Genomic DNA, 107245 nt, shown 5'->3' with positions numbered 1-107245 from the left:
ATCTATATATATATATATATATATATATATATTGTACGTGTGCATCACGTCAATAAATATAAAATATATATATAAAAAAATAAATTATTGAAAAAAAGCAATTAACTTTAAATAGATCTATGTTTTCTCATTCAATAATGAAAATGAAATTCAAGGCCTTTTTTTTTTTGTAAACTAAATATAATAATTCAGAGTTGCAAGTTAGTATATAATATTTTTGCAATTTTCATTTAGACTTCACCTTTAGAAGATGCATTATATGTAAATATTTTAAGGTTAATGTTCACATAAGATATTTACATATATATACACACACATTAGCTGATTATTGCAATAGTATTATTTGATGTACCAACCTATTATAAAGAATAAAGCAAAAGGTTTATGCAAGACGAATATTTAACACTTGCAGAAAACATTGAAAAGGTATTTTAGTATTGACTCTATTTTTTGTTATTCGGCTTTTAAAGTTCCCTAACATTCCTAACTTAAATAGAAAAAATATTCTTAGTGATTTCCAACATAAATAAGCCATATATTCTGGATCATATATACATTGAACCACATAATCAACACATTAACTTTTTGAAAATCAAGAAAGCAATCACATATCAAAACAACATGTGCCTTCAAATCTCTGACCAACCCAATCTTTCATTGATGGTAGTCGGGGTCATACGAACATGTAAGAATATCTAGGGAGGCTCCCAATATATAAAACTCTTAGTTGCGTAATATATAGGGAAGGTGTTTTAGAATTTAATTGTAATAAGAAAAGGAATAAAACATAAGACACATTCATCGTAAAACTTTAAGATTCTAATTTCACAATTAGAGTCAATTTTTCAGAAAATATATATTATTAGTGTTATACTCACACATTAGTTTTATGTCGGCAATTTTATTTTGTCAAAGCTCAAAAAGGTTTCTATGGTCGTTATGATTTTGCCTAAAATAATAATCCTTACAAAAAATTGAACCAAAAAAAAGAAGAAAAAAGAATGACTCTATGAGATTTATTAAAAGAGAAAAGGCAGAAAAGAATAGCTTCATTATTCTAAAGAGCATAAAAAAGATCCAAAATAAAGAGAGACATAATTCAATAATCATGATCAATAAATCCTTATAGTAAAAAGAATAATGAAATTGATCTTAAATTATACGGTGAAGGCTCAAATATGCCCCTGAACTATACGAAATTGCACACATTTTTCCGTCGTTAAAAGGTTGGTGCAAAGATGCCCCTAACGTTTTTTTTTGGCTATATATGCCCTTGAGTTAACAGAAAATATTGGAGGGCATATTTGTTCAGTTTCGCATAGTATAGGGGCATATTCGATCCATTGAAATTCGTGAATATTATGGCACAAATAGTTCTCAGATTTTTTTGTAGTGCACTTTATGCTAGCCAATGATTTATTGCAACTGCATTTTGAAAAATAAAAATGGTATTATCATTAGTAAAATAAAAATCCAGATCATCAACAAATTGAAAAATAAAAATGGTATTATCATTAGTAAAAAAATCTTTTGAAAAAAAAACGTTTTCCCTTTTCCCCTTTCAAGAGCACCATTTCCCCTTTTAAAAAAAAAATGTTTCCCCTTTTCCCCTTTCAAGAGCACCATTTCCCCTTTCAAGAGCACCATTTCCCCTTTTCAAAAGATTTTTTTACTAATGATAATACCATTTTTCAATTTGTTGATGATCTGGATAGTTCTTTCTGGATATTTTTCGTCTTCTCAGTCACATAAAATAGGAGATAACTTACATTAGACTTATGACACAGGAAAAAATGTCTCCCGCAGTGCTAAAATTTTTGATAATAATAATAGAAAGAATATCACATTTTAATCATTTATACGGTTTCTTACATAACATTCAATGTGGTTTGGTCCTTTCGCGAATTTCACGCATAATCGAAATTTAGTAGAATTATTTGAAGTCCATAAGTGAGATGGAGTGCAGTAACTCCACGTCCACAAACCCTTCCACAACTCCACATCCACAAACCCTTCCACAACTATTTAAAGAACTCGAAGCTTCCGATATTTCATAAACAAGTGAAAGAATAAGAGAGAAAAGTGAGGGGTTGTACGATAAATGTGGAGTTTAAAAATGCAGTTGCAATAAATCATTGGCTAGCATAAAGTGCACTACAAAAAAATCTGAGAACTATTTGTGCCATAATATTCACGAATTTCAATGGATCAAATATGCCCCTATACTATGCGAAACTGAACAAATATGCCCTCCAATATTTTCCGTTAACTCAAGGGCATATATAGCAAAAAAAAAAAACGTTAGGGGCATCTTTGCACCAACCTTTTAATGACGGGCAAATGTGTGCAATTTCGTATAATTCAGGGGCATATTTGAACCTTTGCCGTAAATTATATACTAACTAATTAAGAGGAAAGTTGTGTACGTTCACTATAAAGCTGAATCACATTTAAATTTATGTTATTAACAGTAATATGTATAGCGACCAAAAAGTCAAGAAGGTGATGGGTTTCCCACAACTTACAATTTTCTCCCATTAAATTATAAGATTCTTGAAATTTTAGGGAAAGAGGGATATCCAGAAAGATAAATATTTTAGAACAGTATTAACTTCACTCCCAAGTAAGTTGAGATCGGCTAGATAAATCCTCACTTAAGAAAAATAAAAATAAAAGATAAGCATATTAGCATGCCCATAATGGCAGTAGAAAACATGAAGGAATTTTCATCTTAACAGCTTTTTCAATTTGACTTGGACATGCTGATTACTGAATAGAGAAGATCTTGGCCCATTGTAAGATACTAACTAACTACGGACGGTCGAAGATTCAAGCACTAAATCGGGAGAGGTTTCGTTTGATATCCCTCCATGTGCATCAACCTAAGAAAAAGAAGAAGAAAACGTATTAGAGCACTCTTTGATCAGTTACAAATATGTTAATGCTTCAGCAAAGTTTTCCTATCCAAAAACTGTGAGAAAAGCACTATATATAATTAGCCTCCAGGCAAACATTGTATTCGCGTATGACATTGCATGTATTAGTGTTATACTCAAAGCCAAAAAAGGCTCGTAGGCGTATAAATCCAAAAATGACTCCTATGCCGATTATTATTTTGCCATAAATAAAGGTGGATTTTTCACTTTTCAAAAAATATTTGCCAAAATAAAAAAGGACTCCAAAAATAACCTATGGCAGTTATTATTTTGCCAAAAATAATTGTGGTTTTTTTTTTCCTTTTTAAGGTAATAACTTTCTAAGATATTAACCTTTAATTCACGTATAAAATTTGTATCTTTTTTCCATGATAAAAGTTTGTTTGACATCAAAGAGTCATCGTTGATATTTTAAAAACTTCTGAAAAAACTGAACTTTGGAAGATAATTAACATTACTCATCTTGCGTCATTGTCTTTTTACAATGTTTACAAAAATTAAAATTGGAAAAATAATATTACTTATTTAAAGTCCTAATTATTAGGGCTTATTACCAAGTTCAAATAAGGAAGTATTTAATAATTATAGTTTAGTTGATTTACAATTCCTAAATATTAGAGAAATAATTAAAATGACTATTATTTGAAGAAATAATGAAATGATATTTTGTCAATTGTTGAGTCTTTTAATGAAGGGCAAAAAGTTCAATCAACATTTTTAAAGCCTTTCGTGCTTTTAATAGAGTATAGATAAACATGGTAGGGGTTAAGTCAAATCCCCTACACCAAAAGGCTCTATACCTCCTACGTGATATGGCTTGACTAATTTTTTTTTTTTAAAGGATGGGTACTGCACAATATTTATCATGGCTTTATACTGCTTTGAATTGCTTGTTCTAGTGCCGAGGATTTATCGGAAACAGCCTCTCTACCTCCCAAGATAGGAAGATTTGTTACGCCCCGAACCTGGGCCTGAACGTAACATGACACTCGGTGCCTGACTATAAGAAAATAGCCTTTTTGTAGCGGTACAAGTCGCCACAGAAAGCCAAAAAGTAGCCACAGATGACCTTTTGTGGCGACCCACGGGTCATTGGCTATACTAAGTGGCTGATACTTATTCGTCGCGACAACGACGTTGCCACCAAAGGTTCGATTTCTGTGGCAACTTATACCACCACAAAAGCTTATAAACATCGCCACGAAAACTACCCATGAAAGTGTTGCAAGCAAGGGTCGGCACTGAAAAGATATCTTTAGCGGCGACTTAGTCGCCACAATAAACCTTCATTGGCGACAGTTCAGCTGCCACAAAAGCTTTTAGTTTCTGAAAGCCTACTTTTCGTGGCAACTAGGGTCGCCACTAAAGCCTCTTTTTTTTTTTTCAAAAAAAAAAATTAGTAGGCTGGTGTATTCCAACTAATTGCCCAACAACATTAAAATTATACTAAATACATCTAAAAAGAATGAGATAAAAACTTTTATTATCAAATAATCTATGCAATAAAGTATACAACACTCCATAATACATTATAGTTGTGTATAAACATGAAAAAAAAAAAACGCCTTCGAACTTCTCCTTGGACAACATCATTTCCCTTGTTGAAGAGTTCTTGTCCCTGCCATTTCAAGATAAAATGTAAGAAATCATTTTGATAACCCCACACAGAAAGCAACCTTCTATTTATAACACATCAATTCGAACAAATTTAGATCAAATATCTAAAGTTCATATCGACCGCACCAGTTTTTAATTGTTACCTTTATATACAAACAAAGAAGTACCTAAGCCGTATATCATATCAACATCCAAAAAGAACTACCGACCTCTGTCTGTATGCCTAATAATTTCTAGTTTATGCTAAAATAGCTTGAGGTGTTAACTGTAGCAAAAACTCTATGTGGGAAGCATTTAGAGGAAGACAATATAAAAGACTTAGAACTCTTACCTATGGTGTCACAATCTTCACTTGGTCTGTATACCAATTTCTACTAATAAATGTCATGGCAATTTTCATTCTATTTCAAATCATAGAGTTCTAATCTTCGAGAAAGGCATTTAAGATGTACTCAACATTGTCCTGAATTCTAATATTCAGAAACTGTTGTTGTATGCTAATAGTTTTTCCACTTGTAATATCCTAAAATAGTTTACAAGAATTGGAGTGTTCCTAAGAAAAATATTACGCATAATTAGATTTATCAGTACATCTTCTTACCAACAACATTGAGTTAATTTAATATACTTGGACAAAATCAAGGTGGTAGCTGATAAGCAAATGTTATTACTAATATAATCCCTACATCTAAGATATCTTTATATAGAAAAGAGGAATTGACTTACTTGGATCAGTTGTCTCCGTTTCTTCACTTTGAGTATGTGTCTGCGTCAATTAGAAGTTGGAACACAAATTATACCAGTTAGTTTCATTTAAGAAAACAAATATTCATTCAGCAGTGCAGATAGCATTTATATTTTTATAAAAGCGGGAACCAATAAACTAAAAAGTTGAATTACGAAATATCCTACTTATAAGTAAATTAAAAAATATACTATGCAAACAGCCCCAAATCCACAGTTAATGATGTGTTCCTCCGAACAAATTTCTCAGTGATATAAAAGGATGTACTCTCTCAGAAAAAAGTTATTAAATTAAAGTGCCAAATTCAAGTACATGATTTATTCCTCCTACAGTTGAAGAAATTTTCCAACTTCAAAAAATAAGTAGAGAAGAAAAATTGAGAAATACCTCCATCTTAATGATGACGTTGAAGCCGGGTTATGAGTCAAGAAAAAGGAATTATTTACGCTAGCAATCAATTAGCAAAAGCAGAGGTTAATTAGCTTGAAGTCATTTTCTATCATTCCAAATATGCTCCACTGGTATATATGGACATTAGGAAGAGTTCTATTATGACATGGAACATAAAAGACATTGCATACAAGTCGAAGTGAAAAGAGATGTTGCTGATAAGGGATCAAACTCTCACACTCTTACTTCCAGTCTGCAAGGTAAGATACTGATGTTGTATAGTGAAGTGCACTTGGCCTAGCAGTTTTTGATCACACGGAGTACTGTGGGAATTAAAAACCAATTATCATATTCATGTACATCTAACAAGCATTATTAGAATATGAATATGTGATGATAAACGATAAAGGACAATAATGTGGTGGTATAACCGTATTCCTACAAATTCAAATTCATTACTCAAGAATTGCAGAATGGATCCGTGAAAGGAGAAAAAGAGTGAGATTTTTATCGATGAATTTTTATTATGAAGTTGGCTAAAGTCACAACATCAGAGTGATGAGTTGAGAAGAAAGTGACAATAAAAATCTGGAAACTAGCTTATATATAAGCACCAAAGGTGCACTACAATCATGATCTATACTACTTATTTAATAAGGGGAAGAGGAAGGACCTGAGTATCATAAGATGCTTGCCGAGCAGGAGCGAAAGAAATAAGATGAATGGTTTTGAACTGAACATAAAGTAAGCTGATATGAACAAGCTTGGAGCTTGACAATCCAAGAAAACAAATTTCTGATCTTTTACTTAAACTAACATCTTTAGAACACAAAGATAAACCTCTTTGTCTGTCTATAATCTTGTCCAAACAAATCCCTTTTAAAGATGACCCTATGAAGCACTCCATGACTAAAATTTGAATGTCTTCCCAAACTGGCATTCAAGAAAAACAGAGAAAGAGAACGTGAACGATGATTATATAGAGGAAGTTATGAACACTAATAATTAGTATGCTGAAAAAAAAAGAATAGAAGTGAAGTGAAAAACTAAAACATGTCATCAATTACTAAAAGAGGTATATGAAGGCTCATATTCTTATAGAGTACATGACCCTCAATCTTCTTCGTTTCCTGCTGAGTGAATAAGCATGCATATAGTGCACTTGAAATTCAAATTACTTAACCTCATCAATGGACAAATTATCAAACTTAGGTATGCCAATTAGATAATACTTTATTCTCGTTACAACTTAAAAGGATCAAGACAAGAGGACGTAGCAGCCTTCTCGGAACAATTAGATAAAGCAAAGAAAATATAAGATCACCATTCATGATATACATAGTATAAAGCCTTGTCAGTTACCAAACGAAAGGAGCTATACTCTTTCTCGAACTAAACATTCTCCTTTTCACCACCCTTTACTCTTTGTTCCTAACACTCTACAACACAAACACCTAAATTGTCAGTTACCAAACATTCTCCTAGTTGAAGAGTTTGCTGCTGCGATTGGGTTTTCTTTTCTGGGGTGGGGTTTCACGAGAAAGATACTGGGCAAGAACAGGCCGAACAAAAAAGTGTATAAGAGGACATAATTACAATAATAATTTTTTGCTTTAAGGAAATGGACGAAAATATAAAAAATAAGGTAATAAAATGATAATTTCAATATTACTACATCAGGTTTGTTGACACCCAATTTTGTCCCTCCTTTATTTAATTTTATTTACTCGGGCTTCTAAATTTACTGACGAGCTAAACACTTTATTTTCACTATTTTATTTTATTGCTATTACTATTAATATCGTTACTTTTATTTTCAACATTACGAGCATTACTTTATCACAAATTATTTTCGAGTTTGGACTCATTAAATTAATTACAAGACAACACTTTGTTAAATCCTTATTTTTCTACATATCAATTATTAATTGTCTTCACATAGTATATATTGTACTAGTTGTTAAATTAGAAGCCAAAAAATAATTAAATAGAGGAGGAAAGATCAATAATTTTCAGCCAAATTATTAGCCCATTACCCATTTCACTACTCAAACGGACCAGCCCACATTATTTCCCTACCTGGTCCAGCCCACATCCTAAATTACCGACCCGACCCAAATTTTCCCCTAAAAACCTAATCCATTTTTTCTCCCCTCCGCTCATCTCTCTCTTTCACCCTCACAGCCGCACACCACCATCCCGCTCCTCTTCCCTTTCCTCTCTCCTACGCTCCTCTTTAACTACCCACTTCTCTCTGTCCCCCCACGCCTCTGTCTCCTCCATCCCTCTCTGTCCCCCATCCTCTCTCTCATACGCTCCCCTTTCTTTTCTATAAAAGGGGGAATTTTACTCAAAGTTGTGGGGAAGAAAAAGGAGAATGACCGAGCGTTTTTAGAAAGAACGGGAATTATTCAGGGTTTTGAGGGACACAACTATCTTCCACAGTTGATTTTTCCTTTTCCGGTGAACTTTAGCCGCGAGAAGGATTACTCAGTTGAAAGGGAAATTATTGAGTGTTTTTGAGGGAACAGACCGGAAATCCCCCTAAAAACAACAAGATCGGGAATCTACAAATTCCCCTACAAAACACAAGGTTTAGCCGCTGATATTCCTCTGAAAATAGGTTCTTTTTTAGCCGCCGAATATTTTTCTTGAAAATATCGATATCCCTGAGTCTTAACATTTTCGGGTAGCTTACTCCTAAATTGGATACGATTCGATAAATCATTCGGGTCTGCTTTTGAACATTTCTGGAAAAGAAGAACTTATGGGTTGTGGTAATTCGAGTTTCGAAATCGTTCGTCGTATTTGAGAGTAGATTCGAGGCCATCGACACCCAGTTCATTGCGCATAAAAAAGGTAAACCTCGACACATTTATCGCTTGTAATCTTTAATTTCTAATTTAGTTAAAAATTTAATTTATTCTGCCATCTTTAGTAGTTATATACTTTCTTTGTTGTCGTATTATTTGTTTGATGTTTGGGAGCTGTTAGGATAGGATGATAATCATTAAAATGAATTTAAAAGACGTATATTGTATTTCGGATGTTTAGACTGAGTTTCCAGGACTTAAAACCTATTTAAAGTCGAATATACATAGGATATACAGTGGGTTGTCAAGGTAAGAAGGAGATATACATTCGATATACATCTGATATACACACCGTGGTGTGTATATCCTAGGTATATTGTGTATGTGATTAAGACAGATCGGCACTGAATCATCTCCATAATTGTCTTTCATTTGTAAATTTAAGTTTCCTATTTCGATTGGCTTAATATGATGTCTAGTGCAACTTTATTAATTTCTGGTAGATTAGTCTATTAATGAGCCCTTTATATATTTGTTTGATATGTTTCTCTGCTTAATCTATAATTTAGTCAATGTATGAGTTTTTAAGTTAAATTGGGTTAACACTAGTTTTTCTTTATGTAGCTTAGTTTAGAAATCATACATGATAGGTTGTTATCTGGTTTGTTCTTAAGTGTTGTTTGAACCGCTTTATACTGGTTTTGACTCTTCGATAACTCACTTGGGACTGAACATCGAAGTTTTATGTGCTAGTAAACTCATTTGAAATATGTAATGGTCTGTGGTGCATTGTACTGACCATAGTTGTTTAGTTTATATATGTGTTTGTTAGAGCATGTTCTGTATGGCATTTTGACCACTTTACCATTTACAACCTGGTCTAAACTTGTACATCTGCTGTTTTAGTATGTTTAAATAGGTTCAAAATTAATATGGATCAATCTCATTACTTGTTTGGCATGGTATTCATGTCCTGATTAGCACAGTCATTATGTTCAGTCGAGTTTCAGTTTGTTTATCCCCTCTATGTGGTTAACAGTATCCCTTAACACATCTCGCATTACCTACGACTGTTTAAAAAGGACAAATATCCCCTGCATCATCATATGACTATTTGCTTATTCAAAACAATGACGAACTTGATTTAGCTTCAACTGTTATGTTCATGGACTGTTTTGCGATAAGGTTTGTTGGGGTTGTCTATATGATACAGCTTACTGGTATTAGTTTAATCTGTATATTTTAACATGAAACTCAGCATGTTAACTGTGCATGTTTAGTCTACTTGATTCTTTTCTAGTTCAAGCTACTTATATGTCGGTTTTCGTAAACATGTTCACGTTAGGTTGAACTAGTCAAACATGGAAATTAGCTCATTTAGGTGTACTTAAATGATAGTCCAATTTAGTTAACCAAACCACTGCATATCCGGCTTGTCCCCTGTATTGAGTTTGTCTGGTTCAGTTGAGCATGTTCACGTATTAATTTAGTTTGCCAAGTTGAGGCTACTTTGCATAAAAGTTTAGGCAGTTGGTTTGAAATAATCAAGACATAGACATTTCCAAATCTTGTAGTTTTAAGACTAGTTTCCTTTGTTCCTTGAGTCACCTGGGCGTGTCATTTACTTTCTATTTGTTAGATGTGTTTTCTGGTCAGTTCAAGATAGGATAATGACATTGGATGGTCTGAACAAGAGATTATGGTTGCTGTTTAAAAAAAAATAATCAGTAGTTCCTCTAAATAATACGCTGTGAAAGCAAAGACATATGCATACCTTGTATAAGTATACCAGTGTATATCTTCTGTATAACAAGCGAAACTTAGTATATATATTGGGCTGATTTAGTATGCATGAGCAAGCGATGAAGTATTACACTTTAGTCGTTGTTGCTTTAAATACAATCACGAATTGTTGTGATATTCAGCCACGCTGTTTTTTTTTTACTTCTGGGCCGTGAGCTACTGCCCTTTTTGAATTGAATTCCTGCCACAACTTGAGTTAAATTTCAGTTTCATTCTAAGCTGCGTTATTATTGCATTTCGAGGCCGAAAACACTGCCTCTAGATTAGTGTTGCTTTTGGATTAAGTTGGCTGCTGCAAGTGTTTGCTATAATCAGCTAGACTGATTCTTTGTTTTAGTGCAAATTTTGAGACGAGATTGCTGTTAGTGTTTGCTACACTGTTTTGAGGGTATATTTTACGTGTTTAGTCTTATTCGTCGATTATATACTAATCCTTTTCTTTTCATTTTTTATGCATGACATCTCGCATACGAGTCCAAGCGACTCGTCATCTCCTTCCGCATTTGGCGTTGGGCTAAAAGCCCAACATGACTCCTCTCGTGTCCAGCCCCTGTCTGCAGCAATACATAAAAAATCTGGGCCGAAGCCCAATAGCATGAACAGTTCGCAGCAGTTGGCCTTAATAAATGGGCCAAACCCATTTACTCTTTTACTCTCTTTATTTTTATTGTTGTGTATTTTATTTGCTTTGTATGACTAACATCTTATCTTATTTTATTTTCCTAACTTAGATGAATTTTAACAAAATAGTGGGGCTTAGTTTAATAATGGGTAATTAATTTAAGGAAAAACCAATCAATCCCATAAGATTCACTTGTTTTCTTGTTATTGATTTTCAAGAGCATGTCTTTATAATATTTCAAGAAAAAATTAAAATGTATGTTCTATGTCCGTTCTCGCTCTATAGTTCACGTTACAAACAATTTTCTAGAACTCACATTGTAATGCAATATATTTTCCGATATATGTAAATATAAATTCAAGTATATTTTATGAATACATTTTCAAGAATTATGCATATTTGAGTTAAATAAAGCTAATAAAAGAGAAAGAACACTCATTTCTTTTTGCGTCCTATTTACAAAGACAAGTATAGATTTTTCTACATTACAATATAACTTTTTATCTAAAGTTCACGTTTATTGAATCTCGTCTATAAGTATTATTTTAAACAACACTATTATACTTTCGTTTAAAACCTTAACAACATTTATAAGTCGTATTTTAAAATAGCATTAGAAGTACTTTTTATACAAATTATTATTTTCTAGAAGTTCTATTTTTCTTACATGTCTATCTATAATTTTAGCCATAGTCACAAAGTTGCGTTATTTTTCTATACTACTATATTTATACTTAGCCTAACTAATTATAAGTCTGGTCGGTTAACCATTGTTAATGGGTCTTAAAGGGTGCCTAATACCTTCCCTTTAGACTAATTGAACCCTTACCTAGAATCTTAAGTTTCGTAGACTTTTAAAACGGAGTTAACTTTAAAACGACTTTAATAAAATTTAGGTGTCCTAATTCACCATAAATAATTAGGTGGCGACTCCTTAAAACAAACAAAAAAAAAAGAGAATCACCAAAATGTTGTACTCTACTTTAACCCGGTTAAAATGGGGTATGACAAGGTTTTTAATTATAAATTTCAAAAAAAGAAAAGAATCTCTTTTGTCTTTATCTTTGCTTTTCCTAAAGAAAATAGAGAATCATATTGTAAGCAATGAAAAGAAATATTGTAAACAATCAAACTCTCAGAAATAAATAAAAATTATCTCTTAAGATTAATTGGTTTCATATTTTGAAAGATAATTGACAGAGACTGGAGAGCAGAGAATTAGACGTCTACAATTATTCCTATCAAGATTTTAAAATGTCGTAAAAACTGGAAATAATAGTATTTATAATTTTATTGTATTTATTTTTACATTATTTGCATCCTAATTAATTTATTTTTTTCTTGTAACAACATTAGAGAGAATTATAGTTGTGATGAAACTATGTTGTAGTTGTTTTTAATTGATTGAATATACCTTAATATTGCCACCATTCCTAGTGATAGCAGATTAGTTTAGACACCTATTAGTTTTGCAGTGTTTAGTATATTTTTAAAATGAAGAATCAGTGGCGACTGCTTAGGATCGCAACAAAAGTTAAACTTCCATGGCGACATAGTTGCCACAGAAGCTACTTCCGGCAATGCATTTACTCTGTTCTAACCCGGAGATAAAAATTTAGTTCACATTTGCGGCGACCTGATTAAGTCGCCACTACGTCAATCATATTTTGTGGCGACATTTAAAAGGTGCCACAAAATCCCTCTCTCTGGTTGCGACTTGACGGTTCGCTGCTGAAAATATCATATTTTGTCACGACTCGTGTGTGTCGCCACGGAAACCCTTACCTTTTCTGGCGACTGAGAGGGTCGCCACAAAAAACCTTATTTCTTGTAATGCTTGCTGAATCAACATGGGACATGTACTGATGCGAAAATAAGAGAAGTCAAAATAATATCCATTCCATTATCGTTTCATGTGGTTAAAAGTTGGGCTACAAAATTAGCTCATGAACATATGATCATTCAATTTGTCCAAGTTTGGACAGGTTAATCATCTTTTTATTTGTTAACTCAGCTTATATTGATCCTAGTTCAGCACATCTAGTTGGGCTGATTTGGGCTAGGTATGTTACCCAAATTGACCCATGAAAATTGAAAAAACTCGTCAAATTTTTTATATAATCTTTTTTGTTTGATATGTTTTAGTATATAGCTATAATAATGAAGGAAAAAGTTTTAATGGTTTCGTTTGGTAATTAAATAAATTATAAGAAAACAAACAAATAAATTAAAAGTTGATAAGAGTTGGGATTGTATTATGACTCATTGTTTAGCCCATCTTAACTGATCTATTCATCTCAGCCTAACTTTTAGGCAGAGTTAGGCAATATAATGATCCATTTATTAAGACCTTTGATCCATCCAAAACTTTGCCCAAACCATTTATTTATCACCCCCCTAGTTAAAGTACAAATATTTCATAAAGATTCAATTGCACAAAAAGTTTGAAAGGAAAAATAAAGGGGGAAGAATTAAGCAAAAAGGGGAAAGTGTGATTTGATATTTCACATACCGATGATTGATGAAATGTTGTACATGTTTATATATGTCAACCATGCATCTGGAAAATTGGTATTAAGATCATCTACAAGAGTCTTTAGGTTGCTGTTAAACAGTTTAATTGCATCATTTGTTGAAACCACACATCTGTGTTTTTGCAGCTTTGCAGGGATGCAACCTAATTGGCCTAGTCCAAAATCCAAATAAGGCAACTTTCCTTGCTCCATCTTCTTATAAATTCCAAGTCACATCAACCAAAGAGTAGCATTAATTAGGTATACTAGAAAGTAATTTTTACTTGGCATAACTTACTATGTTACATATTTATGAAACATAACTATACTTTTTAATAATTAAGTTTAGTAGCTATAATATTATATTTTACAACTTATAGCTACCCACTTTTCTACCAATTAACTGACCACTCCCCACACCCCTATTTTTTAGCTGCACACTTTCTCTCTCCCCCCTTTTCCTAAATATACACGTTTCTAACTGCCCATCTCCCCTAATTTCGTGCGTTTCAAATCAGTTTCTGATTTCTTTCACTTCCTTTTTTTACTTTGTATTAACTGCTCATTAATTTCAACCTTTTACCCCCAAAATTCAACTCTATTTCCTAAAATATGTAAGATTCTCTGTTATTTTTGCGTTTTAAACGACGAATATATATTTGAATTCATCTGTTGAAACATCGAATTCAAGTTGAGTTCATAATTGAGGTAATAATGTTTTCACTGCAACTTTTTTTTTTTTTTTTTCTGAAATTTTGAAAAATATAGTCAAAATATATGAAAAATATATCTGAAATATAGTCAACAGAAATCAGAATAAGTAATATTGAACATATTAATCAAAATATAATTAAAAAATATAGCCAAAATATAGTCATAATTGAGTTCATAATTGAGGTAGCAACGTTTTCACTGCAACTTTTTTTTTTTCTGAAAATTTTCTAAATATAGTCAAAATATATGAAAAATATATCTTAAATATAGCCAACAGAAACCAGAATAAATAATATTGAACATAATAATCAAAATACAATTAAAAATATATATGAAAAACAACTAAAAAGTTCAGAAAATATAAAAAATAAAAAAGTTACAATTACACGGTGAAACATGTAATTCAGTTGCTGAACAAATCAAGCTTTGCATGATTTATGGAACATTAAAAAGAGATTTTTTTTAGTTATATTTTGGGAAAAAATATGAAGAGAGTTTTTGAATTCAAATTTTATGTGAATGATTAGATGCTGAATGAAATATGTGATTAGATATGGAAGAGAATAAGATTTGCGTGATTTATGGAACATTAAAAACAGATTTCTGTTTAGTTTGAAAAAGATTTTTTTCCTTAAATAGAGACATTATTTGCTCAACAGTTCCGTGTATTTAGTCTATATTTTGGCTATATTTATGTGACGCGTCCAGGACCTAAACATAGGAAAAACCAGCTACGAATTGTAAATAATGAACTTGTATTTATAGCTTGTTGGAAGCAGCTAAAAGGTAGCTATTTGTGAAAATTTTACTACTAGAAATCCGACCTTTATAAGAAAATTATAATAACAAAAAGACAAAAAATATAATAAGTGAAAAACACCAAATTAACCTAAGTGATAAAGTAAGTCAATTGTCGATCAATTTGTTTTCATCATTATTTGTAAGGAAAATGTCTAAATTTACCCTTGTATCATTAGAAATTACTCAATTTTGCCGTCTGTTAGACTTTTGGTTCATTCATACCCTTTTTGGTTAGAAAATCATCTCATATATTTCCTTACCCATACTTTGGTGCCACAAGAAGCTGGAATTGGTTGGAACAGTGGTGGATAACCATGTTGAAGGTTTGGTTGAAGGTTGAATGGTAGAAGGTGAAGTGGGATAGATAATGTGGAGTCCATCTATGAAGCTACCAATCCCCCTCACCTTGCCACATAAGAGGTCATGAAAGCCACAAAAATCAGGAAAAAAAGAGACAGAACATCATAGTCCCCTTGTATATCTAGCTACTGAAAGTAGATTTTATTTGAAATTAAGGACATAGAGCACATTGTGAAGTGTTTGACAATTAGCAAGGATGTAGGAGCCTGTGTGAGTGATTTGTGTACTGTCTCCATTAGGAATGTGGATTGAGTTAAGAGTTTGATTTTGGGACGGAAGTAGGACAAGAATAGTAAATCTAAACATGTAGTCATGTGATTAGTAGCACCAGAATCAACAATCCCTACATTTTGGGAATTAGAGGATATACCTGACATGTTTGCCATTTCAGCAGGAGCCTCTTTCATGTCAAGATTGTTCAACATTTTAGAATATGCTCATATTGTTATTGTGTGAACACTGGTTGAGCCTGTATGATTCCACCTCCAAATAATAGTCTCACCATCATGTTTCTGAGAGCTGTGGCGACTACTCTGTCCTTCTTCTCTTACATTTGCATTGTGAGCCTTTGGAGGTGAATAATTGTCCTTTCATTTGTTGATAAATTACTTAAAACTAGGTGGATATCGTTTCAACTTGTAACAATTTTCCTTAAGATGCCCTTTTTTGAGGCAATAACTACAATGTAGTTCTTCATTCCACTAAGGTCTAGTATTAGAAGCATTGGCTACATGAGCTACCACATTTGGTGCATTTGCTGCTTGTGGTACTGCATTTGACACATTGTTGACACCCAATTTTGTCCCTCCTTTATTTAATTTTATTCACTCGGGCGTCTAAATTTACTGACGAGCTAAATACTTTATTTTTAATATCGCTACTTTTATTTTCAACATTACGAGTATTACTTTATCACAAATTTTTTAAGTGGTTCGTCATCGTTTCATTTTTTGGGTTTGGAACTCGTTAAATTAATTAAAAGACAGCACTCTATTAAATCCTTTATTTCTTACATATTAATTACTAATTACCATAGTAAATGTTGTACTAATTCTTAAATTAGAAGCCCAAAAAATAATTAAATAGAGGAGGAAAGATCAATAATTTTCAGCCAAATTAATGGTCCAAAAATACAAATACAATAATCAGCCCACAATTTTATTCCCCAGCCCACTATTTTAATCCAATACCCGGTCCAGCCCAACATTCGACCCGGTCCAACCCATTTCCCCTTTACCCTTTAACCTAATTCCTCTCCTTCTCTTTCTCACCTCACCCGCCGTCTCCTTTCTCTCCTCTCTCACGTTCCTCATCTCTCCTCTCTCCTCACGTTCTCCCACTTCTACCACGCCTGCTCCACACTCCTCTGTTCCCCACGTTCTCTGCCGCCTCCACACACGCCTGTCCCCCGCTCCCGTCTCTCTCCTACGCTCCCTTTTCTCTTCTCTTAAACCCTAATCGCAGTCCTATAAATAACCCGAATTAGGAATATAATGGAGGGGATTTTTTGGAACGAGCAAGAAACGGGGTCAAGATCGAGAAACAAAATCTTGAATCCCAAAACTCCTCCAACGTTCGAGTCTCCAACAAGTTTTGACCAGATTTCGATTTTTCTAAAAGTCTTGGATTTTCTTTTAGTTCTTTTCAAAAATCTAGCGAACCCTTTTCCTTTTCTTAAATCAGAAAATGATTAAGTTTATGAGTTTTGTGTTGAAAAGTTAAGTTTTCACAATTCAATCAACTGTCGTCACCGCTCGGCAAAAGAACTTTAATTACAACAAAGACATTTTAATTTTGCCATTCGAGCTTCGAATCTGTCCATTCGAGAGAGTAGATTCGAGGCTTCGACGTTCCGTTCACTGCACACAAAAAAGGTAAAACTCGATACATTTATCGCTTGTAATCTTCAGTTTCTGCTTTGGTTAAAAATTTAACTTATTCTGCCATCTTTAGTGGTTATATATTTTCTTTGTTGTTGCATTGTTTGTTTGATGTTTGGGAGCTGTTAGGATAGGATATTAATCGTTAATTGAATTGGAAAGGTGTCTGTTGTAGTTCGAATGCTTAAGACTGAATTTCCAGGACTTAGGTCGTATGTAAAATCGAATATACATAGGATATACAGTGGGTTATCAAGTTAAGAAGAAGATATACATTCGATATACATCTGATATACACACCATGGTGTGTATATCTTAGGTATATTGTTTATATGATTAAAACAGACCAACACTGAATCATCTCTATAGTTGTCCTTCATCTGTAGGTTTAAATTTTATGTTTTGGTTAATGCTAACATAAAAACAGTAGCAGTGACATTATTACTGTTAGTGGAGTGCGTAATGTGACCAAATCCAGTTCTGGTTTAGTCGATTAGTTCGCTATTTGGATCTGACTATGTGTTTAGTTTATTAAGTGTGGGATTAGTATGTCCATTAGTTAATTTCCAGCCAAGTATATGTCTGTCTGTTGCTTGAATACTAGGCTTAGTATTTAAATACTTGTTACACGGTCTAAATAGGATTGAGATACAGCCTATAATAAAACTTATGCACGAGTTACAGCCCTGCTTTTTAAGTTATCTGGATTTATCCGCATGTTTGATTAATCTAGTAATGTTAACGAACTAAACACAACATACACAGCTGTTAAGTGTGTGGATTTGTATGTGTACAAGCTCAGAAATATGTGAAAAAGTATGTTGTATCTGTTTCTTCATAAGCACTGTCCATTTGGAGATGTCTAGTCTGTGTTGAGTAAATCAGATTTTGCTTTGTTCGTTTATACCCCCATGCCTACTGTTTTTGCTGGTTTGGAAATTGCCATGTCCATGATTTTATCTTCGTGTGTTCCTAATGCAAATGTTTAAAACATGAAGATGATTCTGCTGTACTTGTTTAACTATGACTGCACTTTGAGCAAATTTGATAGGCATTGCTGTTGCAGTTTGATACCCATTTTGGGGGGGGGGGGGGGGGGGGGGGAATTAACTGCTGCTTTTGTTCCATAAAAATGAACTAATGCTTAGTTCTAGTTGTATTATACTTCCAGGTGATTATTTCCTGATTCACGAATGCCTACTGGCTCATTTTCTAAGTCCTAATATATAAGAGTTATCTATACTCAGATTTAGCTTGTTGTTTAAGAATTTTTTTGGGAATTACTAACACGCTGACTGTGAGCAGTCCCTGTTTTAATTAAAATAATTAGGTTGTCAATTGATTGCCACACTTAGTATGTATTTTGTGGAGTCTCGAATTGCTATTTTCTACCCTGCACCATGTGTTCCAAAATGTTTTCCCTGTTTTCTCTGTTTATTTTCTCTTCTTGTGCACATGTGTATCCCCTCTCCATTTCCCTTTATCTACAAAATTAACTCTGTGTATGAGTATGCAACATGTAAAAAAAAAAAGGAAACTGCCAAAAGAGCTGTTTACATAATCAACTTTATGCCTGCTGTCTATCTTATACTTATGCTCTAGAATGCTTATGTTGGTTTATCTTTGCATATTCCCTAGCTGATTTCCTGTTGTTGTATGGTATACCTCGAAGTATACACGGGTATATGAACCTTAGTATACCCCTGGTGTATACAGGGGTTGCATATCAGTATATACCCTCTAGTTATACTGAATATACTCTGAATACTGTGCATATATCAGCCACTGTATTGTCTGAATTCTCCCGCGTCTAATGCACAATAGATGTTATACGGTTTGATTCATCTATATTGGTTGTTGCCTTGTTTATATGTAGTGTGTGTTGGCTGAATTGTGTGCACATAGAATACACCTAAATACGCATAACAATATACATAATCTATTAATTTGTTTTTTTTTTCTTTTGAGTTATATTTTACACGTTTAAACTTCATTCGCTGATGATATTCTAATCCTTTTCTTTTCATTTTTTATGCATGACATCTCGCATACGAGTCCAAGCAACTCGTCATCTCCCGCATTCGATGCTGGGCTAAAAACCCAACGCAATTTCTCTATCGAGTCAGCCAACCTGCAGCCAAACAAGGAAATAAAATTTGGGCCAAAGCCCAATAAATGTGAACAACAACAGTAGCGGACAGCAGCATTCTTTAATGGGCTGAGCCCATTGGCATCATTCCTACTCCTCTATTTTTTTTTTATTTTTTATGTGCATTTGACGTGTATTGTATGATTAACATTTTGTTTGCTAATTTAGATAAACCTTAGTGACATTAAAGATTTTAGTTTAATAATGAGTAGTTAATTCCACAAATTACATTCACTTCTATTTATGTTCTAAACTACTTATATAGTATCTATAACATTTATGTGGAATAACTGATTTTTAAATAGCATGACTACATATTTAAGTTTAAAGAATCAAGATTCGCTCTTACTATCTTAGAAATTTAAAACATTACATATTTGACACTAATGTTAACTCATTTGAGAAATAAAAAGGCAAACTAATTTAACGGTTAACTCTTTCACTTTAGCTCTTTTTCAACGCTTCAAACGTATATTTGTTAAAACAATCCTTACATAATCTATATTGAACTATTAGTCTTTTGTAAGTCTTACTTTTAAATAACATTTAAAATCTTGTTTTATACAAATATTTTTTTTTTTACAAGTTCTATTTTAAATAGCATTCTTACATGTCTATCTATAACTTTAGTCATACTTACAAAGCTACTTTCTTTTTTCTACAATACCATATTTACACTTAGCCTAGTTAATTATAAGTCCGGTCGGTTAACCATTGTTAATGGGTCTTAAAGGGTGCCTAATATCTTCCCTTTAGACTAATTGAACCCTTACCTAGAATCTTAAGTTTCACAGACCTTAAACAGAGTTAACTTTAAAAATAACTTTAGTAAACTTTAGGTGTCCTAATTCACCATAAATAATTAGGTGGCGACTCCTTAAAACAAATAATTTAGGAATCTCCAATATGTTGTACTTCTAATTTAACCCGGTTAAAATGGGGTATAACACACATTAGCTACAACCACTGCATTGTTAACTGTTCCTATAAGTGAATTACCAAAATTCCAGCTTGCACTCCATAACTACCATTCTTCCTTTAACTTTCCTCATGGATTTGCATAGCATAGGCTTGGTCAAGAGTTGGCATAGGAGCCATAATTAAAATGTGGCTTTTTAGAGGTGCATAGGTTTAATTCAGTCCCATCAGAAATTTCATCATTTTTTATTGGTGTAAAAACTCGACAAATGTTCTAGATTTAAGGCAGTCACATCCAGGAAATGGTATAATCGTTTCAAATTCGACCCACAGATCATTCAAACTAGAAATTTATACGGATATAGTGGAAATTTCTTGCATTAATGAGCTAATATCTCTGTTCACATGATAAATTCAAGTTCCATTTTCCTTATCGAATCTATCCTTGAATGCTTCCCACATACGCCTAGCATCAGACGAATAGACTACCCCCTTTCTAAGTTCTTTCACAACTGAGCTCATAATCCATGATTGCACAATGGCGTTACACCTTTCCCATTGACGAAGGCGATATTCATCATCCACATAGCTCTTTTTTTTTGCACGATCCATCAATGAATCCAATTTTGTTCTTCATAAGCAGCGATAATCACATTGCTCTACTCCATTCTGAGTAATTTTCTATCCCTGTTAACAATTGAGAAACTAGGGCTACTCCTGGAGTATATGATGGATGCACATACAAAGGATCATTTGGATCAAGTGTTTGATTGTTTTTATGTGTAGTTCCATTCATAGTTGTGGAATTATCACCAGTCATTGTTAGGTTTTCGTATAAAAAATCAAGTGATTTTTTTTTCTTTTTGCAAAAAAGAAGAAATGAAATCGAAAATGAGAAATTGCAATTAGGTTTTGCAAAATCACAGTTAACACTACTCTGATAACATGTTAAATTGAATAACAATGAAGAAGAAATCTGATAACATCAATGGCGGTTATCAGTGAGTTAGGAAGTAGAAAGTTAGAGAGAGAAATATTGCAATGAGAGAAAATATCTGATTTCATTGAATGAACTTGATCCGAGAATATGCTTTACAATGTCTACTTATTTCTCCTAATCATAACACAGCTAATCACTAACTAATTGAGAGCTCATCACTCTTCCACCTAACTAACTAGTACAATCATAAATACACACATATACAACTCTCCTAATGTAGCGGTAATACACAGTTCAACAATTTCACTATAATAATTAAAAAATATCCGAATAAACGCCATCATTATAAATAGATTTCATTATAGCTGGTTTGAAGCCAAACAAAACTAGGCTTTCTCAAATACGGTGAGAGTATTCTGCCTAATAGATATGAGTTAAATTATCACTTTCTCCTTCCTCCTTTCTTTGTGTAATAGGAGTAGTATTTTCTTTAAAGGCCAATAAGAGAAAAAAAAAAAAGACTGAATGCCCAATATATAACTTCACAAGGACCAAACGTCCTGGATCATAATATAAACCATTTTATTCCAATCCAAAAAAATAAAACCGCACACGCATTATTCTTACTATAGAGCGTACGTGCATACAGTCATACACGATATACACACGAAAATCATGAAACACATGAAAATTATTGGTCATCAACGTACATTTTGTTGCCCATGACCAAGTGACGAATATCCATAGGATAAGCGTCAGAGGGTAGAAGAGCACTGTAAGCTCTATTTGCAGAGAGGGAATTGCCAAGTTCAGTTGGATGAAAATTATCATAGAAGAAATGTGCAGCCCTAAAGAGGCATGGAGCTTTTCCAGGAATGCATTGCCCTTCAGGTATAGCCTCATTAACTTTGCAGCATGGAGTATTCAAAAGAGTTAGAGCTGAAAATGAAAACAAAGAGTTTAATACAAGGTGTTGGAACTGATTCTATAAATACATAGTTACGGGATTGGCAAAGAAGTGTTTAATATAAAAAGTTAATGTGTTTGGTAAAAAAAAGTGATGATAAAATGACTAAAATGTCTTTAAAGCTATTTACAGACAATAGAAATTTAAAAGTATTTTTACATAAAAGTGATCAATACTTAAAACAGAGTAAAGAGACAATTAAATATTGTTGTTAGGAAGAGTATTTAGCAGATAAAAAAAAAAAAATAGAACAAAATCGTAAAAGTTTGGTCAAACTAAAAATGCTTCTAAATTAGGAGTAATCAACTTATGACTTTTTTATTGTTGATTTAGCCTTATAAGCACTTGTAGTACTTACAAACATATAGATAAATAAAAAATTACTTATAACACTTATAAGATTGGCCAAACACACTTGGCAAATATTGCATAAAAAGGGAAAAGAATAATTGCTTTACATACCAATCGCGGATGAAATGCCATACATGTTTATGTATGTGAATTGTGCATCTGGAAATTTGGTATTGAGATCATCAACAAGCGTTTTAAGGTGTTGGTTGAATAATTGAATTGCCTTATTTGTTGAATCCACACATAAAAGTGTGCTGTGTTTTTTCAACTGATCTGGAATGCATCCTATTTGGGGCAGTCCAAAAAGGGCTATTTTCCTTGCTCCATCTTCATACAATTCCTAGTACCAATGAAAATTCCAATATCAGCCATAGAACTACTCCAATCAACATAAAACAGGTAGCTATAACACCTTTTACATAATTCCTTTTGTCTCAATTAAAATAGAAATGTAACTATATACAATAAGAAAAATTAATACGTACCGTTAGCTGTTGGGAGTATTGATCTATCAAGACTGTTGCGTACTGACTTGGTATGTATAAAAGACTTGAGGCATATTTTTCAGGCATCAAGTAGTTGTTGATGTAGTCATTGCTTCCCATTCCCACAACATAGAGGCACTTATTCAAGTGCTTTTTAGCTGAGGTTCTACTCCCCAACAAATAAGCAAGACGGTTAATTGTGACTTTATGATTCTCCAATTGTTTTCCCAAGTAAATCCGATAGCCCTGAAATTAATGTCTTTTCTGTAAGTATCACACAATTTTAGTTTGATTGTAATGTGTTAGGGGTTTTGTCCTGATTTTCTTATCAAATTTGAGTTTTACTTTTCCCTTGAAGGAAAGTCAAAGTATTATCATAATTGCTTTTACTTTTCCTGAAAGAAAAATATAATTCTCTTCCATATTTGACTAATCCTTGTCTTGGAGGAAAAGTTTTGTACATCTATAAATTGATGACACTCTTCCCATAACTAGAACACAAGAGCATCCATAATGTAGTTATTAGGGAGCCTTGTTTATGGGGAGATTATTCTCTCCATAGTTTTTTTAATGCTTTTTTTTAAATTAGGTTTTTAAATATATAGGTCACTTGACCAAACCATATTAAATATTATGTTTCATTTAGTATGTTTTTCTTTATCATTTGATTTATCATCATCTTAGGTTTGCAATTATTAGTTTTTGCATGACGTCCTGTTATTTCGATCCTAACTAGTGATATCAGAGCCAATGATTTAGAGTCTCTATATGGTTCAACAAGGTTGAAGACAGGTACAAAGTGGGTTTAAATCAAGACCAACCAATTTGGCGGTAATGCAGAGTTTTGAAAAACAAAAAGAAAACAGTATGAAGTGCTACATGTGGAGACGAAGTTTCAACCATATTTTCAACATTCTTGTTGATGCATCTTTAAAAAAAAATACTTTTAAATCATTTTTAACCCATAATATTTTTAACCATGGCAAGCAAAAGTGATGAAGATTATGTGAATAAGACGGATCAAGTTTTATCAACAAAATTCAGGCCAAAAGGGGAGATTTGTTAGGAGTTTTGTCCCGATTTTGTTACCAAATTTGAATTTTACTTTTCCCTTGAAGGAAAGTCAAAGTATTATCATAATTGCTTTACTTTTTCTGAAAGGAAAATATAATTCTCTTCCACATTTGGATAATCCTTGTCTTGGAGGAAAAGTTTTGTACATCTATAAATTGAAGACATCCTTTTCAGGAAAATATAATTCTCTTCCATATTTGGTTAATCCTTGTCTTGAAGGAAAAGTTTTGTAGATCTATGAATTGAAGACATCCTTCTCACAACTGGAACACAAGAGTATCCACAATTTAGTTATTAGAGAGTCTTGTTTGTGGGGAGATTATTCTCTTTATAGTTTTTAAATATGTAGGTCACTTGACCAAACCATATTAAATATTATATTTCTTTTAATATATTTTTCTTTGTCATCTGATTTGTCGTCCTTCGAGATCTGCAATTATTAGCTTTCGCATGACGTACTGTTATTTCGATCCTAACATAATGGTGGATCAAATACAAGCTAATTGTAGAGGACATATTGAAGATTAATAATTGGACTTATAGGAGGGGCGTCATTACCCAATCCTGCTAAACTATAGGATGAGACCAAATTTTATATCCTATGTCTTGTACACGTTTCATTAAATGCATGATTGAATCAAATGAAATGATAAAATTATATATATCATAATCGAGGAGGTTGAATTAAATAATCAATTACGTAGAAACTTGAGGAGTTATTAGGGGACTGATTAATTAATCATAGAATTATATATATAATATCTTATCTTACCTGTCATTCACTTTCTAGCCTCAATAATGCAAAATATAAATTATTTTGGGGTGATTGAACCCCTTGCCAATAATTGATATAAAATAATCTCCCAGAATTGCCGCAATAGTTAAAGAAAAGATTCATCTTTGTTGGTGGAAAGTTCCTCTTTGCTTTATTACTAATACCTCTAAGTCCATATGAAGGAAAGTCTAATATTAGTAGTAACTATCCTGATCAAGTCTAATTACTTTGGTTTAATATTTTCCCAAAAGCTTTTGCTAGCATAGTTACGTTAATTGATACAATAATGAAGAATTTGTACCAGATTTATAGCTCTATGAACACGTATATGTCATTTTTCCATTCACATTGAACATGAATATAAACTTTTCTGATTCTTAGCTTCTCCAAGATTTATAGCATAAAAAAAAAAAGAATTATATCATTTCATGCATGAGATCATGAATCGAATATATCCTCCTATATACTTACAAGATGGCTTCCTGTATCGTTGCGAATTCCAGCTGAACCAGATGCATAATTGACACCTTGCACTAGCTCATAACCCAGCTTTGCACTTGCAAAAGGTGGACTGTAGCGATCAAAACCAAGTTTTTCGGCTACAATAATTTAAGGAAATAACTTAAGTTAACTGATAAGACAAAGTCAAAACTATAACATATGCTAAACAAGACTAATAACAAAATGATGTTACTAATTATTTTCGCGGATTAGAAATTAAAAATGTAGGAAAGATATCAGAAATATCAAAAGATGTTGAAGACATATGACACAAATCAATGTGTTGTCTCTCAAACCATTTAAACTTAGATGAGATACGCATTGATATCCTTGGTCTTACAGTTACCCATGCACGTGAAGATGCATGTCGGAGACATAATTAAGTAATAAACGTGTATTTTCTGTAATAACGTAAACTTTTAGATGAAATGATCAGACGCGTCGACAAAAGAAATATAAATCTTAAAGCCGGGAGAGAGTGAGAAAGAAACCTAGAAAGTCAGCCATATTCCGGCCATTGCTGAATCGGCCAGTAGGACCTGATGGGAAGTCAATTCCATATGGTAGATAATTAGCCTTTGCTGCGGTTTTGAGGTCATTGTTGTTGCCATTATCAAGTAATGAGTCCCCAAAAATGAAATAGCAAGGTACTTGTGGTGCACCTTCAGCTAAGTTCAGGACTAAAAATATAGTGATTATTGCAACATAACACGCCATTGGGAGAAGATGAGGAAGTAGATGAAAAATTTAAGAAACAATCGATTGGAATGGTGTCGATTAAGGTGAGTGTTGCATTAATATATATAGGAGAGGCTGTTGTAGAATATTTATGTCATCATTATTCTTGTGGTTGCTTGTGGGACGTAGCGTGGGGCAATTGACAAGATTTTGTTTGATAATCTTCAAAGGCGATGACGATTGGGAGAATTTTGCATCTATATGTTACGCAGATATACAGGTCAGCAAAAACTTCGGTATGGTCAAAATCACTTGCTTTGATTTACCAATGTTACCGATATAATAAATCATAAATCAAAATGTTTGTGTCTAGATTCATATACTCCATCCGTTCAATTTTACTTGTCCACTTTTGATTATGCGCGCTATTTAAGAATTAATAAGTGAATTATGTATTTTACTATAATACCCCTATTAATTGGTGTATAATTGTATTGGAGTTGGAAAAATGATTTGAAATGAGTAATAAATGCTAAGGGTAAAACAGGGAAAACAAGAATATTTTTCTCTTGATATGCGAAAGCGGACAAGTAAAAATGAAAATCTATTTTTAAAATGATGAACAAATAAAAATGAACAGAGGGAGTATATTTTAATTATTCTAGGTGCATTATCGATCTTTTCTATTATCTAGATGACTTTTTATGTTACTAATGTGGTCAGGTTCAATTGTGTGCGTAAAAGTATTTAATGGGTATGAGTCAGAAGACTTTAATGAAATCTATAGATATAAGCCCCTTTTTGTAACGTTATATTGTATTGATAAGAGTGAAGTTTTAATATATTATGAAGTGAGCTTAATCTCTATTTATTTCTCCCATCCTCTTTGTATATTATGATATTATCGACGGCTCACTTTATATTCTAACAATCGATGCTTTTTTTTTTTTGGTTGGGCCGGGGTTGGGGGTTGGGGGGTGAGGTTTAAAAACGATTCAAGTATCATTCATTAACCGTGTAGTATCATAATAAAATACTGGGTTCGTTATGGAGCAACAAGTCAGCAAAACCTTTTAGATGGATAAAAGCACTCGACTCCTGAGCAGCACGGGAAATCATTCATTATCCTATCTGGATAGTAACTCAGTTAGTCTGGTAAAAGCCATTAATAATTCGTCTGTTTGGATAATTTCGCAAACAAACGAAAGAAGATCTGCCAGATACAATTAAGAAATACCGTTTCGGGTTTGGAATCGTTAAATTAATTACAAGACAACACTTTGTAAAATCTTTATTTTTCTACATATTAATTATTAATTGTCTTTACATAGTATATGTTGTACTAGTTATTAAATTAGAAGCCCAAAGATAATTAATATAGAGGAGGAATTTCAGCCAAATAAACAACCCACATTTTAATACCCAACCCACATTATATCAGCCCACATTTAATTCAAACGACCAGCCCATTACCCCTAAATTTTCGGACCAACTGAGCCCAAATAACCCCCTACCCGTCCAGCCCACGTTTCACTAAACCGACCCAGCCCATTTTCGTTTTCTTCACCACCACCTAAACGAACCCTAATCAAAAAAACGCAACCCTCTTCTCTCCCTCTCTCCCTTTCTCTTTCTCTCACCATCTCCGTTCCTCCCACGCTTCTGTCCCCTCCACCTCCTTCTGTTCCCCACTCCTCTGCTTCCTCCACTTCCCTCTGTTCCCCACTCTTCTCTCATACGCTCTTCTCTCTCCTTTCTTAAACCCAAACCTTATAAAAGGATGGTGAGTTGAATCGAGGAAGGGGAGAGAAAAAAACGGAGGAAAAAGATCCGAAAAATCCCATGGTTTCTTGACATCAATTGGAAATTCTAAACATTTCATTTTGTTTGATCTGTTATTATTTCGAAGTCGAGTGTATAAAACTCGAGAATTGAACACTGATTGGACACAGATTGAAATACTTTAATTTTGACTCGAGTTTCGAATCTGTCAATACGAGAGTAGATTCGAGGCCTTGACGCCTTCATTTCACTGCATCCGAAAAGGTCAATAACTTTCCTCCCTTTTTTTTATCATTTCTAGCCTCGTCTGTTTAGTTTATCTTCGTAGCAAGTCGTTTTATTTTTGTGGTAAAATTGTTGCTGGATCGCCTTTCTGTTAGTATCAAAATCGTGTTGTAGTATACTGTAGTTTGGATGCTTAGACTGAATTTACAAGACTCAAAACCTATTTGAAAGACGAATATACATAGGATATACTGCGGGTATCAAGGTAAGCAGAAGGTATACATTCGACATACACCCGATATACACACCATGATGTGTATATTCTAGGTATATTGTGTATATGGTTAAAACAGGTCGACATTTCCCCCTCTTTTACTCTATTTGTTCAAGTAATATAACTTGACACGAATGCAATCTGTTTGGGGTTAGATATGATGAAATGGTTATATGATATGTTTATGTTGTTTGCTAGTTAATTTGGTACTGCCCAGTCCTAGTTTTACAGAAATACATTATTTCAAACTATGAGGCTGTAACTCTCCCCTCTCACTCGATCAGTTAAAACCATATAGAAGAAGTAGAATATAGCAATGCTAAAATCTGCCCAGTCCCTTTCTTACCTTCCTCATCTGGTTACAAATATCTGATTTCTCTAGGATTAGTCGAGTCCAAATTTAGCTTGTAAAGATCCTGTACGATTTAAATATATGCCTGTGATTGTCTAAGCACCATTCATATGCCTACAGTAATTGACTACGTTATTTAAGGTTTACGACAAGTTTGCTTGCATTGTATACCTACTAGCATTATTTGTGTGTCAATTTTTTTTTTTGAATTTGAACCTATCGTTGATCTTTGTTTCATCTCCAACAGTGTCAAACATATATATGTTATGTTCCATTAAAACAGTTTCTTGGTTTTTGTAAACTTACAAATGATTTTGTGGCAAATGCTATATGCTATATGTGTCTTACCTAGAATGAAGTTAAGAATCCTAGTATGTCAGGTTTAACTCCTTTCCTTTTCCAGTATTTGTACATGTCTCTTCTTTGGAGAATACTTGTAGTTCATCTTGAATACATTCTACGAACTTGTAAAGAGACTGGTCCCCTTAAGTTATCAAGACCAAATAATTCAGCTTAAATATCCATTTGCTAAGAGAATCTGAGGAATTGTCTCTTTTCTGCCTCTACACATTCAGTGGATTACACTAACTGCTCATGACCTCATTATTAGACACTTGTTATAATGTTGTTTGTTCTAACCTGATCAGCGTATTACTGTGGGTTGTCCTCCCCTTTCCATGCACATTTGATGTCCATCCTGACTAAGTATGAGTCCCTGTATAGATGAATGCTTGGTTTGGTTATTGAGATACTAAGATAACTATGGTGAGAGATTATCATTTGGGTTGTCTGCCATCATGTGTTCAATTGCTTTGTCATATGTATTTGATCTGGATTCCCATACTTAGTTGACATTCTAAAAACTATTACATGATAATTCATTTGATTCATGTCTTGATGAGTGGTCTACAAGATCTAGCAGTTATGTTAATTGGGAGCAATTAAGTCTGCTTGCTAGTTAGATATATGCTCATCTCACCTTTCTTTGTTGCTAATCTGGAGAATGTTCTCATGAATATTGCCGAGTGTATGCTGGATTTCTATGTTTTGATTATTTGCAACATATGCAATGCACTGGTTCGGATACTTGTTTAAATGAGACTGTAGAGTATATATTTTCTCTTACCTTTACTGGCCAGCAGTTTATTAGATTACTGTGTTTGGTTCTATTTGAGTACAATAAGTCATTAGAGTTGATGATAAAATAGTTAACCTGTCTGCTGGTTAGTTGACAATCTGTGCGCTAATTGATTCAAGCAGCCCCATAAAACATGTTATATTTCCGCACCAATTCAGCTTTACATGCTAAGTGTACTCGTATCGATTATATATATGTATGTATACGATAGGTAGATTTCAGCCAATACATCTATAGGGAAGTTAGTTAGTCATTATGGATGAAGTTTGAACCATCCCTGGTGTTAGCCATGCCTGGGATTCATGAAATCCCTTGGAACTTGTGCAACATCGGGAAAACGAGGGCGAAAGCTTTCCAATATTAAACTTTTATACCTCTTACGAACGTGTATACATGAGATATACTTGGATATACACATTATATACATAACCTACTGATTTGTTTTGAACTTATATTTTACATGTTTAATCTTATTCGTTGAGTAGATACTAATCCTTTCTTTTCATTTTTTTATGCATGATATCTCGCATACGACTCCAAGCGATTCATCATCTTCTCCCGCATTTTGGCGTTGGGCCAAAAGCCCAACACAATTCCTCTCGAGTCAGCCCCATGTAGTAGCAGCCAATCCGCAGCCAAACAAGGAAATAAGAATCTGGGCCGAAGCCCAATAGGCGTGACAGCAGCGGCAACATACATAAATTGTTACTGGGCCAAAGCCCAGCTGCAAACAGATCACAGCAGTCCGAATGGGCCAAGCCCATTTACATTATATCTACCCTTCCATTTTTATTGTTGTGTGCATTTAATGTGCATTGTATGACTAACATTTGTGCTTGTTAATTAAGATAAACCTTAGTGACATTAAGGGTTTTAGTTTAATAATGGGTAGTTAATTCCACAAATTACATTCACTTCCATTTTTAAAACTAGTTATAGCATCTATAACATTTATTTGAGTAATTGATTTTCGAATAGTATACCTACATATCTTCGGGTTAAAGGAATCATTTTACATTCTCACTAGCTTAGGAATTTCAAAACATCACTAACATACAAAAATAAGAATCCGATTAGACTTTATAAACATTTTCAAGATTTATTCAATTACACATTTTTTTAGTTGAATATGGTTAAGTAAGAATTAATAAAAAGAGAAAGAAATTCACTCCTTTTATTTTACATCCCATTTACAAAAAAAAACAAGTCTAGATTTTTACACCACACTACTCATACAATATCATCTTTATCTAAAATTTGCGTTTGTTGAATCTTCTCTACAAGTATTATTTTAAACAACACTATTATACTTTCGTTTAAAGCTTTAATAACATTGTATAAGTCATACTTTTAAATAGTATCGGAAATACTCTTTTATATAAATTTATTACCTTCTACAAATCCTGTTTTCAAACAATATTCCTATATATATATATCTGTAACTTTAGTTATATTTGTAAAACTATTTTCTTTTTATAATACTATATTTACACTTAGCCTAATCAATTGTAAGTCCGGTCGGTTAACCATTGTTAATGGGTCTTAAAGGATGCCTAATACCTTCCCTTTAGACTAATTGAACCCTTATCTAGAATCTTAAGTTTCGCAGACCTTAAACAGAGTTAACTTTAAAATAACTTTAATAAATTTAGGTGTCCTAATTCACCATAAATAATTAGGTGGCGACTCCTGAAACAAAACAAAATAGGAATCACCAATATGTTGTACTCTACTTTAACCCGGTTAAAATGGGGTATGACAAGAGGTTAGTTAGAATTTGCAGTATAATAATTTACATAGTTATCCTGAAAGTTATATTATAAAAATGGTACATGAGAACTAAATAACATGTTGTATTCTTGTGATGGTTAAACGCACAAAGACATTGAATAGGACGTAAATGAGAAAGTTTTCATAAAACATCGTTATATTTACCTTTTTGTAAATGACTCTACTTGAGTAGGATGATATCGAACTATACTCCCGCCACCTAATTCAGTTGTATCTGGAGCACTACTCGGTCCAGGAATATCACGGCTCTGCATAGTCCAACCAAAGTTATGTGACTGGCTACGAACTCCTACCATTATTTCTTGTTGAAGTGTACTTCTTTGAAGCCCAATATTCATAGCGGGAAGATACGTAGTACCCCGAATATCAAACTTATCGTCAGTGGGTGCTTCAACATTAGTAGAGCGTTCAACAGTTGCATACATGTCAAGTGAGGCTATACTGATATGATTGCTAAATATATCAGGACTTCGAAGAAATAATGATAAGGAGTCATCGTCCGAAATAAGAGTTTCCTCATAAAAGGGAAATCCCCCAGCCGTAATTGATGTTGGATATCGTCCAGTGATAACCACCGAAAGGTTAGGATCAGATATGGCCATTTTACTTATGAAAACATGTTGTAGACGATCGTATTTGAGGGAAATTGGAAACCTTTGTACGGCTTCCGGACGGCGGTTATATTTAACTAAACCTTCTTCGTACACAACTTCCCCACCCTAATATAAATTAACTCTTACATAATTTTCCGCCATATTATTTTCAACAGAATACAAAAGTAAAAATTAATGGAGAGTGCAAGAGAGAAGTTGAGAGTTCGTAAAAAATGAAGTCTACAATAGAGAAGTGTAGAATTCAGTGAAACATACAAATCTGCGATTTTATATAAAACTAATGATTCACGGATTTTACTATTTGATTTTACGCAAAACACGCTTGATTTGACGATTGCATGGCAGATTCGACGACTTCATGCATTCTGCGATTTTACACAAAAAATTTTACAAATTATTGATCGTTTTTACTTTTACAGCAGCATGCGTGATTTGACGACTGTAACGATTCTCTGGCGTAAAAAAATTTCGCCAATCAATTATTGCGCGAATCAATTATCGGAGGAAAAACGTTGGCAGCCAACGTTGCAACAAAATATGAATTGCAAAATGTTGGCCAGCCAACGTTTTGCAATGGTTCATCGACAATCAGTTAATTCGTAACAATGGTGAATGGTGTAGTGAATGAATCACAAACTCGAGCAGCAACTGGAAATCCGCAGATGCACAACAACTTCAATGAATCAACTGCAAATGTAAGAAATTCTGCAACAAATGCATCAGGATCAAATGTCGATCATACACATCTTTTGTACCTTCAGTCGACTGATATAGAATTGAAAAACGTTGGCCAGCCAACGTTTTCCAATTCAATTTTGTTGTAAACTTTACACACATTAAATATGCAGAAACGAGGTGAACCAGAATTGAATAAAAACATACAGATATTGGCAAATAAAAACAGTAACTTGTCCATCTTTTTCCGAATTCAATAAAGTTTACATACTAATACTTCAACATGAAGTTACCCACTATACAATAAAAAATTAATTTTTACAGTGTCCCTTCCCCCCCCTCCCCCCCCCCCCCCCCCCTCCGTGCCACACCGAGTTTGCCGACGCTCTCGTTTTGATCTACGTTGGTGAACCTCCTCTTGTATCACACCTGCATCCTGTAAATGCCATAAAAAAATATAAGTTATTTTTGTATGATAAATTTTCGTAGCAATTATTTGATTGTCTACGTAAAATCGGGCAGCATCTCCCCTGTAACAAGGACTTCCTCCAATACCATATACCAACACAAACAACCAAAGCAACCAAGACAAAACACCACATAACAACCACAAGTCTCCAAAAACTTTGAATTAAAAGCTAACCTGTGGCTCTAAAGTCTGTACATCCGGCACAGGACAGTTTCATCATCTCCATGTTGAATTCTTCGCACAATTTGGTCAAGACTTGCCCATATTTTTCATTCCTCTCCATTATGATTTTCAAGATTTCCTCAACTTCTTCTTTTCGAGAATTGGAGATTTCTTCTTCAAGATTTTGCTCTTCTTCTTCTTCTTCTTCAAGTTGAACCATTTCTTCAATTTCACAACTTTCGTTGTGGACACAAGGATTTTCGGGCTCATCTTTCAAATTTGAAATCTCTTCTTCAATCAATTCATTTTGAGGAGTAGACACTTCCATGACAATTGAGGAATTGGCATCCTCAAATGAATCATTCATTCTTGTCATAGCCTCTCTATTTTCTAAAATGGATTGTTGGACGAGCTTTAACTCTTCCACCATTTTAGCTTCCCGATCTAAGTATGTTTGGAGCATTGCCATGATGCCTTCATATCCAGCACTTTGTCCTTCATTTGCCATGTCATTGTCCCTGTCAAGCTCAAAAGCACAACTAGCATTTTCGTTAGAACAACTTGGGGGAGGGGAAGCGAAATAATTGGGACAATCACCCCAATGTCCACCTTGACCACCACATATATTACAAATACTCTCATCATAGGATTGAGACGGTGCACACATCTCTCTCCCGGAAGCATATTCACAATCTTGCCAAAAGTGGGGTCCTTCACAATATGGACATGGGTCATCAAAATATGGATTACAACCATCAAACCCATTTTCATTCCAAGATGCCATGTTTTTTTTTTATTTTTATTTTTTTAGATAAAATAAAGCAATGAAAGTTTGAACCAAATCAAGTTAGCTTAAATCCCAAACTAACTCAAATACGCCAAATTGTTTCCCGGCAGCGGCGCCATTTTTGATAACGTCCAAATACACTCCTCAAAGAGAAAGTGTACACGGTCGTATGCAATATATTTACCCAACTATGAGTCGGGGTCGATCCCACAGGGAACAATATGCTAGGCGATTAAGAAAGTAAGGAACTTTCACCAACTAAACTAAAGCCAAACGATAAATGATATTTTGGGTTTTTGATTAAGATTATAACTAATGCGGAAATGTAAACTAACCTAGAAAGCAAGTAAAATGATCAATGGCCACAAGCATGGATAATAGGAGATTACACTCAAGTAACGATCCAACGTATTTTACGATTTTACAACTAAGAGCGGGTTTGTGTTGATAGATAATGATATCTAAAATCTCATTGAAAGTCTTCCAACCAAATCAATGAATTTCACTCTAAGCTTTTCCAAGCCTTAGAGTGTGATGTTAGGTACAATCAATTTAACCTCAAGTAACTATCCTCTTCCGAGCTCAAGTTATTAGATGAGTTTAATGACCCAAATTCTTGTTAATTAATCTTTCCCAACCTAGATTTCCTCTTCCAAGCTCAATCTAAGTAAATGGGTGAGTCCTAGGGTTAGCTAATCCCTTTGGAAACATTCAAGAACGAGATTAATTAAATCAACAAAGACCCACTTCAATAGCAATAAGAATCATTCAATACATAAGCAAAACAAGAGTTTCAATCCAAACTTTAATCCTAGAATACTTCCATAAACAAGGTTCAAGTATAGAAATGAAAACTGCACACTTAGATATACAATACAAAGCAAGAGATTGAAGAAATGAATTAAAAGTTTAAGAAATGCTCAACCAAATCTTCAAATCTTCAACCCCAAAGTGTGGTGTAGATGAACCCTAGCCTCCAAGCTTGCAAAATGGCAAAAGATGATAATGTTTTGCCCCAAGCTCTCTTTTTGTAGCTCCTCTAATTCTTCCAAGTTCAAAAGAATGACAAAATATGCCCCAACTTTCAGTTTTTGCAGTTCTGCCCGTTTTTTGCAGTTCTGTCCCGTTTTTGCAAAACTGTCCACTTTTGACAGTTTTGCAAATCTGTCCCGTTTTTGCAAAACTGTCCAGTTTTGACAGTTTTGCAAAAATGTCCAGTTTGGCCTCTTTTTGACTTTCTTTTCACTTGGTTTCTTCCGATCACTCATTTCAGCTACTTGGCTTGTTTTGCTCTATTTTGTTCCATTTTGGTCCATTTTGATCCATTTTGCTCTTTTATACTCTCCGGGCATCTTTTCCTACAAAACAACAAAAATACACACAAAGTAACAACAAAAGTGCTTAAAGAGTTGCAAAAACTTAAGGAATTAGCATCGAATATCGCGTAATTTCACGACTCATCAACACCCCCAACTTAAAGTCTTTGTTTGTCCTCAAGCAAATCAAAACAAAAATTTCAATGATGAACCACTTTAAGCACAAAAACATGATTTTGGTTGGTACCAACAATTAGGCTACAAGCATGTGAAGCTTCAACCAAATAACTCCCTCATTCAAAATACAATTTCAAGAATGCAATAGAGATATAAAACTATCAAGCAACAACACTCAAGTCTCAATAAGTGACTCAAAAAGTTGTCACAAAGATCATTCTTTCCTATGCACCTTGCTTTTTAACTTTCACACAACAATTTGGAGGGGTATTCGCATTTCAATTTCACATGCAAGAGACTAACTCTATTAGTACCAAACAAGCCAAGAGTTTTCACATTTTTCCTCAAAGAAAATAAAATAATAAGAGTGACTAATCCACAACATGTCAAAAGAACAAAATTTTCAGAAATTTTGAGCAAGTTTCAAAATATAATGCGCTACCACGTGCCACCCCCAACTGTAAACATTGCAGCGTCCTCGCTGCACATAATCAAAACATAAACATAGAAAGGATTTTTTTTTTACTGGCATGACATGCGACCCTACATGCGATTCGCATGTGATGTCACCAAAAAAATTTTTTTTTTTTTTTTTTGCTCTCTCTGTCACCATGTGCGACACTACATGCGATTCGCATGTATGACATGCGAATCGCATGTTATGACACCAGAAAACATTTTTTTGCAGCTTTTACTGGTTTTGGGGGCTTTCCGGATATCCGACATGCTCAAAACAACTCCAAAAACTCTGAAACTTTGCAGATTAGTCAAAAACCATAAACTAAACTATTCTAAAAAATAAAATTTCAAAAATGATTTAAAACTTTTAAAACGATGGGTTACCTCCCACCAAGCGCTTGATTTAACGTCGCGGCACGACGGTTACCTTTACCACTTTTCCTTCCATTTGGAGCTTATGAATTTGTGCCCCAACTTTGAATCAAGATTCCGATGATGCTCGTGAGGCGGTGGTCGTAAGTCAAAGAGGCCAACTTTCAGGTGTCGCATTTTGCACTTCTTGGCCCGTAAGTGAGGCATGCCATTTTGTCTTCTTAGCATAGCAAACTTCAATATGAAAACGCTTTCTTCTTCATTTCCACAATTCTCCATAGGCACGGTTAGTTCAACTTCCATATCATCAACCAAGCACAATGTTGAAAAATGGTTGGAATGTGGTCCAATGCGCTTCAATTTCAAATTCGCTTCATTTTTGACATCATCACCCAAGAATGAACTAGAGTCTTCAAAAACCATTGTATCAACTTTTTTATGCAACTCTAGTATCATTTCTTCAATTTCGGCATCATTCACTATTTTTGGGTTGGTAGGTTGGCAATTCGCCATTAGCTCATCAAAATCAATCTTGACCTCTTCTTCATTGGAAACCAACTCAAAATTATAATCCATGGCCCTTTGATATTGAGCATTACATGCTTCAATCTTTGCATTCAATTCGGCCTCCAATTTCCGGATATCAATTTCAAGTAGCTCCATTTCTTGACTTTGCTCAACATGCATTTTTAGAAATTCTTCCATCATCCATGAAATGCCTTCACGGTGATTTCCATAGGCTTCAAGTTGTTGAGCTTGATTCATTAGCCAATCTTGGCTCAAAATTTTCATTTTGTCAAGATTTTCTTCATTGTGAGAGTCGTCCAACTCTTGTAAAAATCTATCTATGGTGAGATACACCTTTTGGACAGTTTCATCATCTCCATGTTGAACTTCTTCGCACAATTTGGTCAAGACTTGCCCATATTTTTCATTCCTCTCCATTATGCTTTTCAAGATTTCCTCAACTTCTTCTTTTCGAGAATTGGAGATTTCTTCTTCAAGATTTTGCTCTTCTTCTTCTTCAAGTTGAACCATTTCTTCAATTTCACAACTTTCGTTGTGGACACAAGGATTTTCGGGCTCATCTTTCAAATTTGAAATCTCTTCTTCAATCAATTCATTTTGAGGAGTAGACACTTCCATGACAATTGAGGAATTGGCATCCTTAAATGAATCATTCATTCTTGTCATAGCTTCTCTATTTTCTAAAATGGATTGTTGGACGAGCTTTCGCTCTTCCACCATTTTAGCTTCCCGATCTAAGTATGTTTGGAGCATTGCCATGATGCCTTCATATCCGGCACTTTGTCCTTCATTTGCCATGTCATTGTCCCTGTCAAGCTCAAAAGCACAACTAGCATTTTCGTTAGAACAACTTGGGGGAGGGGAAGCGAAATAATTGGGATAATCACCCCAATGTCCACCTTGACCACCACATATATTACAAATACTCTCATCATAGGATTGAGACGGTGCACACATCTCTCTCCCGGGAGCATATTCACAATCTTGCCAAAAGTGGGGTCCTTCACAATATGGACATGGGTCATCAAAATATGGATTACAACCATCAAACCCATTTTCATTCCAAGATGCCATGTTTTTTTTTTATTTTTATTTTTTTAGATAAAATAAAGCAATGAAAGTTTGAACCAAATCAAGTTAGCTTAAATCCCAAACTAACTCAAATACGCCAAATTGTTTCCCGGCAGCGGCGCCATTTTTGATAACGTCCAAATACACTCCTCAAAGAGAAAGTGTACACGGTCGTATGCAATATATTTACCCAACTATGAGTCGGGGTCGATCCCACAGGGAACAATATGCTAGGCGATTAAGAAAGTAAGGAACTTTCACCAACTAAACTAAAGCCAAACGATAAATGATATTTTGGGTTTTTGATTAAGATTATAACTAATGCGGAAATGTAAACTAACCTAGAAAGCAAGTAAAATGATCAATGGCCACAAGCATGGATAATAGGAGATTACACTCAAGTAACGATCCAACGTATTTTACGATTTTACAACTAAGAGCGGGTTTGTGTTGATAGATAATGATATCTAAAATCTCATTGAAAGTCTTCCAACCAAATCAATGAATTTCACTCTAAGCTTTTCCAAGCCTTAGAGTGTGATGTTAGGTACAATCAATTTAACCTCAAGTAACTATCCTCTTCCGAGCTCAAGTTATTAGATGAGTTTAATGACCCAAATTCTTGTTAATTAATCTTTCCCAACCTAGATTTCCTCTTCCAAGCTCAATCTAAGTAAATGGGTGAGTCCTAGGGTTAGCTAATCCCTTTGGAAACATTCAAGAACGAGATTAATTAAATCAACAAAGACCCACTTCAATAGCAATAAGAATCATTCAATACATAAGCAAAACAAGAGTTTCAATCCAAACTTTAATCCTAGAATACTTCCATAAACAAGGTTCAAGTATAGAAATGAAAACTGCACACTTAGATATACAATACAAAGCAAGAGATTGAAGAAATGAATTAAAAGTTTAAGAAATGCTCAACCAAATCTTCAAATCTTCAACCCCAAAGTGTGGTGTAGATGAACCCTAGCCTCCAAGCTTGCAAAATGGCAAAAGATGATAATGTTTTGCCCCAAGCTCTCTTTTTGTAGCTCCTCTAATTCTTCCAAGTTCAAAAGAATGACAAAATATGCCCCAACTTTCAGTTTTTGCAGTTCTGCCCGTTTTTTGCAGTTCTGTCCCGTTTTTGCAAAACTGTCCACTTTTGACAGTTTTGCAAATCTGTCCCGTTTTTGCAAAACTGTCCAGTTTTGACAGTTTTGCAAAAATGTCCAGTTTGGCCTCTTTTTGACTTTCTTTTCACTTGGTTTCTTCCGATCACTCATTTCAGCTACTTGGCTTGTTTTGCTCTATTTTGTTCCATTTTGGTCCATTTTGATCCATTTTGCTCTTTTATACTCTCCGGGCATCTTTTCCTACAAAACAACAAAAATACACACAAAGTAACAACAAAAGTGCTTAAAGAGTCGCAAAAACTTAAGGAATTAGCATCGAATATCGCGTAATTTCACGACTCATCAGTAATGCATAAATACATCAAACAAAGCAACATTCACAAAATGGGAGGAAAAAAAATCGATCCTTTATGACACATTTCACAATTCTTTTCTCCTGTACCGAAAATGTCATCATCGGTCCATTATTGGCAATATCCACAGTTCCACAATGTTTTAAGATAGTGATCTATACTTGTAAAACGTGGATTGATCCACGTTATACAATATATTTTGTATAACGTGGATCAGTCCACGTTTTACAAACATCCACAAAACTAACAAAAATAACAGCAACATAACAATCCATAGATCTTTTATAAAAGAATCCACAAAAATAACAGCAACATAACAACAAATTTTATTCAGATATTTTATATAACAATTCACAAAAATAACAGGAACATAACAATAAATTTCTTCAAAAGTGCTACTAAACAAATCGGACCTTTTATATAATAATGCTTCTAACAATCATATTTTAAGTTCAAATTAAAATAACACAAATAACACAAACGTATTAAAATAACACAAATAAAAAATAACAATTAAGATATATAAGACAAACAGATCTACATCTACTATAAATATACAATATTATATGAGTTAGAAAAAATACCTTCATTTAAATAGCAATAATAGATAAAGATGAAGAAGTTGCTCCAAAAATTAGACTGTATTGCAGGGTTTAAAAAAAATAGAGGAGAAGGAAAAGGAGAAGGAGATGGAGGTTTTGCAAAATATTTGCAATGGAGGAGAATGGAGAGAACGAAAGAGAATGGAATGAAGCGGCGGAAGAAATATTTTAGGACAGATGAAATATTTTAGGGCAGAACGGATCAGTCCAAGTTAACAAATAACATGTATAACGTGGACTGATCCACGTTATACATGTAATTTTTTTATTTTTTATTTTTTTGCTTCAATCGTCTGACAAGGGTAAAAAAAATTTTGGGGTATATCGTGGATCAGCCCACGATATACCCCTTTTGGTATAATAATTTTTAGACGTTCCCTTTTGGTAAAAACAATGTATTTTTATACCCTTTAGGCTCCGGACTCTCTATCTATATTTAGTAATTTATAGTTCCAATTTTGTCATTTTACGAATATTCTCTTATAGCAATGATATGAGTCTTTTATTTTCGAGCTTTTCCCCTCTCCCTTTAAAAAGAAAATAGTTTTCTTATTTTTATTTTTCCTAGAGGGTTTGTGACGCCAATATACAATTGCTTAGGAAAATACTCTCTCGATTTCCTTTTAAGTGACTCTTAAGGTTTGGCACACGCATTAAGAAATTCACTTAACAATATTAAGTAAGAAAGTTATTTTACAAAAAAACCTTTAATTTGGGGATATTTTAAAAATATACATCTTTTGAAAATATTTATGCTATGTAGCCCAATATAAAATATTATACAACATTATATAATAGTATACAACATTATACCTAGGGAGAAAGCATTTTACATAATGCATCAATTCTGTATAAACTGTATAATAGTGTATAAAAGGTGTTATACACAAATATGAGGAAAATTGGGTTTTTACACACAGTATTTAACGCCTTCTTGGAATAAACTAAAAAGCCTAAAAAATAACATAAAAGGACATGGGAGGAATAGTATTTGATGAAAGGGAGCCATATCTGGACATAACTAATTTAAGCAAATATTACAGATCAAAAGTAAACCTTATGATCACACGTAATCAAATGATGGAACAGATGAAGTATATATGTTAATCATCATACATATGATTGTTCCTGATCAAGTGACGGATATCCATAGGATAAGCATCAGACGGTAGAAGAGCATTATAAGCTCTGTTAGCGGCAATCTCAGTGGGATGAACATTATAATAGAAATTATCATAGAAAAGATAAATTCCCCTAAGCAAACATGGTGCTTCTCCAGGAGCACATAGCCCTTCAGTCGTGGTTTCCAAAACTTTACAACATGGACGATTCAACACACTAAGTGTACCTGAAAATAAGAGAAGTCAAAATAATATCCATTCCATTATCGTTTCATGTGGTTAAAAGTTGGGCCACAAAATTAGCTCATGAACATATGATCATTCAATATGTCCAAGTTTGGATGGGTTAATCATCTTTTTATTTGTTAACTCAGCTTGTATTGATCCTAGTTTAGCACATCTAGTTGGGCTGATTTGGGCTAAGTATGTTACCCAAATTGACCCATGAAAATTGAAAAACCTCGTCAAATTGTTTATATAATCTTTTTTTGTTTGATATGTTTTAGTATATAGCTATAATAATGAAGGAAAAAGTTTTAATGGTTTTGTTTGGTAATTAAACAAATTATAAGAAAGCAAACAAATAAATTAAAAGTTGATAAGAGTTGGGGTTATGTTATGACTCATTGTTTAGCCCATCTTAACTGATCTATTCATCTCAGCCTAACTTTTAGGCAGAGTTAGGCAATATAATGATCCATTTATTAAGACCTTTGATCCATCCAAAACTTTGCACAAACCATTTATTTATCACCCCCCTAGTTAAAAGTACAAATATTTCATAAAGATTCAATTGCACAAAAAGTTTGAGAGGAAAAATAAAGGGGGAAGAATTAAGCAGAAAGAGGAAAGTGTGATTTGATATTTCACATACCGATGATTGATGAAATGTTGTACATGTTTATATATGTGAACCATGCATCTGGAAAATTGGTATTAAGATCATCTACAAGAGTCTTTAGGTTGCTGTTAAACAGTTTAATTGCATCATTTGTTGAACCCACACATCTACGTGTATTGTGTTTTTGCAGCTCTGCAGGGATACAACCTAATTGCAGCACTACAAAAATAACGGAAGGATTATGGCGGTTTTTAATGGGTATAGCGGCGGTTTAAAACCGCCATAACCAGCTTAAATGGCGATTTTCAATACCGCCACAATCCTTGCTGTCATTAATCCTATTACCAAAACCGCCACAATCTGTATATTGCAACGGTTTTTAACCGCCGTTAGTGTTATGGAAAATTATTGCAGTTCTAAACCGCCCTAAATGCTGTTAGTTTTAGGAAAAATTATGGCGGTTTCAAACCGCCGTAATGCTGCGAAACAGTGCACCTTTTAGTACTGCCATTTTGTTATTTTATTAAACAATATTTTGGCAGCTAGCCACCCTAAGAAGTTGACTATTCTGTATTGCCAAATTTAGATCTGATTTTTGCACCTTATGAAATCAAACACCATTCATAATAATTTCATCTTTTATGAAATCAAACACTATACTAATTTTAACACTTGAAAGGTTTAAATCAACAAAATATTCAATATTTAAAATAAAAGTATCCCAAAATTACATCCAAATTCAAGCTAGAGTTTCAAAGTTATTCATCAAAAATACCCAAAAAACATAGTTTTGATCCTAATGATGATTACTAATTGCTAGTCGCTCTATCTCCGTTGTTACATCTAAATGAGGATCTTCTTGGCCCAACTGGTGATGGAGTGCTTCCTAAATCTTATGCCTGCTAAAAAAAAGAAAAGGAAATAATCAAACTACCAACCAACGATCATAGAAGTCATCGAATGATAAAGATTATAAAGGAAACTCATTGAAGGAAGATCATCTCATGTCTGCTCTTTCAATTTTTAAATGTTGGACTTTTATGGTAAGGTTTGAACAATTCTAAATATCCTGTTTTTCTTTTCCTGAATATGTAACAGTCAGAGGAACAATAAAAAACAACAGGACAGAGGGGACAATTCAAAATTTCACCAAAGAAAAATGACTTCAGATTGCAACATAATCTACATATGTTCTGGACTTCAGTGACATTATTCCCAGGCATGTCGCTAAGAATCTTCAACTTCCCCTCTTGTTCATATTGAAAGACCATTAAATATCCTGCTAGTTTGGTTTTGTACTATCACCAGACAAACATATCCCATAATGGTTCCAATCTAAGTTTAAACAGACTACCAAATATTTCCCGTAAACAAGTACTCTGTTGTCTACTTCTTTTAGCCTTGATACACAGCATTCCTTTGAAATAAGTGATTCCCAGACTACCAAATTAATTTTGTCTACCTTGAAAGGAAGAAAACAGCATCAGAAAAGGAAAAAAAAATGGTTCAGTTTAGTACTTGTACCTGTGGGGGAGTCGGAAATAAGTGATTAAACTCCTCGGGGATATTCCCTATGTTCATTCGATATAAGTGATTAAACTCATTGAAATCGTTGTTGGTGAACCCAAATGCATCACTAATCATGGTTGCCATTAGGTTTTGGGGTTGCAAAGCATCTTCTATGAAATTTGTGCTCTGAAAAGACTGTGGCGCAGTTGCATTTGATTCTTCCCCATGCATATACCAAAATTTATAATTTTTTGGAAAAGGCTTACAAGTCAAGTGCTCTTCAACTACACCTCTTTCTTGCCACTTCTTAAAGCCACATATCGGACACGGGCACTTAATTACATGCCCATCAATAGACCCATGCTCGAAAGCAAAATCCAAAAATGTTCTTAGCCCATTTTCATATTCAGGTGTGTTTTGTGGTTTGCTAATCCAAGATTTATCAATTGGCATGGCTAGAAAGAACACATAATGATCCAACTTATAATTAAAATAGAATCACAATATTAAAATGAAAAAATTAGTTCAGGACAAAATTAAGCAAACACAAACAAAGAGATGGAAGAAATATAAATTATTTTGGGTGAAGCGTCTTGATATACAACTTTATGATATCGCCATTTCTTTTATTAGGAACTCTACATATAGACACATGATTCAATCCTTAAAGTAAAAACCATATTTTTTTTTCCAGAGAGACAGAGACAGAACTTTACTGTCATGTCTATCAACAAAAGGAGAAAAAAGAAAGAATGTTGAGGAAAAAATTGTAGACAGAACTTCTTAGTAGCCATTTCGCCTATCTAGCTAAGTAAAGGAGAAAAGTAAACTAGAATAGTTCACATACGAAATGAAACATGATACAATATAAACATGATACACGTGTATCTTAGTTGTCTGATTTTCACATTTTAGTTTTGCGACATGATATCTGCTAGTTTCCAGGAAAGTTGAGCTCTGAACAGCAGTTATAGGGATAATAAGTGCAGTTAAAAGGCCCTCCTTTCTCCATAATCAACAACTCTGTATTAGCAGGCAGTATTGTGCTACAATCAACATGAAAGATGGAAAATATGTTTTTTTTACTAAATAAGGACTTTTTGGATTCTCTTATGTTTTGTTTCTAACTTGACATTATATGGAAGCTGAACCTTGTTATGGTACTAAAAAGAGACAGCGTCTTGTAACACATTTCTGAATATGCAGTGTAAAAACCTGATAGGCTTCACAAAAATGACTACTTTAGTTCAATGTTACTAAATACTCAATGATAAACAACCTCATTTCCTCAGCCAATCAAGAAACAGAAACATGTACTAAATTCTAAAGGCAAACACAATCTAAACAAGAGTTGGTGAACTAATATTGCAATATTTACAGGAACTTAATTACAAGCTATGGTTCTTAATTACAAAATATTGGTGAACACAGATTTGATACCTATGAAACGATTTACCATCCCAATAGCTTCAACAGAAGTTTTCCCTATATGATATTTAAGTTAATACTATTAGCTAAAATTGATTGCATACAATCGAAAGCATTAGAGCATCAAAAAGAGAAACAAATTGGGAAAATCTCTACATGAACCCTAACAAAGAGAAATTGGTGACATCGACTGCTAATTGATTACCAGAAAGTGAAATCTAAAGAGAAATTAGGGGAAATCGCTACATGAACCCTAAAAATTTACACAGAAACTGAAATTTCAAAATTCCTTTCATGCATGAACCCTAAAAATCAATTTCCAGCTAGGGATTGAGAAATTTACTGCTTAATTGCGAAAATGAAAATAGCAATCAATTTCGTTGTGCTGAGAATGGAAATTTTCGAAATTTAATGTGAAGATAAGCTAATTGTATGCTAATTGTTTTTTAAAAAAAAATTAGCGGCGGTTGTAATATCTCCGTTTATTTGTAGTTCTAGCCTAGTCCAAATAAGGCAACTTTCCTTGCTCCATCTTCATATAAAGTCTAAGTCACATCAACCAATGAGTAGCGTTCGGTATACAAGAAATCCGAAGAAAACTAGACGGCATGTGCCCGTGCTGTGCACGAGCCTAACACTTTAGATTCTAGTGCATCTATGTGTATGTAATTGTCTTTGAATAGTGATATTATATATATATATATATATATTATGTTCAAAACACGATTAATATAACCTTATAGTTTGTGATCTGTATCTAAAATTTTATTATATTAATGTTTGCTACGAATATAAAATCGGAAAATTTATTAATATTTTTTAAAAGAGAAGACTTGTTTAAAACGAAACTATTTTCCTCTCTTTGAGATAAAACAATAGCAATATTTAAGCATCAGTTGATACTTTCAATTTTAATTCGACTAATTTAAAGGTGTAAAATACTTATTATTTTTTATGAAATTTTGAGTTGGATAATTCTAATTCAAATTATTAAATTAATTTTACATGTTTAAAACGAAACAAAGTAGAAATTGATTTTCTATTTAAATGAAGAAATACTATTTTTTAATTTTTAGTAAATATTCTCGATTTAGCTCATTTTACTTATTCTATCTTATTTTAAAATATAAATACTTTAAGTATATTTATTTTAGTAAACATAACAAACAAATGACATGACAGAATAGCAAATACAACAGTTTAATATGTAAATTAGATCTCAAGCTAATATAAAAAAGAAAGAAAATTGTATGGTTTGACTACTTAACCTTTTGAACAAAAGTAATTTCATTTGCTCCCACTAATGGATTGATACACACGTGGCAATAAATCCATTATTATTGACTTAATGAAATACTTTGGAAATTACATGAATATTGTTTTATTTTTTAATATGGAGTGCACTTTTTTTTTTGACATTATTTAATTTGCACTATTTTTATGCATATATATATATATATATATATATATATATATATATATATATATATACACACACATACTATGTTCAAAACACGATTAATATAACATTGTAGTTTGTACTCCGTATGTAAAACTTTATTATATTAGTGTTTACTACGAATACAAAGTCTGCACTTTATTTTTTATATTATTTTTTTTAATATGGGGTTCACATTTTTTTTATATTGCTTGATTTTGTTAATATGGGGTCTACTTTTTTTTTACCGTGAGTTTGGAGATTGTGGGTTCCACTTTTTTTTAATTTTTATTTTATTGCTTGATGTTGTTTAGTATGAGGCCCACCCTTTATGGGGTGCACTTTTTTTTTTTTTTGGACATTATTAGTTTGTACTATTTTTATGCATATAATATATATACATATACTATGTTCAAAACACGATTAATATAACTTAGTTTGTGCTCCGTATCTAAAACTTTATTATATTAGTGGTTGCTACAAATACAAAGTCAACACTTTTTTTTTTAACATTATATTTTTTTAATATGGGGTTCAGTTTTTTTTTTTGGATATTGCTTGATTTGATAATATGAGGTCCACTTTTTTTTCCCCATGAGTTTGGAGACGGTGAGTTCCACTTTTTTTTCTTCCTATTTTTTTAATTGCTCGGTGTTATTTAGTACGGGGCCCACCCTTTTTTTAAGGGACAACGGAGACCCATGCTTCATATAGTTTTTTTTTTTTTATTTTTATTTTTTATATTGCTTGGTGTTATTTAGTATGGGGTCCACCCTTTTGGACATTATTAGTTTGCACTATATATATATATATATATATATATATACTATTAATATAACATTAATAGTATCTAAAACTTTATTATATTAGTGTTTGCTATGAATACAATGTCTGCACTTTTTTTTTTTGACATTGTTTGTTTTTTTTTAATATGGGATTCGCTTTTTTTTTTATATTGCTTGATTTTGTTAATATGGGGTTCACTTTTTTTCTGTGAGTTTGGAGATGGTGGGTTCCACTTTTTTTTTATTTTTTTTTTAAATATTGGTTGGTGTTTTTTTTAAATTTTTTAATATTGATTGGTGTTTAATATGAGGACCACACAATTTTTTATTTTTTTAATGCTTACGGACGACGAAGCATAGGTCGAGACCCATGCTTCTATATAGTAGTATTAACGGAGACCCATGCTTCATATAGTTTCTTCTTTTTTTATTTTATTTTTTATATTGCTTGGTGTTATTTAGTATGGGACCCACCCTTTTGGACATTATTAGTTTGCACTATTTTTATGCATATATATATATATATATATATATATATATATATATATATATATATATATACATACAACAACAACAACAACAACCCAGTGAAATCCCACATCGTGGGGTCTGGGGAGGGTAGAGTGTACGCAGACCTTACTCCTACCAAGGTAGGACGGCTAATTCCGAAAGACCCTCGGCTCAATAAAAGCATAAAAAGAAGTCAGATAAGGTTAAGAGAATCAAAGCGATATGAAATGAAATAATGCAAGCGACACAGATAACACAGGAAAATCAAAGCACAGGAAATAACAGATAATAGCAGAAATCTGAGCTATATATATATATATATATATATATATATATATATATATATATATATATATATAAGTGAATCTCATATTAAAAAATAACAAACAATGTCAAAAAAAAGTGCAGACTTTGTATTCATAGCAAACACTAATATAATAAAGTTTTATAGAGCACAAACTACAATGTTATATTAATCGTGTTTTGAACATAGTAATATGAGATTCACTTTTTTTTATATTGCTTGATTTTGTTAATATGGGGTCTATTTTTTTTTCGTGAGTTTAGAGATGGTGGGTTCTACTTTTTTTTTAATATTAGTTGGTGTTTTTTTAATTTTTTTAATATTGATTGACATTTAATATGAGGACCACATAATTTTTTTTTAATGCTTACGGACGACGAAGCATGGGTTGAGACCCATGCTTCTATATAGTAGTAATTACAATATCAAAAACACAAAAAGTACAGTTAGTGAAAAACGCCAAATTAACCGAAGTGATAAAGTAAGTCAAAAGTCGATCAATTTGTTTTCATCATTGTTTGTAAGCAAAATGTCCAAATTGACCCTTATATTATTCGATATTACTCAATTTTGCCATCTGTTTGACTTTTGGTTCATTCATACCCTTTTTGTTCAAAAAGCATCTCATATATTTCCTTACTAATATCGGAGGTCAATGTGAAATGAATGAACTCTATGTGTCCAAATTTTTCAAGAGAAAAGGTCCAAATTTATCACTACTAAAAATAGAGATTTTTCCCACTGACATTAAATGAGAAATTTATGGGATAAAACATGATTTTCCCACCGAACCAGATCATTGGGAAGAAGCATGGTGGGAAGTAAGTTTCCATTGAAACACTGAGAAACTTCTTAATTCTTTCGTGTGAAAACACTACTATTTAAATTTTTCCACCGACATTCAGTGGGAAATAGCCACTGGAAAATTCAGAAAAAAATATAGATTTTCGAATAGTGTATTTCTCAGCTGTTTACCGTGATTTAAGATATTCGTAGGTTGAGCTTCATGAGCGGCCCAGCAAAATTGAGTCTTTTTCCTAATTAACAACAGGATAACAGTAGACCAAAACTTTACGAAGGTAGAATATGAGTAATTCTGTACATATAGGTGGGCAAATTTGACATTTTTAAAAATGACACAAGAAATTTCCTCTACTAATTGTATTAGGGGTCAAGAAATTTCTCTTATTTGTTTGTCCTTTTTTTTTCTCAACTTCTATTAACTTATTATATATGAATAGAATGATGCACATAAATAAGGAAATTCTAACCCTCAGATGTTGTGATTATTGAGTTATCAAGGCAGTTGCATATTCGCTTGGTGTGTACAAATGACTTGAGGGATATATTTCAGGAATCAAGTAGTTGTTGATGTAGTCATTGCTCCCTATTCCTACTATGAAGAGGCACTTATTCAAGTGATTTTTGGCTGAAGTTATATTACCCAGTAAATTAGCAAGTCGTGAAATTGTGACTTTATGATTCTTCAATTGTCTGTCCAAGTGAATCCGATCACCCTGATAACGATAATAGGAAGGGAAAAAAAGAGAAGAAAATCTTCTAAGTAAATTCCTTATATTTTTCTCATTTACTATTGTTCATGTCCAAAAAGAAAGATAAAAAATGTGCAATAAAGGAATTGTTATTATGATATAGTATTGGACATGCATGTTTGCCTTGGATGCATGGAATGTAGCACATGTATAACAAATTACACTTACAAGATGACTTCCGCTATGGTTGCGAATTCCAGCTGAACCAGATGCATAATTTACACCTTCTAAGATTTCACTATCTTGTGCACCTACAAACGGTGGAATGTAATGATCAAAATCTAGGAGTTCCGCTGCAAACAGGGAGATAAATCAAGTCAATTGTCTGCAGGAAGCTGACACTAAAAAAATTAATGAACCTAGGGCCTAATTCAATCGATTGTGAAAATTAGCTCACGAGGTGAGTATTACTCATATTGCTCAAGACTAACTCTAAAAATGATTTAATAGTCCATTCACTCAATGATGTGAGATCGACATCACACACTCATGATTGAACATTTGGCGTCTTGGGACAATATAACGTGTGGACCAGACATTGGAAAACATAATAATAGGCATCGATCGATCTGGCTTTCATATATATTATGAAAATAGAACTCGATCGGGCCATATAAGGATTGATATAATCATGAGATGAGGATTGTTCGTCCAAGACCGTATAAGGGACCACATGCAGTCAATTCCCTAGCTCAGCCAACGTGGAAAATTTAACAGCCAAATACTCCATTTTTACTAATACTTGTTTGATATTATTGCCTAATATTGATGTTTCTCAAACCTTTTCAGACTTTAGGCCTATCAGTCTTAGCAATGTCACTCAAAAAATTATTTCAAAAGTTCTTTCTGAAAGGCTTTCTACAATTATTCCAAAGATTATCTCCTCAAATCAAAGTGGTTTTATCAAAGGAAGGGCAATAGGTGAAAATGTCTTGTTAGCACAGGAAATTATTCATGACATGAAGCGTCAGAATAATGGGGGTAATGTTGTTTTTAAAATTGATATGAATAAGGCTTATGACAGACTCTCTTGGTATTTTTTGGGTGCTGTCATGAGGAAAATGGGATTTGATGAAAAAGTGATTTTCATTATATGGAATATGCTTGCTAACAATTGGTATAGTGTGGTTGTTAATGGGAAGAGGCATGGATTTTTCAAGTCTCAAAGGGGGGTGAAACAAGGGGACCCTATTTCACCTGCCTTATTTATAATTGCTGCAGAATCTTTATCTTGCATGTTAAATGAACTGTATAATAATCCAAGGTTCAAAGGCTTCACTATGCAAGCAACTGGACCTAAAATCAATCACTTAGCTTATGCTGATGACTTGATTATTTTTTGTGCGGGAAAACCTAAGACTTTGAATCTAATTATGAAGGTTCTTGAGGATTATTCCACTAATTCTGTACAGAAGATCAATGGAGATAAAAGCTGCTTTATAATGGATAAGAAGACTTCTAACAAGAGGAGCAGAATTGTGGAGAGTATTCTTCAAGTTCAAAGGCAAGAGTTTCCAATCACCTACTTAGGATGCCCTTTATTTCAAGGAAGGAAGCTTATTCAATATTTTGCTGATATGGCAACCAAGACTATCAAGAAGGTAAATTCTTGGAATTATGGAAGATTATCAACAAGAGAGAAAATTGTTTTGATTAAACATGTGCTTTCAGCTATGCCTGTGCATCTTCTAGCCATTTGTAAACCACCTAAAACTATTTTCAAATAAATGGAGCAAATTTTTGCTAACTTTTTATGGGGCAACAATGAAGGCAAGAATAAGTATCATTGGGCTAAATGGTCCAGTTTATGTATGCCTACTTTAGAAGGTGGCATTGGTATAAGGTCCTTGCAGGATATTTCAGAGTCTTTCTCTGCCAAGTTGTGGTGGCATTTCAGAACTAAGGAGTCATTGTGGGCAGAATTTTCGAAGGCCAAATATGCTAGAAGAATTCATCCTGTGGCTAGGAAATGGAGTTACTCACAATCTCATAATTGGAGAAGGATGATGGAGATTAAAAAGAAAATTGATCATCTTATATTATGGAGAATCAACAAAGGAAATGCAAGTTTTTGGTGGGATAACTGGTCTGGTTTGGGGGATCTAGCCCAGTTTGGTGATGCTAATACTTCGGTAAGAGGCACTGTGGCTGAATATATTGAAGATGGAACCTGGAATGTGGAAAAGCTCAAGAGGAAGCCGCCTGAGCATATTGTACACCAAATCAGAGGAATTACTATTAATTCTCCCAATCTAAAAGACAATCCTATTTGGACAGTCACAACACATGGGAGATTTAGTTGTAAATCTGCTTGGAATAATGTGAGAATGGCTCAGAATCCCTCTTTGATCAATACAATGATGTGGCACAAAAAATCTCCATTCAAGGTTTCTTTTTTCCTATGGAAAGTTTTTAAAAACAAAGTTGTTGTGGACTTGAATTTGAGGAGATCCAATGTGCATCTTCCTTCTATGTGTGCTTGCTGTGTTAGTCATTGTTATACCCCATTTTAACCGGAGTCAAAATGGTTTACAACATCCCGGTAATTCCGGGGTTAATTAAAGTTAAGGATTTGCCACCTAATTACTTATGGTGAGTTAGGACACCTAAAGTTTATTAAAGTTATTTTCTAAAGTTAACTCCGTTTTGGTGTCTACGAAACCAAAAGATTCAGGTAAGGGTTCAACTAATCTAAAGGGAAGGTATTAGGCACCCTTTAAAATTCATTAACAATGGTTAACCGACCGGACTTATGTTAATTAATTAAGGCTAAAAATGCAAATATAATATTTTAAATATTTAATAAAATAGCTTGTAAGTATTGCTAAGGTTTATAATGGAAATATAAATATGCTATTTAAAATAAGACTTGTAGAAAAGATAATAATTTGCATAAAAGACTTTAGTTATAAGTAAACTAAAGAAAGTACGGGATTGTGCCATGTTTTATAAATATTTGAAACAACTCAATGATTAGATATTAATTGATTTTAACAACTCAATGATTAGATATTAATTGATTTTAACAACTTAAAAAATATATTGAATGACCAGATAAGATAGATAAATGGCTAGTGTAAATTTGAAAATAACTTTATAAATATTCTACAATGCTTCCTTTCCGATCCGATATCTGTATATTGTTAATTTTTTTTTACAGTATTTTAAAAGGTTTATTAATTCATTCTTTTCAATATTTCAATGTTCCCAAATTATATGCACGTAGTACATATACGTATATAATGTATGCATGCACAGGTCATCAATGGAGATCTGGGTATAATTTTAATTTTTCTTTGGGGTTAACAGCCTTCTTAGAGTCATAATATGAATCAAAGTATTTCTATATTATACCGAAATAATGTCCAACTAGCTTATCCGATCAAAAGAAAGCTCTCCTAGAGTCATGAAAGAAACTAAAATATTTTCCTTATTACCGAAGTAACATCCCAATTAGCCCACTAAAATAGGTTTTCTAAAATCAACAATCTTAAACCAAACACATATGAGAAAACAAACAGTTAATCAATCCTAATGCAATTGACGCCTTTCTGCTCCCCTCTTTTAATTCTGCCGGATGTTTTTAAGAGGGGAGTGAATCCAATGTGGAATAAATGAGGGTTCTGAATCTAGCGGCAATATCAAGTCTCAAAATGAGACTTCTTGTAGCAACGAAAGTCTTTTACAAAGACCCCAATTTGCTCCCAAAGTGTACATGTAAAAAAAAAAAAAGATAAAGAATTAGAAATATACGTAACCATTAAATAAGGCAAGACATATATGACATGAAATTCAAAACAGACCAGTGGATTGTGTATATATTATGTATATTTGAGTATACTTCGCATATATACATTCATACGGATGCTTAGAGGGTTAATATTGGAAAGCTTTTGCCCCCGTCTGTTACACCCCGGAAAATTTTCGTTCGCGCACAGTGGATCGACTGGCGAAGGACAATTTCGAGTATCGAACTAGCGATGTCTTAAAGATATTTAGGAGAAGAATTATAATGCCCCTTATGTTGGTAATTAGGATCCAAGTGAGTTTCAAGAAGTACCCACAAGCCAAATATGGGCACAAGCCATCCAAAAAGGGCGAGTTAAGGAAACACTTTCGGAGGATCTGGTTTGTAGGGACCAAAACTCCATTTTTAAGTCGGAATTTGGGAAAAACACCAGAGTATAAAAGTTGTAGATAATTGAACTATCTTTCCAACCATAGGTTGTGGACCATTACAACACATCGGGATCAAAAGTTATAGCCACTTTACGGCAGATAGTTCACCACGTTCTGGCATGACCTGCGACGACGACATGCGACTCGCATGTTCGACATGCGACTCGCACATAGTGTCGCATGTTGTGCCAGTGAGAGTTGATCAACTGGCATGACCTGCGACACAACATGCGACTCGCATGTTCTACATGCGACACACACATAATGTCGCATGTTGTGCCAGTCCAGAATCTTCTGGACAATTATATATAGACCCAATTTCGTTCTAACTCATTTTTTTTTCACCATTTTAGTCCTAAAACCTCTGGAACCCTCTCCAAACTTTCATCCACAAGAAAAATCAAGGGAAACCAAGATTAACAACATCAAATCCATAAATCAAAGTGTATGAAACCCAAGTAAGGTTCATCTTCCTCAAGGAAATCCAAAGAGGGAAAGTAGGGTTTTGGTGCTAGAAGGGAAAACTCCACTCAAGGCTTGTCCAACCATCATTCAAGGTAAGTTTCATGACTATTACATGTTGTTTAAGATATTGGAAGGTTAAGGTACTCGACTTGTAGAGAAGCATAGCAAATGGGTCATTCAAGAGTGAATAGTGTCATGTTTGGTTAGTAGTTGAATTGAATCATGGATTATAGGGTGTTGTGAGTATGAATAGGTTATAAAGGACTTGTAAACCCTGAGATAAATGTGATACGTGGGAAAATACGATATCGAACCTATAACCATAAATGTGATGAAATTGGAGAGAAATGGTGAATTTTGCTAAATGCACATAGATAATGATTGTTGATTGTGATATTGTGAGTAGCATTGGGAATGTTGGGAGTTGATATAGAACATGGGAAAAGTAGTATAAACAAAGGAAGTGCTGCCCAGTTTTTCCTAGAAAAAACGATGCGTTCTCATAGTTATTTAGCTAATGTACCTCGCATTCTTTAATGAAGGTGACGACGTAACATCGGAGGTGAACGAGAGACCGATAGCTTAGCTAAACGACAAAGGTATGTGAGGCTAGTCCTTTCTTTCCAATGGCATGAATCCTATAGTATAAGTTCTTTTCCTCTTCATGAGTTCCTATTTTCCGGAAAGCTAGAAGCCTATATTCATAAATGTCTATATAAGATTAGAGATATGATATGATGATGCCATATTGATAGTGATGTTATTTATTGCTTACACTCACCTTATGTTCTAATTCCTTCAAGGTGAGGCAGAATGTCAATAATTGCTCCATAATGAAATCGGAGAAATCATGACCTTACGTCACCCCGATAGAGTATAGTTGATCTCGAGTCTTATGCATGTATTATGATAAGCATATTATAATAAGCATATTATAATAAGCATATTATTACAAGTATTTTTGATGAGCATGTCATGATCATATTACACCGCGCCTAGTTGGCCGGGCAGTCACCGCCAAGGCGGGCAGCTATACGGATACACCATGACCTTTTGGCATGGGCAGACACCACTAGTGGGCGGCATGAGATGGTACCCCGGACGCGGGAGGCCTGGACGTGGGCTAATGTTATTGATTATCACACCGTTCCGATATGGACGGGCAGCTTGCATATTATGCATATATAAGATTATGATGAGTATGAGTAAGACAACATGCAATACTCCTTTTATGATTGCCATTCAGATTCAGATGTTTCATATTGACGTTCACATTATATTATCATTGTCTTTCTTCATTTTTTATGCCTCTCATACTCAGTACAATGTTCGTACTGACGTCCTTTTTCTTTGGACGCTGTGTTCATGCCCACAGGTAGGCAGGGAGGAGACGTTGCTCCAGATTCCTAGAGTTGCCAGCCGATTAAAAGCACACCATTGCTCCGGAGGTGCCTATGATAATATTTTGTGTACAGTTGTATATGTGTCAGTTCATAGAGGCTCGTAGATACTCGATGTGGGTTGTATGGTCTCATGGAAGGGTCATTTTGTATGTATGAACGTATATGTATCATTTTTGGAGTTGTTTTGAGCAGGTTGGATTTCCGGACAGCTCCAAACCAGTAGCTGCTGAAAATTGCAGCACTGTTAACAGAACTGTTTTGCACAGTTTTTGCAAAACTGTCCAGTTTTTGCAAAATTGAACAGTTTCTGCAGAACTGTCCAGTTTCTGCAGAACTGTCCAGTTGCAAAAACTGTTCAGTTTCTGCAGAACTGTCCAGTTTCTGCAAAACTGTCCAGTTGCACAAAAAAAAAATCTATTTTTATGTTTTGTTTTGATTATGTGCAATGAGGACACTGCAATATTTTTAGTTGGGGGTGGCATGTGGTAGCACGTTATATTTTGGTTATGCTTGATTGTGTGCCCTTGTCGGGTTTATTTTGTGACTGTTGGTGTGGCTGTGGATAAACGTTACAAATGGAACTTGCTCAAATTCTTGAAAATTTCGTTCTTTTTGCATGTTGTGGATTAGTCACTTTTGTTATTTTATTTCCGTTCTAAGTTAGGTAGTTTAGGAGTAAAAACTTTTGTTATTTTATTTCCGTTCTTAGTTAGGTAGTTTAGGAGTAAAAATGGTGTTGGGATGTGATTTTTTACCCCTTGGCTAATTTTTGGCTTGCTTGGTACCAACTTATTTAAACCTTAACATATGAACTCTTGATTTTTGAAAAAGAAAAATGATTGAAGTAAGGTTTCTTGTTGTGACTTTTAGATTTAATTTTTGGCTCTTACTTTCACTAATTAGTCTCTTTAGGCTATGCGTGACTTTTTGAGTTCATTTGTTTCAATTGGTTCTTGGATACATATTCTACTTGAGTTTTCATGTGCCATGTGTGATGAGGTTTATTTGTGAGTTCTTTTGCATTATTTGTGGTCTAGAACTTGCCCGGAATGAGTTTCAAGGCGAAATCCTAGACTACACTTGGTTTGAAAAATGATGTTAGGCCTTCCTTGAACCGCTTTTGTGCCTTAAATATCCTACCCTTGCATATTTTCCCTAGTCAACCCCGTTTGAGCCTTTAACCTTTTCTTTGGCAACCATGTTACAAGTTTTAACCTTTTGTTCTTTATTGATCTATCTTTTGGTACCCTACCTCCTTAAGTGCGTTGAAAGTGCAAACGTAGGCTAAAAGCCTAAGTTTGAGGGTGATAGTTGGAAAAAGTTGTGATGTGGGAGTTACTTTAAGGTGAAAGAAAAAAAAATGAAGTAGTAGAAAAAAAAATTGGAAACTTCCTTGTTATTTTGAAAAAGAAAAAAATAAAAATAAAGAAAGGAATAATAAAGAGTTGTGAATAAAGGGAAGACTAGTTGGCGAAATGAAAAATGAAAAAAATGGTGGAAAAGCTTGAAAGGAAGTGTGCTTTGATTGTTGAAAATTGTAGTGCTTAGGGAGGTTTTTGAGTCACTATTTCCAAATTATGTCCCTACCTTAACTAAAAGCCTACATTACAACCCTTTAAGTCCTAATTGATTTTGAACCAAGTGTGTCTATATTAGTGGAGAAATACATGAAGGGCAAGCTTATGGTACTGCTTGTGCAATTGAACATCTTTGTGAGAGAAGAGAGTTAATTCTTTCTATTTAATATCCCATTTGTGTTTTGAATTACATTTTCTAAGTGTGGGATTCTCTCTTGAGTGTGAGGGCACATGAGAATTTAAGTTGTGAAAGTGTTTCATTTTCCAATTGAGAGGAATGAACAAAAGAAAGTTGTTTTGCGATAAGGAGACAAATTTTGAAGCTTTAGTGTCATGACTTGATTGCTACTTTGATTAATTTGGTGTTTGAGCACTTGAAAGGAAAATGAAGTTTTTAAGAAGAAGTTGGTGATTCATATGTTTTGAATTAATTGTTGGTACCAATCAAAGTCACGTTTTTGTGCTTAAAGTAGACTTTTTAACTTGGTATGATGTTGGTGCACTATTGAGTCGATTTCTTCGAAAGAGATTGTATGTTTCGAATTGCTTGAGGACAAGCAATAGTTTAAGTTTGGGGGTTTGATAAGTTGGTATTTTACCAACTTATCTCTTCTTTAATCTTATATTTTTGCTATGTTTGCTTGAGAAAATAGTGCATTTAATATCATTTACATCTATTTTACAGGTTTTATATGATTTATAAGTGATCGGAAGAAACCAAGTGAAAATAAAGTCAAAAAGAGGTCAAATTGGACAGATTTGCAAAACTGGACAGTTTTGCAAAAATGGGACAGATTCGCAAAAAACGGGCAGAACTGCAAAAACGAAAATCTGGGGCATATTTTGTCATTTTTTGGACTTGGAAAAATTGGGAAACATAAAAGGAAGACTAGGGGGCAAAAACATATCATCTTTGGCACAACACTAAGTTCTTGGAGGCTAGGGTTCATCACCAACACCTTGGAAGAGAAGATTTGGAGGCACCCAATGAGAAATTCTTTACCCATTTCTTCTACTCTTGCTTTGTATTGAATATTTATGTGTGTAGTATTTCATTTTAATACTTGAACCTTGTTTATGGAAGTATATATTGTTTAAGTTTGGATTGAATATCTTGTTTTGCTTATGTGTTGAATGATTTTATTCCTAATGAAGTGGGTTATTGTTTCTTTAATTAATCTCATTTTGAATGATTCTTAAGGGAGTAGCTAACCCTAAGACTTGCCCATTTATTTCGATTTAAACTTGGAAGAGGCAAACTCGGGATTGGGAAAGATTAATTAACAAGAATTTGGGGTGTTAACCCTCATCTAATGGAAATCGACCTAGGGATAGGCGACACCACTTGTAGCCATATTCGGGTGTTCTTAATGCTCCTAATTGCTTTAGGGATATTCAAATAGGTAGTCTAGTTAGTCTTCGGAAGAAGCTAATTTAGAGTCATTATCCGAGGCTAAGTAATATAAACTCACTATTATTTGTAAATCATGAAGTACATTGGATCGTTACTTGAGCGTAGTTTCCCTTGTATCCATGCTTGTGGCCATTGATCATTTTACTTGCTTTCTAGGTTAGTTTACATTTTTGCATTAGTTATAATTTTCTCTCAAACAAAACCAAAATGTTATCTATCGTTTGGCTTTAGCTATTATTGGTGAAAATTCCTACTTTTCCTAATCGCTTACATATTGTTCTCTGTGGGATTCGACCCCGACTCATAGTTGGGTAAATTATATTTGCATACGACCGTGCCCATTCTAATTAATAGGGTGGATTTGGACGTTATCAGTTGCGCGCCACATCGATAAACAAGAGGCTACAGGGCATTTAGGAAAAATGACCATCTTTCTTCTACAAGATCGTGCGATAGAACTGTGATGTAAGATTTCCTTTATTCTAATTGTGCGTTATGATTTCAGTGATGCCGCCAAAGAAGAAACAAATCCGCGTGATATTAAATACCGCCGGTGAAGGCACCAACCGATAACCTCCAGTTGAGTGGGGACAGAGCGAGGCTCAGGATGCCACTTCCTCGCATGCCACTCCCGTTTCTTCTTCTACCTTGCCCAATGTGGAAGGGCAAGCAGGAGCCCCAGCTCCAATTCCTCCGCCGGTCGCTTCGGGCCAACAAATGACCGAGGTTATTCAGTTATTGACCCAGTTGGTGGCTGCACAAGCACAACGACAGAATGTGGGTTCAAGTGATCGGGCAGCAAGTACAAAGGCCCGTGATTTTATGAGTCTAAATCCTCCGGAATTCTTCGGGTCAAAGCCAGAGGAAGACCCACAAAGTTTTATCGATGATATATTGAGGCCATTGAGGGTTGTTCATGCCTCCGAGACTGAATCCGCAGAGTTGGCATCCTATAGACTCCGGGACTTGGCGGTATTATGGTACAACAATTGGGTATTATCAAGAGGGGAGAATGCTCCTCCTCCGGTTTGGCAAGAGTTTGTAGATGCTTTTACTCGCCATTATTTGCCACCCGAGGTCCGCCGAGCTAGAGCGAACAGGTTCCTGAATTTAAAACAAAGAGGCATGAGTGCTCGAGAGTATAGTATGCAGTTCAATTCATTGGCAAGATATGCTCCAGCTATGGTGGCAGACATGGGAGACCGGGTTTACAGGTTTGTGAGTGGCCTAGGGACACATTTGTACAGAGATTGTCTGACGGCCTCCTTGCAAGACGGGATGGATATTTCCCAGATACAGGCCCATGCCCAGAATCTCGAGGACCGACAACGACAGCAAGGAGGTGATCGTGATGGTGACAGAAGACAGGGTAAGAGGGCTAGATCTATGGGAAAGAGCAGTGAGTATAGAGGGGGACCGAGACAGACACATCCCAGGCACTCAGGTTAGTCCGCGACTAGTGCGCCCCCCAGATTCTCAGATAGGAGGTTCGATCGTTCTTTTCAGCCGGGACAGGGACAGAGTTCGAGAGCCTCAGATTCTCAGTCCAGGAGAGATCAGGGTCAGCAGAGGCCCCCAGTACCGCGGTGTAATCAGTGCGGTAGGTTGCATTCGGGACAGTGTCGCCTAGGGTCGGATGCTTGCTATACCTGCGGGCAAGTCGGTCACATGATGAGGGACTGCCCCTCAGCGAGAGATAGGGCTGGGACTCAGCCCATAGGTTCAGCAGCGGGTTCTTCATCAGCACGCCAGAGAACACCGACTCCCCAGATGACAGCAGGTAGAGGGGGAGTATCCACTTCAGGTGCTGCTCAGCCTCGTGTATATGCTCTAGCGGGGCGACAGGATCTTGAGTCTTCCCCAGATGTTGTCACAGGTATATTGTCCATATTCTCCCGTAAGGTGTATGCGTTGATAGATCCAGGATCTACATTTTCTTATATTACTCCATATGTTGCCGGCTGTGTTGGGGTGAAACCCGAGTCCATTAAACCCTTTGAGGTACTCACTCCGGTTGGTGAACCCGTGATAGCAAGACGGGTATACAGAAATTGTATTATTGTGATATGTGATCGTCAGACCCAAGTTGATTTGATTGAGCTAGAGATGGTTGACTTCGATATAATCATGGGTATGGATTGGTTGGCATCGTGTTATGCAAATGTTGATTGCCGGACAAAAATGGTTCGATTCCAATTTCCGGGAGAGCCCGTGCTTAAATGAAAGGGTAATGCAGCATCGCCGAAGGGTAGGTTTATTTCCTACCTCAAGGCGAGGAAAATGATAGCAAAGGGCTATATTTATCATTTAGTTCGGGTTCATGACACTGCGGCAGAGCCGCCAACTTTTCAGTCAGTTCCGGTGGTGAATGAATTCCCAGATGTATTTCCGGATGAACTTCCAGGTCTTCCACCAGAAAGAGAAATTGAGTTCGCTATTGATGTGTTGCCAGACACAAAACCTATTTCTATTCCTCCTTATCGGATGGCTCCGGCAGAATTGAAAGAACTAAAGGTACAGTTGAAGGACTTGCTCGAGAAGGGATTCATTAGACCTAGTTCATCACCGTGGGGAGCACCGGTCTTGTTTGTGAGAAAGAAAGACGGCTTGCTACGAATGTGTATTGACTATAGGCAATTGAACAAGGTGACGATAAAGAACAGATATCCTCTCCCAAGGATTGATGATTTGTTCGATCAATTGCAGGGTGCCAAGTTATTTTCCAAGATAGATCTGAGGTCGGGCTACCATCAGGTGAGAGTTAGAGAGACGGATATTCCTAAAACGGCTTTCAGAACGAGATATGGCCACTATGAATTTCGAGTGATGTCATTCGGGTTGACTAATGCTCCGGCTGTATTTATGAATTTGATGAACAACATATTCAGGCCTCTCTTGGATCTGTTCGTGATCGTATTTATCGATGATATTCTGGTGTATTCTCGCACGGAATCGGAACATGCAGATCATTTGAGGATTGTTCTAGGCATTCTTCGAGCCCGGGAATTATATGCGAAATTTTCAAAGTGCGAGTTTTGGCTAAATTCGGTGACATTTCTAGGCCATGTTATTTCCGATGATGGTATTCGAGTTGATACTCAAAAGATTGAAGCGGTGAAAACTTGGCCAAGGCCTACGACGCCCACAGAAGTTCGTAGTTTCCTGGGTTTGGCTGGATATTATAAGAGATTTGTAGAGGGCTTTTCATCTATCTCAGCCCCATTGACTAAACTAACCCAGAAGGCGGCTAAATTCCAGTGGAACGACGCTTGTGAGCGTAGTTTCCAAGAGTTGAAAGACAGGTTAACCTCAGCTCCAGTTTTAACACTTCCAGAAGGATCAGATGGTTACGTGGTGTATTGCGATGCTTCGGGTGTCGGGTTAGGATGTGTATTGATGCAGCATGATAAGGTTATTGCATACGCATCGAGGCAATTGCGGAAGCATGAAAAGAATTACCCCACACATGATCTCGAATTGGCTGCAGTCATTCATGCCTTAAAGATGTGGAGACATTACTTGTATGGTGTGCACGTGGATATCTATACAGATCACAAAAGCCTCCAATATATTTTCAAGCAAAAGGAATTGAATCTGCGACAGAGGCAGTGGTTAGAACTATTAAAAGATTATGATGTTGACATTTTGTACCACCCGGGAAGGCCAATGTAGTAGCCGATGCACTTAGCCGCCGATCGATGGGAAGTCTATGCGAAGTCCCTCCGGAAAGGAGAGAAATGGTTCAAGAAATACATCGGTTGGCTAATCTTGGAGTGCGTGTGCTTGATGGGGGTGAGGCAGGTACTAGTATCAAAGATTCTACAGTTTCGTCCTTGGTTATGGAAGTGAAAGAACGGCAACGCGAAGATCCTCAGTTATGTCATTATAGAGACGTATCTTATGGAAAGGAAAATTCTTCGTTTGAAGTTTCTAGTGATGGGGTTCTCAGATATCGAGGGAGATTATACGTGCCAAATGTGGCGGACCTGCGCCGACGAATCTTAGCAGAAGCATATTGTACTCGGTATTCTATCCACCCAGGTGCGACCAAAATGTATCATGATCTAAAGATAATGTATTGGTGGGATGGTATGAAAAGAGATATAGCGGAATTTGTAGCTCAATGCCCAAATTGCCAACAAGTGAAAGTTGAGCATCAGAAGCCAGGAGGCTTATTGCAGGCTATAGAAATACCTACTTGGAAATGGGAAGTGATCAACATGGATTTCATTGTGGGATTACCTCGCTCTCGGGGTAAGTATGATTCGATATGGGTGATCGTGGATAGATTGACGAAAGCAGCCCATTTCCTTCCAGTCAAAACAACATACGCAGCAGAAGACTATGCAAGGCTATATCTCAAGGAAATCGTGCGGCTCCATGGCATACCATTGTCTATTATCACAGACAGGGGAGCACAGTTTACAGCTAAGTATTGGAAGTCTTTTCAAGAAGGTTTGGGCACGCAAGTGAAATTTAGCACAGCATTTCATCCACAGACCGATGGGCAAGCCGAGCGTACCATTCAAACCTTAGAAGATATGCTCCGGGCGTGTGTGTTAGATTTTGGTGGAAGCTGGGATGATCATTTAGCCCTCATTGAATTTTCATATAACAACAGCTATCATTCTAGTATACAAATGGCTCCATACGAAGCGTTATATGGAAGGAAATGTAGATCTCCAATCGGATGGTTCGAAGTAGGAGAAGCACAATTAGTGGGCCCTGAATTGGTCCAGCAAGCAATAGAAAAGGTCAAGGTGATTAGAGATCGGTTGTTGACAGCCCAAAGTCGCCAAAAGTCCTATGCGGACAACCGCCGACGAGATTTGGAGTTTCAGATTCATGATTGGGTGTTCTTGAAAGTGTCGCCAATGAAGGGGGTGATGCGATTTGGCAAGAAAGGGAAGCTAAGTCCGAGGTATATCGGACCCTACAAAATCATCCGCAAGGTGGGACAGGTAGCCTATGAACTAGAGTTGCCTTCAGAGCTTGAATAAATCCATCCAGTCTTTCATGTTTCAATGCTCCGCAAGTGTGTTGGAGATCCCACAAAGATTGTCCCGATAGATGATGTGCAAATAACGGAAAAGTTAACTTATGAAGAAGTGCCTATTTCCATCTTAGATAGACAAGTGCGAAAGCTTCGAAACAAAGAGGTAGCTTCCGTTAAGGTCCTGTGGCGGAACAACAACTGGGAAGAAATGACTTGGGAAGCGGAAGAGAGCATAAAGTCAAAGTATCCTCACTTATTCCAACCCCCAGGAGAAATCCAAGACGAAACGCCAACGAGATAAGGTATGTATGCACTAATTTTTATGATTTTGGTCGTGTGTGGCCACAAATATGTTGCTATTGTGATGTAGCCCTGTGAGGCGATGATATTATGGGTTGTTGTGATAGGTTAGTAGTGTCATAGTACAGGGGAAACTCTGGCGAAATTTTCGTAGAATTCCCGAGCGTTTAACATTCAAGGACGAATGTTCCTAAGGGGGGGGGGGGGGGGGGGGGGAGAGTGTTACACCCCGGAAAATTTTCGTTCGCGCACAGTGGATCGACTGGCGAAGGACAATTTCGAGTATCGAACTAGCGATGTCTTAAAGATATTTAGGAGAAGAATTATAATGCCCCTTATGTTGGTAATTAGGATCCAAGTGAGTTTCAAGAAGTACCCACAAGCCAAATATGGGCACAAGCCATCCAAAAAGGGCGAGTTAAGGAAACACTTTCGGAGGATCTGGTTTGTAGGGACCAAAACTCCATTTTTAAGTCGGAATTTGGGAAAAACACCACAGTCTAAAGGTTGTAGATAATTGAAATATCTTTCCAACCATAGGTGGTGGGCCCTTACAGCACATCGGGATCAAAAGTTATGGCCACTTTACGGCAGATAGTTCACCACGTTCTGGCATGACCTGCGACGACAACATGCGACTCACATGTTCGACATGCGACTCGCATGTTCGACATGCGACTCGCACATAGTGTCGCATGTTGTGCCAGTGAGAGTTGATCAACTGGCATGACCTGCGACACAACATGCGACTCGCATGTTCTACATGCGACTCGCATGTTCTACATGCGACTCGCACATAGTGTCGCATGTTGTGCCAGTCCAGAATCTTCTGGACAATTATATATAGACCCAATTTCGTTCTAACTCATTTTTTTTTTCCACCATTTTAGTCCTAAAACCTCTGGAACCCTCTCCAAACTTTCATCCACAAGAAAAATCAAGGGAAACCAAGATTAACAACATCAAATCCATGAATCAAAGTGTATGAAACACAAGTAAGGTTCATCTTCCTCAAGGAAATCCAAAGAGGGAAAGTAGGGTTTTGGTGCTAGAAGGGAAAAATCCACTCAAGGCTTGTCCAACCATCATCCAAGGTAAGTTTCATGACTATTACATGTTGTTTAAGATATTGGAAGGTTAAGGTACTCGACTTGTAGAGAAGCATAGCAAATGGGTCATTCAAGAGTGAATAGTGTCATGTTTGGTTAGTAGTTGAATTGAATTATGGATTATAGGGTGTTGTGAGTATGAATAGGTTATAAAGGACTTGTAAACCCTGAGATAAATGTGATACGTGAGAAAATACGATATCGAACCTATAACCATAAATGTGATGAAATTGGAGAGAAATGGTGGATTTTGCTAAATGCACATAGATGATGATTGTTGATTGTGATATTGTGAGTAGCATTGGGAATGTTGGGAGTTGATATAGAACATGGGAAAAGTAGTATAAACAAAGGAAGTGCTGCCCAATTTTTCCTAGAAAAAACGACGCGTTCTCATAGTTATTTAGCTAATGTACCTCGCATTCTTTAATGAAGGTGACGACGTAACATCGGAGGTGAACGAGAGACCGATAGCTTAGCTAAACGATAAAGGTATGTGAGGCTAGTCCTTTCTTTCCAATGGCATGAATCCTATAGTATAAGTTCTTTTCCTCTTCATGAGTTCCTATTTTCCGGAAAGCTAGAAGCCTATATTCATAAATGTCTATATAAGATAAGAGATATGATATGATGATGCCATATTGATAGTGATGTTATTTATTGCTTACACTCACCTTATGTTCTAATTCCTTCAAGGTGAGGCAGAATGTCAATAATTGCTCCATAATGAAATCGGAGAAATCATGACCTTACGTCACCCCGATAGAGTATAGTTGATCTCGAGTCTTATGCATGTATTATGATAAGCATATTATAATAAGCATATTATTACAAGTATTTTTGATGAGCATGTCATGATCATATTACACCGCGCCTAGTTGGCCGGGCAGTCACCGCCAAGGCGGGCAGCTATACGGATACACCATGACCTTTTGGCATGGGCAGACACCACTAGTGGGCGGCATGAGATGGTACCCCGGACGCGGGAGGCCTGGACGTGGGCTAATGTTATTGATTATCACACTGTTTCGATATGGACGGGCAGCTTGCATACTATGCATATATGAGATTATGATGAGTATGAGTAGGACAACATGCAATACTCCTTTTATGATTGCCATTCAGATTCAGATGTTTCATATTGACGTTCACATTATATTATCATTGTCTTTCTTCATTGTTTATGCCTCTCATACTCAGTACAATGTTCGTACTGACGTCCTTTTTCTTTGGACGTTGTGTTCATGCCCACAGGTAGGCAGGGAGGAGACGTTGCTCCAGATTCCTAGAGTTGCCAGCCGATTAAAAGCCCTCCATTGCTCCGGAGGTGCCTATGACAATCTTTTGTGTACAGTTGTATATGTGTCAGTTCATAGAGGCTCGTAGATACTCGATGTGGGTTGTATGGTCTCATGGAAGGGTCTTTTTGTATGTATGAACGTATATGTATTATTTTGCTAGCCTATAGGGCTCAAGTATATACAATGCTTTTGTTTCCAAATGAAAATGGTTTTCTTATAAATTAACTATGAAGTGGATAATCGATTGATAAAGAGGCTAAGGAGTAGTAAAACGAGTGGTGCTCGGTGGTTAGCACGGGTACCCGTCGCGGCCCCTAGCCGGGTCGTGACACCGTCTTTCCGATGTTGCACAAGTTCCAAGGGATTTCATGAATCCCAGGCATGGCTAACACCGGGGAGGGTTCAAGCTTAATCCATAATGACCAACTAATCTCCCCATAAATGTATCAACTAAGGTATACTGGTCATATACATACATAAACATAATCGAACAACAACACACTTGCAATGTAAGGTCGTAAAAAAAATGGACAGGCAGAAACACGAGATGCCTTACAGATCTGATCCTTTATTTTCACTACTGCATTTTATGAGACAGTTCAAAAACAAGTGAAATGATAATCTTTCTATATACTTCTTTATTCATGTTGGATCTCTTTTTTAGCAATTAAGCAGAATGGGGGGTGCCAACAGACAGTAGTCTAACCAACAGCCATGAACAATTTTATGCATAAAACAGTCAGCATTCGATCAAATAAGACAGGACTGTGACATTTCTTTTAGACATACTAGTAAGATGCAGTAATCCCTCCCTTTCTTAGAGATCCAGACAAGTATTCCACAAGAGAGTATATTCATCCAGTTTATACAATGTCCTCAGGTGAGTACAAACAGATCCAACTTATTAAGAAATGATCAAATGGCACACAGCTGGCATGCTTCATCAATAAAGAACTTCAAACATCATGATCAGACTCAACAGGTCACTTGTATAGGTTTAAAGTTGCTAAAACTGAGCTTTTAAATGCTTTAGACTCTTTTGAACCTATTCTGAGATTTGGCAATATTAGGGCCAGCAGCAAGTTAAAGGTGACAGCCTCATAGTTTTCTTTATATTGTTAATACTGGCTAGGACTCTCTCATATCATCAGTCTATTATCTTGCCTTGTTTTTAAAAACCTAGCACAAAGGATTATCAGTATTTTAGGGTTCTAAATTCCTTAACTTTATTTCAGTGGTTCAACTAAGCAAACAGAGGACACAAACCATATCACACAAATAATTTCCCGACAACTCCAACACAGACAGGCTAAAGGAGATATTTAGAATCACAGTTTGGATGTCACACCCTCTTGTGTATGCATAACAGTAGCACAGGACATATTAATGCAATCACTTATCTATACTAATCATAAGTAAGGCAGAAAATGCTCTTTTTCAGCTTAAAATTATCCACTGAACTATAGTAACATATGTTTACATCACATTATGCACTTAAAGGGACGACTTCAACTAACAGAGGACCAAACTTGAGAAAAACAATTAGTTGCATACTTGGTTCACCCCTGTAAGGCATGCTTTTACGTAATCAGATTGACAAACATGAGATTACACAAACCACAAGCACATATAAGCAAACACTACGCAAGCAGGCATGAACTTGGGTTGACACTAATGTTTAACCCCTTTAGGTTATATCAACACATGATTGCCAGTTAGACTGAAACTTAACTGATTTACATGTTCATACATACAAATCAAACTAATCCAAGAAACGCAGGTATACATGCTCACTGACATCTTAGCAGTTAGACTTAAACAAATCCGATTAACTAGTCCTAAGCATAAACAATGTGCTTAATACATACTTACCAACTAAAACCAAACAAATACATAAGTACATGCTGAAATTAATTAGACTAAACCAAAATGACAATCATATAACTCCATACTTAGAATTTAATCTAAAACATTAAGTGCTAGAACAAGGTCAAACAGTAATAACATGCATATAAAATGCGCTAGTATCTAAACTAATCTAAACAGTACCAATAAGCCCAGATTTGAGTGAAATGGTAACAACAAGACATCAAAACATGATTTTCTATACTAACGGAATTCTAACAAAACAATAAGTCGAAATAGCATCAGATTTTACCTGTTCGTGGTGCAATGAACAGGGTCGTCGGCGTCGAATCTACTCTCTTACTCACGAACAATTCCGAATCTCGGATTGAAACAAACCAGAAATTCTTATCTATGGGCAGTGTTCAAGAGCAAATCAAAATGACTTAAGTAGTATGAAATTTAGGGATAAGCTGCGGACCAAAAAAAAATCCTCCCTTTGCTGAAGATGTAAGATAGTATTTATAGGAGACAAAGGCTAGGGTTTGGATATTTAAATTTCAAATTCGAAAATGTCAAAAAGGGTGTCACGGGTTTGAAAAAATTTGGTAAAGCTTTACTTTTTGTGGTCAAAGTTCAGAGGAGAAAAGGATTTTTGCACTAGAGAAGAAAGAAATAGCCATTTGAGGGTAAATAGAGGGGTGTCACGAGTTGAGATTCACTCTCTGCTTTTCAATTTTCTACTGTAGAAAAATCAGACGTTTAACAATTTATTGACCTCTTATGTTGACTATATTCGAAAGTTGCACGGAAATGGAATGGTCAAGTTCCCTGCCATGGCTGTGAAAGCTGAATTTGCCTGAAAGGGGAGAGAGATGAGGGAGAGGAGCTGTGCGGCGTGTTTTTGTTTTTTTTGTTTAAGGTTGAAAGATGATGAATGAGTTTTAAGAAAATGAGCTGGATCGGGTGGAAGGCGGGTGTGGGCTGAACGGATAGTGGGCTTGACTGTTTGGGCCATTAATTGACTGAAAGTATTGATCCTTCCTCCTTTATTCTAATTTAATAACTAGCACAATATATACTATGTAAAGACAATTAGTAATTAATACGTAGAAAGTAAAGGACTTACTAAAGTATTGGCTTATAATTAATTTAGCGAGTACAAATCCTAAAATGAAATGATGACGAACCATTAAAATTTGTGATAAAGTAATGCTAGTAAGGTTGATAGTAAAATAGTGAAGATGTAAGTAATAAGAAGGATAACGATATTAATAGTAGTAGTAATAAAAAATAATAGTGAAAATAAAGTATTTAGCTCGTTAATAAATTTAGAAGCCCAAGGAGATGAATGGGAATATAGGAGGGACAAAATTGGGTGTCAACAGTCATAATCAAGAAGATGTGGAACATCTATTTTATAAAAGCAATATTAGTCAACAAGTATGGAGTCACTTCAAACAATGGTTTGGGATTTTTCAGAATTCAAACAGCTTAAGACACTAGGTCATTAATTGGTGGCTTACTAAAGGCAAGAATCCTATCCAAAGTATGGTCCTTCAAGTACTACCTGGGATTATCATCTGGCAGATATGGATTAGCAGGTGCAAAGCAAGGTTTGAGGATAAAAAAATGTCTTTTCAAAAGATCAAGCTTGGAATATATCAACAGCTTGTGATGGTAACTCATAAACAGTTCCAAAATGTGAACCCTTACCTAAGTTGGATGCAATTCATTAGGATCATAGAACAGGCCAAAACATGTATCAAATCCTTCCCTGTTAAGTGGTCTTTTCTTGCTGATGGTTGCGTGAAATTAAACACTGATGGATGCTCAAAAGGAAACCCAGGCAATAGTGGAGGTGGAGGTGTAATAAGAAATCATAGAGGCTTTCTGATTGCTGCATATGGAATAAATTTTGGAATTACTACCAACAGTGTGGCTGAGGCTTTAGCTATGAAAATTGGAATTGATTGGTGCATGCAAAATGGATATAAATGCTTAGATATAGAAAGTGACTCAAAGCTGCTAGTAGACTGGATAATGGATGAATACAACCCCCCATGGAACATCATGGACACTATTTTGAATATCAAAAAGCTTCTGGAACAGGCTGATAGATGGAGCATAGCTCATTGTTATAGGGAAGGCAATAGAGTGGCTAACAGTTTATCTAACTGGGGATTAAACTGCAACTCAATCACTTGGATAACTGAATTTCATAATCTTCCCAAAGAAGTGAAAGGAGAAATGAATATGGATAGAATGCAGATGCCAACATTCCGGAATAATATTAGTTCAAACTGTTGTAATATAGATAGGAGGTTAGATGGGATTTACTCTTTTTGATGTTCCTTAATGCCTTTTGGATAGATGAAGAGGTTCTACTCTTCCTGTAACATACTTTTGTAAGCTTATCAGAAATCCTACAATTCCCTTAGTATGGGGATGTCCATACAAGGTAGGTACAAGGAGGTTGATCTCCTTTGTTTTGTGATTAGATGAAATCAATAAAGTAGCCACTCAGTTAGAGTGGTTGATTGATGAAAAAAAAAATACTCCATTTTTATTTCTCTTTAAAATAAACTAGTTGCTTAAACGAAATTAAGGTGGTTGAAATAATTAGCTTTGTGGTTCAAAGACTAAATATCAAGTAAAGAAACATTAGAGAAATCAATAGGAATGGAAGTTTTAATTAGTAACAAGAGAGGTCAGTACCTAGGAAGTCTGCCCGATTGCGTCCATTGGTGAATCGACCAGTAGGACCATTAGGGAAGTCAATCCCAAAGGGTGCGTAATTAGCCTTTGCCGTTGTGTGGAGGTCGTTGTTATTTCCATTATCAAGTAATGAGTCTCCAAATATGAAGTAGCATGGTACTTGAGGTGCACCTTGGATAAATGTTTTCAAGTTCAAAGATAGAAATATTGTGAAAACTATCTTGACATAACAAGCCATTTAAGGAGAATGAGAAGAAGAAGGAAGTTATATTAGTTACTATGGTACAATTGGAATATAGAAGAAAAGAAGAAAGAGCTGATGAAGATATATAGGTGAGTGGATGGTGATGGACGAATTTTTATAAGTGACTATATGGAAAGAGAAAGAGAAATGGACGATTTTTTATAAGTGACTATATGGAAAGTGAAAGAGAAATATATATTCAATAATCTGTGTAGAATGAGTACATCATCAGTATATATACAGGAGATTAGCTACTGATTATAATTAAGGTAATCTAACTAACTAACTAACATTAGGAAGTTAACTAACTTTAACCAACTAATCAGAAAGTTAGTTAACGCTGAAACTGTCTGAAGTGACAGAAATAACCTTCTAGTTTCAACTGTTTACACTTTTTGATCCTTCTACAATATTGCCATTTTATTACGCTTTTGGCAGAAGTAATTACATATTATTATAAATTGATTGTGATGCATGCTATATTAAAGGAAAAGATTAAAAGCCATCCTTTCCGCCAAACCCCTCACTCCCCCATACTTTTTAGACTTAAAAGGAAATAAAAGAGAGTCGTCTTTAATAATTTGTTTGCAGTAGTATCGACAAGCTAAGAGTTGACATGAATTATTATATGAAAATGCCAAAAACCAGCTGACAAATAGAATTTATTTGATTTCTTGGCTGATATGATGATATCGATAGAATACAAAATCATAGATCAAAGGCATGTGTTTGGGATCTTTCCATATTATAAAAAAAATATTTAGTGAATATTTTATAAAAGGAAAAGAAACCTGGATTTCAACAAGTTCTTTTTTCTTATTTTCCTTTGATGTGTGACCTGACTATCCGTCTTTGGCATATCATGAAGCTTCTCTCATGTTGTCCAATAGCATACTCATCTTGGTCCATAAAATAAATATCACTTTGATTATTTAAATTATAACAAAAGAAACACATAGTGATGTTAAAAATTAAGATGAAAAACTATTAACCAAATTTGATCAAGAAGAGCACACACTGACACCTGCAGCCAGGGGTGGATGTAGCCTTTTGGCTAGGGGTTCATCTGAAATCATAATTTTTGACACGAAATATATATAATCACAACAAATATTATATCTAAATCTGTATAGTACAATGAGTTTAATACTGAGAATCTTACATATGCACCGATGTGTGAACTTCTCTGCCACTACAAAAGCAGGACACCATTCATCATTTTTTTTAGAATAAGACACCTTCATCTTTGTGTTTACACAGCTCATACTGGAGAACATAGCTAGTAAGCTTTGCATATCTTACCATAAACAATGAAAATTAAAAAAGATTAGAATTTTCAAGTTAGCTTCCCCACTACCCTTGTAAGTAATTTTGGTTGACAGGAGCGGGGTAGTAAAAGATTTGAAAGAGTAGGGATGAATCATGAATGCAGCAGCAATCTACAAGGTTACCAGAAAACAGCTACAGAAATATGGTGCCCGGATAGATTGGTATTCCCGGACCAACAATTGGTATATTGTCTTTAAGCCAGAATCAGTTAATATTTAATATGCCTCACATCGACATATAAATTTTCATCGTATTGTTTTTCTTGTTCAGATGTATACTGCTGACTATGCTGCAACATTCTTGCCCCATCCATATAGCATTGGTGTATACAGGCGAAAAATAAAGATTTATAGTAGAAAAATTAAAGAACCTTAGGACAGGTTCCTAAATCAAAGTTCAAACATAAGATTGAAAATTGCGATAGCGCTTGGAATGAGCATTCACCAAGCAAAGTTCCCACATGAGAACTAAGTTGAGTATATGCCTAAGCAGAGACATTTCTTCAAGATGAATATCCGCTTGAGTATAGGTACCGAGCGACAGAATGCCTTGAAATAAGCAAGTTAGAACATGGTTGGTTTGATGTCGCCCCTAAATAGGTGCTCCATGCTTTTACCAAAGGATCTACAGTAGAAACTACCAAAGAGAGAAAAACCTTCTAAGCGAAATGAGGCCAACAAAGACATGGTCGGTACGTGAGGATATTGTGACCAGTTTAAGTGGGGATGTGTCACCAAATCCTTAGGGCCTGTAATGCTGCATGCCATAGGCAAGTGCCACGAGTGTTGGTCGTTTAGGCAGCAAGTGTTAACATTGAGCTTTGGAGGAGCATCTGGCAAATGGGAAATTCGGATGGTATGAACACATACAGATATCGTGAAGCTTGCTTATTGTCCAGTTCCAGCGTAATATCTGAGAAACTCGATGATGGGACCCTGCAAGAAAGTGCATATTAATCAAAGAATCTTGGGATCTCTTCTTCTTTAGTTTATTTTACACAAACACCGAGATGCCACTTGGAACACTACAAGTTTTACTAGTCACAATTATCTTGCCTATCTTACTCAAAGAAGTAAAACACTAAACTCAGGAGATATAATTTAATATAAAATAGTTGTCTTCTCACAATATTGAAGAAAAAGTTGCATTAGAAGGCATTTATATCATTGGATATTCTATCATGTTGTATATCAACAATTGTGACAAAATGCACATTAAACTGATTAATTTTCCTACTACAGATAGCAACATAAAAGTGCATATCATAGACCATAATGAGGCCAGTCATTACACATTTGAATCCCTAAGTTAACTATGATATATTAGATACAGTACTATCATAGGAAATGTTTATGCATGCCCATGTCAGCAGGGGAACTCAACATCACATATATACAACTTTGGAATAGAGCTGCCATACTCAAACACTTATGGAACCTCTGTATGAAAAAGGATAAACTCTGGATAAGGTGGGTGCATGCTTATTACATTAAAGGGTATGAAGTGTGGGAAACAGTAGCACCTCAAGCTTCATGGATCATTAGGAAGATACTTAAAGCACATAAGTACTTGGATGGTACAGGATATACTATAGCCGAGTTCTTGCAATCGAGTACTCTATCAGGAAAGTGCACCCATAGATTTTATGGAAAAAACTGCTATGTAACAATCAAGGTTGTCCAAGATGGATCTTTATTCATTACCTGGCTCTTCATGGAAGATTGACAAGAAAGGATAGACTGATCAAGTGGCCTGTTAACTGTAGCTCAACATGCCCACTTTGTGAATCAAGCCCAGAAACTATGCAACACCTATTCTTCAATTGTCCATTTGTAGGTAAAGTGTGGCACAAACTATTACAATGGCAGCATATCAACAGACCAGTGCTGGCATGGGAACAGGAGCAAGTTTGGGCAAGAAAACATGCTAATGGGAGTAGTGCAAGAGCAGAAATTTACAGAATGACTTGCTCTGGTTGCATCTACTATTTGTGGAAAGAGAGGAACACGAGAGTATTCCAAAGCAAGAAGAAGACTGAGAATGTGATTATAAAGTTGATTATACAAGATGTGCATTGCAAAGGAGGGAAGCAGCCTAGATTAGACAAGATGTTGCAAGAACTTAGTTATTATCCATAGTGTAAGTAGTAGAATGTAGTTTGCTGTTCTAGACTTTTTTTTTTTTGGTTGTTCAAGTGTACTAGAAGTTGGGGCTTACTGTCCAACTCTAGAGGGTTCAACTCAAATTGTAAAAACTTTTCCCTGGTAATACATCAGTTTGTTACCAAAAATATATGTTGATGGGGGCAAAGGCTTGAAGCCCTTAGCCGATACAAGGCTCTCAGTATAGTTGAAAACAGAATGAATAACACGTGTTCCCATTATCCTACATTATTTTGTTCTCAGGTTGAACAAGAACAGCATGTTTGGAGAATTTTCAACTACTATATCTCCACTGGTAAGACCCCAATGCGTAGAAAAATCGAAACCCGTGCCAAAGGTGAAATTCTTTTGCCATACACCCTCTCCACAGCTACCACTTTCGATCACCCAAACCTCAAGACACTTCTTGAATTCATCGTGTGAAGAGTATGCAAGCAATGCAAGTGACCCTTGATAGTTCATGGCCCTAAAACTGTGAGATTCAGCAACCGACACTTCCGGTACTGGAATTATGCTGGACGTCTCGCTCCTCAAATCGAATGAGGCAAGAACAGTTTTATCAGGTTCATTCGTCTTTCTTATAACCCAATAAGTAAACCCTTCAACAATTGCATCACAACTACAGGTAGTCATATTTAAGTGAACATCGGTCTTAACTTCTATCCAAGATTCCAATTTGGTCGAGAAAACCTCAACTATAGTCCCTTGCCAACCTTTATAATAGTTTGTAATCCTCATGACCTTGTAATCATCAGAATTCTTTTCATACCCAAAACCCACACTCACATAACATTTACGCGTCCTTTGAACCTTAATACTGTGCATAAGGAGCAACTTAAATTGATGTATTGAAGGGTTCCATAGGCAAATTAATTTACGAGAACTAGAGCTAAGACAAACCAAGCCATTAATTGAGCCTACAACAGAATAATCAGACCTATAGGGTTCAGTAAGCTTTATCAGGAAGCTTGGATTTCGTATAAGGATATAATGGTCATTAGGGTCTGATTTAAATGTCTTGAGACGCACAGAAATGAAGCATGTACACACGCACTTTAATGGCAAGAGAGTTTTAACAGGTAATCTTAAGAAAATATCCCCAATAATCTCTTCGGCAAGAATCGAAATATTGGAATTTTGTCTTGCATTCTGCATTTTCTAATATTAAGGGAAATTAAAATTCTATTTCTCGTTCAGAAAACTAACCAAAAAATTTGTATGCAGAAAATATAGTGGCCCTAATATAACTGAAGCTTTACAAGAAATTACCTTGAATGCTGATTATATTGTTAGTCCCTTTTTTTCCACATTGGTGAGCTTAGCATAGCAAATTCTTCCCCCTTTAAGTCAATGGGATTGTAGGAGTTATTTTCTATTTTCCGGGGAAAGATTCTTATATCCCCTCTCTCTCTCTCTCTCTTTTTAAAGGGGTGGAAAGTCTTTGAGATGCTACGGTATTATGATGTGGGGCTGACATGGAAACGCACTTGGCATCTTTTAATTAAGTGGAATGCCAAGTAGCATTTCTGTTATATATGGTCCGGTGGGTTTTCCGCTAGTCATTTTCCAAACAAATTAGAGAAAATTCAATGATTTTTAACTTATAAAATTTAATTTAGTGACTTGACTGCAAAAATGGTACAAGTTAAATGACTATTTGCGTAATTAACCCTGCGATTTGGACTCCTAATAGAGAAGCGAAAATCATTTAAAATGACCAAAAAAAAAAATTTGTTCTAAATAAAGAAAGTCAATATGGAGTAGCTAAAGTGTAAATGCTAGTGGAGGATCAACGAGAGATGTCATGGGTTGGTTATGATGTCTTCACTTTTAACCAATAGTCTTTGATCGAGTGCGAATTCAAATTAATCGGACAAATAAACTTTATATATTGGATTATTAAAGGGAAAATGAAAACAAAGAAGATGATGATAGTGTAGGAATTTAAGCGTGGTTGGCAACTTGGCTTCTTTTTCGGTACCAAAATTTTCAAAATTGGATGGCACCACCGAAGGCAAATGGATCGCTTTAAGCAAATGTATATTTTTTTTATATAGAGAAATCATCAGCTCAAAACTCAAGTGAAAAGTTGGCATGATTATATAAAATCTAGTGGATCTTGATATCCACAAAAGAAGTCAATCTGAATGGATAAAAAGGTTCAAAGAATTAAGTTGAGGGAAATAACCATGGTTGCCCACTGTAATAGAAGCTGATCAAAATCAGTAGTTTTATTTCTAAAAAGTAATGGAGTATATTGGTTAAGTATATAATAGCATGTTGAACTAGCAACAATGATAAATAAACATTTACAGTAAATCTAGATGTCCCACTATTAATCTAAAGTTTAGATAGTTTTTTTTTTTACATTGCTTTTAGAATTAAACTCAAAGGTCTTTTGTAAAATAAAATATTGTCCGGCAGGACCATCCAAAGGCACTTGGTAGAACTTGACAGTATACAAACTGGGCAGAAGTATGAATTAGTCATTCATCTCAAAAGAAAAAAGTTCCTACTCCATCTCAATTTTTTCGACGTGCTAATTTGATCCATTCTCTCTTCCAATCAAACGTGATGAATTCAATTTTTTAAAATTACAATTTAACTATTAAAAACTGCGAAAAGGAATTATAAGTTGCAAAGTACACTCGTATCAAAATGTGTTTTTTTTTTTTTTAGAAATATCAGCCTAAACAATTTATTTAATTGAAATCTGGAAAGATGAAAGTTGATCGACATTTCAGCATAAAGGAAGTGTATTTTACTCGAAGAAATAATCTGATCAATTCTTTTGAGCAGAGCCTCAGTTGACCGTTGGTATTGTGGATGGGTCATGGGTGTGAATACAGAATTTTTTTTTGGGGGGGGGGGGGGGGGGGGAATTAACACTTGCATAGCTTTATCTATTTAGTATATGGCCCTACTTGAATTGAATTTTGATTCCTAAGCAATCAATGTCTAAATGCATATCACCCTTTTCACATTTAAAATTGAGACCCTACTAACAAAGTGAATGGGAATTTGCTTGTTTCTTTCTTTTTCTGTGTCTTTTATCCAACTGGGATGTGAATCCATGTTTCAAGTATTTAAATATACCGCCACATTTTTGCAATCTATGCAATAATCATAAACAACATTTTCTCCCATTCGCTCAAAGAAAATGAGGAAATCATACTCCTCTTTTCAGCTTTTAGCATTTTTGTTATTTGTTCACGTTATAGCAACTTGCTTAGCCTTGAATATTAGCACTGATCAAACTTCTCTTCTAGCCTTGAAAGCCCAAATTACTTTAGACCCTTATCAGATTCTTTCATAAAACTGGACTTCATCAACCTCTGTTTGTAACTGGATTGGAATCACTTGTGGCTCTCGTCATCAACGAGTTACTGTACTGAATATTTCAGACATGGGATTTTCGGGTACCTTCCCACCACAACTTGGTGACCTTTCTTTTCTTGTTTCGCTTGATCTAAGCTACAACAATTTCCATGGTGAACTTCCACCAGAGTTTTCTCGTTTGCGAAAATTGAGAATTATTAATCTTAGTTTCAACAACTTCACTGGACAAATTCCTAAATTTTTGGGTGAATTTCAAGACCTTCAAATGTTGTCTCTTGAAAACAATAGTTTCAGTGGGTTCATTCCTCCTCCTATCTCTAACATGAAGAATCTTGGATTCTTGAATTTGAGGTACAACAATCTGGAAGGAAATATTCCAACAGGAATAGCCACTCTTCGGAGTTTAAAATGGTTGAGTTTTGGATTCAATAAACTCAATGGCTCCAATGTGCTCTCCATGTTCAACATCTCGACACTAGAATATTTGGATCTCATAAATGCTGGTTTAATTGGTGATTTTCCATCTGATTTGTGTCGTCGACTTCCAAGATTACAAAGGCTTGGACTTAATTTCAACATGTTAAGTGGAGAGATACCAAGAAGCATATCAGAATGCTCGGAACTTCAAGTCCTATTGTTGTTGCAAAACAACTTTATCGAAAAAATTCCAAGAGAACTTGGGAAATTACAACTGCTGCAAATCTTAACTCTTGGGTTCAACAAGTTACAAGGTATGTCATGCATAAACGGGCTTATTACAGTTTCCTTTTCCAGTAAAATAAATAAATAGTAATACAAAGAGAGAAATTAGCAAGATCAACAACTTTGTTTTTTCATGTATTTCATAACCACTTTATTAACAATATCAACATAGTAAATATTGAAGATATTGTTCTGTGTTGAACACAGCATGCCCTTTTTAGTTTTAACTAGATGGTGATCGAGATTAAGTATTCAATTTTCCTCTCCAAAACAAGCATATATATGCTTTTCACCTGGTGTGAGAATTTGTTACATCATAAAGTAGACCTTTGCTTATACCTGTCCAAGATATATGATAAATTATTTAAAGAGGAATTGAGATTTGTTCAACTTAATTTCTGAAAATATAGTTAATTTTTGCACACAGCTCCTTAGGATTTTTATTTGACATTTTTGCTTAATAATTTGACAGGAACAATTCCTGATGAGATTGGTGATCTTCATAATTTGAAACAAATGGGCACAGAAAAAAATGCACTAATAGGCTTAATCCCTTTAACCATATTCAACATTTCATCACTTCAAGTTTTATCAATTTGGGATGTTATACCCTATTTTAACCGGAGTCAAAATAGTTTACAACATCCTGGTAATTCCGGGGTTAATTAAAGTCAAGGGAGTCGCCACCTAATTATTTATGGTGAATTAGGGCACCTAAGGTTATTTAAAGTATTTATCTAAAGTTGATTTTATTTTAAAGTCTACGAAACCAAAAATCTAGGTAAGGGTTCAACTAACTTAAAGGGAAGGTATTAGGCACCCTTTAAGATCCATTAAAAATGGTTAACCTACCGGACTTAAAGTTAATTAGGCTAAAATGTAAATGTAAAATTTTATAATATTTAAGAAAAAATCTTTATAAGAATTGTTAAAGTTATAGATAGACATATAGTAATGCTATTTAAAATAGGATTTGTAGAAAAATAATAATTGGTGTAAAAGAGCTTAGTTGTAAATAAACTGAGAAGGTGCAGGATGTATAACGTTTTGTAAATACTTTGAAGAAAATAAGTTATACTGAGTAACACATTAAAAGAATCATTGTAAGATTGATCTCGATAAAGTTTTAAAGTTTTACGTTATTAAAATATGATGAAATCGTCGGAAATCGGAGAGAGGATTTTAATGTATGAAAAGGAATGATTCAAGTCTTCATTATTTTAAAATGTTTTGAAATAAACATGATTTGTTTGGAAAGTATAGTTATTATTTTCTCTTGGCGTTCTTTTGGGAAATCATTCGTGTAGCCCAAAATGTTATAGATATCAACATTTAAACTCATTCTAAGTCTTAAACAAACCTACTTAATCTTCCAAACTAGAATTCCTACAAACCCCGCTAGGATTCATCTAAGCTAAGAAAGAACAAGAATAAGATAAAGTGTTAGTCAATCCATACAAGTCAAATATACAAAAGGAATAGAGTAGAGAAAGTAGATGGGCCTAGCCCATTTAAAGGCTGTTGCATTCGGCTCTTTTGCCACATGGCTTGGCCCAAGAATTTTTCTTTTGTATGTTGCGGGTTGAGGATGACTCGAGAAGAAAATTTCGTTGGGCTTTGGCCCAACACCGAATGCGGCAGATGATGAGTCCCGAATTAGGACTCTATTTTTCTCCGATGTGTACATGTAAAGAAAAAGATAAAGATTAGTGACAAGGAAATTTACCCGAAGATATCATGGTTTTAAATGCATACATAACATGAATTTAACTTAACCACGTAGGTACTGATTTGTTTTAGTTAATTCTCATGACACAACAAAAACCCAATCCAGATTATAAATGGTTTACTTGTCAGGGATAGCAATAAAATGGCAGCAATACAACAACCATAAGTGGCGATTTTTTTTTTCAAAATAGGTGTCAGAACATAGAAGTTGCTCAGTCCGATACAGCAACACAGTGGTCTCAAAATTCATAACAGCAAGTTGTTTCTCGGACTGTAAGTTATCTGCCCTTAAGGACACACCACAACCCAAATGAAATAAAATTTATTCTACAAAATGGGCATCAGAGACCAGACTAGTTCTAATAATGCAACCACCTTTCCTAAAAAATGATACTTCGAACCAGCAAATAGCCATAACAATGACAAAGTGCAATAACCTCTTATCATCAAGTGTAGCATCGATCAAAATAATACTATTTCATAGCAAACAACAAACAACCACAGTTCATAGTAGACTAGCTGAACCCTTCAAAATACACGAATTATTATGCTGAAATGGTAACTAAAATGCAGCCAGAATTCAGGTTCGGCGGATCACAACAGTAGCAGCAAGGAAAAAACTATGCAAGTGACAATTTTGTCCCAACTGAGTGTCAACAATAGAGGGGTTGGAGACTAGATGAGACTGATGTTTAATTCCCATTTGGACTATGGTTAATGAATGAGCCAACCGAAGGCCAAACCTTTACACTTACAAATTAGGCCAACTACATCACAGTTTAGCAAATTTACTAACCACAACAACTAGATAAAATATTACTAAGGCCATACAATATCACCATGAATGTGCATACATATCCTACATCGAACCAGATTTATCTCTTATAGGCCTTAATCTCAGGCAGTTACGGCATTATGTAATTACTAAACTTATATGAAACACTTAAAGCATCATGATAGTATTGCGCATCAACATAAACGTGAACAAGCAGTAATTGAAAACAGATTCCTAACAATCCTATTTGGCTTGAACAAATAGCAATCGAGCCAAACATACTCATTTGACCAACATGTCATGTAAACTAGCATTTTACCACATACTTAGTGAATACATCGCAAACAGACATGCCAATCTACTGATAGTAACAACAGGAAAACATCCTACTACTACAAACTTAATTAAAATGTAAACAAAACAGCAACATAATCAAACAAAAAAACCAAATAAAATAACTAAGGAGGGAAAATTACCTTTGTCGGGTGCAGTAAACTGGTGTAGAGGTCTCGAATCTATTCTCGAATACACGAACGATTTCGAAACTAGAGTTGGGTAAACCGAATATCTTAGTCGCGGCTAAAGTTCACCTAGACAGAACGTGATGTTTTAAGCAATCTTAAAGTTTAGAATGCCAGTTAAAAAAATGCTTTGGATCTTTTTTTTTTTCTTCGGCTGAGGACTTAAAGTCCTCTTTATAGTAGATGAAAAACTAGGGTTTCGTCACTCGTTTTTTGGGCGGGATGTTGGACTCGATTCGAAGTTGAGTCAACCATGTGTGTCGATCCGAACGTTGGGGTTAGTTTCAGATTTATGACATCAACAAAGAAGATTGAGACAAAAAGTCCTATTAAAGCTTTGTACTCGAAAATCAGAAGGGTTGATAAAGCAAAATTCGAATTCAAAAATGGACAAGAAACTCATTAAAGTTTCGGATTGAAACAAATACAAAAAGAAAATAAGAATAGGATGAAATGCCTCTTCCACATTGGACCCGTGACGGACCATTAATTAGCCTTCCCGATTTAACCATGCAAAGCCTATTATTCACGAAAATTTCTGTGATTCTTGCTAAATTTGCTGAAGAAAAGAGAGGGGGGGAGAGAGAAAGGAAAGAGGGAAAGCTGTGCGTATTGCACGAAAATGGAGTGGCAACGATCTGCCATTGTTGAAAGGGAACTGAGCTTTGGTCGAAAATGGAAAGGGATGAGGGAGAAGAGAGAAGGAGGAGGTGCGGCTCTTGGTTGGAGAAAAGACCATAAATAGTCCCTTATCTATGGGAGTAGGTCTAAAATGGTCCTTTAACTATACACTTACCATTTTTAGTCCTTTAACTATTTAAAAACTTATCAAATTTGGTCTCTGTCTATTTTTTATACAAACAGCGTACAAACCCAAAAACCTCTGTGAGATTAATGTTAAACCATTCCTCAGACCTGTCTCTCTCTCTCTCCCCCCTTCTTTTCCCTCAAGTTCATTCTTTATCCTCAATTTTTTTCCTCGAGTTCTCTCTCGCTTTTCGTAACCGACGGACTGCATCGGTTAAAACCAACAGAGTCTGTTAGTTTTGTAAAGAAAAATAAAAAATAAAAAAACCGACGGACTCCCGTCGGTTTTTTTTTTTTTTAAATTAAAGAATGAAATGTAGGAACTTGGAATAGAACCCGGGTATGTTCCTTGGCATTAAAGGGCTTTACCACCAGACCACTGATATTCTTTGTTCATATACTTACATTGATTTAATTTATACTGTTTTTTCTCTCTAAAAACCGACGGAGTTCGACGATTTTTTTATAAAAAGATTTTAAAAAAAAACCGACGGACTCCATCGGTTTATTTTAGAAAATAATAACATTTTTTCGCGCATTTTTGCGCAAAAAATAACCGACGCAGTCCATCGATTTTTGCCAATTTTTTAGTAGTGTTTGAGAAGAATGGTTACAGAAATTGTGTGTCTGAGTTTGTCTTTTCGAATTTCAGAGACTCGAGAGCGACACCAGTGCCAGAATGCTTTTTTTTTTTTTAACAAGAGGAACTTGAGGAAAAAGAAGCGGGGAGAGAGAGAGAGAGAGAGAGGTTTGAGGAATGGTTTAACATTAATCTCACGGAAGTTTATGGGTTTGTACGCTGTTTGTATAAAAATTAGACGGAGACCAAATTTGATAAGTTTTTGAATAGTTAAAGGACTAAAACCGGTAAGTGTATAGTTAAGGGACCATTTTACACCAACTCCCATAGTTAAAGGACTATTTATGGCCTTTTCTCCTCTTGGTTGAAGGGATTAGGTTTTAGCTGAATAAAATAGTGGGCCGGGTCGGGTGAGTTTGGTTGGGCTGGACCGGGTAGGAGGGGAAATGGGCTGCTGGGCTGATTTGTTTCAATAGATAATGAGCTGGATGGGTAAGGAAATGATAATGTATTTTGGGCCATTAATTTGGCTGAAAAACATTGGTCTTTCCTCCTTTATTTTAATTATTCTTGGGCTTTTAACTTAATAACTAGTACACTATATATTATGTGAAGACAAATAGTAATTAGTATGTATAAAGTAAAATTAATTTAACGCGTACAAATCCTAAAATGAAACGATGACGAACCATTTAAAATTTGTGATAAAGTAATACTATTAATGTTGATAGTAGAATAGTGAAAATGAAAGTAATGATATTAATGGTAGTAGAAATAGTAGTGAAAATAAAATACTTAGCTCGTCAATAAATTTAGAAGCCCGAACGAATAAATTAGAATAAAGGAGGGACAAAATTGGGTGTCAACATGGGATAACAAGCTTGAAGGACCTCTACCAAGAGAGGTTGGAAATTTGACTATGCTTAACGTACTTGATCTTGGAATAACCTGACAGGTATGGAATAATATTTAATCCAAAATTATTTCAGAATATTAGTTCTTCGACTACTTCTACTGATGGTAATCTTGCTTAATTTTGCAGTTGTAATTCCAGATGAAGTCGGTAACCTTCAAGAGTTGTTGGAGCTGAAGTTGGACTTCAATAACTTTAGTGGGTCGATCCCTATTGGTATATTTAATATCTCAACTCTTGCATCTATTTCACTCACACAAAAGCACATTTCAGGTAATCTTCCTTCCAATATAGGCAACGGGTGTCACGCCCCGAACCATGGCTTGGACGTAACACGGCACTCGGTGCCTGACTGCATGTGACCGAGCGAACCACATGGCTTGCTGAATCATCATGATACATAACATATGCGGAATATAACGTGAATGCATAATGAGCCTTTATAAAACATGGTAAGTCATAATACTTAATAAAATACTTGTTTAAGCATGAGTGAGCCAAAATGGCTATACGACTCCAAATGTCTGACATGACATAACTGACTTGTCTAGTCTATGAAACCTCTATCATGAGTCTGACTGAAAAACATACTTACTGGGACAAGGCCCCCAACATACCTTTAGATGCATAATTAATCATAAAACAAAAGTTGACTAAACCCCGAATGAGATGGGGCTCACCAATAAGCTGATACGAATGTTGTCCTACTGAGCAGATGTGTCGTCCTGTATATCAGTACCTGCATCGTGAAATGCAGGCCCCTGAGCAATAAAATGGGACGTCAGCACATTGAATGTACTGGTATGTAAAGCAACCGAAAGAAACAACATGGGACATGGAATAACATGATAAGAGCTGAAACTGAAAAACTTGGACATGAACATGAGCATGAGTACATATGTATATATATAACATTAGTAAAAACATGATAAGTAGGGAGAGCAATAACTTATAACCGATCCATGGTCTGGTGCTTGCATCCCGCCAGCAGGACACTCAGTCCTTGCCAGGGAACATGAGATTTGCTAAAATATGAAAGGGTCCAGTCATTATGAGAGATCGTCCGGGACATGGGTGGAGCGATCCTCATCCTACGGTGGCTACGTAGTTTCAGGCTATCTGAAGCCCTCCTCGGTAATTAATGCAACTCCCAAAACATGAACATGTAAAATAGTGGCACTTTCTGCCCATGGTATATCATGAATCATAACTTGCTTGTACATAGTGTTCATGAATCATAACTTGCTTGTACATAGTGTTCATGAATCATAACTTGCTTGTACATGGTTTTCATGAATCATAACTTGTTTGTATATTTTCATAAGATAACTTGTCATAGTCTTGCAAAACATGTTTTTGGTTCATGAGTAATAACAATAGTTCGAAATCATATATATATACTTGTCTTGAAAACATGCTTGTAACTTGCTGGATGAAATCATAAAGTTTCATATAAACATAATGAGAACACATGAGGAAGAATTCATGATTCATGGATTTAGCTAGGATTCCTAATATCCGTAATGGAATATTAGGAATACAATGACGAACATAGATACAAAATTCATGTACATACATACATAATTACGGGCTACCAATATGTTGGGTTTAATGCCCTAGGATTTGAACTTCATAGATTTTACGAAAACGGATCATGGGGAAGAACGTAGAGATTCCCACATGTGGATGGAAGTTCTACATACCTTGACTTCCTGCTTTTGAGTGTATCACAATGTCCTTCAATCCCTTCAACTTTAATCTATAGCAATACAGGTCATAGGGACTCTATATTAGCAACAATATCCATGTTTTGTTCATCTAAGCATTTTATCAAACACTTGGTGGGCATGAAGCTCCACAACCTTCATTAATGGTGTTTTCTTCCCCCAATCCCCATTCTATTACTTCTAGCTGATTCTACAATCTCAATTAGATGTAATTGACATCATTCTTCATCACCCATATGAATACAACAATCCCAAGTCAACAATCCAAAAACCCTAGCATAGTTCATATAATTCTCTTTATCAAACCCATTTACTATTCTCCCAAGAACTTATCAACACTTTAATCATCATGAAACATCATAAAACTTACCTTGGTTATTGTAGGAATAAGCCTTGAGTTGAAATACTTCACTTGAACAAAACCCTAGTTCCACCTTCTATGGAGTTTCTTGACTTGAATGGATTTGATGTGTTTCTCACACTTAGTTTTGTGGATTGATGAAGTGGATCTTTTGTTTCACTTGGATTCTTGCATATGGAGTGTTTGGATGACTCTAGAGAACCCTTGAGTCATGTAGGAGAAATGGGAATGAAAAAAATGGGTTTGGGTCTCTTATTAACATCTTAAAATCTGACCCATCGGGCAATTCTACGCCCATTTTTACGTTCCGTATAATGGTTTTACGAACCGTATAACTCACCGTAAAACCATTTCAGTGATTTGGACATTCTGTGCTCATTTTACGGTGGGTTTTACATCCCGTATAATGGTTTTACGGTCCGTATAACTTACCGTAAAACCATTCCAGTGATTTGGACATTCTGTGCTTATTTTACGGTGGTCTGAGTCAATTTTACGGACCGTATAATTGTTTTACGGACCGTATAATTGAACCGTAAAATTGCCCAGCAAAATATGGTTTTCTGTGACCATTTTACGCTGGCTTGAGTCAATTTTACGGACCGTATAATTGTTTTACGGACCGTAAAATTGAACCGTAAAACTGACCCTCAAAATATCATTCTCTGTGACCATTTGACGGACCGTATAAATGTTTTACGGACCGTCAAAATGTTATACGGACCGTCAAATGGTCCGTCAAAATTCTCTGCTCGGACAGTCTGTCGTATAATGGGCATAACTCTTTGCACGGATGTCCGTTTGAGGCCCATAATATACCGTTGGAAAGTTATTTCAAGGGGCTACAACTTTCATCAAGGACGTTTTCCCAAAATCCAAATTAATAGAGGGGTTATGGTCGTTGGAAGTAAGACCTTCCATAAACTCACTTGCAAACATGCCCCGTAGAGTGGTTTCCAACTTTTCTTTGCTCAAAGACATTTCTTATGACTTAATTGGTTTTCAAAACACTTCCTATAACCCTCATATTGGTTCCATTATATTACCATCTTATGAGTCAAACTTTTCGTCCGAAGTTACGAGGTGTTACAACGGGGCACCCAATTTGGAATGCATTTTTCTAGGTGCAAATAAAATTGATGGTGTCTTACCTAGTTCCATCTCAAATTTGTCTAAGCTTACTGTTCTCGAACTCAGTACAAATGAACTCACAGGTTCAATTCCTGACTCTCTAAGGAACTTGAGACTTATTGAAATTCTCAACTTGCAAGGTAATGCCTTCACCAGTGAGTTTTCAATGTTGAGTTTTATTACTCCTTTGGCCAATTGTAGACACTTAAGAGAACTGATATTGTCACTCAATCCCCTAAATGCAATACTTCCAAAATCCATAGGCAATCTCTCTTCTCTTCAAACATTTGAGGCAGTAGGCTGTAATCTCAAAGGCCATGTTCCAAATGAAATTGGAAATTTGAGAAATTTATCTTATTTGAAGCTGGATTACAATGACTTTACTGGAATTGTCCAGGTAACAATAAGTTCATTGAAAAAACTTCAGCAGCTTTCACTTGATGCAAACAGAATAAGTGGTCCTTTCCCAATTGTTTTATGTGAGCTACCCAACGTGGGCATGCTAAACTTTTCACAAAATCAAATGTGGGGTAGCATTGCTAGTTGCTTGGGGGAAATGACTTCTCTAAGGGAGATTTATCTTGATTCCAATAACTTCACTGCTAGCATACCTTCAAGTCTTTGGAACCTCAAAGACATTTTGAAGCTGAACTTGTCTTCAAATTTCTTCAATGGTTCACTACCACCAGAAGTTGGAAACCTCAAGGTTGCAATACTTCTGGATCTTTCCTGGAACCAAATCTCAGGCAACATTCCTAGTACATTAGGAAGTCTACGGGGATTGATTCAACTGTATTTGGCTCATAACAAAATTGAAGGATCTAATCCTGAGACAATAGGAAACCTATTAAATTTGGAAGTTTTGGATATTTCAAGTAACATGATTTCTGGAGTGATTCCAAAGTCATTGGAGGCACTTAAGAAACTATACTCTTTTAATGTCTCATTCAACAGGTTACACGGTGAAATTCCGAATGGAGGACCTTTTATTGATCTCCCTTACCAGTCTTTTGTGTCGAATGAAGGACTGTGTGGTAACACTCAAAAGCATATCCCAGGTTGTCCTTCTAATTTAAAGAATCATCCTCATTCAGAGAAAAGAAGAGTGGTATGGATTATTGTTGCCTCTTCAGTTATCGCTTTAGTAGGGCTTGCGTCGGCAATAGTTTTCGTGTTGATAAGATGTCGTGGTAAACTAGTCATAGGTGAAGATGAGTGGTCGCCTAAGGTAGCACCACAAAGAATTTCTTTCTATGAACTTCATAGAGCAACGCATGGCTTTGATGAAAATAACTTGCTAGGTAGTGGAAGTTTTGGTTCTGTTTACAAAGGGACATTAGAAGATGGGATGATAGTAGCTGTTAAAGTTTTCAATGTGCAGTCGGAAGGAACATTTCAAACCTTTGATAGAGAATGTGAGATCTTGCGGAATCTTCGTCATAGAAATCTAACAAAGATCATTAGCAGCTGTTGTAACTTAGATTTTAAAGCATTGGTACTTGAGTACATGCCAAATGTGAGCTTAGACAATTTGCTATATTCTCAAGATTATTCTATAAATATAATGCAACGGTTGAATGTCATGGTCGATGTCGCATCTGCTCTAGAATATCTCCATCATGGTTACTTTGTACCTATTATTCATTGTGATATGAAGCCTAGCAACGTCTTACTTGACAAAGACATGGTGGGCCACCTGGCAGACTTTGGCATTATAAAGTTTCTAACAAAAGAGGAATCTATTGCTCATACTGCAACCTTTGCCACAATTGGTTACATTGCTCCAGGTGAATTATTAACTTAACTTGTAACAAAGTTTTTTATTAACGCCTTATAAGTTTAGTTGGTGACGTATTTTAATTTTTATTTTCTAGAATATGGATTGGAAGGCCTTATATCCAAGAGGTCTGATGTTTATAGTTATGGTATAATGTTGCTGGAAACTTTTACAAAGAAGAAACCTAATGATGAAATGTTCACGGGAGATGTGGATTTGAGAAGCTGGGTGCACAGTTCACTTCATGATAAGCTGGATGAAATCATAGATGCTGACTTACTAACAATAGACGAAGAGAACTTAAATGAAAAATTACAGTATGTGTCATCAATCATGGAGTTAGCCATGAATTGCACAGCTAAATCTCCAATTGAAAGGATGAACATGACTGATATTGTAGTAGCATTAGAAAAGATCAAGCAACAACTTTCTTCCCAATATTGATCGAACGGCCTAATGATATGACATCAGGTACTTTCCATATCCCTTTTGGGATGTAAAAACAAAGCTGTAAATTTCACTAGTATTTTAACCATCAATAATTGTTCTGCAAATGTTATGCAGGAGATTGTGTGGATATTGTAAGTGTCCTTCGTTGAGATGAGTCTTCTGTACAATGTGTTGCTAATTTAAGGATCAACAAACTGCATAATACCATAGCTGTACACATCACAGCTTGTAGTGACTAGTCCTGCTGATCCATACTCTAAGCAAATGTCACTGGAATATTTAGTTTCTTGACGGGAAGAATATATAAACCAAAATTATTTATAGGAAGACATTAAAGGTGTTTGAAACTATTTTGAGTAGACCAAGACAATGAGCAAATGAAGGTACAATAGGAATGAAAGAGTAAGGCAATCAATCAATTGAATAAGGCAATCAATCAACTGAAACGATGTAACTGCAAGTTTCTGTTGCTTCATTTTTTAGCTTCCATTAAGTTTGATATGTCATATTTCGAATTTTTGTTTCCTCATTCTTCATGCAAAATCTTTTATATATTACAATAGATCCAGTAAAGAAATTACATTATATACTTGATGTACAACACTCCCTCCGATCCATTTTACTTGTGATGTTTGTCTTCTGCATGCCCCAAAAGAAAACATTGACTAAAATGATTATTTGACTAAATTACTCTTATTTATTATTTGATCTCACTTTAATACTACTCTTCCTTTCACCACATTAATCTCTCTCCACATTTATTAAAGGAAAAAAAAATTAATTAATTCGATCTTAATATTTTGAAATGACAAGTATTTGGACTAATTATTTTTAGTACCCATGACAAGTAAAATGGATTGGAGGGAGTAAAATGTTATAAAAGTGAAGTCTGGTGCAATGTAGCCCATAGTAGCAAGTGTTTTAGTATGAGTAATAGATTCCCTTTCCCCGAATAACTTGGACAGACCAAAGTCACTCACATGTCCAACCAGCCTTTGATCTAGCAAGACATTGCTAGGCTTCAAGTCACAATGTACAATAATTTTTGCATAACCATGATGGAGATATTCCAAGGCAGATGCAACATCCATCATTATGTCTAATCTTGGATCATATTCAAGAAGTCATCATCAGAATGTAACCATTGCTCCAGGCTTCCATTGGGCATGAACTCTTGAAGCAATGCTTTAAATTGTCTTTTAAATGATATATTAACTAACTTTGGTCTTTTAATTGTCTCCAGGTGCTATAAGGACTGCTACTCAAGCTATACCTGCTTTAATCTATTGGAAACTTTGGAAGGCTAGGTGTGCACTCAGATATGGTAACAAAAGAACAATTGTCACTACAATATGCAGTGAGGTTCTATTTCATCTCAAGGTTTATTTTACTAGAAACAATTTCCATAACAACTCAGAATTCTTGGCACCAGCTATGTCAATTTATTGATGAATATAGACCACAGTTAAGCTTAACCCTAGTAAATGGTTGAAACAAGCTGAAAACAGGATTAAGCTCAACATTGGAGGTAGTCGTAATAGTGGTGATCACACAGCTGGGATGGGGGGAGCTGCTAGAAACAGAAATGGGGATTTGATATGGGCTTTCTCCAAATCTGTTCATGACGATCGTTAATATTACACAAGGCATCCTTCTATACCAACTTTATTAGTACACATCTTATATGTAAAAGTTATTTGACACACACACGCACTCAAACTTGAAATAGTACACAAGAGAAAAGCACAAGAAACAAGAAAAGTTCAAATCTCGGACCAAATGGTGGTTGTCATCTCAATTGGGATCATCCAAATTTGCTAACACCAGGAGGAAGAGGCGGCACTACCTGTAAAAATATTAAATGGGATCAAACTTGAGTTGTCCTTGAGCAGAAGACCAATTGAGAAATAGGAAAAGACTTGAGTCTATCATTTACAATCTATCAAGATACCTATTTCCCTACACCATTTGCATTAGACCTCAATTTCTTTTCATATTTTTCCCTTGTTATATTGAACTCTAGAATTTTTTGAACTTAAAGTTTCTTTTTTAATTTCACTGGTCTTTGTTTTTTTTTTATTTTCCTCCTTAAACTAGACTCTTAAAGAAGTTGTTCTTCAATCCATTTCTCTCTTCTTCTTCTTCTTTTCTTCTCTTTTTACTACAGTGATTTATATTTGTATGAAAACAATTACCCAGTTCAACGTTTATATATGGTACAGACAAGACAATATTCCTTTCTATTCTTGAATAAGGAAAAAATTCCTTGAATATTTGAGAAAGTTGGATATTTACCTTCAAATGAACCTTGCTACATCATTTGCGAAGGAATTCCAGTTTGATCTTCTTGATATTTGCCAGGACTTCTTTCATGTTCAATCTTTCATTGGGAGTTTCAGTTGTACAATGCAATGCCAACTCCAAAATAGAGGACACACAAAGCAACTTTTTCTGGAAATCAATCTCTTCTGGTTCCATTAATGTGACATCAATAATCTCCTCTGGTGCTGCACGTAGTGAATTATAGACCCAACTCCTCATGCTCAAATTTTCTTTAAACATTTCATCACATGGCCTTTTTCTTGTGAAAGTCTCCATGACCATTATCCCATAGCTATACACATCACATCTTCTAGAAACTAATCCTACTGTTCCATACTCTGATCCAATGTTACTAGAGTAATTAGTTTCTTAATGTGCCAAATAAATAAACGAAAATGATAGGTATATATTTGGAAGATATAAAAACAGTTGAATCTACCTTGAATAGATAAAAATAAAATAAATGAAGGTACAACAGGAATGAAACAAGAGTAAGGAAATTAACTGAAACGATATTACTGCAAGTTTCTTTTTCTTTATGGTCGTATGCATAAATATAGAGTTTGACAGTTATATTTCGATGTTTTCAGTACCATCATTTTCATGCAAAATCTGTGATATATTACATCAAAACTCGCATAAGTACTAGTTAATGTACAATAACACTTTATATTCGATAATGAGAGACCAAAAAGAAAGTTACCTGGTGCGATGTAGCCCATCGTTGCAAGTGTTTTAGTATGAGCAATAGATTCCCCTTCTCCTAATAACTTCACCAGGCCAAAGTCACTCACATGTCCAACCAGTCTTTCATCTAGCAAGACATTGCTAGGCTTTAAGTCACTATGTACAACAACTGTTACATAACCATGATGGAGATATTCCAAAGCAGATGCAACATCGATCATTATGTCTAATCTTTGGATCATATTCAAGAAGTAACCATCAGAATGTAACCACTGCTCCAGGCTTCCATTGGGCATGTACTCTAGAAGTAAAGCTTTAAAATCCAAGTTAGTACAGCTGGTGATAACTTTGGTAAGATTCCTATGGCGAAGGTTGCGTAGAACTTCGCATTCAGAATCAAAACTCTTGAATGCACCTTCAATCTGTAAATTAAACACTTTGATTGCCCTAACCATCCCATTTACAAAGATGCCCTTGTAAACAGAGCCATAACCTCCACAGCCTAGCAAGTTGCATTGGTCGAACCCTTGAGTTGCCCTTTCAACTTCAATGTATGAAATCCTTGCTAGTGTTGTTCTTGCAGGTAAGGATTCGGCTTGAGTTGGAACGTTTCTATTCCCACGTCTCCTTAACATAAACACAACGATTGAGGCAAGTGCCATCAGTGAAGCAACCAATGGGACAAGTATAATCAGTAGCAATTTGCTTCTCCTTGACTGATGAAAAGACCTAGTCATACAAGGCCGCAAAAGCAAATCGCCGCATAACTCTTCATTTCCCATAAAAGATTGAGAGGTGAAATTAAGAAAAGGTCCTTTACTTGGGATTTCACCTTCTAATCTATTGAATGATACATTGAAATGCTTCAGATATCGAAGTGCCTCTAATGATTTTGGAATCGTACCTGAAAGAATGTTATTGGATAGATTCGCTGATTCCAAACTTATCATTTTGCCGAGTGACTCCGGAATAGATCCTTGCAACTCATTATAAGCCAAAGAAAGATAAGATAGATACTGCAAGTCCCCAACTGTGGAGGGAATACTTCCTGAAAGGTGATTCCTTGACAGATCTATGAATGCTATGTGATTCAAGTTACCGAAATCAGAAGGCAGTGAACCAACCAAAGAATTATTTGACAAGTTAAGCTCCAAAAGATCTTTGAGGCTCCACAGACTCATGGGTATGTTAGTGAGCCTATTTGAATTTAGATAAACAGTTCTCAAAGAGGTAACACTGCCAATGCAGTACGGTATCTGACCCGAAATTTGATTAGATGACAAATTAACATAGCCCAACTCCGGCAATTTGCAAAGGCACTCCGGCAAGGGTCCACTTAACCTATTATGACCAAGCCCTAAAATTTGAAGATTATGTAAATTACATAATGTTCTTGGCACTGATCCCGTCAATTCATTGCCGTCTAGGGACAAAGTGATTAATTTACTTAAATTCCCAATTCCTAACGGTATCTGGCCCCTAATTTCACCACCATATAAGCCAAACTGTTCAAGAGAAGTGGAGAGATTAGCAATGGAATCTGGAAGAACACCATTCAGATGATTATACCCTAACCATATAAGTGTTAAAGATCTGCAGTTCACCAATGAAGTTAAGATACTCAGATGCGGAGACCATAAGCTATTATTGGACAATAGCAGATATTCAAGCTGTCTCAAATCCCCCAACGAGTTAGGAATTTTGCCACTCAAATTGTTACCAGAGAGATCTAATTTCTTTAGATTTGAGGAATTGGAGATTGAGCTGGGTATAACTCCACCAATGTTGTTTCCACCAAGATACAAGTGCTCTAGGTTTGTTGGCCAGTAGCCTGGAACAGATGGAAGACTACCTGAAAGGTTATTTAAAGGAAGTGCCATCACTCTTAGCGTAGAGATATTGAAGAGCTCTTTCGGTATGGAACCACTTAATTTATTATTGCTCATAGATAGTATCTCCAATTTGTAAAGATTCCCCATTTCTCTAGGTATAACACCTGCCACATAGAGAATAAAAAGAATCAAATTAATGATATATTTTTAATTTTACGGTTAATTACATTAAAAGGTCTGTAATATGATTCAGTTTCAAATACACATAATTTTTTATGTGTTTAATTTTATTAAATTTTAAAGAAGAGAATATATATGTTTGTTGAAAATCTTTGTTCAGCCTTTGATTATAAAAGAAAATAGACATCATATCATATTATACTAAAAGTGAGAAGCTCCTACCATCAAAGTTGGATTACCGTTTGGCCCTGCTGTAAATTAAAATGTAATAAAACATAAAACATCTAATATAATAAATATTAAATAGTAATATTATCATTACATGAAGGCTCAATCATGTTCAGAAGCATTAAGTTATTTTCTGTAATGAATGAAATCCTAATTAAAAAGGATGAGTGAATAAGAAGCTCATAAATCTTATTTTAATGCTCCACATTCACTTATCTAAACGTGTGCAAGGTAATTCTTAATTAAATAATAATATTTAAGTGTGAGTGAAAAAGAAGTTGAGCAGTTCTATTTTAATGCTCCCCATTCACTTCTCACGTTAAAATGCCATTGTAAAGTTGAATGATATTTTTCTCCTTCAAACAAACACAAATATAATTATAATCATGATAAATATTTTAAAAAACAACAAATGTGGTACATTAAGAGGATCAGCTTTAGGGAGGCTTTTGGTTTTCCCAAAAATAATCTAAGCTTAAAGCAATTTATTTCTTGAGAAATGGATGACGATGGTAGGCTTTATATCATATTTAGAGACCTTACAAATGGTAGTGATTACAGCATTTATTATTCAAATTAAACGTAATCATCCCTTCAGTCCAAGGGAAACCAAACATATACACAATTAACAATGAATTATGAAATTAATTAATCTGTTGTAAAAACCCATTAGATTCTCAATTTAATTTTGATCAAACATGATCCTTTATAAATAGACTTGAAATATTTTAAGTGCTTCCGATGAACATATGATTTTTTTTGTGAGACTAATCTATTCACCTCTTGCAAAAACTAGGAAGTCATTAGTATACTAATTTTATATATTAGTAGAAAGTTTATCCTGAAATATTTATAAACTTCATTATATTACCCTTTAATTGTAAGAAATTTATTGCAGTAACATTTTCAGATGAATCTTTTAAATTCTCATGCATTCTTTTCATCTTCTAGTGTTGAATTTGAAGGGTTGCTTTTAACAATTTAATAAATTATTCATTCAAAGCAGTACATGAACCAAACTCATACTAACCAATTTTCTTTTCGTATAAATTAAGAGAATTGAAAAGTTGCATTAAATAAGTTAATTGAGACTATATTCATTTGACTAATTTAATACAAACCAGATTTATCTAATAAAGCACATTATTCTTACTGTTATAAAAGGCCAAGCAAAATGAAACTTCTCCGTCATCACTATCCAAGAGGTGTTGCTTAAGTATGAACTCTTGATGTTACTTTTGAATATTTTTAGACATTGAACTATGCACATATAGTTGGTGGCTATGCTATACGCCTATACCAAGACCATAGAAGCATGGATATGAGAGGATGACATTGTTGGTGGAGCAAAGAATCTTGAACAAATTTTATATTGACAATCGGTGTGCGTTCATTCTAGCTTAATTAGTGTGAAGAATATAAGATTGCTTTTAATGTAAATGACAGACGGAGTGAGATGTAGGAAGACACAGGAGGGTGAGGTCTTATCACACAAAAAATTTAACCTCTGTTTTCTCTATTTTCATCGGCCCCTCCGTAATAATGATGTATCTTTTATTCTTGCACTTTGTTATTTAGCTAAAATAGATAGCTTTAAAAAGCATTACTCTTTGATAGCAACATTTGGTATACTTTCTTGTGGTTCTGTTTTCCTATCAGAATTTTTTGTGACGCAAGAAAAACAATATACATTTATAATATTTTTTTTCTTCATGTCATGTTAATATTTTTTATATTTCTATTGTATTTTTAAAGTATTGATGAAGTTTGTAATGCAATATATCAAATTAATTCGACATGATTATTTGGATTTAATTATATTTTATAACTCAATTTATTTCATAAAATATATATGTAATGAAAAAATAATTGTCTTTAAATAACAAATTTTCTAATGTCAATTTATGGGTTACAAGTGTAACGCACGTGTCCCATAACTAATTTATTGAAATATGTATCTTTTGTTCTGTTCTTCAATCAAAGGCGTGAGTACAATTTTTCAACAAGAATATTTAACTTCGTTCTTAAAATTTATTTAAATATAAAACTTAAAAATAATTAATTTGTAATTTTAGTTTGTCTTTTAATACTTATATTATTATATACTTAGTTACAAATATATATCATAGGGAGTAAAATTTCGATAGTACAGGTGGTGTAAGTGTTTAATTTTAAATATATACGAAATTGAATCATATTACCTGGGTATTAGTGTAGTTAACCTTTAATTTTACTCTAACTTCTATGCAACCGCTAAGAAAGAGTATATATGGACTTAATAAGTTTATTTGATTGCTCAAATGTATCAGCGCTGCATCAATATATATAGATAATAGTGCAATCGATAATCAAGAACTTCCATAGATGATGCAAGACTAGCCTGGATTATCAAACAAAAACATTTTGCTTGAGAATTACCTGTTAAATTATTGTACAACAAATACAAATGCTCAAGCTGTCTCAAGTCCCCCAACGAGTTCGGAATTTGGCCACTCAATTTGTTTTCATGAAGATATAATTCCTTTAGATTTGAGGAATTGGAAATTGAGCTGGGTATGACTCCACCTATGTTGTTTGCACGAAGATTCAACAACTGTACATTTGTTCGCCAGTAGTCTGGAGCAGATGGAAGACTACCTGAAAGGTTATTCGAAGAAAGATCCATCTCTCTTAGCGTAGAGATATTGAAGAGCTCTTCTTGTATGTAACCGCTTAACTTATTAGAATACATAATTAGTTTCTCCAATTTGTGAAGATTCCCCATCTCTCTGGGTATAACACCTGCCACATCATAGAGAGAAAAAGATCCAAATTAATGTTATATTTTTAATTTTACGGTTAATTAAGTTAAACGGTTTGTAATATGATTCATTTTCGAATACACACAATTTTTATGTGTTTAATTTTTATTAAATTTAAAAAAGAGAATATATATGTTTGTTGAAGATCTTTGTTTAGCCTTTGATTATAAAAGAAAATAGATTTATTGAAATATGTATCTTTTGTTCTCTCTTTGAATCAAAGGCGTGACTATAATTTTTCAACAACAGTATTTAACTTCTTTCTTAAATTTTATAAAAATATATGCTTAGAAAGAATTAATTAATTATATTAATTTGTCTTTTAATACTTATATTTTAATATATAGTCAAACCTCTCTATAACGCACCTGCATATAACACCATCCCTCTATAACAGTCAAGTTCTTTTGGAACCGGTTTTTTTGTTATATTTTACTTCTCTATAACAACATTTCACCTATAATAACATCCAACTTTATAATAATACGCTCTTTCTAAAGTTACTCCCCATATAACAGTTATCTTATTCTTTTGGTAATATAATTAATCATCTTTATAAAAATAGAATATCTTTGATTACCAATAATAAGTGTAGAGATTATGACCAAATATTTAATCATTTAATAAACTATTTATGACTAAAAAAAATCATATGAATATATATATATATATATATTTTCATCATTAATCGATTTTCCTTCGTTATACAAAGTGTGAATAAACTTAGGATTTGACAATTAAAAATGAAAATTAGATTTGATGCATCTTTTTTGCCTATTACAACGAAGTATTATTTAAATGTCAATGCTGTTATAGGTATATAACAGTCATTCTCTATAACAACTGAAAAATTTCGGACCAACAATACTGTTATAGAAAGTTTTGACTAAAATTTCGATATTACAGATGGTGTAAGTGTTTGATTTACACCATCTGAAGGTTGCCAATATCTTTGAGAATCTCACCATATAGATGATTTTTGCTCACATCGAGAGAAACAAGAAATGAGAGGTTTCCCAAGTGTGGTGGAATGGTTCCAAGAATGCCCATGTCCGAAATATTTAGTGCTCTCACCCTACGGTGGCGAGAGCCGCAAGTGACTCCAATCCAATGGCAAGCTGAAGCTTGAGAAGACCAATTTCGGGTTAAGGGATGAGAAGAGTTTAGAGTAAAGCCGTCTTTGAAGACAAGAAGAGCTGATTGATCTGTGGTTATGTTTTTGCTAATGCATGTCTCTAAGAAGTAGAGTTGCAAGACTACTGTAGAAAGAAAGAAAGAATATGCTCTCTCCATGTGTACAATTGACTGGTATAGTAGTATTAGAATTTGTGTAGATTAAATAAGGAATAAAGTATTCACTATAAATAGGGATAAAAGGTTGTTAAGCAATGAATACCTTATTATCAAGGAAAGAGAGCTACTGGGGCCAAAGCAGTGTGGTAGATGAGGGGTTGTAAATTTTGCACAGGCAAGGGACTTGACTTAAAAGTCTTCTGAAAGTTTGCCCCAATCAACGCGGTTAGATTCCATGGAGTCATATAAAACGTGTGGGTGTGCTAGCCCTTTACAGTAAACACCCACACAATCCTCTAAGTAAATTTTGTTAAATGGTTACTCAACTACGTGAAATTATTTAATAAAATCATTTTGATTAGTTTATATCAAATAAAATCACTCTAACTCGAGTTTTCTCTTACAAAATCGCTCTTGTCACTTCCAATAATAAAAAAGATATGACTAAACAAAATAAGTTAATTTTTTATGTAATGAAAACTAAATAATACAATATCAAAAAACTCATATAAAATTAGCTGGATCTCAACATTTCAAAATTGAACTAGTACAAGATTGATGTTTGTTTTGGCAAGAACTATAGTTACTCCTGCAACTATTTTGGCCAGGCTGGCTTGGATGTACAGGACGACCAAACGAGTCATTCAATAGTCATCAATTAAATCTGAGATTAAAAGGACATATGCTGTAATTTAGAACTTTTTTCAGCTTAATTAAATCTGGGATTAAAAGGATATATATATGCTATAATAATTTAGAACTTTTTTCAGCTTCGATAGGATAGTAAACCCCCCTGCATAACCCTCTTACAACCCATTAAAAGATTGGCAACTCGTTTAAACCTTTTTTAGGTAAATACCACTTAACCCCTTAAACTTTTGGATTTGAGAAGTAATGCCTCCCTCCCTTCAGATTTTGAATGGGAAAAAAGCTCCCTTGATCTTTAATCAATCGTTTAATATGAGCTGGTTTTATTTTTTATGTGCAATTTTGTTATCTTTCAATTAAATAGCGAATAACCAGCCCTATTGTTACTTGTTAGAGCGACAGTTTCCGATTCAACAGATCCCAATTTATATATTGTCTTGAGTCCTTGCTGCATCGATTTAATCAAAAAGTTAAAAAGAGTCTCTACTCGCTATGCTATAAAATTATAAATTCTAATTGCTGGTGTCTAGTAAATTCTTCACAATTACATGGTCAGATTTTGTCACTCTTGCTTTAGCTTCTCAGCGTAAATTTTGTTATCATTCACGAGTTTGTCATCTTGCATTTCTATGGCAGTTGTCGCAGATCCTCCTTGTTAAAACTTAAAACTATATTCTTTCTGGCCATTATAATCAGCATCTTTGTTGTATACATTCGCAACCTAAGAGTAGTCACCACTAAAAGTCTAAAACAATCACTTTTGGCGACAATATTTTGAGTCGCCATAGAAATCTTACTAGGCGCTACAAGCGGTCACCACTGAAGGTATCACGTTTTGTGGCTACTAATCATCACGCAAACTCTTACTTATTTTGGAATAAATTTTTATATTAAAATTTACCTTCTTGGTTCTTAAAAATTACACTTATTTTGGAATAAATTAAAAACTTTAGAAAATCACTTAAAAGGGAAGGAAGGAATAATATTTTTATGAAAGCGAACCATATAATAACATAATTAATTTAATCGTTTACAAATCACGTACAAGTAAAAGTACTAATTACACGTAATCAAATGATGAAACACATTATTCATCATACACATTATTGGTCCTGACCAAGCGACGGATATCCATAGGATAAGCATCGGAAGGTAGAAGAGCATTATAAGCTCTGTTAGTGGCAATCCTATTGGCAATCTCAGTGGGATGAAAATTATCATAGAAAAGATAAATCCCTCTAAGCAAACATGGAGTTTCTCCAGGAGCACATTGCCCTTCAGGCATGGTTTCCAGAACTTTACAACATGGACGATTCAACACACTAACGACACCTGAAATAATAAAAAAAGACAAGCTAAAATAGCCGTATAACTGTTCTTCATGTGGTTGAAAATAGGGTTGCAAAATTAGCCCATGAAATATGACTCATCCAATTCGATCAATTTTAGACGGCTAATAATTACATGTCCATTTGTTAATTGAGAATTAAGATCATCTTGACCAGCCTTAGCTCATCTAAAAGTTGAACTGATTTGAGCTGAGTATGTGACTCAAATTGACCCATGAAACACCTTTCAAAATACTTAAATAACTTTTTTATTTGATATGTTATATATAGTTATAATAAGATGAAAAATAAATTATTAGTTTTGTTTGGTAATTAAAAAAAATATCGAGAACACACAAAAAATTAAAACTTGATACGCCATAACTCATTATTTAGTTCATCTTGATCCAGCCCACCTAACTTTTTTAGCAGGGTCGGATAATGGCTTATTTATTGATTAAGAGCCTATCTGGCTTAGCTTAAAAAAAGTGATTTATAAGCTGGTTTGACAAAAAAATAACTTATAAGCCAAAAAAAAAAAAAAAAAATGAGTCACCCCAACTTATTTTTTTTTAGCTTATTCTAAGTATTTTTTTTAACTTATAAGCTGGTTTGCCAAACACCAAAAAAATCAAAAATTAGCTTATAAGCTGGTTTGACCACTTATAAGCCAATCCAAACGGGCTCTAAGCTCATTTTGATCCTCTCAAATCTAAGCTTAAACCACTCATTTGTCATCCTCATTAAAAGTATAAAATAAATATATCACAAAGATTCAATGGAACAAAAAGATTGAATGGAAAAATAAGGGGGAAGAATGTGATGTTTGACATACCAATGACTGATGAAATGCTGTACATGTTTATATATGTGAATTTTGCGTCTGGAAAATTGGTATTAAGATCACCGACTAGAGACTTTAGCTTGCTGTTGAATAGTTGAATGGCATCACTTGTTGAGCCCACACATCTACGTGTATTGTGCTTTTTCATCTCTGCTGGAATGCAACCTACTTGGCCTAGTCCAAATAGGGCAACTTTCCTGGCTCCATCTTCATATAAAGTCTAGTCACATCAACCAAATAGTAGTATTAGCTATAGTAGAAATCTGACCTTTATAAGAAAATTTTACTAATATAAAAAGACAATAATAAAGTGAAAAACTCCAAATTAACCTAAGTGATAAAGTAAGTGAATGTTAGTTCAATTTGTTTTCATCTTTAAAGTTACGAAAATGTCCAAATTTATCGTCGTAGTACTATCTGAAATTACTAAATTTTGTTATCCGTTAAGACTTTTGATCCATTCAGATCCGTATCATTAGCAAACCATATCATATTTTCCCTTACCATATCAGAGCTCCAATATGAAATTAAATAGGTGAACTTCATGTGTCCAAATTTTCCGAGAAAAGTTTTAAATTCACCTCTCTAACTTTTTACTGTTATATGAAATTGCTTATAGGTTGGAGCTCTATTAGGGGCGGGGTCAAGAGAAAATTTGAGACTTTTTCCTAACAATAGGATAACATTAAACCAAAAGTACCACGAAGGGTAAAATTTGGGTCATTTCGTATAGTACGTAGGCAACTTTGACCTTTTCCTCTTATTTGTTTGTCCAAGTTTTCTCATCTTCTATTAACTTAAATATACAAGACATACGAGTAGAATGATGCACAGAAAAAGGTAAATTCTAACCCTCAGGTGTTGTGAATATTGAGTTATCAAGGCAGTTGCATATTCGCTTGGTGTATACAAATCACTTGAGGGATATATTTCAGGCATCAAGTAGTTGTTAATGTAGTCATTGCTCCCTATTCCCACAATGAAAAGGCACTTATTCAAGTGCTTTTTGGCTGAGGTTGCATTCCCCAATAAATCAGCAATACGAGAAATTGTGACTTTATGATTTTCCAATTGTCTGCCCAAGTAAATCCGATCACCCTGAAAACAAAATAGGAAAAAACAAATAAAATCTTTTATAAGTAATTAATTCCTTATATTTTCTAATTTAATATTACCCATTCGTGTCCAAAAGAAAAAATGTGTAGTAAAGGAACTGTTATTGTGTCAATGGATTAGACATGTTTGCATTGGATGCATGGATGTACTAGCACTATGTACTAAAGTACACTTACGAGATGACTTCCGCTGTCATTGCGAATTCCAGCAGAACCAGATGCATAATTTACACCTTCCAAGATCTCACTACCTTCTGCACTTGCAAATGGTGGAATGTAGTGTTCAAAACCTAAGCGTTCCGCTGCAAACATGGAAACATAAACAAGTTGATGTTAATAAAATGAACTAAGTCCAAAATGTCTAACTTAATCCTGAAAGCTACCTTATGTTGTCAAGATGGCCTAATTAAGACGGATTGGACTCCTCTACATGTTCCTTCTCTCCATTTTTCCCAAGTTCTACCTTAGATTTGGAACACATGACATTGATTAGAATTAATGACTAAGATTTAATTTACTAAAACAAGACTCTAATAATGATTTACATAATTAATAACTTATTCATAAATATATTAAAATATTTTCTCTCTCTTCCTATTATACATCAAATATTATATCTTAACTCATTTCCTACTCCGACAAGACAAAATCCCTATTAGGATTTTCACTTTGATTCCAACGAAAAAATTATGGATGAAGCAATTTAACGTTTGTTTTTTATTTGGACTTCACAGAAAAAAGTTACATGGCATCGCTATAATTATTTTTTATTTGGACTTCACAGTGAAGATTGTATATGGAATATGCAAAAATTGTTTTGGCTCAAAGACATGAAATAAATGGGATAAATAATCGGGTAAACTGATAAGGAAGCAAATAGATAGAAAAAGAAAAAGTAGAAAGAGAGAGACAAGTTTTTAACATATTTATGGACCAAGTTATTAATTATTTAAACTACGGTTAGAACCTTGTTTTACTTAATTAAATCTTAATCATTAATTATAGCTTTTGTCATGTGTTCCTAATCTAAGCTAGAATTTGAGGAAAATGAAAAGAAGATAAATGGTGAGGAACCGGATCCAATTAAGACTAGCTTTATAAGGAGACAACAGTCTATATTCAACAATGTGGGAAATCTAATAATAAAAAAAAAAACTAATTAGAAACATGGATGGATCTGGCTATAATATATACCATGTTGAAAAAATAACTGGAATTAACTCGACTCAGAAGTTAACTTATGAGGTGATGATGCATGTTCAAGACCATATAAGTAGATTACTATGTTAATTCCCTCGGAAATAGTCTAGTTTCTAGTTAAAGGGTGGCTGAAATAATTAACTTTGTGTTTCAAAGACTAGATATCAAGTAAAGAAACATTGAAGAAATCAATAGAAATGGAAGTTTTAATTAGTAACAAGAGAAGACTACCTAAGAAGTCTGCAGTATTGCGGCCATTGGTAAATCGACCTGTAGGACCATTAGGGAAGTCAATCCCATAAGGTGCGTAATTAGCCTTTGCCGTTGTGTGAAGGTCGTTGTTATTTCCATTATCAAGTAATGAGTCTCCAAATATGAAGTAGCATGGTACTTCTGGTGCACCTTGAACAAATGTTTTCAAGTTCAAGACTAGATATATTGTCAAAACTATCTTGACATAACAAGCCATTTAATGAGAATGAGAAGAAGAAGAAGTTATATAATATAGTACAATTGGAATATCTATAGAAGAAAAGAAGAAAGAACTGAAGATGGAGCAAGTGGATGGTGAGGGACGAATTTTTGTAGGTGACTATGGAAAGTGAAAGAGAAACTATATATATAGATTACAGAAGCAAGGAGTAAAATATAATTTGTTAAAAGTAAAAGGAGCACATCAGATTGGTTTAATTATTATATATATATATATATATATATATATATATATATATATATATATATATATATATATATATATATATATATATATATATAGAAGCAAGGAGTAAAATATAATTTGTTAAAAGTAAAAGGAGCACATCAGATTGGTTTAATTATTTTATATATATATATATATATATAGTGAGGACTTTGCTATGCCCGGACCCAAACTCAAGATATAAAAGTAGATATTTTAACTAAAGAAATATAATTTGTGTTAGTACAAGTGTACACTAACAACAACAACCACCACCATATATCCATTGTAGTCCCACAAGTGGATAGTTATATGAAAGCAAAATTTTTATTTCATTACTTTAATATTTTAACTTCCATTTGGATGAAATTATTTACTTCAAATCAAATGTGGAGCCAGAATTTGACATTTATAACTTATGTATCCTAATTTTCTGAAGTTATTTAGTTCTAAATAAATAATCTATATATAGTTAATGAACTTTTAAGACAAATACATAATTTAACTTGTGCAGTGGATGAAGCTGCTCCTCTCTTAATTAGGAATTAGGGGTTCGGCCCGAGCCCAAACTCAAGATATAAAAGTAGATATTTTAACTAATGAAATATAATTTGTGTTATTACAAGTGTACAACAACAATAACAACAACCATATACCCATTGTAGTCCCACAAGTGGGTAGTTATATGAAAGCACAATTTTTATTCCACTCCTTTAATATTTTAACTTCCATTTTGATGAAATTATTTACTTCAAATCAAATGTGGAGCCAGAATTTGACATTTATAACTTATGTATCCTAATTTTCTGAAGTTATTTAGTTCTAAATAAATAATCTATACATAGTTAATGAACTTTTAAGACAAATACATAATTTAACTTGTGCAGCGGATGGAGCTGCTCCTCTCTTAATTAGGGATTAGGGGTTCGAACATGGATATGAAAAAATCTTTGGAGGAAGCCCTCCCCCCGAATAGGCGCGATACCGTGCGAATTATCTGGATTAATTGGGCTCAAATGCGGATATCGAGCACCAACCAGAAAACCAAAGAATATGAAAAATGAGGTAGAAGGTTCGATAGCTTTTCAAAAGTAGACCTTAAAAACAAAAAACAAAAAAATTGACTTAAATAAATAAGATTAAGACCTAAAAGTAATTAATTCAAAAGTTTTAAAAAAAATTGGAAATTATTGTGAGAAATACAAAAGTTTTCAGGTTCGATAGCTTTTGAAAAGTATACTTGATCAAAGTTATATCCGATTTTATTTTTATAGTTAATGAACACCCTTCATAGATCAACTAATACTTTTATTTCAAGGCTGTATATGTAAAGCAAATTAATCGTGCATCATATAAAAAATCTATAAACAAAAAAAAAATAGAGAAAAAATTCAATTTGTACGTGCTTAGCACCACTTTCAATGAATATCACTTGCACATGAATGATTAAAGATTTTGTGACTACCAAAATGAAACGTTGAACATAATAAGCTCAGGCAATAATTCAGGGGTTATAGCCTATCCCAAGAAAAGTCAAGTCCACCAATTCTTATATTTTATATTCTCACGTTGCGCAAGTACTTTTTGTAGCTATATTCCCACATGGAAAGTCGTTTCTACGAAGTTGATAGTGCAACTTTATATTTGTTTTTGGCTGAAGTTTAATATTAATATAAACTAATACATTCATAGTGATGCATGCCATATTAAAAAACAAAATAAAATCAACCCATCGCTACCCAATATTATTCTTCGCCTTGACTGATTAAAAGAAGTCGTCCGTAATAATTTGTTTGTGTTAGCGTCGACAAGAGTTGACGTCGATTATATGGAAATGCCAACACAAGCAGACAAATTAAATAGTATTTATTGGATTTTTTGTATGATATGATATCGATAGAATACAAAATCATACACCTTGTGTTTGGGATATGTCCTTATATTAGAAAGGAGTATTTAGTAATTAAAGATTATGTAAAAGGTGAAAGAAATATAGATTTAGGCATTTGTGGGTGGCAGCCTCTCCTTGCAACCCACTAAAAGATAGCCCATTATTCGGCAATTCGTTTGAACATTTTTTTTTTTTAAAGTAAATGCCACTTAATTACCCCTTAAACTTTCTAGACTTGGGAAGCAATACTCCATTCGCACTTTGAATGGGACAAAGAATTTTCTTGATCTGTAATCAACAGCTTAAATGAGATGGTTATTGTTGTTAATTTGCTATGTACATGTTTGTTGTCTTTCAATTAATTAATGAATAGCCTATTGTTAGAGCAAATTGCAAGGGAATGCTCATATATTATATGCCTTTGGATCCTTCCTGCATCTATCTAATGAAAAAGATAAGTCTCTTCATCTGTTTAGCATATATAATGTTTGACGGACTATTATAAGTAGAACTAGAAAGTGTCAAATGAACGGG

General features: G+C 34.6%; 5 protein-coding genes, 1 long non-coding RNA gene and 1 pseudogene across 6 annotated transcripts; 1 reads left to right on the top strand and 6 right to left on the bottom strand.

Annotated features, from left to right (window-relative positions):
- Positions 1–21769: 21769 nt before the first annotated feature.
- Positions 21770–26169, bottom strand: LOC132621461 (GDSL esterase/lipase At1g29660-like). The gene is made up of 5 exons (XM_060335739.1): positions 25846–26169; positions 25325–25452; positions 23005–23250; positions 22631–22859; positions 21770–22140 (listed from the first exon to the last, which is right to left on the bottom strand). Exons 1-5 carry the CDS (start codon positions 26069–26071, stop codon positions 21893–21895), a joined length of 1077 nt encoding a protein of 358 aa, XP_060191722.1. The 5' UTR covers positions 26072–26169; the 3' UTR covers positions 21770–21892.
- Positions 26170–42184: 16015 nt separating this feature from the next.
- Positions 42185–71373, bottom strand: LOC132625234 (GDSL esterase/lipase At5g45670-like; annotated as a pseudogene).
- A 1064-nt stretch (positions 71374–72437) lies between these two features.
- Positions 72438–76357, bottom strand: LOC132625235 (uncharacterized). Its single transcript, XR_009576700.1, has 2 exons — positions 76104–76357; positions 72438–73607 (listed from the first exon to the last, which is right to left on the bottom strand). It is a non-coding gene; the product is annotated as an uncharacterized LOC132625235 (long non-coding RNA).
- A 1441-nt stretch (positions 76358–77798) lies between these two features.
- LOC132624492 (LRR receptor-like serine/threonine-protein kinase FLS2) lies at positions 77799–89818 on the top strand. Its single transcript, XM_060339262.1, has 6 exons — positions 77799–78904; positions 79348–79478; positions 82465–82609; positions 84329–84472; positions 87412–89205; positions 89293–89818. Exons 1-6 carry the CDS (start codon positions 78241–78243, stop codon positions 89637–89639), a joined length of 3225 nt encoding a protein of 1074 aa, XP_060195245.1. The 5' UTR covers positions 77799–78240; the 3' UTR covers positions 89640–89818.
- Positions 89819–91282: 1464 nt separating this feature from the next.
- On the bottom strand, positions 91283–94642 carry LOC132625231 (probable LRR receptor-like serine/threonine-protein kinase At3g47570). Its single transcript, XM_060340085.1, has 3 exons — positions 92671–94642; positions 91941–92305; positions 91283–91491 (listed from the first exon to the last, which is right to left on the bottom strand). Exons 1-2 carry the CDS (start codon positions 94631–94633, stop codon positions 91962–91964), a joined length of 2307 nt encoding a protein of 768 aa, XP_060196068.1. The 5' UTR covers positions 94634–94642; the 3' UTR covers positions 91283–91491; positions 91941–91961.
- Positions 94643–97058: 2416 nt separating this feature from the next.
- LOC132625233 (probable LRR receptor-like serine/threonine-protein kinase At3g47570) lies at positions 97059–99012 on the bottom strand. The gene is made up of 2 exons (XM_060340087.1): positions 98661–99012; positions 97059–97675 (listed from the first exon to the last, which is right to left on the bottom strand). The coding sequence occupies exons 1-2, from the start codon at positions 98986–98988 to the stop codon at positions 97200–97202; spliced, it is 804 nt and encodes a 267-aa protein (XP_060196070.1). The 5' UTR covers positions 98989–99012; the 3' UTR covers positions 97059–97199.
- Positions 99013–100620: 1608 nt separating this feature from the next.
- Positions 100621–104751, bottom strand: LOC132625232 (GDSL esterase/lipase At1g29670-like). The gene is made up of 5 exons (XM_060340086.1): positions 104355–104751; positions 103101–103225; positions 102661–102906; positions 101800–102028; positions 100621–100968 (listed from the first exon to the last, which is right to left on the bottom strand). The coding sequence occupies exons 1-5, from the start codon at positions 104590–104592 to the stop codon at positions 100724–100726; spliced, it is 1083 nt and encodes a 360-aa protein (XP_060196069.1). The 5' UTR covers positions 104593–104751; the 3' UTR covers positions 100621–100723.
- Between the last annotated feature and the right edge of the window lie 2494 nt (positions 104752–107245).

The sequence above is a fragment of the Lycium barbarum genome, chromosome 12 (genome assembly GCF_019175385.1).
Source record: "Lycium barbarum isolate Lr01 chromosome 12, ASM1917538v2, whole genome shotgun sequence".
NCBI classification, from domain to species: domain Eukaryota; kingdom Viridiplantae; phylum Streptophyta; class Magnoliopsida; order Solanales; family Solanaceae; genus Lycium; species Lycium barbarum.
Note: the sequence above shows the minus strand (reverse complement) of the source record. Positions and strands in the feature narration are given on the sequence as shown.

Coding starts and splice junctions, on each gene's coding strand:
- LOC132621461 (XM_060335739.1), bottom strand. CDS start 26,071: ATGGCGTGTTATGTTGCAATAATCACTATATTTTTAGTCCTGAACTTA. Junction 23,251..25,324: donor ACGATACAGGAAGCCATCTT/GTAAGTATATAG, acceptor CATTAATTTCAG/GGCTATCGGATTTACTTGGG. Junction 22,860..23,004: donor AATACTCCCAACAGCTAACG/GTACGTATTAAT, acceptor CATTGGTACTAG/GAATTGTATGAAGATGGAGC.
- LOC132625231 (XM_060340085.1), bottom strand. CDS start 94,633: ATGGGGAATCTTTACAAATTGGAGATACTATCTATGAGCAATAATAAA. Junction 92,306..92,670: donor GATGGGCTACATCGCACCAG/GTAACTTTCTTT, acceptor ACATTGGATCAG/AGTATGGAACAGTAGGATTA.
- LOC132625232 (XM_060340086.1), bottom strand. CDS start 104,592: ATGGCTTGTTATGTCAAGATAGTTTTGACAATATATCTAGTCTTGAAC. Junction 103,226..104,354: donor CAATACTGCAGACTTCTTAG/GTAGTCTTCTCT, acceptor CCATGTTTGCAG/CGGAACGCTTAGGTTTTGAA. Junction 100,969..101,799: donor CAGCATTTCATCAGTCATTG/GTATGTCAAACA, acceptor TTATTATTTCAG/GTGTCGTTAGTGTGTTGAAT.
- LOC132625233 (XM_060340087.1), bottom strand. CDS start 98,988: ATGGAGAGAGCATATTCTTTCTTTCTTTCTACAGTAGTCTTGCAACTC. Junction 97,676..98,660: donor GAGCAAAAATCATCTATATG/GTGAGATTCTCA, acceptor ATGATGTGGCAG/GTGTTATACCCAGAGAGATG.
- LOC132624492 (XM_060339262.1), top strand. CDS start 78,241: ATGGGATTTTCGGGTACCTTCCCACCACAACTTGGTGACCTTTCTTTT. Junction 78,905..79,347: donor TGGGTTCAACAAGTTACAAG/GTATGTCATGCA, acceptor ATAATTTGACAG/GAACAATTCCTGATGAGATT. Junction 84,473..87,411: donor CACACAAAAGCACATTTCAG/GTAATCTTCCTT, acceptor GCATTTTTCTAG/GTGCAAATAAAATTGATGGT.